At 38.6% G+C, this 142,059-nt stretch overlaps 1 protein-coding gene across 3 annotated transcripts; it reads left to right on the top strand.

Annotated features, from left to right (window-relative positions):
* The first annotated feature begins 26,760 nt into the window (after positions 1 to 26,760).
* On the top strand, positions 26,761 to 124,068 carry phf14 (PHD finger protein 14). Of its 3 annotated transcripts, none has more exons than XM_056249741.1 (18): positions 26,761 to 26,865; positions 28,095 to 28,205; positions 29,759 to 30,402; positions 31,785 to 31,926; positions 45,303 to 45,462; positions 46,229 to 46,340; positions 51,611 to 51,748; positions 55,583 to 55,729; positions 55,849 to 56,119; positions 57,536 to 57,642; positions 60,110 to 60,205; positions 66,525 to 66,631; positions 66,847 to 66,978; positions 68,071 to 68,233; positions 79,259 to 79,315; positions 79,505 to 79,626; positions 101,695 to 101,812; positions 123,109 to 124,068. In XM_056249741.1, coding segments are annotated over exons 1-18 (2,700 nt in total). In that variant the 5' UTR covers positions 26,761 to 26,864; the 3' UTR covers positions 123,181 to 124,068. The 3 variants fall into 3 exon arrangements, with proteins under 3 accessions (XP_056105716.1, XP_056105715.1, XP_056105717.1); XM_056249740.1 differs by having other exon boundaries at positions 55,583 to 55,747; XM_056249742.1 differs by lacking the exons at positions 101,695 to 101,812; positions 123,109 to 124,068 and adding an exon at positions 81,081 to 81,602 and having other exon boundaries at positions 55,583 to 55,747.
* The last annotated feature ends 17,991 nt before the right edge of the window (positions 124,069 to 142,059 follow it).

The raw sequence follows: 142,059 nt of genomic DNA, 5'->3' as shown, positions 1-142,059 counted from the left end.
AGTTAATCACTGACAACACTGGTGAGGGTGAAGTGAGCAACTGGACGTATATCAGTCTATGCTTTTCGGTTATATTAGCTGCTTCTTTATGCATGTATATCTAGCTTAGTCGCTTCAGCCCGCATGCTAACATATGCTAATCATTCTTCAGTGTCCGTGAGGCAGGAGGCTTCAAAGTAGTGCTGCAAAATCTCAAATTAAGATGTTATTTTTATTTTAAGTGGAAGAGCTTCAGAATTCTAAAGCCTCTTTTTATTGCACACTGTAAGTTCCTCTGATGTTCGAGCACTTTTAGAAAGACAGGACGATGACGTCTTTTCAAATCTGGGGAGGGTTTGGAGAGAAATGTAGCCTTTGGTTTCCAAACTCTTACTTTCAGGAGTTTTACTGTACTTAGCATAAACTTTTGTAGTAATTTGCCACTCTTCTGAACTTTTTCATCCGCTATTAGCTAACCAAATATAGAACTTACTGTTTGCGAGGAAAAAATAATGCTACATTTAGTCTAAAAAAAGACAAATATACTTTTCCTATGTTGTATTAATGCACATTTTTATACAATAAATCGCTTTCCCAGCAGCTTTCCAAAAAGTTGAATGGCAAAAGTGAATTTCAAATTATAATTCAACACCATATAAGCCACTTTAAAAGGGTTGTAAGAACTCGCCAGGAATACACAGCACATTCCTGCTGACTCCTCAGTTTATGCTGGAAGGATAGAGCACAGTTCACTCCTTTGGGTATCAGAAAGAAAATCACAAACAGCATGGCAAACATAGATAAGCCCACAATTCTACTTATAATTGACAGCGGCATGAAAATCACGGCTGATTGGACTAATTGAAATTCATGCACGAGTCATGGCATTTAGCTCCCTCTCTCTCCTTCCCCATTGCGCATTCATCCAGGACAGCTTGAAGGATGGATGTTAATTAGTTAACATTAGAATACCAAGCTCACTACCCCTGGTATACCCACTATCTCCCAGCCCACCTCAAAAAGGGAGGTGCGTTTAGTGACGGTAGATGTGCTTTGTTTTGAGAAAGAATCTTTCAAGGATTCAAAAAGGCCATCTAGGACACAGCCCATTTCTTTTCAAGTACACATTATTGTCCAGAAAATGAGCTGAGCGTACACTCTCTGCACAGTCATGGCATGATGCCACTACAGAAAGTGTGATGGCAACCAAAATAAATTCATACGGTCATCATTTACTCACCCTAATGTCATTCCTGCTGACAAAAAAAATGTGATTTTCTTTCAACTGTGCACGTATATTATTTAATATAGTGTTCCAGCTGCTCTTTCTATACCACAAAAAGTAGATGGTGACTTCACGACTGATGTATAGCTACAAAAATAGACAAAAGGTATCATAAAAATATTGTAAAAGTCCACATATCTTGTTCCAAGTCTTCTGAAGTCGAACTATAGATTTATGTGAGTAACAATCTGACAGTCTTTAATAGCTGTAAAATGTCATTCACTTCAGGCTCAGGCTTGCATGTTCACAAGCCGTAAATAATAACCGAATTTTAATTTTGGGCTATCCCTTTAATTTGTTGTTTAGGGAGACTCTATGGTGATTTTTAAAATATACTTTACATTGAATTGTCAGGTTGGAAACCTTATGAGAAATGATTGTGTAAAAGTAAAAAAAAAAAAAAAAAAACATGAATTAAATACAAAGAATGATCACATGATTGTCTGATTGTTGTATACACTGAGAAATGCACCCATTTTATTTATTCATTTTTATTGTATTTCTATAGTGATAATACAATTTATTACTACTACTACTTCTACAACTAATACATTATTTGATTTAAATTAATAATAATAATATCTGCCTTGTGTGTTTTGATTTAGTCAGAAGAACATATTCAAAGTATTTGAGAGAAAAATGATAGGTTAGTTTTGAAATATATTGTTTTTTATACATACAGCAGTGGAGTCTGGGACCCCAAACATAAAGGCTGTGAAAATGAACATTTAAGGTTTAGAAATATTGCTTCTTTTTGAAGATATACAATACAGTAAGATTTGTATACTGGAAATTGATCAAATATTTGCCTAAACTCTGACTTTGACACTATCTGTCCTAAAATAACATAGATTTTGAGGTACAAAAATGTTCTGGCACATTTCAAGGACAGAAAGACATGAATTATCATTCAGAGAGAAGCAGATGGCATTGATCACCTGCTAGCAAATCTATGAAAGCTCTCTACTGCATACTCTCCTCTATAAGTAGGCCTACATGAATACTAAGGAGTGCCAGGCAGTTTCTTGACTTTTTTCCCCCCGTAATTGGAGCAAAATTAAGTTTGATGAAACAGCAAGAAAATTAACTGTGTGGTTTTATCAGGCTAGTGCAGTCTGGAGAAGCATCAGTGCTAAAATGGTGGTGGCCCTTCTGAGCTGCCAGGCACAATCTCCTCCACGCCGTTTCAGGGGCTTTGTTTATCTCATTTTTTCAATTAACCTCCTCGATTTAACTCCATCATAAAGCGGTGTGCATGTTTGCTCCAAACAGCAAATAAAATCTCTTACATTCCTCCCTTCTCCTCGCGCTGTTTCCTTTCAGTGTTTTCTCTCTCTCTCTGTGCCGTGTGCGGTGGCAAACCGGCAGCGGTGCCTGTGCTTCACAGGACTGCATTTTGAAGAGGACAGAACCGATGTTTCAGATTTGAAAGGCTGAATTCGTCTTAAGCAGAGAGCACTTTGGAGATATTGCAGGGTTGTGATAAGTTCCTACCTACTTTGTTACTATGGCATCCTTTCCTGGCACGGCTTGGCAAACAGAGGGCAAGATTGTGATGAAAAAAAATAGGCTATATGAGATACATGTTGAATTTAGTTAATGTGACAATAATGCATTAAAGGTGAACTAAGTAACTTTTTTATCTTAACCGAACAGCTTTGGAGTCATTGTAATGTTTATATTACTGATGTATGAAGTTCAGTGAACTTCTGAACTGTATGAATGGCGTTCGTGGTTTGACTAGTCTAGACTGTTTTCCAAAGATGGCTCCTGTCTGTATACACGAAGTGGACTGTCTTCATAAAATATCTTCTTATTAAACGGTCTGTACACTTACAAAGTTCTCAATGCTTCGTTTTGCATGTAGGGACCCTCATTATGTTACTGTGTTAGTGTGGGGCTATTTTGAGTCTTGTTAGTGGTATAAACTAGCGATTTATTTTTACTTAATAGATGCCCCCATTACTAGCGTTATACGCTAAACAGTTTTTAGAGATACAACTCTTTACATTCGATTATCATGAAAAAAAATCTCAGAGAACGGTTGACTAGGTACCAATGTTTTATTAGACCAAAGGTTCATTTTGCGCCGGAGTTCTCCTTTAACTGAATAAAAAAATAATAAAGGTAATTGCGGCTTTTTATCTCACAATTCTGACTTGTTTTCTCACAATTGCGAGTTTACATCTCGCAATTATGACTTTTTTCTCAGAGTTGCGTTATATAACCTCACAATTGCGAGTTATAAAGTCAGAATTGCATGATATAAACTCACAATTGCGAGTTATAAACTGATATAATCTCGCAATTCTGGACTTTATTTCTCACAAGTGCGAGTTTAAATCGCGCACTTCTGACTTTACTTCCGGCAATTGCAAGTTTTATTACGCAATTTTATAACTCATGTGAGAGAAAAAATCTTTTAAATAGTTTTTTTTCTGTGGCGGAAACAAGCTTCCATGTGTGGCATCTTAGAACAAAATGCAAAAAAAAAAAGAAAAAAAGAACTTGCACATGCAGGCTACACATTCTACTTGTTTTAAGGAGTAACAATAATGTCACATGTTCCTTTTAAAGCTGCTGTCCGTAGCTTTTTTTGGGTTAAAAATTATCCAAAATACATATTTGATAAAATACATAACCAGCCAGTGTTCAAAACTATCTGCTTGCCTTAGCTCGATGCAAAAACGGTAAGCTTGTAATAATGTTTTTAATTTTAGTGGTACTGGTGGATTTCCGCGGGAGATTCGAGCATGTCTTTGCGTCATTACGTCACATCTGTACACATAAAGAAGGAGTCTCGGCTAGTATAAGCTATATTGCGTGTGAGGATGTTGGAGGTGGAGATTTATATAGCCTTTTCTCACAGCACTTGATATAATTAAACTTATCAATTTGATGGCGGATACAGAAAGGTTCAAACGACGATCATCATCAGTGACAACTAGAGACTCACCCGCTGACGCTGTAACATGCAAAAGACTTCGTTCGGACTTCGGAGTGGCTACAGAAAAAAAGAGACTGCAACCGGACCCATGCGAAAACAAGGATAATATCTGAAGGACATTACATGATGTAGTCACGCAATGCTTGCTGACGTTGTTAACATTAACAATTAGAGAACATAGTATAGCTACTTTGCACGGTTTTGCGTGAAATGATAACTTATAAGCAATTGTTAGATTTAATCAGCGCGATTTACTGCAATGTCAGAACCAGAACAAAAGTGAATGTTTCTTACTAGTTCAGATGACATTTCCCGGTGAAAATTATTATGTTGGTCATACTTCCAAAAAGAATAATCTGTGATTCTGAATGACAATATCCACATCGGCGCGGTCACTGACAGCTGCACACTCTCCTCAAACACTGTGTTCATCCGCGCTGTGCCGTGTCGAGGGTGTTGAACTACAACCCACGTAAAGTTGATAATTCCGCGAATGACTGCAATTGCAGATTTCGAACAGAGATGGCGACAAAGAGGAAAAATGCCGGACTGCAGCTTTAAAATGAACGTTTCACAATGCTGTCAGCCCATTGATAACTGATGATTCCTTTAGAATGTTAACTTATAAGGCAGGGCAATGCCATGTGCTTTCCATATAAGCCTGTATCAACTTTGAACATATTGCTGGTGGAGTTACACTCTGGAACGAGGTCCGGCTCAAAATGGAGGCTCAGCAAATGGAGGCACCAAAGCAGCGGCACTCACCGATTAATCACTGCTAATGAGCTACAGGCCCTGAGGAATACAAGAAAAATCAAAACAAATTAATAGGAAGCAATGGAGAAGATTGTAAAATACTCATTTGCACCCAAACCCCCCACCCCACCCCCCACACAGCAGCAACAATTCCCCCATCCAATCAGTGCCCGGGCTTTAAGAAATCAAACATACTCTTATCTAGGGAGGGATGCTCCTCTGACAAGCCTGTGATTGAATGAATGCATTATCCATCGCTCAAAGAGACACGCGCTGTTTCCTCAACTTTTCCCAGGGTTGCTTGCCTGGGTCGGCACATGTTTATGGCTGTCCTGTTATGGATGACTTGGGCGCACGGTGGAGAAAGAGTCCTTCAAACTGATGGAGGGTGCGCTGCTTATTTCAGCACAAACGCTCACCCCGAGAGCAGGCGTTTAGCATCTTAAGCACAGGCCACGGTGTAGAGCATGTCAACAGTGCAGCTCTGATAGATCAATCTGGCTTTCCAAGATGAATCCAGTTCTGAATAATTTTGAGCAGCATGGCGAACCTTTCACTGCTCAGCAAGTATATGTGTGAGACTAACAGTATTGAGATGTTTAAAGGGAGCGCACACTTGGGTGCAGTGCGTGTACAAGCGTGTGACAATGCAACCTGATTTATGTAGTAGTATTTTTGTTATGTACGGATATTAATGAATCATATTTGGTATTTAATATTAAAATGCTTCACATGTTTTTAATTGATTTTTCATGTCCCTTGAAGGCATAATTATAAAAATACATTCAAGGCATTCAACTGATTAAAATGATGTCAAGTGACTTGTACAGTTAAATTAATTGTACATCATATTGCACATATCAGCATTTACTAAGAACATGTCAATTCAAAAGCCTGTAAAGATAAGACTATTATTATTGTGGTAGATGAGTAAATCAAAAGTGACTTTAGAAGTCAATATAGTTTGATTAAATTTAATTCAATAAAAATGTGTTAAATGTTATGTAATAGTGTTACTTTAGTATCATTTATTTACTCTGATATTATGTATTAATAGCTTTTCGGTGTTCATTTAAATTGTACTTTAAAGTTTTAGTCATTTAGTGTGTTTTTGTGATTTTTATAAGTATTTCTATTTACCTTTGATTTATATTTATTTCAGTTTTAGTTTGAGCAATTTTAGTACTTAAACTTATTTCTGTCATTTTTCATCTAATATTAAATGAATGAAAACAATTTCTGATAGTTTTAGTTAACAACACTGATGGTGATCTTTATACCATATTCTAAAAATATTAAATTCATAATTAAATAAGTTGATGAATGTTTTTATACAATTCACATTTAATTTTGATGATATCGTTGCACATAAGTTACATCTCACTGTATTTCTGAGCCTTACGCCATGAGCACCACATTTTAAAGATGCTTTGTCAAGTTAAAAGCAGTTTAATTTACAAAAAAAGGCTTTTTCAAGTGCACATTGAATGCAATGAACGTGTCCTGCGTGTATGGCTGCTTACTCATTATGTGCTGCCTGCTTAAATTAAATTTGACATATTATTCTTAATATAATTAACTGTATCAAATGAATGTGTTGAAATGGCAGCCCTACTTTAATTGTAATTATGATCGTTCATTTATAGAGTATTTGTGCTTCCTTCTAAATATGTTCAAACTAGAGTCTTTTCTGCCTCGTCGCTATCTCACAATGGCCGCATGAGTCACATGTAAATCTTCCATACAGTGTCAATTCAGATTCAGTTCACGCACAGAGAGGAAAAAACTCACAGCAGAGAGACGCTCTGATTACTACTCAGCCATAATCCCTTTTCTCTGATCTCTGCTGATTTTAGTTTAATATTCCTGGGACTTTTTTTTTTAGAAGGGGGAATTATTCAAATACAAGGTAGAAACCGCTTCTCTACCTGCAGGCATTTGAAAGGGAAGTTTGGAGGGAGGAAGATAAATCGGAGCAAAGTGCTTATATGGCCTCCGAGCTTTTTCCTCCCTGACGTTTCCTTCAACGTCAGTCGGACATCTCGAACACCCGAGGTCATTTCCCCTCCTGCCCTGCTAATTTACTTGCGGGTGGCGTGTATTTGGACGATGGCTAAAACCTGGCTCTTGAGCTGCAGATACCCGCCCCCCAGGCCACCCAGGCTCACCCCTCTGATCTGGGGTGTTCGCTGATAGCGGCATGATAGCTGTCATGCCATGAATTTCATTCCGGGATCACACCTCGCCAGCAGAGGAACAGGGGATGCTAAATCATCTCTGATAATCGGCTAGACGGCTAAAGCAGCCTAGCATGGCAGCCATTTACTGCGATTTTCTCATTCTGTAAAGCTTCCTGCATGTGTGCGATGGGGTGTCGCGTTTGGTTGTTGATTGTCTAACCCTATTAATGCCTTTAGGTTATACATAGAGTGATAATGGCAAAATGGATTCAAATTAAAGGAATATTCCAGATTCAGTTAAGATTAATCGACAACATTTGTGTAACAATGTTGATTACCACAAAAAAGGAGTGAGATTCATCAGCATGTTTTCTTTGTCAAGTCAAGTCATCTTAATTTATATAGCGCTTTATACAATACAGTGATAACAGGAAAATGATGCATTTCGGCTGTTGTTCAGCTGAGGTCAGTTCAGTGTTGATTCAGTTCCTTTGTAAAGATCATCAATTATTAAATTAGTTCATTTCATCTCTAAAGCAGTTCTGCAAAAAATGATGTCATCGTCCAGCTCAGTTCAGTCACTCAGATCAATGATATTATTGAATATTAAGTGTCCCAAGTAAGACAGAGGCGACAGTGGCAAGGAACCCAAACTCCATCAGGTGACCGAATGGAGAAACCAGGCTCAGTTCTTCTGGCCAATGAACAAACACAGTGTGATTATGATTCAGGCTGCATCACAAGTCAGAATTCGGATTGGGATCAGTATCATTAAAATATTCATCCAGCTCCTTTTGCTTAAAGATCGGATTCATCACACCGGTATGGAGACGAAGGTGGCCGTAGGTCTGTTTAAGTGTGTTAAACAGCTTAGAAGCAGATCTCCTAAAAGTGGTTAATGCCTCACTTCTTTCTGGTAGTTTTCCAAACTCCCTGAAAACTGCAGTTGTCAAGCCCCTCCTGAAAAAGAGCAATCTGGATAAGACTATATTAAGCAACTATAGACCGATCTCAAATCTTCCTTTTATAGGCAAGATCATTGAAAAAGTTGTCTTCAATCAGCTGAACAAATTCTTAATCTCGAATGGATACTTTGACAATTTTCAATCTGGTTTCCGATCGCATCACAGCACAGAGACAGCTCTCATAAAGATAATAAACGATATTCGCTTAAATACTGATACAGGGAAAATATCAGTGCTGGTACTACTCGACCTCAGTGCTGCATTTGACACTGTCGATCACGACATACTTCTTGACAGGCTGGAAAACTGGGTGGGCTTTCTGGGATAGTCCTAAAATGGTTCAGGTCATACTTAGAAGGGAGAGGTTATTATGTGAGTATAGGAGACCATAAGTCTGAGTGGACGTCCATGACATGCGGAGTCCCTCAAGGCTCAATTCTTGCACCACTCCTGTTCAACCTATATATGCTCCCAATGAGCCAAATAATGAGAAAGAACCGAATCTCTTACCACAGCTATGCAGACGACACACAGCTCTACTTAGCCCTATCGCCTAACGACTACAGCCCCATTGACTCCCTGTGCCAATGCATTGATGAAGTAAACAGTTGGATGTGCCAAAACTTTCTTCAGTTAAACAAAGACAAAACTGAAGTCATTGCGTTTGGAAACAAAGATGAAGTTTCTCAAGGTGAATGCATACCTTGACGCTAGGGGTCTAACAACTAAAAATCAAGTCAGGAATCTTGGTGTGTCTCTAGAGTCAGATCTTAGTTTCAGTAGTCATGTCAAAGCAATAACTAAATCAGCATACTATCATCTGAAAAATATTGCAAGAATTAGATGCTTTGTTTCCAATCAAGACTTAGAGAAACTTGTGCATGCTTTTATCACCAGCAGGTGGATATTGTAATGGACTCCTCACTGGCCTTCCTAAAAGACCATAAGACAGTTGCAGCTCATACAGAAAATATGAACACATCACACCAGTCCTCAGGTCTCTACACTGGCTCCCAGTTACATTTAGGATTGACTTTAAGTATTATTACTGGTATATAAATCTTTTAATGGCCTAGGACCTCAATATATTGCAGATATGCTCACTGAATATAAAACCCAACAGATCACTCAGATCATTAGGATCACATCAGCTAGAAATACCAAGGGTTCACTCTAAGCATGGAGAGTCTGCTTTTAGCTATTATGCCAGCCGCAGCTGGAACCAGCTTCCAGAGGAGATCAGATGTGCTCCTACAATAGTCACTTTCAAATCCAGACTCAAAACACATCTGTTTAGCTATGCATTTACTGAATGAGCACTGTGCCACTGTTTCGTCCGACTGTTTTTACTGTACTTTATTTTTTATTCTAAACTGTTTTAATTATTCTTATTTGTTTTGATTATTTTAATTTCTTCTATGTAAAGCACTTTGAATTACCATTGTGTAATGAAATGTGCTATATAAATAAACTTGCCTTGCCTTGCCTTGCCTAGGTCTGTGCCGATGACTGTCATGTCGATAAGGCCTTCAGAGGGATCGTCTAGTAGACACGGTCTCTGCTGACATTCAGGGCACTCTTGGTCGTGTTTGGGTGCAGGCCCACCATCTGATCTGGATATGGACCGGGTCCGGCTGACTACCGTAACCTCGGGATAAGGATGAGACATAGACTAAAATAAGAGTAAATGCCATTCATTTTGCGATTGTAACAAGTACGTTGGGTGTTATAGGAAGTGTTCCCGGTTCCAGTTGACCTAATTTATGCAGCCTAACAATCATTTAACTGATATGAATAAAAGAAATTGATAATGTGTTATGTGTATGCCAGGTTAAAGAGAAGTGTTTTAGTCTAGATTTAAACTGACAGTGTGGGTCTGCTTCCCAAACAAGGCTGGGAGGCTATTCCAGAGTTTGGGTGCTAAATAGGAAAAGGACCTACCGCCTGCAGCTGATTTTAATATTCTAGGTATTATCAACTGGCCAGAATTTTGAGATTGCTTTTGAAAAGGGTTACAGTAAAAGCACTTACAATTGGAAGTAAATGGGGCCAATTTTTGGAGGATTAAAAAGGAGAAATGTGAAGCTTATAATTTTATAAAAGCACTTTGGCTACATTTATTCTTCTGTTAAAATGCGTGTGAGCTGTTAAAGCTGTTTTAATCAATTTTATAGTCATTTCAGGGTTTGATGGTCTGTTGTCATGGCAACAAAGTTAAAAATTGGATATAACTCTAAGCTGCGTTCACACCACCAGCGACACGCAGCGACAAAGTGACATGACCCCATTCATTTCAACAGAGCTTGGTGATTGTGGCAGTGACCGTGTGTCCAGCGACGTGACAAAGCTGAGATACGTTTAACTTTATGCAAATGAAGAGCGACTTTCGTGAGCGACGACTAATCGTGATCCGCCACCATACGTCCTGTAGTGGAGAGTGTCGAGGCAAGATGGAGAAGTTCATTTTAGCGGGACTGAACTGACCTCGAGCTGAATAATGCTACTATTGATATCGGCGATTTAGTAATTATTACTGTGAATCAGCTTGAAACGATTTGTAGTGTATAAAGTGCTAAAGAAAGAAAGTCAGACAGGTTTCACACAACATGAGGCTGAGTAGAATATGACAGAATTTTAATTTTGTTGGTGAACTAATCATTTAAACAATGCACACTTCATCTTTCAACATGCACAGTACATCTGATAAACAAACACCTTAAAGTGTCAGGCGCAAATACATATTCCATCGTAACTGTTGCAGAAGTGATATTGCAGATGTGAAAAAAGCCATCTTCCTGATGAAAATGCATACATTAAAAATTGAATAGACAAGTGATGTATGCATTACATCTGGACACATGGCTACACAGATAACAACTGTTCCACCCTAGTCTAATTTTTAGTAATGGTGAATCTGTATTGGGGATTGTTTAGCTGGAAAGCAAGGGCCAGAATGCAACCTCAGCCCTTCATCAGAACTAGCTTTGTGTCAGTGCCAGCCTGGGGATTCACACTCTGGGAACAGTCACTTGGAGGCCCACTGTCAACACAAACACAGCACAAAGAGTCCCAAACCGCCTTCACTCTGACAATGTGCAGCTTTAAGCTCTCTGCCAGATACCTGATTGGGGTGGGGATGCCAGAAGAAGAGCTTAAGTACAGGCTTCGAGAATAAGGTTTACCACCAAGATCTGTATTTACCAAGCTTCCCTGCAACTTCTGTTTTGCTTTTTCAAGGTATAGCCTAACTAGCATTTTCATATGACATGATAACATGCTTTTTATAATTGGAGATTGAAATGTGGTTTCAAAACATGCCAGAATGTCATCATATCCTCCATTTCTTAGTTTGGCTATTAACAATAATTAGATAAATATATATTTTTTTTACAATTGATTTTTTTTTCACATAATGCACAAGATACTGGCATAACGTTCTTTTTAAAACGGAAGATATAAATGTGCTTTCAAAAAGTGTCTAACATGCCAGAATGTCTTTAAAAGTGTCATTTTTGTTCTGCAGGCATGAAAAGAACTGAGAAAACTATGACTGTTTTCACACTGGTTTCCCCAAACACTCTCCTATCTATTGGTCAGAAAAACAATGGTTGAGACAATGTTGCTATTGTCAAGCCTAATGCACCAAAATATATATACAGTTATAACATAATATAAATATATATATATATATACACACACAGTATATTCATACATATGTTTGTTTGTGCAGACACATACACAGATATAATATATATCAATATAATAATATATACACATACATTATATAAACAAACTTTTATGTTACAATCGATTGATCGCGATTAATCGATTTGACATCACTAATATATATTATATATTATTTTTCATCTTTATTTCAATAATGAAAATGATTTAAAAGTTTTAGTTTTAGTTGAGAATAATTTGATACTTTTTTACAAAATAGTACATTTTATTTTACGTTTTATTTCCATATTTTTTGCACATAATATGCATTGCATCTAACTATTTTTCTGTGCCTTATCCATGAGCGAAACAATTTTAAGATGCTTTTTCAAGTTAAAACCTGTTTTAAAAAAGCCTCTTCTATTTAAAAAGCATTTTCCATTGCACACCATCTTCATATTATGGAAAGTAAGAATGCTTGATAGAGTCTACATTTTGAACTTTGCCATATATGAATGCATTTTAAAAATTTGGTAAAGGGTAGTGTTGTCTCAAATAGAACACTTTTTTACAGCACCAAAGCATTTGTCATTTTCCATTTCAATAAAAGCTTTTGAAACAAGCCTTTGCAAGTCCACAAGACTACAAGTGCACTTGAAGTGTTCCATTTGGGACAGGGCCGTAGCAGGGCCTTTATTCAGTGTAAATACACTACTCGCATGACTTATACAACAAAATGGCATACAATTAGTGCAAAAGTATATGTAATAGGATGCTTTTGATGGTGCCTAGCATTTACGTAGGAGGTCAGTAATACTTGAAAAAATCTGTTGGCAGTCCCATTCATCTCAATGGAAGTTTCATGTGTTCGGGCTCCAGATGGTGTTGTTAGTCTGCCAAGGGTCTAGCTGGGCCATACTACCCAACTAAACATTGACCCCTTGGAAGAAAATAAACTTATTAGATTAGCCTACTTATAGTTGTCTCTGCATATTAAGTTTAGAAAGGAAAATATTTAACATCGAGAAAATTACACACATCACCTTTAATGTGTCATCTGATATTCACATTTCTAGTGTTAGCTTTGGTTAAAAGAGCTACAGATACATATCAGAGCATTGGCGGAACTATTCTTATGATTTGTGGTTTGATGGCAGCAGTCACTATTTCTTTGCTCTAATGTACAGTGCCCTCTGCAGGCAGTTTGTAACCCTTAAAATTGACGGAACCGGCAACATAATATGCACACAACAGCCCCTCAACACACACACACACACAGAGAGAGAGAGAGAGAGAGAGAGAGAGAGAGAGAGAGAGAGAGAGAGGAGAGAGAGAGAGAGAGAGAGAGAGAGAGAGAGAGAGAGAGAGAGAGAGAGAGAGAGAGAGAGAGAGAGAGAGAGAGAGATACATGTATAAAGATAATGAACATGGTTTTATACTTTCTGTATTAGACATTTGACATGACAGACACTAACACAAACATACAGGCTCGCATCCACTCCTAAAAATGTAAACGCCACTCTCAGAAAATACAAAGCCCGTATGAATTTTTAGCTGACAGATGCATGCTAATTAATCACACAAACTAATGCCTCATGCCTCATACCCCAACAGGCTGTTTTCCCCGTGCTCTTCCTCTTGATATGGCAAATAACAGGCCTGCCTGCCACGCAAGCTAGACACTTTGTCAAACAAATATGATCAAAACAAAGCTAATGATGTGTAAATTGTTTATGATGTTCTGTGCAATGAGCAACCCTAGTGTGTGTGTGTGTGTGAGTGTGTGTAAGGGTGGGTAATCACTGCCATCAGCTTGACATAATCAGGAGGAAATGAATACGAGTATTTCACAGCACACTTTGAGCCAAACAGCGATCTGGGGGCCTGTGATGGATGCAGGGCAATTCAAATGACGTGAGTGATCGTTCGTGTATATTTCCCTGTGAAGTGTCATGTGTGGGACGTATGAAATGTATTGGAGCGAAACAGGTACGTAATGGACTTGCATGTGCAAATGAATCGGGTTTTGAGGGAAACTGTGGAAGAACATATCCTCCGAAGGGACTATACTGTGAACTGATCTCGACTCTTTCTGTTTATGATAATTATAATGATGAATGCTTAACAACATTGTATGTACAGTAGGCCTTAATGTGAGCACTGAAAATCTGGTATTTAACATCTATCAATAACAACTTTTATTAAGTTATTATATATAAGTAAAATAATATGTACAGTATATGTAGTGGTTTCAGAATTTAATAACAATACATATGCAATCATTGCAAATACATTCTCAAATGGCAACGGTTATTTTTCAGTGCTGTAACTAACGCATGTCAACAACATCATTGGCAGGTGTGTGTAAAAAGAGATGTTTAGCGAATGGATCGAATTGAACGCACACACACACTTTAGCTCTCCAGGCAGCAGACAGCACCGCAGCCAGCAGTTCAGGCAGTCTGCAGTGTCTTCTGTAAGGGGAATGCAGCATGTGCCTGCTGGGCTGTCACACACCAGCCAAAAGGAAGCATAACCAACCCTAATCTAACACACCGAAGCAATGCATCGTTCTGCTGAATCCACTGACAGAAATACAATGCACACTTACACATTTAGATGCATGCAGGTGCACCACATACGTATTCTTATCTATTTTTATGTGTACATCATTTATATTAATTAAATAATGATTTATAAATGATTTAAATATATATTATTGTATATATGTATTATTTATTTGTATTTATATAAATATATTATTACAATTTTATTTAATACATTTTCATTATATATTTAACTATATGTTAATTATATTATAAATTTAAATATATTAAATTATATCGATTTATAGAATGAATATGTTTGTATTATTTTTATTTATTTATTTTATCATTTCATGTTAAAGCTCCAGTCCGTAGCTTTTCCTCTTTGTCGCCATCTGTCTGTTAGAAATCTGTAACTGCAGTGATTCGCGGAATTATCATCTTTACGTGGGTTGTAAATCGGCATGAAACAGCGCGGATGAACACAGTGCTTTGAGGCGAGTGCTGCTGTCAGTCACCGCGCTGTGTGGATACTGGCATACAGAATCACAGATTCACTTTTTGAAAGTTTGACCAACATAATAATTTTCATAAGAAAATGTCTTCTGAACAAGTAAGTAACATCCATTTTTGTTCTGACCAACTAAGGGGGAAAAAGCATTCGACATGATAAGCTTCGTTAGATTTAATCAACGCGATTTACAGCAACCGTGCAAATTATAGCCTACTTTGTTCTCAAATTCATGTTAACAACATCACATCAGCATAGCGTGACTAATGTTAAATTTAATGTGTTTTATGGTTACCTGTGTAGTTCAGAATTCATATTCTCCATAATAGCAAAACGAGAAAGGCACAACAAAGGAAACTCCATAACTGTGAATTAAGAAAACGTACTGTTACACGATTGAACTATTGAAATGTCTTACTTGTTCAGCAGAAAAAAGCCGTCTCTTCTTCCGTTTTGAACCCCTTCAAAACACGGAGTTCACGCACTTTTCAAAAGCCCCGCCGATGTTTAAATCCTTGTGTTCGCATGAGACGGTTTCTTTCTCTTTCTCTAGCCACCTTAAATCCGAAGTACGAAGTCTTTTGGGTTTTATAACTGCTGAATCTCCAGTTGACACTGATGATTGTTGTTTGGATCTTTCTGGATGCCATAAGTTTAATCATGTAAAGTGCTGCGAGAAAAGCCTATACATCTAAACATCTCGTCACGCGCAGTATAGCCGGCTAGCCGAAACTCCTTCTTTATGTGTACGGGTGTGACGTCATGACGCAAAGACATGCTTGAATTTCCCGCGGAAACCCACCAGTACCACTGGAATTAAAATCATTATTACAAGCTAACCGTTTTGAATCTAGCTATGGCAAGCAGATAGTTTTGACCACTGGCAGAATAAGTTTTTTTTAATATAATTATTTTGGATTATTTTTAACTTAAAAAAGTTACGGACTGGAGCTTTAATTAAAATATTTTAATATGCATATGTCTTTATAGATATTTTGTGTGTGTGGATGTTTAAGATTCAATTTTAAATCTCCCACTGAATTACATTCAGCGGTCTTCCTATATAGCAATTTAGGGTACATTTACACAACAACGATGTACTAAAAACGGAAATGTCTTCCTTTGCGTTTTCACGTAGAGGCGACAATGTTGTGAAAACAATCCCCGTTCAAATAGATCGGCAAAAACGACTAAATAAGATGTACTGCATGCCAGGCCAGTAGCTGCTGATGTCATTATGCAAAGAAACACCACGCGCCTATTAATACGCATACGTATTATCCAAATTCGTGTTTTTGTAGTTTTCCCGGAGACGATAACGGTATCGTTTTCAAAAACTTGTACTTTGGGGGCATTTACAATGACCATTACCAACTAAAACACAGAAAACTTTGTATGTGTTTTGGCCGTTCATTTACACGACAACAGCGTTTTGAAAGCCTAAAAACACGAACTTTTGAAAACGGGTTTCAAAGTGCGCGTAGTGTTTCTTTAAAAAGTGACATCGCCAACTACTGGCCTGGCGCGTAACAGCGTTTTTAGTCATTTTAACAGCATTGTTGTCTGTATGTGAAACACTATTCATTTCCTTCTCTGTGGGCCTCGAGATAGTTCACGTAGTGTAACAGCGCAGCGCTTCTGTGTTGTACGTCACACGTAGGCTCACTATTGGCCGACGCTGGTCATGTGTGTGATCCGGTGACGACCTAGAAGCTTTGCGCAGTTTCACTACGTGAAATCTCGAGGCCTACAGAGAAGGAAATGAATAGTTGAATAAAGTCGTTATTTTTGTTGTTTTTTTGCGCACAAAAAGTTTTCTCGTCGCTTGATAAACTTAAGATTGAGCCACTGTAGTCACTTGGACTATTTTAACGATGTCTTTAACTTTTCTGTGCCGGAAAGTTTCGATCCCTTTAGAAGCCTACGGAGGAGTGAGACATCTCAGATTTAAAAAACTATCTTAATTTGAGTTCCGAAGATGAACGAAAGTCTTACGGGGTTGGAACAACATGAGGGTGAGTAATTACTGACAGAATATTCATTTTGGGGTGAACTATCCCTTTAAAAGCTAATTCCTGCAGGTCACACAAGTTTGTAATGACAAGTAGAGACAAAAATTGCAGTCTGAAACTTTAGATTCATGACAGAAATCTTAATTTTCCTCCAAGAGACAGAATTAGTCTTTGAATTGGACAATGTGGTAAAATCATTGCCTTTGGGAAACGTTTATAAATACATATTTATAACCAAACATCTATAGTTTAAATACAGACACATATATCACAACTCAAAACAAAGAAATAAAGGGGACTAATCTGAATTTCACCATTTGTGCTATGGCTGTTTATGGCTTATCTTATAGCGCATTTTGCACTATGCATAATGTAGAGCATTGAAACCGTAAATAAAATAACTATGGTAATTTCATGCAATTTCACTATAAATCAGTGAATGATGATTCTAGTTCCACTTGGCTCTGGTAGCACATGTAACGTTTGAACCTGAAAATAAAAAAATGAAATTTCTTGACACAGTCTCACCATGCAAGAGATGGATTTCCCTCTCCAGGAAATAAATGAACAAAAAGAGCATTCAATATGTAATTACCTGTCATAGACACAGTCACACCGGTGAAGGGAATTCAATATGCACCCGTGACACTTCCGGCGTAATGTGATGGAAATAAGTGTTTGTTTTGGTAGGTGGAGGGGGAGGTAGGTTAGTGTGTGTGTGCGTGTAGTTTAGTGATGTTTTTTTGGTGCCAGAGAAACTGCATAGTTGTTCATTATAACCAACCATAGAAGAAAATGAAGGCATGGAGAGATGTTTCGTTTCATGGACCAAAAACATTGTTTGCGACTCTTAAGTTTATCTCAGACATTTCAAAACATCTCTCTCTCTCTCTCTCTCTCTCTCTCTCTCTCTCTCTCTCTCTCTCTCTCTCTCTCTCTCTCTCTCTCTCTCTCTCTCTCTCTCTCTCTCTCTCTCTCTCTCCCTCACTCTTTGTAATGGTTGTGTGAGTCTCACTCAATATTTTTCATTCTTATTAACTGCATGGGTGCAATTTATTTTCCTCTCAGGCAACGAAGGTGGCTGGGAATGTGGGAGACTCTGGTCGACGCTGATAAGCCCACGCTCACATACAGGCCTGCAGGAGGATCCAGATTTACCAGGAAGACAATGTCCACTAGGTCACATACGTGAGCTTACACACGGACACATGAGTGGAGTAATTTACTGCACCAACATAGATAAACTTAAATAAACAGATAAACAGACATGCTTATAGGAACCAAACATGCACAATCATTCAATTTATCAATGCTTTACTGCATACTGCATACATAAAAACATATAACACATGAAAGCAAGTCGACTCGCTAACCCATACGAGGCAATAAACCACATTAAAGGAGAACTCCGGCGCAAAATGAATTTTTGGTCTAATTACACATTGTTACCTAGTCAACCGTTATCTGAGATTTGTTTTCATGATTATCGAATGTAAATAGTTTTATCTCTAAAAACAGTTTAGCCTATAACGCTAGTATAACGCTAGTATATAGGGCATAGAGTAATGACAAATAAAAATCACTTGTTAATACCACTAACAAGGCTCAAAATAGCCCCACACTAACACGGTAGCATAATGAGGGTCCCTACCTTCAAACCGAAGCATTGAGAACTTTGTCAGTGTCCAGACAGTTTAATAAGAAGATATTTAATACATACAGTCAACTTCGCGTATACAGGCAGAAGTCATCTTTGAAAAACAGTCTCTACCAGTCGATCTACGAACGCCGATCCAAGCCTACTGTTCGCGCTCACCTTATCACAACTTATAGCTCGTTCACATCTCACCAGCGCACTTGGATCGGCGTTCGTAGATCGACTGGTAAAGACTGTTTTTCAAAGATGGCTTCTGCCTGTATACGCGTAGTTGACTGTATGTATAAAATATCTTCTTATTAAACTGTCTGGACACTGACAAAGTTCTCAATGCTTCGGTTTGAAGGTAGGGACCCTCATTATGCTACCGTGTTAGTGTGGGGCTATTTTGAGCCTTGTTAGTGGGAATTAACAAGCGATTTTTATTTGTCATTACTCCATGCCCAATATACTAGCGTTATACTAGCTTTATAGGCTAAACTGTTTTTAGAGATAAAACTATTTACATTCGATAATCATGAAAACAAATCTCAGATAACGGTTGACTAGGTAACAATGTGTAATTAGACCAAAGGTTCATTTTTGCGCCGGAGTTCTCCTTTAAAGGGGAGCTTTTATGCACCTTTTTACAAGATGTAATGTAAGTCTCAGATGTCTCCAGAATGTGTCTGGGGAGTTTCAGCTCAAAATGCCAATTTTTGAGTTGAAGCAAAAACATTCAGTTTTCGTGCATGTATCTTTAAATGCAAATGAGCTGATGCTCACCACCCCCTTTCCAGAAGAGAACAGAGCCTGTACAGCTCGTGCCTCGGATAATCTGCCAAAAATGAACTCACTCAGGGGAGGAGCTAAGCTAATAGGGCAGATTCTGTGTCCGTCATGGGCGGGGCCTGTTCCAACGAGACGTCACATTGGAGCACATTCGTAAACGGCTCCTTTTGCGACATTGAGCATGTTTACATGCACACGTTCTCACGTAAATGCTTCTCTATAGCACGCATTGTGTATTATCGTACAAATACGCTAAAATGAGTTTTTACGTGCATATGATACGCAGTTTTGGCGTCCATTTGATACGCAGTTCATTTGCGTGTAATACACACGCACCCCACACCACTAATTCTACCCAAACGTATAATACACACACGCACCCCACACCACTACTAAACCTACCCTAACCAACCCATGCGTATGCTATGCACGTAAAAACTCATTTTCGCGTATAAATTACACGATAAACACACTGCGTGCTATAGAGACGCATTTAGTGTGATCGGGTTGGCACACCAGTACGCTGATAACACACAAAAATCAGCTTATTGAAATAACCTGTTGTCCGAGTTTACATGCAAACCATTATTTCTCGGTAGTGACGTCAAAACGTAATAATTTGTGTATCTGTCTTCGAGTATTTCATTTGTTGTGTCGGTTGTGATGTTAAATAAAGCCATTTCTGGCTGTTTTCATTTTTTCTGAACTATCCAACAAAACAAAGCTGAATTAAAGGAGACATAATTAGGGAATAGTAATTCCATTTGTGCTGCTTAGTTGGTGACTTGCATTATGGCGAAAGTTTCAGAGCTGGAAAAAATATGTAATGATATTCCTCCCTAGTTGCTTGTTTGTGTTTATGTCTAGGAGCCGAGCAAAGCAGAAGAACGATAAGGGAGAAAAACGACAGTGCACACTGTGGCGTCAGGAGCACAGAGACGTCTATAAACTAAAAGAAGCACTGCACTGTCGGAATATGACAGCCAATCCATCAGGGAAATGGAAGCTCTGTCTACTGCACCAAGGAGAGAGTGGCCAGAACTTTTATAAATAGTCACGCATTTTTAAGGGAAATTGAAAGTTGTCAGACGCATGCTTTCCAGTCTTTCTGTTGATCATCCAAGTGGCCGCGTTGGCTGAATATGATTGAAACATCAAAGCATACAAAGCAGGAAGGTTGAAGACTACATGGGACATGGAAGGGCATGTGGGATGATTTTAATGGCCTTCTGTGTTAGAGCAAGGTTTTCTAAATGGTAGTTGATGAAAAGTTATTAATTAATGAAATCGAATGTAACATTAAAACAACTCATCTACACAATTAATCTAAATAAAACTGAAAATGTTATATACTTTATCAAATCGTTGTACTACATGTTTCAGAGTGAAGAGCAGCACTGTGTTCATTTATAATATAGCAGCTCGGTTCACAGTAAACCGAATGTGCGTTAACACTTTATTTTGATGGTCCCCTTTGAACATTCTGTTGACTATAAGTAACATTGCAACTACACTCACCTAAAGGATTATTAGGAACACCTGTTCAATTTCTCATTAATGCAATTATCTAATCAACCAATCACATGGCAGTTGCTTCAATGCATTTAGGGGTGTGGTCCTGGTCAAGACAATCTCCTGAACTCCAAACTGAATGTCAGAATGGGAAAGAAAGGTGATTTAAGCAATTTTGAGCGTGGCATGGTTGTTGGTGCCAGACGGGCCGGTCTGAGTATTTCACAATCTGCTCAGTTACTGGGATTTTCACGCACAACCATTTCTAGGGTTTACAAAGAATGGTGTGAAAAGGGAAAAACATCCGGTATGCGGCAGTCCTGTGGGCGAAACTGCCTTGTTGATGCTAGAGGTCAGAGGAGAATGGGCCGACTGATTCAAGCTGATAGAAGAGCAACTTTGACTGAAATAACCACTCGTTACAACCGAGGTACGCAGCAAAGCATTTGTGAAGCCACAACACGCACAACCTTGAGGCGGATGGGCTACAACAGCAGAAGATCCCACCGGGTACCACTCATCTCCACTACAAATAGGAAAAAGAGGCTACAATTTGCAAGAGCTCACCAATTCTGCCAACAGAATTTGGCGTAAACAGAATGAGAACATGGATCCATCATGCCTTGTTACCACTGTGCAGGCTGGTGGTGGTGGTGTAATGGTGTGGGGAATGTTTTCTTGGCACACTTTAGGCCCCTTAGTGCCAATCGGGCATCGTTTAAATGCCACGGCCTACCTGAGCATTGTTTCTGACCATGTCCATCCCTTTATGGCCACCATGTACCCATCGTCTGATGGCTACTTCCAGCAGGATAATGCACCATGTCACAAAGCTTGAATCATTTCAAATTGGTTCCTTGAACATGACAATACATGACAACACAGTCACCAGATCTCAACCCAATAGAGCATCTTTGGGATGTGGTGGAACGGGAGCTTCGTGCCCTGGATGTGCATCCCACAAATCTCCATCAACTGCAAGATGCTATGCTATCAATATGGGCCAACATTTCTAAAGAATGCTTTCAGCACCTTGTTGAATCAATGCCACGTAGAATTAAGGCAGTTCTGAGGGCGAAAGGTGGTCAAACACAGTATTAGTATGGTGTTCCTAATAATCCTTTAGGTGAGTGTACATGTCAACTAACTCTCATTAGAGTATTAGTAAGCTGTCTGCTTAGTATCTGCTCACTCTTTATTGTGATGGTCCTCCAACAGATATTCAAGATATTAAAGGGACTATCCAAATAAAGGGAAACCAAAATATGCGATGGGAGAAAACATATATTTCAATACTTTTGCGCTCTCGTGCAAACGCAAACGTTTCGCGTTTCCCCGAGAAATGTTGCGTTCACTCGCAAAGAACTCAAAAGTTTTGCGAGTGAATGCAAAGTTTCTTGGGGAAACGCAAACATTTTTAAAGTTTTAAAAGATTTAAAACTTTTGTGAGGGAACACAAAAACATTAAATTATAATCCCCCCACCCCATCTCATTTTTTTAAATTTTGTTACGAGTTTAACATGCATTTGGGAACTCAGTGTGAGCTATAGGTTCACTGTATTTGGGAACTATTTGGGAACCCCTGTCTAAGAGAAAATGAGGGAATTATTCTGATGGAATATAATGGAATAATGTGGAAAAGTAAAGCCTTTTTGGTTTATGTTGTTATTTTTTTTTTACGATCCAGCCATGGAGTGTAGACAACCAGGCGCAACATGATCCCGGGATACTACAGCTGGTCAAGATAAAATGGGATCAGGGTCTAGACATAGTCAAGAAAAGGTAAGAATGTCCAGATGTTTTCTTTATTTCGTCAAGAGACACCCAACATTGCATACAAATTCTCAAATTCAATCAAAACTTCCATGCAGAACAGGAGGGCTTTGAGTTTTTATATTAAAAGAAGAAAAAAAAAAAAAACGGAAATGATCAATGTGGATACAAAAATGAAATTCAAATTGAACTTCAAAGAGGAAACACAGTGTATCTAATTCAAAGAATACCAGAATGAAATAGGCAGGAGAGGCAGTTGATTAAAGCTGAATATCTCCTCATGTGGAAGTGTTAGGCAGACTTTTGAGAATGCATGTTACAGAGAAGTACCCTGAGGCTCGGGACAAAATATGTTACATGGACGTGTGGTCATCCTTTCATCTGTATGAGCAGCGAGACCTATGCTATTAACCTCGTCAAAACTAGCATGGCCTGCAAGTCAAACATTATGCCATGTCTCAAGGAATGTTTCACTCTGTTGATAACAACTGAACCCACATAAAAAAAAGAGTTTAACTTTGAAGTAACTGCTAAAAAGAAATTGCAAAAAAGAAACACATTACGCTGACTGCAAATTAGCAGAAGGTGTTAAAGGAGGCCTGAAAATTAGCATCATCGCATGGGAGTCATTAGGTTCAAGTAACGATTGCCCTGCGTAATGGTTGAAGCAATGCTATACCATTTTACTCACTTCTGTGCAGGCTATTATACAAATAGCATGCGTTTCTGGTTTTTTTTTTTCTTCATATAGCCTCCAAGTTCCTTATTACTCATGCTTTCAAGTCTTCTGAACACACGGAAGCTCTGTGTGAGAAACAAAGGGTGATGACAGAATTTTCATTTTCGGGTGATCTATTCCTTTAATGGCTGTGTTTTGCTTGGATGAGCCCCATGCTAATCATTTCGGCAGCTTTCATAAGAATATTTCTTAACTTCTCTGCCAATTAATTTCAAGCATTTCGGTTTTCCAATTGAATAAAGGATTGTGCATCGGTATAGATTGTCTCTTTCCTAAGGAGTAAATAATCATATCTAAAATGACGATTAAATTAGCGCAGCCCTGCACGCGGAGGGTGACATTAAGATAACACCGAGATAACATCTCCACACAGGGGGCAATGTGTTTGTAATCAAATTCACTCAATTTCAGCCACACGCTCCAGTGAAAGAGCCCGCGAGGAAAAGCAATGGGCACCTCAGCCAAGATAAACGGTGGCCAACGTGGTATGATTTACACCATATGAATGGATAAATATTTCAATTTCAATGCAAAACATTAAACTGGCGGAGGTAGTCGATCAATGCAAGCATTCCGTAACATACTTCTTTAGGGTTCATAAATAATAGCCATTGCAATTACTTCTCTCCAAATGAGGTTTTAAAGCTGGCGTGGCACAGCACGTCTTTATAGTAATGTTTTTATTTCCTAAACCTTGTGTTATTCTTGTTCTTAATGTAATTGCTTCTGTCTTTTGCCTCATCAAGCTGACAGATATCTGCAGCAGAACAGTTTCTCAAGATCTCCATGTGGCTCCTCTGTGGGTTTCTTCATTTACAGCCTCTCGGTCCATCACTGATTCCGTCACTATTAGATACTGAATAGAGCTGATAGAAACTTAACACAGTGATGGAAGTGTCTTTTATGATTAATATGCCTCATATTATAATTCATTGTTTGTAATCTGATATTTAGAAGTCCATCTGATCTTTACACTTTCTCAAGTTAAGGTCCCATACTGGAATTCTGTATGTTCAGTATATGTTGTGAGATATTACTTGAATTTAAAACAACTGTTTTCTATTTTAATATATTTTAATATGTCGTTTATTCTTGTGACAGTAAAAAAGCCACTACTCCAGTCTTCAGTGTCATGTGATCCTTTAGAAATCATTCTAATATGCTTACTTGGCGCTCAAGAAACAATTATTATTATAATCAACGTTGAAAATAGTTGTGTTGCCTAATTGTTTGTGGGAACTGTGGTGTTTTGTTTAAGATTCTTGGATGAATAGTAAGTTCAAAAGAACAGCATTTGTTTGAAATAGAAACTTTTCTAACATTAGAAATGTCTTAACTTTCACTTTTGATCAGTTTAATGCATCCTTAATAAAAGTATTAATTTCTTTTCTTTTTTTTTTTTAATACTGTAATGCAACCAATAATACATTCATTCTGCAATATACAACAATGTGTGAACCATTCATATTTTAGATACAGAATGATGCTTATAAAATACAGCCCACAAAAGGCATGTCAAATTTCAGGTAAAAAAAAGCAGAAGAAAGAATAGACCTTATTCAGAGCAGCCCCATGATATGAAAGCGACGCTGTGAGGGATAGACTTACTTTCAATAGCATCCATTGTATAAAACCCCTGATCACTTATAATTTTCCACAGCTTAAATTGGGAGTTTTTTTGTCTACCGAAATTTCTTGGAAAGATATTTTTGCAGTGTTTTGTCAGTAGAACAATCCAAAAACACATTAAATAACAGTAAAACCAATGTCTTGTCTATCCCTCTCAGCCTCGCTTTCATTCCCGTTAAAAATCAAAGATGGCGCCGCTGTGAATATTCAATAAGGTCTATTACTGACAGAAATGTGCTGCTGTGCAATCACAGTCACCTTGGCTAATATGACACATTCATTTCATTCATTGGCAATATCATAGGCATCTTCAATGGAAAACGCTGGCAATAGAATGCTGACACTGATGATGACGATGATGCTTATGATGATATTCGAAAAATGTTTTGATGCCAAGGGATAAAAAACGGTGGCTTTGCAGCACAATACAGTGCCATTTGTCATCGGGCAAGGACAGTCGTAATCATCCCTTGCGCGTGCCTTTCCCCATCAGTCTTCCCCTCGCTGAGTATCAGGATCAATCTAGGCTCATTTATTTTAATCGTCTCCTGTTTGCTAAACTGGCAAAGTCAACAGAGGACGACAGAAACAAGCCTCGCCCTCAAAACAAGCCAAAAACTGTCATTTTCAGTCTCATATGTTCTTGTTATTCTGCAGATGTGTGATTGTTTTAATATTTGTTTTAACCTTAGAAATGTGTAATTTTAGTGATTCCACTGATGTTTAGTTACATTTAGTTAAATAAATGTTTCTTCTAGAAACTTTTTTTTTTTGGGGGGGGGGGGGGGGGGTACTTTAAGAGTAATTTGATAATAAAGACTACAACTGAATTCAATGATCAACTTGTTTCTCAACCACTGATGAAGAATGGACTGAATGAATAATGAAGAATGAATGCAAATGTGGACCTCCCATCAAAGTCTGTCTTAGTCTTTGATACAGTAGCCTAGGCTATGACCACCATGATGGCATTGTCGACTGACTGGCATTTGTTTGACAGGTCTAAAACTTACAGTACTAACAATAATCATGAAACATAGACCTAACTGAGTCTTGAATTTAACCTGAAAAAGCTGCTCACTTCACATTTCACTGTATTTTTTTTGATCTTTCAACTTTTCAAACTTGATGGCTCTCAGACTTGCTGCATACTTCAGAATCACTTACGGTTTCATCAAACTCATTCAATGTCATATAAGTTAGCATTTTTAGATGTAAGGGGTCTTGACATGTTAAAGTTAACATTTATAGACCTTATGTGTCATAGAAACAAGCGCACAGCCGTCTTTAGAATTTTGTGTTTGTGTTTTTTTGTTGTCGTGCCAGCTCTTTATATTTAAATAGCTGATGAAGTAGATTTTCCTTATTTTAGAGTTAACAAAAGTTATCATGGACATTGTAATGTTTGAAGAGGATGTCATAAAAAATGTCAGCAGACCGAGAAGGTTTTTAAATGAGCGGTTCATTCATAAATCCATAAGATCTTATCTTCATGTTGTGGAAATACAAACCGGAAGACAGGCGCTGAAAATGGGCTGGGCTAACGCTACATAATTTATGTTCATATAATTATAGTAGTGTTCAGTTAAATAGTTTTTCTTTTAGTGTGTTGGAACACATTTTTCTACTGTTTTCCCAAATAATAAAATAAACAGTAATTTATTTAATCACGTAATTAAATAACATTTTATAAAATCAACGTGATTGTTGTGGAGCATTTGGTGAACATGCAAAGGCGATGGCAACTAACAAGTCTTTCTCTGGTGTGTGAACTGAAGCGGCGGGTTGCTATGGTTTCCAACTCCTACTTTGTGAGCTGAACGTCAGCACAATGTGTACACGTGATACGCAATATAGTCGACGTACTACGCAGAACATGAGCTGAAGAGGCGTTCGTTGTACCTTTGTCCAAGCTATCCAAACGCGAAAATCCCATAAAGTGAGTAATTCTCGCTGTTATATTATACATTTTGAAAGAGAAAATATAGCACAACATAATCACCAGCAGAATTTACAACATGTGGTGTGAAATAAGAGAAACAAGCGTTAATAGATAGCATGAAGCTACTGCTGCTTTAGCTAGCTGGCTAACGTTAACTGATGTGAAGTTGCTCTCTCTATCATTCAGCTTTACAAACCACATAGCATCACTTATGAAATATCAGCAGTTCTACGCGTTTTTCACCTTATGTTAGATTATAAAGCACAGTGCGCTTTCGTCTCTCCAGGAAACTAGCTTCTTTATCCAGCTTAGAAAACTAAACAGACTGTTTCTCTGTGAGCTGACGTGACAGCATCTTAAGGCGCCATAGACCTGTGCTGCATGTTTAGCCAACATAATGTGTGAGTGACTGAACTGTAGTTCACTGGAGTTTGAGACACACACACTGTCTGCCGTTATTAGTAGTTTATTAGTATTAGTAGTTTGTTTAAACAATGTGGAAATACATTTAAAGTCAGAGACCACAAGGGTGTAGATAATGTTTACGTGGTAGGAAGATATTACGCAAACTCATATCTTTATAATTCTTTATAATTTGTTATCTATCTATCTATCTATCTATCTATCTATCTATCTATCTATCTATCTATCTATCTATCTATCTATCTATCTATCTATCTATCTGTCTGTCTGTCTGTCTGTCTGTCTGTCTGTCTCTGTGTGTGTGTGTGTGTGTATCTATCTATCTATCTATCTATCTATCTATCTATCTATCTATCTATCTATCTATCTGTCTGTCTGTCTGTCTCTCTGTGTGTGTGTGTGTAGGCTAGCTGTATGACCGTTTTAATTTCTAAACATTTTTATTGAATATTTTGTTTGGTAATTTGTTTAAAATAATGGATTTCCATCCAGGTTTGGTGCAAAAATGACACCGTTTCAGCTCATTCTGCAAGTCTTTCTTTACAATCAGTTGTAATTGTTTTAATGTTTTTATTGTACTTTTATTTCTTTGTTTCTTTAGTATTAGTTACTTACTATTATACTACTTATTAATATTTTAAATTAATTTTATTTTTATTTCTTCGGTTTTTTAACTTTAGATTGTATTACTATTTTAAAAACAATAATTCTATTTAACTTTTTATTTCAGTTTTAGTACGTTTAGTTCTTAAACATTTATTTCAGTTAGTTTATAAAATACATTTTAATCTCATTTTAACTAGTGGATCGGGGGTCGAAGCGGCGACAGGTGAAGCCTTTGGCTGACTCTCTGCTGGATGCTCTGGACTATGACAGCTCAGATGACAGTGATTTTGAAGTTGGAGATGCATCAGGTAAATAGTCTCAAAACAACTTCTTGTCACATTGATGTATGTGTTAGGTATAATACAAATGTCAAAAAGTGGGATTGTGGATCAGTTAGATCTGTAATATAATGACAAGTAATGATGGCAAGTCTCATACAGTTAAAATAGTCAAATCATAACTGATAGTTACATCAAATCATAACTGATAGTTGCATGTATTTATTTATACTGCGCACGGCCATTTTAGACTTTGGCCCCTGCTTGTGTTTTCTCACCTGTCATGAAAACAGCTGCTGAGGTGGAGATGAGACCTTCATCACCATGCGTGTCACTGTTTTCCCCCTGCCTGTAGATTAGACCTCCTGTTATGCATTACTAACACTGGAGTCACATAAGCAATGGCTCCATATCACCATGACAGACTGGAGGTTAACTCAAAAGCTAGGCTATCCCATCCAGCTGCTGTCAACCAAAGTGCAGAAATATCTGCAACCTGATAATGAAATTCTAACACTTTGACCCCTTTGGGTCTTGAAGTTTTGCTGCATGAAATTTCTGGTCAGATTAATCACATGAATCTGTTTGGGCAATATATCATTGCCATATGCATGCTGTATAAAAATTATACAAATGCATTAATTACTAGAGATGCACCGATATGAAATTTCTCAGCCGATACCGATAGCCGATTATTCAGAATGCTATCGGCCGATGCTGATACCAGTAGTTTGGTTTTTCTTATTGATAAAAAATCTCTCCCAAATAATGTTGCAAACTATACAGAGAACCCTCTCATTTGGTACACTATAATATTTAAGGTTAAAATTAACAACAGAGCTATATTCTGCTATTTATTTACAGATATAATACTTACACTCAAATAATAGTTGAAATGTTTGTATACTCGATGACGCATATAAGGTAGTTTTCATAAGCACTTGTCTTCATGGCATATTTATTCAATAATATATATAATTAACAGTAAATAAGCTCCTCTCTATTTTTTTTAAAGCTAACTAACAATCGGATGACTTTCCTGAGGTAAATGCAACATTATGTGATATTTTTCACAATCTGTTTTATTGACGTCATTGATATTTTTGACGTCATTGATAACAGTTTTTGATATTATTTTGGTATTTACGATTCAACATGCAGCAAGGTAATGGAAAACAAATACAATAGGAAATTTACATATTGAAATCTCATTGTGATAAATAAGAACTGAAAGTGATCACAGCAGCAAGGCTGCTTTAATACACTAGATAAAAAACAACAACATCATCATATAAATTATATATATATACCCCAACCACACAAAATTGTAACCATTATTAGCTATATATAAATATATTTTGTGATCCATGCATTTAATCCTAAAAAGTTAAGAATTTGTTAGAAAAACTATTGTAGTTGTATATTGAGTTATATATATTTTTGTCATTTAAAATATTTATACATTGTTGATCCATTGTACATGAAACAGATGCTTGCTGTCAGCAGAGTATTTTTTGCGTCACATCTGAGGTATGTTTTGTTCTGCACAAAACACTGCTAAGTTAATTTCTCTTTTGTCCCAGGTTCAGAGGGTACCGGCAACGGGAGTGATGAGGAGGGTTCAAATGACAGCGCTGCGGGCTCTGAGAGCGACTCTGACGCTGTTGGCTCAGCTGATGAAGAGGGCATAGATGACGAAGAGACCAAAGATTTGAATGAAGACACTGAAGAAGAGGAAAAAGCCAAGGAACAGTCTTTCTCTGAGGAGACCAGCAGCAAAGAAACAGAGGGAACCTCCAAGAATCGCAGGAAAGGAGAAAAATCCTCAGATACAGAACCAAATGGTAGTGGCACCGCCGAGGAGGCCTCAGGAGAGCCGAAAAAATGGAACCTCCGACGAAACCGGCCCATGCTGGACTTCACTACGATGGAAGAGCTAAACGAAATGGATGATTATGACAGCGAGGATGACAATGACTGGAGGCCCACGCAAGGAAAAAAGAAAGGCAAGGCATCATCTGGGAAGGAGAAAGAAGGGAGTGATGAAGAGGATGATGATGGTGGTAGTGATGAAGAGGACAATGAGGATGATGAAAATGAGACTAGTAGCAGTGATAGTGAGGAAGAAGGGAAGAAACCAAAGAGAAAAGCAGGCAAGAACACTGGCGCATTTGACGAGGAGGAGACCAATGACAGCCACAGCACATCCCATGGAAAGGGCAATGAGGTAAAATCTCTGATATTGCACTACTGTTCAAAAGTTTGGGGTCAATAACATTAAATAATAATACGTTAATTATAAAGACATTTATAATGTTACGGGAGATTTCCATTTAAACTTTCTGTTCATCAAAAAATCCTTTAAAAAAACTGCATCACGGTATCACAGCTTTATAAAAATATTAAGCAGCACAGCTGTTTTCAACATTGATAATAAAAAGAAATGTTTCTTGAGCAGCAAATCAGCATATTAGAATGATTTCTGAAGGATCATGTGACACTGAAGACTTGAGTAATAATACTGAAAATTCAGCTTTGCATCACAGTAGTCATAGTCAATTAGCTATATTTAAAAAAATATATTAAAATATAAGATATGTTAAATTGTAATAATGTTTCACAATATTACTGTTTATGATAAAAAAAAATGGAGCCTTGGTGAGCATTAAAGACTCCTTTAAAAATATTTTATTCTTTACAGTAAGTAACTTGTCATTATCAGATAGAGCAACACCTTATTTACTTTGTTCATAAAAAACATGAATTGTACATTCTTCAGAATGCTCAATATTATTTTCTCCACCACACTTTATGGACTTTATCGTATGTGTTTATCAAAGATGGTTTTGCTTCAATCTTCCGGGGATATTCTCAATCATGTTTGTTCAGATATATTTACCTCATGCTGTAGATTATACTTTGTTGAGATTCAGTTATATTCCACCCTACAACTAAAGGTATAGGTCACCCAAAATTTTTAATTCTTTCATTATTTATTCACCCTTTTGTCGGGATTAGGGATTTGGAACGACATGAGGGTGTGCAATTGATTTTATTTTTTGGGGGGTGAACTAACTCTTTAATGCAAATAGCTTTACGAAGTACTGTTCAGATTTGATTTATAAATAAACTAGCCATCTGTCTCCATCATTTACTGAAAACTGGCAATATGTGTGCCCTATTTTTTACATTTAGTGTGATCAAATAGTTGATCTATCCACTTGTCCAAAAGTTTAGTTGTATGAAAAGGAACCAGCTTGAATTCTCAGATGCAATTGTATTATTGTGCATTTAGGAAAGCAATCAGATAATCCAGTCATTGGCTCACATAGCATCAGATTGTTGATACAAAAGAGCAATCCTTGTGAATGGGCTTATCTGAGAACTTCAGTTTATAGGATTGGCTAATCTTCCAATCTCAGAGGTGGAATTAGAGCAGAAGCTTTTGAGTGGCTTTACTTTTTTGTCTCAGTTTTGTTTTTTTTTTTTTACACTGATCCTCGAACTGTTTTCAGAGGAAGATATTTGGACTTTGGTAGAGCACTTGTCCTATCAGTTGTAACATCCCTAACTTGAGTTGGATTGCTAAATTATCCGTTGCTTCCTCAGGACTCTCTGTTGGAGCGTCCCCAGACCTGGAGCTCCCAGCGGATGGAGCATATCCTTATCTGCTGCGTGTGTCTGGGAGACAACAGCGAAGATGCGGATGAGATCATCCAGTGTGACAACTGTGGCGTGACCGTGCATGAAGGTGAAATCCCACATTCTGCCACCAAAAACAACTCAAATATTGATCTCAAATGTTTGCACAAAGTTTTGAAAAATTAATTTTAGAATATATTTCAATATTCAATATCCTTTTGCAGTGCAGAGCTTTATCTAACTTAGACAAAATAACCTAAAGGTGAACTCACTTTTGCAAATGTAAAGGTTTTACATATAGAAATCTGTATAAATTCCAAGTAATCGAATGTATATCCGCATAATATGCAATAGAATGCCATCCAATTCATGCAAATGTCATCCAGCTGAGTTACTAATAATAATCAGAATTATTAGTTACATTTACATTAGAAAGTCCTGGTTTATTTTTAGGATGAATTAGAACACTGACATTTTAGGTAGTTATGTTTCAATTAGATAAGAATAAAAGTTCAGGCAATGTTTCCATTCCTCGCAAGTTTGTCGTGAAACTTGTCATGGCATACGCTTGTCGTGTGTCCGTACACTAGATTGCATTGTCAAGTCAGCGTGAGGAGAATAAATACAGAAAGGCGAGTGATCTTCATCATCCCACATTATTAGCTCATTGTGACTCTGACTCGTTGGAAACAAAAATCAATTACGCTTTAAACCGTCTTTTAGCGGTGGCCGTCTCATTCAGACAGACCCACTTAACACCAGCCGGGCAGGCTGGATCAATGTGTCACCACTAATTTTCAATTACTCATTGATTTATTTCTTTAATTATTTATTTGCTGCTTGTTTTTTTGCTGATGTTCTGTTGATTTGCAGAAGCCTCACAGGTAGTTCTACACTAGAAAGTAGAAGAGTAGAAGTCTGTTCTGCTTGAATACATTGAAGTTTTATGAGATTCAGTTTTGTGCACGTATTTTAGGTATAATTGGAAATTAAATTACCATCAATAAATCAGCTTTTAAATAAACTAATTAAAAACATTCGGCTGGTTATATGATCTCAATGTACAAATTCGCTATTTAAAGATCTTGTGAGTGTACATTAATTTAATAAAATGGTTAAAAATGCGACAAAGCGCAAGCATTATAAAGGTAATATAATGACGATATAAAGTCACAATGAAAAAACATCCTTTCTTCTGTATTGTCATGTTAAAAAAATGTGTGAGGTTGCAGTTTATTGTAAGAAAGCGAATTAACTCATTGGAGAAGTCCGGCATACGTCACCAGAGAGAAGTCTGTCGTTTCACCAGAAGATTGAGTTAAAACATTTTGATTCAACATTACGAGGTAAAAAACCAAACCAAACAATGAACCATATGAATGGATGAATTGTTCACATTAAGATTAACAATATACATTTTGAAAATAGATACAGTCATTATTTTATTTCTTGCCGAATTTGAAGTCCAGTCTGTGTATTTAGTTTTATGTGGTGAGGCGTAGTACCAAAGGATCAGGATTTTCAGAGTAAATCAAAAGGTTGCTGGTTTGAGCCCCCTGAGGAACAACAGTCACTGGTGTGCCCTTGAGCAACACACTTAGTGTCTGGAGGGATTGTCCTTGAAATAAGCAAGTCACTTTGGATAAAAGCATCAGTTAAATGACCACCTACTTACCTGCTTGCTTCTCAGATTCCATCTGGTGAGGACACATTAGTTAATTACATCTATAGAGCATGTGCCTGTTCGTCCTTTCATCTTAACACACAGCAATGAGTGGTTTAAGAGGTGGCAAACAAAGAATATATACACTTAGTAAAGCATGCATTCGGTTCTCCCATACAGTATGTACAGCATATGTTCCATCTCGATGAATCTCCCAGTGGATCTTTGACCACTGCAGTGGATTTTAAAACTGGGTGAATCTCATGAAGAAATTCCTGTGGAAAATTTCACCTTAAAATCAAAGGGAAATTAAGATTACTTTATTATATATTATATAATTTATTATATAATATATTATATTTTGTACAAAGAGAATGAAGCCAGTTTTGAGTACAATTGAGATGTCTAGCATTCCGAGATTTTTTACATTGTGGGAAAAAAAAAGGTCTAAAACTGCAATGAAAATCATCCTTGTTTGATTAAATTTCAAGCTTTGTTATGCTAAAAAACGTTCAGTAGTGTTCAAAAGTTTCGGTTTTTAGTGTCACATGATCCTTAAAAAAATTCTAATATGTTGACTTGTTGCTCAAGAAACATTTATTATTATTATCAATGTTGAAAGCAGTTGTTCTGCCTAATATTTTTTTTTAATAGAAACCTTTAAACCTTTTGTAATGCTATAAATGTCTTTACTGTCGCTTTTGATCAATTTAATGTGTCATTGCTAAATAAAAGTAACAATTTCTTTGAAAAAAAAAAAATTATTTACTTTCCAAAAATTCTTTACTTTCGAATGGAAGCGAAAAAAAAAAAAAAACGTGTATATATATATTATATATACACAGGTTTTTTTTTCGCTTCCATATATATATATATATATATATATATATATATATTTATAATAATGTTATTATCATTTTTTTTAATCTTGTGGTTAAATGTGACTCTCTCAAATAATTCACTATTCACTCAAATAAATCCACAAAAGTTAGGGAGCATGAGCAATAGTGTTTCTGTACAACTGTTTGTATTGAGCAATTTTTCAACTAAAAAAAAAAGGTTAATTTTAGCAGCCATTGGGTATTGGTATTGCTTTTTAGCTGTCAGTGGTGTTATCTAAGTCAAATAAGCTGCACTCTCAAACTGATAGCGTGTCTGAGTTAGAAAATGGTTAAATCAGTCACTGGCTCTGCCATTCTGGTTAGAAGACACATACGCAAGGGATCTGGTCCAGACGCTCACATTCACTCCTCCCCCTTTGTCAACTCCAACTCACTGAAACAAGCTACTTCATAACCTAGTGCCACTGAATCAGAGGGCAACCTTGAAGCATCCAGGAGTCTTTTACCGTGCCAAGAGCAGTGTTGCGGTGTCAGCTCTTAGAGCTGCACTCCTCTCAGATTCATAGACACAAAGTCTCTCGCTCTCCCCTTCAGAATCAGGAGTGAAATAGGAAGTATAAAATGCAGTGAGCCCTATAGAGGAGTGCAGAATATGTTCTGTGTGGTTCTGTTGCTTCATGAGCTGTTTGAGTTCTTCTCCCCTCACTCTCTATTTCTTTCTTTTGTCGCTGGATTGGTATATATATATATATATATATTTATAATTACAAAGACATAATAGAGGACTTTTTGAAGTGGCATGACCAAAACGGTGTCATTTCATATTAACAGCGCATATCACGCTACTGCTGCTGCTTTGAGTAATTTAGTGGTATAAATAAATATCACAAATGTTGCAGGAAAAATATGTTTTTATATATTACACAGCCATTTGGTCATTTTTTTATATAATAGTACAGAATAAAGATATTTATTTAGATTCCAAACATTTTGGTAAAATGGGAAAGAAGAATTTATTTGGATTTTTTTTTTTATGTTTGTTACATTAATTTATGAGTTTGGCATCAGTAAAAAAAAAAAAAAAAAGCTTTTCTCAAATTGTATAACAATGAGCCACATTCAAAGCTGTTGTGAAATAGCTGACATGTACGCACCTGCAACCGCACAATTTGAATTCTTGCACCACATTTTAAACAACCTTGTATTTTTTTTTTTTAATTGCCCCATTTCCGAATTAACGAAGCTGTCTGCACTGGAAACTGGTGTTTTAAATGCAATTCTGCTATTAAAATGGTAGAGCAGAATCTCTATTGTTATATATTTGTGTTTTTTATATTGCTGTACTGCCCAGCCTTCAACAACATTCTTTTTCTTTTCTTTTTTAGCTCAAAGACTGTCTGAGAATGCTAATAATTTGAAAATAGCAATAAAAGTGAAATAGCTGTGAAGTATTGTAAGTCCTGCCATTTTCTAGGTACAATTTTACATTCTGCATTTGGTAAGTGTTTGGTTAGTTAATACTATTATTCAAATGCTTTACAATGACTAAAAGGGAAAATTCATGAGAAAATACTCACCTTCATCTCATTCCAAGCCTGTATGAAATTTTTGTTTGTTTGATATTTTGAACCATGTTGGAAACCAAAAAAAATCTTCTTTTGTGTTCCGCAGATAAAAGAAAGACTTTAAATTTTGGGGGAATTTTCCCTATTCACTAGTCTTACTCCGTAACATGCACAATAGTTTGAACTGAACCAATAGTATTCACTTAATTGGTATTTTCAAATAGATCACATTAGGATGGAGAAAGCCAGCAGCTTCCAAGGGGTTGGACAGCTGTTTCAGAACAAAATTCTTGACCAGGGCCAGTCGCTTGCCACCTGCTAGTACCAACTGCTCTGTGGTACCACTATTCCCAGTGGGAGAGGGGATGATTGGTCCAGGAGGTGGGGCGGCCCTCATTGCTGACTGTCACAAATGCTCGCTTGATATTTGTGCACTAGTTTGAAAAGGTGACCTTTAGACAAGTGCCACTGAATAAGTTGTCGTTTCTGTATTGCACTTCGCATACAGACAAACTTAAGTCCTTCTGGTAGCTTGTCCCAGACCAGCGCTCGGCTGCTGTTTCTTCACGTCAGCTATTTTGGGTCAGGCTGCTTTTGCCAAAGCCGTAGAGCTTTTGAAAATCATTGAGAAGTCTGTTTTCGGCAGACTCACGCAGTAAAAAAATGGGATGTCACGTCTCAGACTGTGGGGAGCATTGGTGGCTCCCGAAACAAAGGATTTAGATTCTAATCTGCCTATTTATCGAGGGAAAGTTCAAGTGGCAGTTTTGCTTAACGTTCCAGTATTTGGATAACTCCGCTATTCGGAAATGTTCTTGGGAAGGAGCCAGGGAAAATGGAATGATAAAGTAATGGAGCAAAGGGGCCACAAGAGCAGCACCGAAGATAAGAGACAAGCTGTCATCCTTAGATGCGCACAAGTGTCTCACAGCGTGACTCTGAAGCTCGGCAGTCTGTGGAGGCTCTGACCTCGCATATGGCCTCGCTCAAACTCTAAAGGGAAAGACTCTATCAGAGAAATGCGCTGGAGACTCATGAGCGATCAGAGCAGAGAGGAAGACTGGAGTCTCTTGTTCCAGTAGTTGACACGTATTTCCCGTTTGAGCTCCGCACAATGCTTTTGATTAGCATCTAACTCTAACACGCTCTATTTGCACGCTCGCCATTACTCGAGAATTGTTAAAAGAGACACTCCCCACCATACTTGATCTGGTCTGCAAAGGCTATTCTGGCTAATTATGAGTCCTTGTTTTCCGCCTCCGACTTGTTTGTTGGTTTTATGTCCTTTAGTAGTTCATTAAAACAAAAAGAGGATTTTTGCTGGCTGTGTTGTAATGGTTGCCACACTCTCATTGAGTGGAGTGAGTTTATTAAAACCGTACCACAGTAAAAAGCATCACATCGTTCAGTAATGGCTTTGCACTCATTGGAACACCAATTACCATGCTGCTGGTATTGATTTCAGTAAGACCCTAATGAGTTCTGGACCGTAAAGTTAATTATTTCCCCAAACATGTGCAATTCATTTAAATTAGTTACTTGGTTAAATGGGTTTTTTGGTCAAATTTAGTCCTCAGGAATATGGTTGTTTAAAAAAAAAAAAATGTAATGTTATTTTCTGATTTGTCTCACTTCTTGTGTAACTTTTCAATTAACACTTACTCCTGCTTGCATATCCAAATTTATGCTTGGTTAATAGTCACTCAAATGTGCATGTGATCATTGGGGATGTAAAAAATGCATAGATGGATCATGACGCCTAACAGTAACTATTAAGTGTGACTATAATAATTCTGAGTGTATTATGTGTTCATCCATAGGACAGTTCTTCACCTAATTTTAGTTGTAAAATTATTGTGAATCTTAAAGGACGAGTTCGGTATTTTACACTTAAAGCCCTGTTTTAAGATCGTTTCTGATGAAATAGAACGGTTAAGATTGAAATTTGGACACATGCTGCTGGCCCGAGAATTTTCGGTTTCTGTGGTTGCACCCCCCCCCCCCCCCCCCCCCCACCTCCACAATGGTTGCATAGGTGCACTGGAACAATCCTTCCTAAAATTAATTTTTGATATGTTTTAGCTTACCTCAAGGGCATCCAAGATGTAGGTGTCTTTGTTTCCGCAGTAGTTTCAATTTTGATATTTTTAGGTCAAACCGTTCTTGTCTGTCAGTCATATAATGCAGGTCTATGGTCACCACCTCAAAGAGCATGCATAGAGAAGTCCAAATTAAACATGATTTAATGACTCGTAAATGTAAGTACACATTGATGGCCTAAGACACGAAACGAGCGGTTTGTGTGAGAAAACGAACAGTATTTATATCATTTTTACCTCTTGTAACCACAGCCACGTCCAAGTGATCTGAGGGCGCGGGCGCTTCAGTCTGCGCAAGCGCCGGAGAGCCCCGGAAGTGACCTCTCGCGCGTGTACGTCATTTATTGTTTACACAGATATTTCGGAACTGTTACCTTTCACTGTGAAGATCTAAACATAGTTAGATATACAGGAAATCCCAATGGAAGACGATTTCGATTTATCAACAGACAACGTCGAATTTTTTTCGCAACCGCGCGAAAGATCATTTCCGGCGCTTGCGCAGACTGAAGCGCCCGCGCCCTCAGATCACTTGGACGTGGCTGTGGTTACAAGAGGTAAAAACTATATAAATACTGTTCGTTTTCTCACACAAACCGCTCGTTTCGTATCTTAGGCCATCAATGTGTACTTACATTTACGAGTCATTAAATCATGTTTAATTTGGACTTCTCTGTGCATGCTCTTTGAGGTGGTGACCATAGACCTGCATTATATGCCTAACAGACAAGAACGGTTTGACCTAAAAATATCAAAAATGAAACTACTGCGGAAACAAAGACACCTTCATCTTGGATGCCCTTGAGGTAAGCTAAAACATATCAAAAATTTATTTCAAAGTGAACTATCCCTTTAAACTTTAGTTTACAAAGACGTGAAACTCTGGGGTCTGGGGTGTTTACTGATGTGCTCACACAAAAATCGCTGCAAAAGATGCTTTCCAACAGGTTTTATCGTAGTTTTTGTCCAAGTCAAGTCAATGGAGAATATATATATATATATATATGTATATGTATTCAATGGAATATATTATTATTTATTAATATTTAGAATTAGCTTTTGTTTTTATACATTTTACAGTTTTCATTTGAGTTTAGTAATTTTATGTACTTTTGTCTTTTTTATTAGTTTTTTTTTTATATTTCTATTTTAACTTTTATTTTTATTTTTATTTCAGTTTTAGTAATTTTAGTACTTGCACTTGTAGTTGCCAAGGCAACAATTCTAATAGTTTTTCATTTAATGCTTAGGCTATATTTTATTTCATTTAATTTCAACTGAAAGTACTGAAATAATTAAATAACTGTTCATTTACTGAAAACAATTTTTAACAGTTTTAATTTCAGTGAACAATATCAACAACACTTAGGGTGAAACAATATATCGTGTCACAATATATCGCAATACAAAAATGCTTAATGAATCTGGTTCCTTTCTGTTCTTTCTTTTTTCATTTTGTCATAAACAACCAGTCTAAGTACAACATCAGAGCTTTAAGTACAACATAACGCAGTAGGTTGGAACTGTATGCATTTGATTCATTAAAAATAAATAATTCGGAGTCATTCATTAACGGAACCGAACGTCACGAACAAACAATTAGGTTATTTAAAAAAAGAATGGAACGGTTCCTAGTGTAATCTACTGTTAGTTTTAGATCGAATGCATTTATTTAGGAAAACATTGTTTACAGCACAAAATCCAGAAGTCAGAGTAATGAAAACACTCTCATAGCACTGTCTTCTGTCCCATCATGTTTCAATTGGAAAGACTCTTAAAACTTGGTCTAGTGCAAACCAGACAGAAATAAATAATTGGAGACTAGTCTGTCTTGTGCTTTTAGCTGTGTATTTTGCTTTAGGGGGGAAAAAATGCTTTGTTTTTCCCTTTATATCATGTTGTGTTATGACAGTTCTTGTGATAGGTCTATGTTTTGGGAACCCTCTGAGAGATAAAGCTCCCTTAGTTTTAGGAATAGGTTTCTCACTAGAAGTTAAACAGTTTTGCTTGAAGGTATTTGTAATGTGGATTCTGTAACAGGATGTATTGAAGCCACTTTGCACACGTCTATTTTCACACCGGTGCACCTGGCAGAAGAGCTCACATTATTCCTTTGTACAGATGGATAATTGCTAAATTAATTCAGGTTAATTATTTTGCTCAAGGTTAAAACATGTTTATCCCTTGCTTTATCTGATCTTTCATTCCTCAGACTATAAGCATTGCTCCCTTGCTTCCTGTCTTAAGTTTCAGCTTGCCTTCAAGGAGGATTGTATTGTCACAATGAAGCTTTGATGCATGTGACCCTAGGCTGGGTTGCAGCATAGTCTCTGGCCTCGGGTGGTGTGCCTGCAGGTTTACAAGGTACCGAACTGCTAACAGTACACTTTAGGTCGAGTGCTTCGTGGTCAAGTATTAGGATTCCTTTTTTCTTTCTTTTTTTTGTTGCTAAATAGTTTCAACTGAGTCTCAGTGTCACAAATTATAGTCAAAACTGAGGGTATCCAACCATCTGTGCATCACCTGAAGTTAATGTTTAATCGAGTGATTCAGGAGGATAATTATCCAAAACACTGAATTAAATTCACTTCTTAATGTCTAAAAATACTCAGATTTAAAGTCTTAGAGTTGCCCAGGCAATGTTGTAACTTTAATCCAATAGTAAAGTAATGTATACGATAGGACCTGAAAACCATATCGGCATTGTGCTCTTTAGAAATGTTCTTAACCCCATAGTGCTTCAGGGGTGATTGTTCCTTCAATTATTGAAGTGTAGACTGATTTGGTTTAAAAAACAAAGTTTCTGCTTATGGAATGGGAGCCTGAAAATGTAATATTTTAAAATGCACAATGGAGAAGTATGTAATGTGTTTAATAGCTACATGCCGGAGTAGTGAAAACGCTTTTGACTTTCATTGACTATTGAAACAAAACATTTCAAGCACTGCTGAATAAAACTGATTTATTAAGCAAATTCAAGCCTTTGTTCTTAAAAAGGTGCCCTGCTGAATAACAGCTGAATCACATTGGTTTCATCCCCAATACAAAACCAGCTTCACAGAGTTAAACAAGTATTAAATTAGAATGTTATCTGGTTTGATAGAACCTGATTTTTTTTTTCACTTGCATGTTTCATTTTATTTCTTTTCACTCACCTCTTAATGAGGAAATGATTTATTCCACGCATTGCTGGTTATGAAAATGATTGCATTGTTTTGTGAAAGAGAGAGTGCTGGTTTTCAAAAGGCTTTTTTCAGTAGCTGTGAATCAATTTTGCTGATTTACATCAAGGCAGCTGCCATTCGTAGCTCTTACCTCATACCCCCCCCCCCCCCCCGCCCCCTTTCTCATCTGCCAAGTCTTTTTGGTTGTAATTGGCCCTATTCATTCATTCCCGTGCCCCCCAACTTGGTTCTGTTGTTCCTGTGGTCCTGCTTTGCATGCTGACATGGCAAATAGTTGATATATTGAATAAATCTTCTTCATCCTGGATGAAAAATATTAGCATTTAGGGAAGAAACGGAGTGAACATAATTGAAATACATCGCTGTGCTGAACGTCTCCTCATTAATCATTTGACAAAGACAAAGAGTCAAAGGACTTCATCTTAAAGGAATCTTCTGGGTTCAATAAGAACTTAGAAATGAACTTAGGAATGAACAGAGTAATGCAATAACTTTAATGCACTGTTTATAGCCACAAGTATAACATAGCCACAATTTCATTGTTTTCTACTGCTTTGCCTACTCTGTTTAACATTGTAGACTTTACCGCTTAAATAATACACATTTCTCTTGAAGAAAATACTACTTTTAGTCAGCAAGGATGGATTACATTGATTAAAAGTGTGACAGCAAAGACATTTACATTTGCTAAATGCTATTTATGGTTTAATTTAAATCATCATATTTCACAATATTACACATTCAGTGCAGCCTTTGTGAGCATAAAACACTTTTTAAAACCCTTCGGAGACTGGTTCCTTTCAGTTCTGTTGTAGGTGCCTTTATATTAATTGTCTTTTTCACTCGTCATGCAACAAATGGTTTAATTTTTTTCATTGGCCATATCTTGGCCAGGACACTCCCGAAAAATACATTTTAATCTCATTGAGTCTTCTTTCCTGGTAAAATAAAGGTTGTAATATCTGGCCATTAGTTTTTCATCACCACATTGATAATTTAATATAGTCATTTCCTGTTATGAAAGATTGGTGCTCAGACACAACTATCTACATGATCATGAGCTACTTTGACCTTTGTGAAAATACTGTATATCATGATCACTGCATGGAATCGTTTGCTTGAAGTCAGAACTGTAATGAAGTTATTCTGTTCAGTTTTGCTATTAGAGATGCAAATAAAGCAACTCATTGTTATTTTATAGCCTGCAGATACATTATTGCATTCACCATCATTGTTTGAACATTGTGAGAGTGAAATTTAACACCTAGCGAATAGATTGTTGGAGAACACACACACTGTGCATAATGCCAGCACGCTTTGCCTCATTGTCTGATTGCAGTCATACTTGCAGATGTACACATACACACATCAGCCTAGCATGTTAACTCTTTCTGAACTCATCCCGAACCTTCCTCCATTGAATCTTAAAAGTGTTCCTCTTGATTGTCACCAGCCTTCCCCAGGTCGCTCTTTAACTGCCAAGCTCGTCATTTCTGACAAGGATAATCTTCTCCTCAGGGATTATGATGCTCTCCCATAGTCATCACTTTTTTCCAGCTTAGCTCATATTAGCCAGCACCCTGTGGCTTAGCAGGTCCAGCTTTGTATCTGAGTTCAAAAGGAACATCGGAGATTTGCTTGACGGTTCAGCAGTAAGTCAGTTAAACCAGCAAACTGATCATCGCAAGCTCCAGCCCTATGGTTCAAAGCCTAGTCAGTAATACGCACCCAACTGTTGCCAGCAGTGTTCCCGTAATACCTTTCTTTAAGAAAATAAACGTCGGGCTGGGCATCGTAATGGCACCCATTACCGCATGGTTCAAAATGACTGCAAGATGAGGGTATGAAAAGCCTCTTATTTGATTCTACTGGTGAGAGATGCTGTGTGCTCTTCACGTGCGCTTCAGTTACAGCTATGGTCACGCAATTTGTGTTTCCTCTTGGATAAAGTGACCTGAATGATTCTGGCAAACATAAATTGTCAAGCTCAACATATCTTACCTTACACAATCAGCACAAAATTGCCCACCTTAATGTATCCCTTTAGCTTTCTTATATTAAAGCTATTATGCAAAATTCACTTTAACATGGTTTTTGAACATAAATGTGTGTCAGCAGTGTGTACACAACCACCCAATAATGGTAAAAATCCACTCACTCCTCTTTTTTGAATCCGCATAAATCATAAGCAGTGTCTCAGTACAAGCCATTTGCAGTTTCTATGCAATGTGATGTCACATTGTACAGGCCCGGCCCACGACTGCTGACGGACGCTGCCCCATTAGCATAGATCCCACCCTGAGTGAACTGTACACAGTCTGCCATGTTTATCTCCTCGCCAACAGAACTATTCCAGAAAGTAATGTAGTCTTATTTAAGCTACTAAAGTTAATTTAATCAAGAGCAGTGAGTGATTTTCTTTTTTTCTTTAGTTGTTTGATTCATTTTAACAGCATAGCAATAGGTACTGTATATATTATGCTGCTTTCACTTTAAAACACAGATGTAATATACACATGCAATTTTTTTTTGCTTGCTGTTTACGTTTACAGACATAACCGACTGTTAATGTGAACTTTGTTTGACATAACATTGTGTGTGTTTGACATAACATTGTGTGTATTTGACAGTTTAAGCACAATAAGATAACTTAGTTTAATACTCAGGGGATGCACTGTCAAGGTGTGTGCGTTTAGAAAACCATAAATCAGAAGTTTAGACTGATATGGCTTCAAAATGCATGCTAATAAACTTTCATGATGAGGAAGAACTGCAATGTCACGTGAGCGTGACTGCGATAGAGATAATCGAACCCAAACAGATGTTTTAGTTTTTGGCAGCGTATCGGAGGCACGAGATGTACAGGCTACGTGGCTATTGTTTACATGGTGATAAACAATATCATGTTTATCACCACAAACCTAGAAGTTTTAGCCTGCTGGTTAGGGCTCAGAGAGAAGCCATGCTTAAGCATTCTTTGCACACTTCGCTGTTTGAGTCTTTTGTGGTGAGTATGTAAAGAATCTGAACTTTTATTTGATTGTCTCTCTCTCCATTTCTCCCACACCCGGGGGCCGGTTTGCTGTATTAGGAACAGGAACGTTATCTCTGTAGTGTTGACAAGGAGCTGATTGCCGTCCTTATTGGTGGCATGGAGCACGTTTGCTGAGTGTAATGGGCGTTATGGGAACCTGATCAGCACAGTAATTGTCTTTGCAACCCGAGGAAATTAAGGTGACCGCATTAAAATACTTTCATTGGCCCAATACTTCCATCTCTGTGGACTTGTGATGCTACAATTCGATCAAATGGCCTTATTTTTTTATCTATGTCGGAAAAAGTATAGCAACAAAACCATTCTGTGCTCTAGATGTCTTTGTTCTTTTGACACTCTGCCAGGCACAACTGCAACATCATGCAGCTCAGCACTAAGGATATTTTCTGCTGTAGTTCAGATTTTTAATTGCCCTGTCAACATATTCACTGGCTCCACAAGATCTTTATCAAAAATTGATGCACCTCTTGATGGAAATGAATGTTGTGATGTTATTTCCATCAAGAGTTGCATCTTTTTTGGTCAAGATCTTGTATTGACAATGCAAGAGTCCAGCACTCTGTAAAGTCTCCTCCAGCACATCCCAAAGACTTTCAATGAATTAAGGTCTGGACTCAGAGGAGCCAATTCATGTGTGAAAATGATTCTTCTTGCTTCCTGCCAACCATTCTTTCACAGTTTGAGCCTGATGAATCTTGACATTGTCATCCTGGAATATGGCCATGATGTGTCTTCCTACATGGTTGTTTAATAAATTAAAAGCTACACACTCTATCAATTAGGGTTAGAAGAATTGTTGTCAAAGATATATAACATGCTAGACGCATAATAATCACATTTGCATTTGCCAATTTAAATCCAAACTGACTTTTTTTGGGGGGCTTGGCAGTGTATGTATACGCGTGTATGTGTATGTGTAGTCTACACAATTTTTTAAAAATATTATAAATACAAAATATTTCTCAGATAATTTAGTATGTTGTTTATGATTGTAAATGGATTATAATATAAGAACTTACTGAGCAGTCAGTAATATCAAATACTCAACATTCACTTGATTTTTCTTGTTCCCTCAGGTTGCTATGGTGTTGATGGTGAAAGTGACTCTATCATGAGCTCGGCCTCAGAGAACTCAACAGAACCGTGGTTCTGTGACGCTTGCAAGAATGGCGTTACACCCAGCTGTGAACTCTGTCCCAGTCAGGACGGCATCTTCAAAGAAACTGATGCGGGGAGGTGCGTTTTAACCGATGCTTCGTCTGATATTACATTTTATCATCATTAGTAGATTAATTAAAGGCACTGCCATCCCCGTCACACCTTTTACTTCTTTAATTGTTGTACATTCGTTGAAAGTTTTGCAGCACTCTCTGAGCAAAGATTCTGCAAAGATGCTAAACAAGTGAAATACTTGAAGAGGGACAGGTTTGTGCTGGATGAGTGAAGGAGAGAAAAGGTGGTGGATTTGGCTAGGAGGGAGGGAGGGAGGGAGGGATAGGGCTAAGAGAGAGAGGGAGAGGAAGAGAGAGGCGTCTGAAGCGTGAAGACTCAAGCCACGTTATCACTGATAGTGCTCCTCAGCCCGCCTGCACCCAAATTTACTACTTCACTAGAGCATGAAAAACACAGCAAATTAAAGTGTGGAGCGTTCGCTCACCAGAGATGGATATCTTTATATTGGACTTCGGATTCTCCTTCCTAAAGTCTGCATTTGAAATTTTGTCACACCAAATGGTCAAGTTAGAGTACATTTGAACCTTCAGCTGAGTATTTTCTCATCTGAAGGGCTTAAGGGTATAGCAGTTATTCAAGGAATAGCCTAGTGAATAGTAGTTCATTAACTAGATGCTGCTTTGTTCTTCTAATAGTGGACATCTGGATCATTACTATCTTGATTTGTTATTCAGCACATGAAGTGAATAAGAACCTGTCATTATACTATGATAATTGTGTAACTTAGATATTACAGATGAAAACTCAACTTTATTTTGTTCTGCTGAAGGTGGGTGCACGTGGTGTGTGCCCTTTATGTTCCAGGTGTCGCATTTGGAGATATTGACAAGCTGAGGCCAGTAACACTCACAGAGATGAACTACTCAAAGTATGGGGCAAAGGCAAGTATCAGAAGTTATTAATGACACACAGCTACAAAAAACAAAGTATAATTTTCTCAAAAATAGGTTATTAATACTGGTAAGCCGATATCAATATTGACCCAAACATTGACTTATGCTGAATTTCTTTCTTATGCTGCAGCAAAATTCATCATACAGTGAAATTATAAATTGTTACACTACTTTTACACTAAAAGTTTGGGGTTGGTAAGATTTTTTTTCTCAATGAAAGATGTCTCTTATGCTCACCAAAGCTGCATTTATTTGATCAAAAATACATTAAAACTGGAAATTTAATTTGTAAAAATATTGTAAAAAAAAAAAAAAAAAAAAAAATATATATATATATATATACACTACCGTTCAAAAGTTTGGGGTCGGTACGATTTTAAATACTTTTAAAAGAATTCTCTTCTGCTAACCATAGCTGCGCTTATTTGATTAAAAATACAACAAAAATCAGTTATAGTATTAAATATTATTCCAGTGTAAATCAGCTGTTTTCTGTGTGAATATATAGTAAAGTGTAATTTATTCCTGTGATCAAAGCTGAATTTTCAGCATCACCAGTGTCAGTGTCTTCAGTGTCAAATGATCCTTCAGAAATCAGTATAATATGAGGATTTGAAGCTCAAGAAACATTTATTATTATTATCAATGTTGAAACAGTTGTTGGTCTGTCAGTTGTACAGTTTTTTTTTTTCTTTGATGAATAGGAAGTTCAAAAGAACAGCATTTGTTTGAAATAGAATCTTTTGTAACATTATAAATGTCTTTACTGTCCTTGATAAATAAAAGTATTGATTTCTTTCCTCCCAAAAATAAAAATAAAATTCTCACTGACCCCAAACATTTGAACGGTAGTGTATATATATATATATATATATATATATATATATATATATATATATATATATATATATATATATATATATATATATATATATATATATATATATATATATATATATTAACAATTTAAAATACATTTTAATTTATTAAATAGAAAACAATTATTTTTTTCCTCCGATGTTAAGTCTGAATTTTCAGTCATTACTAGGGTTGGGTATCGTTTGGGTTTTATCCGATTCCAGTACCTACTCGGTATTTTTTAAACGGTTCCGGTGCTTAAACGGTTCTTAAATCGGTACTTAAGAAAATGAAACCGCACACACTTTATCAAAAAATAATACCCTTTAATTTACAGGGCCAAACTGGACACAATATTAACTTAAATCTTTAAACAATATAAATACAAGTAACATATGGTAATAATAAAACCAATATAAAATAAAAATTCATATTTACATAATATCAAATGAAACAAAATTGTATCAAACAATGTAATAATACTGGAGATTAATAGAGATTACTAGAAGGCAGAGCTGCCAACTCTCACGCATTGACCGTGAGACTCACGCAAATGACCCTTTTCACACAGAGAAATCGCGGACAAAGAGGACACTGACAGACAAGACAGAGAAGGTTACTTTTGATATGGAACAAATCCACAGCTGTCAGATTCTGTCAATATTTTTACGAGATTCACACAATAAATAACGTTTTGGCTCTTTGAAATGTGACAGATCGCTGTAGCGCGTCAGTTCAAACGGCACGTGATACAGCCTACAAATCCACTGCTTCTTCTTAGCTACGCAGCGTTGAGTGAACCTATGAAAGAGAACATCTCTGGTTGGTGTAACATATCTCTCAATAGGGAACGGGACGCTGCCAAGCTCCTCGCGCTGCCGACCAACTTCCTTTTTCGGCAGAAAAATCTGAGGAGCAGATGGCGCGCGCGCGCCAACATAGTATGACGACGTAAGTGCGTCGATGCGGCGCCCGCGCCATCAGCCAATGTATTGGCTTGATTCTATATGGGATTCAGACTATCGGCACACCCAGAGTTCGTTCTGACACGTAATTTTACACGTGAAATGCAGCCAAACCTTGCGAGAAAGAGCGCGCATGCGAGACAGAAGAAACTGTGCTCCAAACTGTGTAGCACACGCACGGCGGAGAGAGAGAGAGAGAGAGAGAGCGAGAGACCTTGTGTGTGTGTGTGTGTGTGTGTGTGTGTGTGTGTGTGTGCGTGTGTGCCTAATGAAGTTAGGCACCGAAATCAGGCACCGAAATTTTCGTTCTTATTCGGTCCGGTTACTACCGTTTACGTCGGAACCGGTTCCCTATTGGCACCGAGTTTCGGTACCCAACCCTGGTCATTACTCCAGTCTAATGATCCTTCAGAAATCATTCTAATATGCAGGTTTGCTGCTCAAGAATCATTTCTGATTATTATCAATGTTGAAAAGGTATATATATATATATATATATATACACTCACCGGCCACTTTATTAGGTACACCTGTCCAACTGCTCGTTAACACTTAATTTCTAAGCAGCCAATCACATGGCGGCAACTCAGTGCATTTAGGCATGTAGATATGGTCAAGACAATCTCCTGCAGTTCAAACCGAGCATCAGTATGGGGAAGAAAGTTGATTTGAGTGACTTTGAACGTGGCATGATTGTTGGTGCCAGAAGGGCTGGTCTGAGTATTTCAGAAACTGCTAATCTACTGGGATTTTCACGCACAACCATCTCTAGGGTTTACAGAGAATGGTCCGAAAAAGAAAAAACATCCAGTGAGCGGCAGTTCTGTGGGCGGAAATGCCTTGTTGATGCCAGAGGTCAGAGGAGAATGGCCAGACTGGTTCGAGCTGATAGAAGGGCAACAGTGACTGAAATAACCACTCGTTACAACCGAGGTATGCAGCAAAGCATTTGTGAAGCCACAACACGCACAACCTTGAGGCGGATGGGCTACAACAGCAGAAGACTCCACCGGGTACCACTCATCTCCACTACAAATAGGAAAAAGAGGCTACAATTTGCAAGAGCTCACCAAAATTGAACAGTTGAAGACTGGAAAAATGTTGCCTGGTCTGATGAGTCTCGATTTCTGTTGAGACATTCAGATGTTAGAGTCAGAATTTGGCGTAAACAGAATGAGAACATGGAACCATCATGCCTTGTTACCACTGTGCAGGCTGGTGGTGGTGGTGTAATGGTGTGGGGGATGTTTTCCTGGCACACTTTAGGCCCCTTAGTGCCAATTGGGCATCGTTTAAATGCCACGGCCTACCTGAGCATTGTTTCTGACCATGTCCATCCCTTTATGGCCACCATGTACCCATCCTCTGATGGCTACTTCCACCATGTCACAAAGCTCTAATCATCTCAAATTGGTTTCTTGAACATGACAATGAGTTCACTGTACTAAAATGGCCTCCACAGTCACCAGATCTCAACCCAATAGAGCATCTTTGGGATGTGGTGGAACGGGAGATTCGCATCATGGATGTGCAGCCGACAAATCTGCGGCAACTGTGTGATGCCGTCATGTCAATATGGACCAAACTCCATGGAAATTTCTGAACAAATAGCCTTTTCCCAGAGTGCTGTATCAAGGCACCTCAGTGGGAAGTCTGTGGGAAGGAAAAAGTGTGGCAAAAAACGCTGCACAACGAGAAGAGGTGACCGGACCCTGAGGAAGATTGTGGAGAAGGACCGATTCCAGAGCTTGGGGGACCTGCGGAAGCAGTGGACTGAGTCTGGAGTAGAAACATCCAGAGCGACCGTGCACAGGCGTGTGCAGGAAATGGGCTACAGGTGCCGCATTCCCCAGGTCAAGCCACTTTTGAACCAGAAACAGCGGCAGAAGCGCCTGACCTGCCTGACCTGGGCTACAGAGAAGCAGCACTGGACTGTTGCTCAGTTTTGCATGTCATTCGGAAATCAAGGTGCCAGAGTCTGGAGGAAGACTGGGGAGAAGGAAATGCCAAAATGCCTGAAGTCCAGTGTCAAGTACCCACAGTCAATGATGGTCTGGGGTGCCATGTCAGCTGCTGGTGTTGGTGCACTGTGTTTTATCAAGGGCAGGGTCAATGCAGCTAGCTATCAGGAGATTTTAGAGCACTTCATGCTTCCATCTGCTGAAAAGCTTTATGGAGATGAAGATTTCATTTTTCAGCACGACCTGGCACCTGCTCACAGTGCCAAAACCACTGGTAAATGGTTTACTGACCATGGTATTACTGTGCTCAATTAACCTGCCAACTCTCCTGACCTGAACCCCATAGAGAATCTGTGGGATATTGTGAAGAGAAAGTTGAGAGACGCAAGACCCAACACTCTGGATGAGCTTAAGGCCGCTATCGAAGCATCCTGGGCCTCCATAACACCTCAGCAGTGCCACAGGCTGATTGCCTCCATGCCATGCCGCATTGAAGCAGTCATTTCTGCAAAAGGATTCCCGACCAAGTATTGACTATTGACTGCATAACTGAACATAAATATTTGAAGGTTGACTTTTTTTTTTGGTATTAAAAACACTTATTTTATTGGTCGGATGAAATATGCTAATTTTTTTAGACAGGAATTTTGGGTTTTCATGAGCTGTATGCCAAAATCATCAGTATTAAAACAATAAAAGACCTGAAATATTTCAGTTGGCGAACTTGCTGTGCAATGAATCTAAAATATATAAAAAGTTTAATTTTGATCATTACATTATGGAAAATAATGAACTTTATCACAATATGCAAATTTTTTGAGAAGGACCTGTATAAACAAACCTTTTTTTAGATGCGATTAATCGATTTGACCAGAAACAACAAAAATTACATTTTCTGATGAATTATGTGAAATGCTGACTTTCTTCTTTGAGCAAAGGGCGTCTTTCATTTCCCTCCCAAGAATTTCTGTCGACTGTAGACATTTTGACATTTACTCTATCTGACATTATTTTATGTGTCAGTAAGTCAGAAGAGGTTCCTTTTACTGGGAAGCAAATTACTTTAGAAGCACTTGAACGGCTTTCTTTAATGGTTTGTGCTGTACATGTGAAAAGAAATTACTCCAAGAGAAAGGCTATTATTATTTTAATTTTGAACTCCAGTAATTGGAGAAAGTCAAATGGGCTTTTAGAGACTCGTTGACCACTTTATCTTAAATATCGAACTATACAGTAAATGAATGTGGGATTGTTATAATGGTGTTTAAAGATTTTCTTTTTACACAATCAGCTAGCGGTTTACCTTTCTTGACTTTGCAAAAACAGAAATAATCCCAAGTCATTAGTATGAAAGTAATAAGACCTAAAGTCAGCAAATGCTAGAAAGTTTTTTAATGCCGTGTTTTTCAAGTATGTCATAGTTTTCTGCCATTTGCTGGTGTCACAACGGCCTGTTTGGGTTAATGGTTTGCAGGAGTGCAGTTTGTGTGAGGACGCACGCTTTGCTCGCACAGGCGTTTGCATCAGCTGTGATGCTGGAATGTGCCGCTCATTCTTCCATGTTACGTGTGCTCAACGGGAAGGGCTACTGTCTGAAGCTGCTGCAGAAGAGGTTAGTGTGTTATGTGGTCATCCTCTTTAATCTGCATTTAATTGATGTTTATTTTCTACAACTTTCCCTCTGTCGCAGTCTTGTGATGACAGCTTTGTAATGTGTTGTTGCTTCTCCTGTCTGTGTTTTTTAACTCTCCTGCCTGTCAACCTCTTGTAATCAGGCTTGTAAACAAACTTTTTCAGGCTTTTCCTTTTCTTTTCTTTTCTTTTTTTCTCACAAAAAAAAAATATTCTGCTTGTCCTCAAATCCATTTTAAAAGCAAATAATGAATTTTTACTTTTCACCCACATTTATTTCAAAACCTGTTGGGCTGACTGACTTCTGTGGAACACAAAGATATCCTGGCCACTCTTTTTACTGTAATGAAAGTGGATGATGACTGGGTAACAAAGCTCTAAAAGGACAAAAAGCACCATGAAAATATCTTAAAAGTAGTCCATGTAAAGGCCCTATTTTTCCAACCCTTTTGAAGCCATTTGATTGCTCAATTATGTAGCAGATTCATGATCAAATCGTTCTTTTGAGCATGATCTTTTCAGTGAAATGAATGATTAATTCATGAATCTGACTGATTCGGTTCTCAAGTTTGACTCGATTAGCAGTGGTTAATAGAGGTTACTGGAGAGGAATATTATCAGTGAATAACTTAAATGCCAGGTTGTCACACAAAACTGAATGGTTTCAAAAATGTGAAATATACCATACAAATCAAGGAATATTATTATTATTATTTTGATGGTTTTGTATACTTTTCGTAGCTTGAAAGCTCTAGTTACCAATTCATAATCATACGGGGTAAAAAAAAAAAGAGCAATAAATTCCTTCTCTTTTATTACACGGAACAAAGTCATACGTAATTGTGTAAACTTTAGATGGACTATCGCTTATTCTCTAGATTCTGATTCTCTGTGAACACACGTATTACACATGCATGTTTGAACTTCAAATGCAAGCGTTTATCAAATGGATACACATAAGCATAGGAAGAGGGCTCAGACCACAAGGCCAGCCAGTCGAACAAATTCCCAGCCCAGGCCATGGTCACAGACCATCAGCCTCGTGGCTCAAATATTCAGTCCATATTGGAGAAGCACATGATGGTGGCGTTCAGTGCAGATAAACACTGGCGAAAAGTGCCTACTCACTGCAATCCACTTAATCCAGTCAGCTGTGCAAAGGGCCTCATATCAACAGGTGAGTGGGCTGATAGCATCCAGCGAGACACCTTAAGCCTAAACGATTCTGTGGTTGACAGGAAATGGCTGTGCTTCCATCTGCCCTCGAGGGAGGGGTTGAAATGCGATGCGTGTGACTAGGAGACGTAACCAGGGAGGATAAACTTGCTGCTAACGTCTCCGCTGCAGAGATTTGAAACTGCTGAAACGGGTTGACATTGTTCTAGGGCTCCCTCCTTTTCTGAAAAAGGCTGTTTCTGAGAAAGGCAGCGTTTCCATTCCTGGAAAAATCCTGCCAGCCTTACATCAGTCATTGTCTTGCCCCTGGGCTTCAGCTCCCACAATCTCTGCAAAATGTACTTGTTCTTTAAAAGAGAGGGGAATTTTTACAGGCCTTTTGTGACCAGCTATTTATCACGGCTATCAGAGAATGCACAGACACTGATGGTCTATAAAAAAGTGGTGTGCTGGGCAGCATTATGCGTCAGCCTGTAATTCAGAAGACACTACAATTTCCTCCATTTTCAAATTGTACGTTAAAATGATCAGGTGTGCGAGCACACAAGCACTCAAAATAAAACCTGCAGCAATTGTCTAAGTTAACAATAATGAGGTATTTGAGATGATGATAAATCTTAAAATAACCTGAATGGAATAGCTCAGATTGTGTTCTCAAAGACATAAACCCTTCCCTCAACTTCCTCCAAGTCGTGTGCATTTTAAGAAGTAGATTAAACTCTGTTTTGCACCACAGCCGAGGCGTCACTCTAGACATCAGCAGATTATTTTATAATACTCTGACTTTGACATCTGCATTTGTTTTAATCAATCGTCAGTAAAATGACAATTGAGGGCTGGTCAAGTTGCGGACAATGTACAACATAGGCGGGCATTATGCAAATGTCTTTTCTAGTGACGTAGAACCTATTCTTTTTTTTGGGAGAAAATAACTTTATTTATCGTGCACTTTCGACTTTACAACTTTGCAGACCTTTTACATACACAAAGGGGCACTTTAAACAAAAATACAATACTAATAATACCATATTATTTTACATCAACCAGGTTAGAGTGAATAAGCTAAAGTTCAGACAATGTTCCATCGTCCCTCCTAGGCTAAAATTATTGTTATTAAGTAACAATAATACGATGAACAAGTACCACATTAATGATTATTTAATTTATTCGCAACGTGCGCTACCATTCAAAAGTTTGGAGAGATTTGTTCATGTTTTCTAAGATTATGCTCACCAAGGCTGCAAAAACAGTAATGTGAGATATTATTAAAATGTAAAATAACTGTTTTCTTTTTTTAAAATGTAATTTATTCCTGTGAAGGTAAAACTGGATTTTCAGCAGCCATTACTCTAGTCTTCAGTGTCACATGATCCTTCATAAATCATTCTAATATGCAGATTTTTGGGCTCTACTTAATATAATTGTGCAGGCCGTTATCCATTTTTTCAGGATTATTTTATGAATAGAAAGTTCAGTAGAACAGCATTGATTTGTAATGGAAATATTATCTTATTTTATAACGTTACACATTTTTTACTGTCACTTTTGATTCATTTAATGCATCCTTGCTATAAAAATGTATTCCTCAAACGATACACTCAAAACTCAAAACTTTTGAACTGTAGGGTATGCATCATACAGTATGAAAATGCATTAATATGATATTACACGGATTATATTATACGCCAGGCTTACCACGCAAAACTTTCACACAATAAAGGGCCAAACACCTGGTCTCTTCATGCTTTTCTGAAAAAAAAACAGGTGTAAATGCCTTACGATTTAAATCCGATCACTCAAAGCACTTCAGGAGGAGGTTTGAAATGTGTTCCAAACGAAACTGGACTAGTGATAATGCATCCGGTTGCTGAAGCCACATATGCAAATTTTTATTCCTCCCAAAATTGTAAAAAAAAATTAAACGTGTGAGAATGTGTTATAGGCTACCGGAACACGCATCGCATTCACCACACATATGGCCTGTTGCATATGAATTGCCGAGTAGCTCTTCAGCAAGCCGACATGCAAACTAATTAAACTGAAATTCTGCATCAGATCCTGAAGCTTAACACTCAGTCATCTTCATTACAAGTAGTGAAACTAAATTATCGTACCATTGGTTATGCTGCTCTCCCTCTTATTGCGGCCTTTGAATTTTTTTTAATTAGCTGATAAATAAAATACAGTGCATATCTGTTCCTTTCGTCAATGTGGACTTGAAGATCGGATTTATATCACTTTTGCGGAGACACATTTTTGTGGCCGAGTGTAAATGGAACAGTTTTAACAAATCAGATAACTATCCGGTCAGTAAAAATGCATGAAGCGACCAGGTGTTAAACAGCCCCAAAATTTTGCGTCGTCTTGTTTTACAGTGGCTGTGTATACACATCATCCAATCAGAATCTCGAATAACCTGGATACAGTGATTAACTGTCACTCAAGCGTATCAGACGTTCCATAATCTTATCGACACACAAACATGGCTGCTACATGCGTTTTTGTTTTCAGAATTATTAATGAGAAGTTGTCATTCATCACTGACTTTTCTTTTTTCTTGTTTTATCAAGTTATGGTTCAAGCTTTAAGCTCTCTTGGGTCTGTATCTACACTAGTCATGATCCATTTTCACCCACAGGACATTGCAGATCCATTCTTTGCATACTGCAAGCAGCACGCAGACCGCTTTGACAGGAAATGGAAAAGGAAGAACTACCTGGCCCTGCAGTCCTATTGCAAAGTGTCTTTGCAGGAAAGAGAGAAGCAACTCACACCTGAAGCTCAGGTCAGATTTACCGCTCAGGTCAGATTTACCATCTGGACACGTTCTTCCACACGTGAGACAGTCTAGTGAATGATCAATCATCATTTATTTTTGAATGTCCATGATTTCCTGACCTCTAGGCTCGAATAACCACTCGGCTCCAGCAGTACAGAGCGAAAGCAGAGCTGTCTCGAAACACTCGACCGCAGGCGTGGGTGCCCCGAGAGAAGCTTCCCCGACCGCTCACTTCTAGTGCATCAGCCATTCGTAAGCTGATGCGTAAAGCCGAGCTCATGGGTATCAGCACAGACATCTTCCCCGTGGACACATCTGATACCAGCGCAAGCGTAGATGGACGGCGTAAACATAAGCAGCCTGCCCTCACGGCAGACTTTGTTAACTACTACCTAGGTAAGTGGTTTTGGTTTCTCATTTGCTAATTCAAATAATAAAAGTCCTCCTGTAGTCAATAATTTCATCCCTTTATAACTCATGTTTGATCATCAAAATGACAATTTTAAACAAAAATTCTTCATGCATTAAAATAGCTTAAATGTAACTACACCCTTGCCTCATTTAGTATACGTGGTTCTATGAATATGCAAATTAGCCCCGCCTCCACTCACTCGCACCAGTTCAGAGATCCACTCGTTGACGACCACACGTTGAACTGATTGGTTACAAGGTAGTTTGTGACGTCAGAAACACTAGCGATTTTAAAACGCATTTTTAAGACTGTCTTTGGTTCACTGCAGTTTTAAGGAGAAAATACTCAGCAATGGTGTTGACTTATGAATTTGCACATGGTTTGTCTTAAAGGGGTCATGAACTGGCTTTTTAAATTGTTTTATATTGTTGTCTGAGGTCAACGTATGACGTTCGCTTGGTTTTTACATTCAAAAACATCCAAATGAATAAGTAATAGGCTATTTTCTACCCTAGTTTTGAGCCTAGCTCAAAAACGCTCGGTTTTTATGGGCGTCTCGCATTGAAGACTCGCATTGAAGTAAACGCCCACTGCTGTGAGTGGATAACAGTTTTGCATATTATAATGAGTTTCGTGTAATGCGCGAATCGGTGGGCGGGGCTAAACCGGCCGTGTTGAAGTAGGCGTGGATCTTCTTCTGCGGGGGTGGTGTTTTATCCTCTTTGTCGTCATAGTTCCCCACTTTGAAAAACGAGTCGTTTGCTGAGCCTGGTGTCAATAAAAGCTTTTATTGGACTAACAAGGACGTTTTCAGTTCTGAAACTTACAGGATATTCTTATAATTTGATGACCTCTTAGATGTCAAAAGCTCAAGGAAAATTTGATTTCTCAGTTCATCACCCCTTTAAATCATATTAAAAACACCACATAGACATATAAAAAACATTTAAAAGCTTGATTTTCACCACTTTAAGTGGAAATAACTCATCAGGCCTATGATCTATTTTGTTATCTGCTTTTTTCTTTTTAATGGATAGAACAAGCATTGATGCGTTTGTAGCATGTAGCTTACTGTCCCTAACACACTTGAATATGTCTGCAGAACCGTAGGCGGTATCAGACAGTGAGCGCTAGACATGCATCCCGCTCTGTAGCCTTGTAGCTAGGCACTTGCCCTCCAAATGAGTGATGTTAAGAGCAGATGTGTGGAGTAACCTTGGGCACACACTCCATTAGGTTCCAGCAGGAGGCCTATCCTCTATCAGTGCACTTTCTCTCCCTCTTTTTCTCCCAACGTTCCTCTTTTTTTCATGCTTTCTCCCTCAATCTTCTTTTGATATACTTTTTCCTGTACTCTGATAGCAATCTCAGTATCGATTTGTTTGTCTTTTGGTATTCAGAGCGGAACATGAGGATGATTCAGATCCAGGACAACATCGTGGAACAGAAGAACCTCAAAGACAAGCTGGAGAGTGAGCAGGAGAAGCTGCACATGGAGTACGATAAGGTCTGCCTATTGTTGACACTCCAGGCTCTCGCTAGCATCTGTTTTGTACATTAGCGCTTGTCCGTAGCACATTTGTTTTGGCTATTGGTGCTTAAGAAGAGGCATGCACACCAGGAAATAATGACGCACCGCTGGAATATTATCCCAAGAGCGTAGCTCCTGAACAGCTACTAAATAATGCCAATTATGCTTCAGTCTTTCAATTTACTATGCAACTGTGAAATCTCATTTTAAGCTACTTTATTCCAGACCAACTGCAGAGAGAAATAAAAAAGCTGATCCTGCAAAAATCCTGAATAACACAAGGTTATGTTTGTTAACAGAAAATTAGATGACAAAAACTGGCAGTGAATAACACTTTTGTTAACTAAAATAAAAATTTGGCAAAAGACTGATTACTCTAAAGCTCTAAAAGAAAAACGAACAAGAGCCATTTTAATAGTTGTTGTTAGTTTAATGTAGTTTTGTAAAACAAAATCCAAACAAAATAAAAATAAAAACTCGTGAAATTTTCAAAACCCCTGGTATGGTATAACAGCAGCTAATGTTCTGTGCTGCTTTATTTATTTGCCACCGACCCTCAATCCTTGTGAACGTGATCTCTTGAAGCAGATTTGGGTAGATTTTTGTGTTTTCTCATCTGTCCCAATAAGGAGTAGAATGAAAGCGAGAAGTTGGAGTTAATGTGGCGTCTAGTCTTTCTGTGCCACATGTATTAAGCGGTATTAATGGAGTGTGTGTTGTTAATTATGGCACTCAACATGCATTAGCACGATGTTGGCCTTGGAGAGAGATCCTGAGGAAATCAACATCTGTGGAAAGCTGACTGCTTATTCACAAAAGTTGTCTAAAGCAGTGGTCTGAGTCATCTTAAAATTGTGTCTAATAATCCTGAATTATATAGTATGTTACATAGTTTTTTTGCTTTTAGTTTGATTGTTGGGTTTGACATTTTTAAAATTGTATAATTGCAAACCATCACCAACAAGAGAATTTTATTGTTAGCGTATGGTGTTTATTATCACTGTATATTGATGACTTCAAGATTTATTATGGTAACAGGTATGAGTAATTTTTTTATATAAAAGTAATGGTATTATTTGTGCTGAATATTCAAAAAAAAAAAAAACATAACCATGTGTTGGTTTTTCTTCTTCTTGGAACTGGAAATGGATGCATTTCTTTATTCTGTGGAACACAACATGTTTTTAAAAATGTTTGGACCCCAGTCTTCTTTAAAATATCTTTGACAGAAAAAAATAAATGATGACAGAATGTTCATTTTAGAGTGAAATGGTGCCCAAAGACATGACTTTAGACTTTAAACTTTAAACTTTAGCCGCTTTTCCACCAAAAAGCGGTTCTAAGAACATGGAACGGTTCCGATTATATTTCCTCTTGAGCTTGGTTCGGACCAGCACGGTTACAAACCGCCCTCGGTCCGGAATACTCAGCACAGTGTGTAGAGTGCGTGTAGTGACATCGCCACTTACGATTGGTCAGTTGTCTGTTGCCTGCCTACTAGTTTCTCTGTAGCTGGCCAAGCATGCTATTTGATTGATGTTAATAATCAAGTTAATAATACAATTAAAAGAAATATCTGATCGTCCTCCATAACACGGCTGCTATTTACATCTCAAAGTGCTCCGTTATCAGCCCGACAGTAGAACATGTAACTGGCTGGGCTGGGCCGGATCGGTACAGAATGAAACGGTTATGCTATGAGAATGGTTTGGCTCGGCGGTGGAAAAACAGCTATTGTTATTAATTGATTTTTTGTAAAAAAACAAATCAATGAATGATATTTAACTATATAAATAGTTGCATTATTATGTTTTGGACCCCGCTGAGCCATCAGTATTAATCTGGAGTGTGTGTTGGAGAGGAGACGGTTTTAAATGTTAGCTCAAGCTTCCCCACGTGGAGCCTCATCTTCACAGACAGCGGAGATAAGGGTGGCTCTCTTTAGTTTCGTTTCACATACCCATAATAACTTCACCTCTCCACTGTTTCCTCTCATCATCGTCTTTATCAAACGCCTGCCTGACGCTTATCTACTGTCTGGAGCTGAGAGTGGCCCCTACACGGCGAAATGCCACAGCGGTGCGTGTGTGTGCGAGAAAGAGAAATGTAGACGCAGGAAGTGTAATGGAATATTTCATGGTGTGCTGGGCTCTGAATCTGTTAAAAGTAGAAAATGTTTTTTTTTTGTGTGTGTGTGAGGGTGTTTTGATGTGTAGCGTTTGTTGCTTGCCTGGAATCAGCCTGTTTTTTTTTGTAACGCACTAAAAGCGTATTTGTGTATTAGTCATTCAGATGTCCACAGGTTTGTGTACGCCTTTGGATTTGTATACGTTAGTCCATCCGTGCGTGTGTGTGTGTGTGTGTGTGCGCTAACAGACAGAGCTGCCCAACTTGTCCTTGTCTTATCTTATCTCCCGCCTTGCCGCGGTTTTATCTGCCACAGCTGTGCGAGTCTCTGGAGGACCTGCAGAATGTCAATGGCCAGCTGAGGGCCGAGGGCCAAGCCATATGGAGCATGATGGGGGGGATCCTTGGACAGGTACGGCTTACCTTCAACCGTCTCATTCTTTCTCTCCCCTGTCCATCTTCATTCAGTCTCTCTCCGCCCCATCCCATCCTTGATCCAGCTGTACACCTCATCTATCACAGCTCCAGTGAGCTTACATCCCGCCCCGATACAAACTGCTTGCTTCAAGTGCTCTGATCAGGATGGGATGCTTTAAAGGGACCATATTTTACACTGTCTTTTTTTTTTTTTTTACATCTACCATTTTTAATGTTATTCAAGATGTCTTACATCATTCAAAATATTTTTTTTTTAGTTTTCCATAACCATTTTCCACATTGATGAACATTTGAGTCTCCTCAAAAGACTAACAAATATAAGCTTTTTATTTTTTTTACCTTTATGGTCTCAATTTCATAAAACTGTTTACATGTTGACACCTAAAAATAATAATAAAATATTTATATCTTTGTCACAAAATTGGTTTTAAAAGGTCTTAATGAACATTTCTTTCCCTTAAAGGGTTAGTTCACCCAAAAATGAAAATTATCCCATAATTTTCTCGCCCTCGAGCCATCCTAGGTGTGTATGACTTTCTTCTTTCAGCCAAACACAATTGGAGTTATATTAAAAAATATCCTGGCTCTTCCAAGCTTTATAATGGGAGTGAGTACACCGGAGTGTTTGAAGCCAAAAAAAAGCGCATCCATCCATCACCTGGAGCCGTATGGAGTACTTTCATGGTTAATAAAGGTCTTCTGAAGCAATGCATTTTTGTAAGAAAAAGATCCATATTTATAACTTTATAAACGTTAAAAATAAATAACTGGCTTTCGGTCCGTACGTGAGTCTAGTTCCGGCGGAAGAATGACCTCTGACCCGACGCATGATGTATTGACGAACGCGGAAGCACAGAGATGGATAGAGCAAAACAAAACAGCGGTTATGAATTAGAAGTCTCTTTTTAAAGAGAAATGTCGTAGGATTTCGAATAAGAGAAGAGGAGCTTTGATTTTGTTGCCCAGCCCTGTTTGTTTGAATCGCGAGAGGCGTCTACTCTCTCCTAAGCTTATGCTACTCCTATATCTTACGTCATACGTCAGGTCAGAGGTCATTCTTCTGCCGGAACTAGACTCTCTTACGGCTGTTACCGGAAGCTAGTGATTATAGTTTATAAAGTTATAAATATGGATATTTTTCTCACAAAAAGGTCTTTCTTAAAGGATTAGTTCACTTTTAAAAAAACTTTTGCTGATAATTTACTCACCCCCATGTCATCCAAGATGTCCATGTCTTTCTTTCTTCAGTCGAAAAGAAACTAATGTTTTTGATGAAAACATTCAAGGATTTTTCTCCATATAATGGACTTCAATGGTAGCCAAACGGTTCAAGGTCTAAATGACCGTTTCAGTGCGGCTTTAAACGATACCAGACGATGAATAAGGGTCTTATCTAGAGAAACGATCGGTCATTTAAAAAATAAATAAAAAAGTTAAAGTGTTATAGGCACAAATGCTCGCCTTGCGAACTCTCCTGTTCGAACTCGTTCATCAAAATGAACAAATCTTTTTTCGAGTCAATGACTCGAAAAAGATTTGTTCATTTTGATGAACGAGTCAATGACTCGAAAAAAGATTCGTTCATTTTGATGAACGAGTTCGAACAGGAGAGTTCGCAAGGCGAGCATTTGTGCCTATAACAATTTAACTTTTTTATTTATTTTTGAAATGACAGATCGTTTCTCTAGATAAGACCCTTATTCATCGTCTGGTATCGTTTAAAGCCCTTTGAAGCTGAACTAAAACGGTCATTTAGACCTTGAACCGTTTGGCTACCATTGGAGTCCATTAGATGGAGAAAAACCCTGGAATGTTTTCATCAAAAACATAAATTTCTTTTCGACTGAAGAAACAAAGACATGGACATCTTGGATGACATGGGGGTGAGTAAATTATCAGCAAAAGTTTTTTAAAAAGTGAACTAATCCTTTAATCCCCTGGAGCCGTATGGTTTACTTTTATGATGGATGGATGAGCTTTTTTGGGCTTCAAAATGTAGGATACCAACTCCCATTATAAATCTAGGAAGAGCCAGGATATGTTTTAATGTAACTCAGATTGTGGTTGGCTTAAAGAAGAAAGTCATATACACCTAGGATGGCTTGAGGGTGAATAAATTATGGGATAATTTTCATTTTTGGGTGAACTAACCCTTTAACAGCCATCCTGAAACAACCTCAGTAATTTTCTCACTTGAACTACTGTAATAGTGCACACAAAGCATAATTTTTATTGCAGCTTAGTTTCCATAAACGGATATTAATGGCTGTAAATTTTAACATTATATGTCTGCATGGTGAATCACACTCTTTTTTTGAAAGCTTTATTGTGCATTACTGCTTATTAACTTCAAGTTAATAAAATGTGTAAGTAAATTGAGTCAACATCTCTTTGGCTCATGGACATCTTACTCAGTTTTGGTCTATAATGCAGACACTTTGGGTGCTCCGACGCAAAACGTGGATCTAGCAGTTGGAGCGTATTGTTGGCAGAATTCGTCTTTGACTTCACAGTGAAAAGAGTGTAAAGAGAACAGAAATCTTCTCCTTGGATTTTTTTGCACCTGGGTAATGAGCTGTGATTGAAAGAAATCTAGATTGTAGGCAGCACCCCACTGGGTAGACAGCGTTGAGGTAATTCTCTTCGCTGTAATGGGCCTCCTGTTTGCGAAATTCTTTCATTTGCGCTAACTGATTGACCTGTCATTGGCCATGCACTCAGCCCTGACTCTGTAGCTAAAAGCCGCCAACCTCTCCCCTGCTCACTATGGAAACCACATCACCAAGGTGCGTCGCCATGGGTGACGGTCACTTAATGAGTGCGAAAATGTGAAGGTCTGAAATGTTCCGTAGATCTCTCTTTTTGTCTAAATAACAGTCTGTACTATGAATGCCATTTAGCAGGATATGCCCTGTAACAAAAATGTCACTAGCAACAGCAATCGTGAAAGGAGTTGTAAGGATTCTGGGTTTTGAAATGTTCGTAAAGTTTGTCGGAAAAGTTCAGCCTCTTTGTTGGAGCTAAACATTGCTCAATTTCATGCAGTGTGTATGTGGAGAATTAGCGTAGACTAGGCTACAGGGCCACACACAGAGTGAGAGGTTGTCAAAAAGGAGGTATTGCCAGTCCCTCTGTGTTTTGTCTGCATTTTAATCACTATGATACAAACAGAAAGAATGAATTTGATGAGATTGCCTCCCCAGAATGAATATGAAAGTCCACTCTTTCCCTCGATATCCTAAAACCGCAACAATCAGAACCGCAGCTTGCGTCGTTATCTCACTTCTGATACAACGACAAAACATTTAAAAGGTGCCCATTTGCATGCACCCATGCGCACTTGTTTAAAACTTAATTTGCGTTGAATAACTGGTTACCCGGCTTAGAGAGTGTGTAAGATGGTTAATTAAAAGGATCTCTTAAAATGTCCTCTCGGCAGATAAATGCTGCAATAATGGAGCGAGGAGGTAGAAGGAGGCGAGGAGAGCCGAGTGGTCTGGAAAAGAGTGAGCCAGTGAATCTGCAATGATGGTCATAAATCACATAATTAGAAAACGCACGGCGCTTAAGTAGCAACATCAGTCAAGGCGCCCCGCTCCTTTGTGTCATCTATCTACTACATTTTCGTTCCCTATCAGTCATTGGTGTCTGCACATAACCCTCAAATTATTGATGTTCTCAGGAGAGCGTCTCATCTCTCGTGCCACCTTGGGTGAGGGAGAACTCACACACTGGTGCTCTTTGAAAGGGGACATGAATGTGTCTTCGGTAGCTTATCACCATCGCAAACTTGGTCTATTTGCACCAAGTATAAATTTGTTGACGTAAACAATATGACCTTCATAAATTCACATTGAGTCTGGCATATTGTTCATTTTACAAAAAAAAAAAAACCTTTTTTTTTTCTGAAATTGAAAAATTCTGCTTTGGACATGAAAAAAAAGAAAGAAAAAACCCTTTGTATTATAATACCTTAAAGAGATAGTTCACCCAAAAAAGAATATTATGTCATTAATTACTCGCCCTCATGTCGTTCCAAACCCGTAAGACTTCTGTTTATGTTTGGAACACAAATGAAGATCTGGGAGCTTTCTGTTCCTCCATTGACAGCTACGCAACTACCACTTTAACGCTTCAAAAAGTTCATAAAGAGATTGCAAAACTAATCCATATGAAAGCATATTTGTGATGTTGATGGCACAAAAAAAAAACAAGCACATTAACAAAACAAAAAAATAGTGCTGCTTTATGAATGATCAATCCATTTTTTTTTTTACTGTTTTCTTATTCAGAAGTCAAATATTCCATTCAGATATCTGAACTTTTTCAAAAAATGACAATTTTCAGTTGGACTTGAAAAAGATTGGTGTGAATTATTTGCAAAATTTTAGTATTTGTGTCCTTCAGTTGCATCTTAAAATATGCTTCAACAATGATATTGAATCGAACAAAAATCTGAATCACAAATCAGGCTGAATGATTCATACACAATTCAAACTGATCTGGTTCTTGATATGATGTGAAGATTAAGCTGTTATTTACTATATATATATATCTAAACTAGCACATCAACAAAAAAGCATTACTCTATGAACAATAATTATGACATTTTGTTGTGGTACTTTATCGGGACGTCATATTTCATTCAGATATCTGAACTTTTTCAGAGAATGATAAATTCAGCTGTGGACTCAAATTTGAATTCGGTTACAATTTACAGACAAGGAAAACATTACTCACTAAGCTATTTAGATGCTTTTCTCTAATTGCTGTTTTAGTCATGTTTAGAAATAGCTTGTTTTTTGTTCAATTAAATATTTGATGTGGACACCATGTGTTAAAACGTCATCTTGGACTCCCCAAGCAGGTCCGCCTCTTTTGGAAATTGTGTGAGTTATATGACCCCTCTCAGGGTACCATTGGGATTCTCCACAATCTCAGCAGGACTGCGAAGTCTGTCTGGCTCTCAGCAGATGGCCGACCGCCTGTTCGGGCTGTTCTGTGAGGCTTTTTTTCTTTCTTTTTTGGGGGTTTTTTGTTCTGTCCTTAGTCAAACACCTTTCTTCTCCAAATAATATTCCCACTGAAATGTGGGATGTGGAGTGAGGGACCGGCCACAGTAATCCAGAGTTTGCAGGATGTGAAACCTGGTATCTCCTCGCTCAGCTCTCCGGCCTGTTATAATCCCGGCGGTGCAGTGGAGAGGGACCGTCACCATGGGCACACTGAACTGAGCACGCTCAGATTAGAAAGCCTCTAGAGAGAAGCTGCTCTGTGTTGCTGTGTGACCGGTTCCTACTAGATAATTTTTCTAATTAACCTGGACAGAAAAGATGCAGCACAGATGTATAGACAGAAAATAGAAAAACTTATTTTTTTCTTTCTTTCCTGGCCACTGTTCTCTCTCCAACTCCCATCCACACCTCTTCCCTGCATCTTTAGAAGTAACTTTCAAGAGAAACTCTTAATTAAACTGATTTGCATAATATTTTTTGTTTTGTTCATATCTCTACATAAAATGTCTCACTCTAGTGTTGCTTATTTGCGTTGCAGAATGAAAGTAGTCAGTCACTCTTCAGGTGTCTGTAAGATCTAGCTCATGCTTTCTTTTAATTTCCCTTTAAAAACGAACACAAAATTAAAATAGTTTTCGGTGTACTGACAGGAATGTCAAGTGACGTTGTTTGGCCAAAAAATTAATAAAATAAAATAAAATATATATATTCTTGGTTTTTAAAAAGACTGTTTGCTTTGTGTGATGCATCATAGCTATGATGGAAGCTATTAGTAAGGTTACATATAGAGAAAACGAGAGAAAAACAGACATAAATTGAGTGATGCCAAGAACAGCATCAAGCAGAAATGCAAAAATAATTCCCAAATGCTCCGGTCAGCTTCCATTGTTACATACTCATTGTTTATTGAATGAATGGCATTTGTTTAGGCTAATAAAGACTTTAGTTTAATAGAGCCTACGTACCAAAGAAAAGTATCTTCAAAATCATCATAACATTTGAGAAACAATGTTTCACTCTAAAACATTTAATTGCATTTAATTTAAAATGTACTTAATAGTATAAGCAACCACCCAGAACACCTTTGCAACTTTATGGCAGCATGATAAAAGTCATGTTGCACACTTTAGCAACTGTATAGCACTATCCTGGCAAACACTTACGAGTAACCTTAAGAGTAACTTTCTCAAATTATGATGGTCTAGTTTAATATTATCACTGAATAATTTGGTGTGTCTTTAAAATGTGGTTAATTTAATTGTTCTACTTTATTTGCAGAAATTGAACTCTCCTGCAGTTCTGAAAGCTCCCAAAGAGAGAAAGCCAAGCAAGAAAGAGGGTGGATCACCAGGGAAGTCGTCAAACCTCCCAGCTATGCTCTACAGGTTAGCTTGCAGCCAATACAGGGTGCCAGCAGGTCATTTATGACACCTGGGCAGTGCTATTGTAATATCATTTTTAAACGTTGACCTAGAGTTCATAAAATATTAAGCACTGAAAGAGAGAAAAAGTGTGAAAAGATATCTTGGCTTAAAAAGTAAATGCTTTAATGTGGCTGTGTGCTGTAAATAAGAAACCGTTTCATGTTCTGCATGTGCAGCTGTGGGATCTGTAAGAAAAACCAAGACCAGCATCTTTTACTGCTATGTGACACCTGTAAGCTACATTACCATCTGGGCTGTCTGGACCCACCTCTCACGCGCATGCCGAAGAAGACCAAAAACAGCTACTGGTGAGAACAGGACTGGGAGAGGGAATTGAAATGTGATTACAGTTATTCTGGAAGTAATTACATCTCTTACAATTCCAGAGCAGGGTTTCTAATAATTAATAATGGCTAATAATTATAAAACTGTTAAATTTAAAATAAGAAGAAAAAAAAATCAAAATAAAATACTTGCTAAAAAAGATATTTAGAAAATATTGAATTATTTACCTGTGACCATTAGCCAACATGAGAAATGAATTTAAGTAAATTATTGAAATATTGACTTAAAATCATAGGCCGTAGTAAATATTTAACTTTGACAGTTCACTTCTTTTTATCTAGGGCTGTCAATTGATTAAAAAATTCTAATCAAATTACATGATAAATTAATATATGGGTCTGAAAGCAAGATTAATTGCAGGGGATTTTTATAAAATTTTTGTTAAAATGAATCACTAAATTAACATGTTAAACTGACGGCCCTATTGTTTTTAATGTCTATAGCAAAATAAAAATGCAGTTTCAAATTCTAAGAGTGGTTTTCCACTTTTAGTGTTTCATAAAGTCCCTCCATGTTTACTTTCGTAAGGTTATACTAACTGTCACTTTCAAAATTTATGTGGAGCTCCACAGTTGCGTGCGTGAGCGTTTCTGTGTTTTGTTTATTTGTCAAGCTGAGCCCAATGCTTTCGCTGCTGATTCGAGTAATTCATTTAATCCATGAATAAGAAAGCGTGATGTCGTTCCGCTCTGCTGGATGGAAATTAGAAAGCATTCGAAAGATAAAATTGTGTAGGGGGCCAAGTCGTACCTAATTACTGGCAACTGCCTGCTCCTGAGACAGTAATACTGTATAATCAAAAAGCTTTTCTCGCACTAAAGAATTTGACTATTCCTTCAATTTTATATATTGTTTGTGCGGGATACTTAACATCCCTTTTGTTTGAATGAATATGACACGTCTGCTTCCAATGGAAAAACATGGGCATGGACCTTGAAAGCTACTCTCTCATCTCAAAGATTTCTCCATACTGAGAAATCAATAAGGCCAAATGAAAGCAAAAGAATACCTGACTCCTCTCTCTCTCGTTCGGTCTCTCGCTCATCCTTTTCCAGGCAGTGCTCTGAGTGCGACCAGGCCAGCAGTGATGAGGCTGACATCGCCATGGAGACGCTGCCGGATGGAACCAAAAGGTCCAGGAGGCAGATCAAGGGACCAATCAAATTCATTCCTCAAGAAATGAGCCCAGAGCCCAAGAAGCTTCAAGTGAGAGGAACTGTGAGTTTGAGCATATCATGAGTTTACTGATGATGAATGTGTGTTAAAAAGCCAATCCTTGAAATTGTGGTGCCAAATCTGGATGGATTTTGCAGATTTCCACTATTTCCACCTAAAGAAAAAGTTGATTCTCTAACCACAGACTACTAATGCTTCACAATATCAGTTATGTCTTCAATGTTTCTAAAATGAAAACATGGCCCAGTTCTGAGAGAGACTCACAAAAGAAAATGTTGCTAGAAAATGGGAATTACTTGGCTTAAGTGACTACTACTACTAGTAGTTTACTAGTTCATTTTAAGCTTGGTCTAGCTCTTCCTGATTGGTGGTTTAACTCTAGCTGTTGCTTTAGGTGGAAGAGTCATTCATTGACTTGAAATTGATTCTTTGCTCCTCATGTAAAACAGATAATTGACCTGTTCTTTATTCTCTTGAGCTTTCACAGAGGTTATTGGTGAAAGTCACTGCTTGCCTTGTTGATTACTATATCATATTGAATTGTTTTATACAATCACCTTGAAACTGATACAGGCATAATTAAGCCATCAGTAAAAACCCCTTTGGAACTGCTCCTTAGCATTTCAGTTTTATTTGAACATTAGCATTTAGAATTGTTTCTAATACTTGATGAGCTGCCTTGCTGCCTACTCCCTACAAAGGCAGCAGCATTCAAAGATAGCACCCTAACCACAGAAGTGATTGATTTGGAACACAAATAGTGCTACGTCTTGACTTACATTTGATTCTAGTACAGTTTGATATTAGCATGATGCTAAGCTAACAGCACAATGTCGAAGACTATACACTCACCTAAAGGATTATTAGGAACACTTGTTCAATTTCTCATTAATGCAATTATCTTATCAACCAATCACATGGCAGTTGCTTCAATGCATTTAGGGGTGTGGTCCTGGTCAAGACAATCTCCTGAACTCCAAACTGAATGTCAGAATGGAAAAAAGATAGGTGATTTAAGCAATTTTGAGCGTGGCATGGTTGTTGGTGCCAGACGGGCCGGTCTGAGTATTTCACAATCTGCTCAGTTACTGGGATTTTCACGCACAACCATTTCTAGGGTTTACAAAGAATGGTGTGAAAAGGGAAAAACATCCAGTATGCGGCAGTCCTGTGGGCGAAAATGCCTTGTTGATGCTAGAGGTCAGAGGAGAATGGGCCGACTGAATCAAGCTGATAGAAGAGCAACTTTGACTGAAATAACCACTCGTTACAACCGAGGTATGCAGCAAAGCATTTGTGAAGCCACAACACGCACAACCTTGAGGCGGATGGGCTACAACAGCAGAAGACCCCACCGGGTACCACTCATCTCCAATACAAATAGGAAAAAGAGGCTACAATTTGCAAGAGCTCACCAAAATTGGACAGTTGAAGACTGGAAAAATGTTGCCTGGTCTGATTAGTCTCGATTTCTGTTGAGACATTCAGATGGTAGAGTCAGAATTTGGCGTAAACAGAATGAGAACATGGATCCATCATGCCTTGTTACCACTGTGCAGGCTGGTGGTGGTGGTGTAATGGTGTGGGGGATGTTTTCTTGGCAAACTTTAGGCCCCTCAGTGCCAATTGGGCATCGTTTAAATGCCACGCCCTACCTGAGCACTGTTTCTGACCATGTCCATCCCTTTATGGCCACCATGTACCCATCCTCTGATGGCTACTTCCAGCAGGATAATGCACCATGTCACAAAGCTCGAATCATTTCAAATTGGTTTCTTGAACATGACAATGAGTTCACTGTACTAAAATGGCCCCCACAGTCACCAGATCTCACCCCAATAGAGCATCTTTGGGATGTGGTGGAACGGGAGCTTCGTGCCCTAGATGTGCATCCCACAAATCTCCATCAACTGCAAGATGCTATCCTATCAATATGGGCCAACATTTCTAAAGAATGCTTTCAGCACCTTGTTGAATCAATGCCACGTAGAATTAAGGCAGTTCTGAAGGCGAAAGGGGGTCAAACACAGTATTAGTATGGTGTTCCTAATTAGGGGTGTAAGAAAAAATCGATACACTTGAGTATCGCGATATTTTATTTTGCAATACTGTATCGATTTTCAAAAACGCAATATCGATTTTTTTTTTAGTTTACGTGCAAAAATATTCATACTATTGCCGTGGTTCGCGTTTATGTTGTGTTTAAATCCCTACCACTAGATGGCTAGAATGAGACGCACCACTAGTGTCCTCGCCTACAGTGTCTATGATTTTGATTAATATGCGCGAGGGAGAGAGAGCAAGACAGCGCGCGTGTTGTTTGAAGACGTGAGAGTGCGCGCGCGCGGCCGGGGCGCTCTCTCTCTGTCTCTCTCTCTCTCTCTCTCTCTCTCTCTCTCTGCTCGTTTGCGTCCTGTCAAGCGCAGCAGTCTTTCTATTCTACATCACTCACCGATAAAAAAAGGCTTTGGCGGGACACAAATTTGTTTTGGCAGCCGCTAAAAAGCGGACGATTTGACGGGTTTTAAAAGATTAAATACAACCCGAAACTAAAAAACAGACCCCGCCTCTATTTGAGACTGGCCTTTATTTACCCAAACCTGTCGCCACTCGCCACATCAGGCGTGTAAAAGAGACCGGCGTCTATATGGGACTCGCTATTATTTGAAGTTTTACGGTATGTGTTGGATGTACCCTGTATGAATAATAGTGCAAGCATTTTTTTAATGACAGATTGCCCCTCAGATTGCACCTTATGTGTTATGCATTAGCCTAGATGTCACAGTAAGGGGCTATGTATTTTCTTTAACTGACTATTTATATATTTGTTCCTCAATGTTTCCTTTAGGAATTGGGGATATTCAAATTAATTAACCAATCATTAATACCATTGATCAGCCCTACCTAACGTGGATGTTTTTTCCACTAAGAAACAAACATTGTTATGTTATTTTGATTTATACTGTGAAGCTTTGATACAATTGTGAAAAGCGCTATATAAATATACTTGACTTGACTTGAATTGTGTTCGTGTTTTTGCAACACAAAACGTGTTGGATGTACCCTGTGTACTAGGAATAGTGCAAGCATTTATTTATTTTTATTGACATAGACAGATGTCTTTTCTTTTTTCAGATTGCACACATGTGTGTATGTTATGTATTGTGACAGGGGCTATGTATTTTCTTTTATTAAGGCCTACTTGAGCATATACAAATTTGCTCACTAAGAACCTGTGAACCACAATCCCAAACTGGCAGTTTGATTTTCTGTGTACTGAATTGTTTATCTAAAGTAAACTTGTTTGAATTTTATGCACATCATGTCTTTTTTTAAAATAATACTTTCTAAAATTGTAGTCCTACTTTAAAAAAATCGCAATATATCGCCTTATGCACAGTATCGAAATATATCGCAATATATTGAATCGTGACCCATGTATCGCGATACGTATCGTATCGCCAGATTCTTGCCAATACACAGCCCTATTCCTAATAATCCTTTAGGTGAGTGTATACATACCAAGGCTGTTCACACATATTACTATGAATGAGAGAAAACGCAATATGGTCCTGGAGCTCAAGCTTGCTTGCTTGATTGTCAAGAACCAATGATTGTTATTCTTCCATGTCGCGCATCAAGCAAGTACAGTTGAGCTTCTATTTACCATATTTGAGTGATCTATGTATGTTCGCTGGCGTATGTTTATATGTGAATAAAAGCCTAAATTACAGCTGGTCATAAATGAGACAACCTATGTCTCTTCAGAAAATCTTTATTAAACCACTCGATTCATATGGATTTATTTCACAATGTCTTAATGAATGTTTTAAACCATCCAAGTTTTGGGAGAATAGACTTCTCTGTTCACAGAAATCTCTCAGATTTCATTTAAAATATCTTCATTCGTGTTTTGGAGATGAACGAAAGTCTCTTACGTGTTTGGAACGACATGAGAGTGAGTAATTGATGACAGAATTTTCTAGAACTAACCCTTTAAGTTGTGGTCACATTTACAGTTGTTTGGTGAAATCTAGTCATTTCAATAAGAATGCGACTAGGAATGTAGTGTGAGAGCGAAAAATTTACCAACCCAGATTTCGTAATGAGTTCAGGTTGGTCTTTTGGATTCACTGCTTTGAATAACCAAAAGCTGTTTGGTTTGAAAGTGATTTCAGTGTGAGCTGTACCTCACACAACACTACACTATTGACAATAAACAATGGACCTTTTTGCCAAATGTGTAGCTTGCCTATGATTCCCTAAAATGCTGCCTTTGTAGCGATTATTTTATTGTCTATTGAATGATCAGGCTTGTGCATGCACTACTTCTAGCTGTAGAAGCTGAGCAATGCTTTGAAGTGTGAGGGTAGGTGTGTGTGTGTGTGTCTTTTCTCAGACTTGAGATAGGGCTTGTCTTTCAGGCTCTCCATGGCTTCCACTTATCACTGTCCAGCATTCTCTGATCCTGCGATAGTGCTCCGGCAGCCCGGCTCCCTTAAGGATGACAAAAGATATCCATCGGAGAAACGACAAGCTCTCCAGCCCTCCTTCATTTTGTCTTTTTCAACCTTTTGTTTTAAAGATTAGTCAATAAACCTCTCCCTGCCAGCTTTTAAATCGAATTAGAAAGTTAAGCGCAATTTTAGATGGCTTCTGCAGCCGCTCGCCTTGGCTGATGGCTGTCAAAGTAGCTCACATGAAGGTAAAAGGAATGACTTCCGGACGTTGTTTTTGTTTGCTGTATTCACGTGTGTGAGTGTGTGCTTGCGTATGCCAGGTAGGGTTAATGCGTTTTCCCTTTAGTCTCTGAGACGCGTGCCCAGAAGTGAGGCGAAGGCTTCAGTGGAGAGCAGCTGGATTAAAAGGCTTTTATTTTTCTCTCTCTTCTGTAGCTCCGGCTAAACTCCACCAGAGAAAGATGCTTCATTGAAGAATTTATCTTCACTTGCACTCCAGAGTGTGGCAGCAGCTGAAAGGAGTCCTGCTTTGCATTTTTAATGCCCTCAACCAGCCGGTGTGGTGGTGGCAAGCCTTTGTAAAGCTGTGTTCTGATTTATCACGGCTAGCTAATCGACCCCCCGCCATTCCTTCCGTTCAGGAGTCAGTGGTGTTCGGCTTCGCTAATGTGCCGCACTTCTCCAGGGCCACTGAATACCGGCCCTTCTGCACAACTGAAATTGCTCTCATGACTGGTGCACACTGAGATTTTGTTGTGACTCTTTATTGGACTTGAAAAGATTTCTGCGTCATTCGATAGACTGAGGGAATTGGAAATATTGCTATAATTAGTGGAGTTTGATAAAGGAAGGGTCACTTTTCATCCACATTTTCTGAAGAGACAAAATCAATTTATATGATGAACAGATTGAATTTAGGCTTTTATTCACATATAAACATTAATCAACTCACACATTAGTTGTGGTAAACGGAAGCTCATACACGCTCATACATACTCTTCCACAAGAACCAATGAGGTTTTGTCTTACTTTAATGGAGGGTTTGTGCAATATCTAGAGACCAGAATATCATATACCCTTAGAGTTGAGCTCTTTAGACTTGGCCTATTAAGTAACCACCTAGCAACCATCCAAAACACCCTAGAAATGCCCTGGCAACCACCCTCAACAATAAGCATTGAGTTTTATGGGACAGACACCACTGCAACGAAATCTAGTGCAATTATTTATTTATTCATACTATTTAAATTTGATAAATTATTAATTATTTTTGCGACCAAATAGTCCTATAGTTTTGTAAACTTTGTAGCAAACAATTTTTTATGATCAAATACGTTTTTGATTATTAGTTAACATGTTTTTCCTGGATTGTAAGCCATTAGCCTAGTCTTCTTTGAATGACCGCTGTTGGCTACTCTTTGTTACGATGCCTTTGTATGCACCAGTAGTTTTTCCAATCTTGTGAAAATTGATTCAATGGGTTTTTTTTAAGGATGCATCATTGTGAGGTGTTTAATTAAAAAGTAGTTTCTTTTTTCACAGAGTCATCTTGACTCTTCCAAGTGTAGATTTTTGTTTAGTCAGCCCATCACGTCTACAATACTTTACCGTTACGTAGAGGCTCTCGACGCAGAGGACCACTGATCTAGCCTTTTATAGATTACCTTAATCGAGTCTGCCGTAATGAAGGAATAATGAAATAAATGAGTGCCTTTGTTTGGTGCCACCATCGAGGGAGAAATGGCAGTATCATTTAAGTGCCAATTGGCAGTGTGGAAGCAGTTAGCATTTATAATGATAAGTGTTCCATCTGCTGTGTGGTGGCAAGCCAAAGGCGACAGATGGAATTGTTTTCACAATCTGTTTAAATATGTTGTCGTTTTTTCTTCCCTTTTTAAAAAGCCCCAGCTTGGCACACTCGTACGCCCGTTCGCATTAAGGTGGAGATGTTTGATTTGATTCGTGCAGTGCTGCTGTTGTTTTTCTCATGTTTATCAACCTCTGATGGAGATGAAGAGTTGATCCAACGATGGTAGACAAGAAAAACGTGAGTGCAAAAAGTGTCTCTAGGCGAACATAAGAGCGCACTGTGGAGAATGAGTTTGGATATTCCATCTTGGTTCATGGCACACACAACAATCCAATTTAAACAGCAAGGGTTGACCCAATTGCGGATATATAGCCTTATATCTGGATAGAGAGGGGCATCGGTTAGGGCTGTGGTCTGGGCTCTAAACAAAGGGATTGAATCTCTCTATGTCATACAAGGGGGAGACGGACTGAATGAGAGATTTGGATTAGAGAGGAGCACCACTGTTTGACATCTGTAGAAGCTACAGTGAGCCGCGAGTCACCAGCTGCTCTGCGTGAGCTGTTTACTCATGGAGAGCGTTAAACTTTGTTCTGTTCAGCTTACTGCCACATGGCTTGAACAACACATTACAATCCAACTGAGCAGCTTTTCAAATCTCATTTTACTTTTATACTTTTTCCTATACTTTTTTTTTGGTAATGAAGCCCTGAAGTGCAAAGTTAAGGAAAGCTTATTTCAGCTTATGTCTCTGTTTTGACTTCACTACCTGCATCCAAATATGCCTCCTCCCTGAGTACATGAAATTAGTAGCATGTCTGAATTCGTAGTATTAATAAAACATGCAATACATCTTCAATCTGAACAGGCAGCACAACAGACGTTTTTGTTTTAAGTCCCATTACAGTCAATGATTTTATCCCTTAAAACTCGTATTTGATAATCACATTGACATATTTAAAAGTTTTTTCCTGTGAAAGTAATTTCTTCATGCCTTAAAATAGCTTGAATGTAACTTGTTTATTTTGGTATACACTGAGCCATGAATATACTTATTAGTCCCCGCCTCCTCCCAATCACACCAGCTCGGACTACCTGATCCACTCTGTCAGCTGTAGTAAATGCTACACGATGGCAAGTGGACATTTTTGAGTTTTTCAAGTTATTGAACCAGAAACTAATTCAGAAGAAGAGGAAGAGCAAATTATACAGGCATGCCCGGTTCTACGGGGGTGCTTGAGGGTGTTAAGAACCCACAAACGAAAGCAAGAGCACCCTCAGTTGATACTGTAATAATATCATAGTGACGAAACCTATTGGGTCCAGTGAAATGTCAAATGTTTCTATTTTCAACATGTTTTTGTAGTGGTGAGCAATGTAGCCAATCATAGACATGTTTGTTGATCTCTTGAGCGCAGAGATTATAAGAGATTCATTGTAGACAACTTTTTTTGATTATAATGGAACTTTGTGAGATCGCGAACTGAGATGACAGCTTTTTAGTGATTGTAAAGGGAACAGACTTTGCACACTTTCTAGGCTATGTGTAATCCATTCAGACTTTGAGGTAACCCTCTGGGGACGGCAAACGCACCGGTACGTTTTGGCAGATTTTTTTCACATAGCAGTAAAATAGACTTAAACTACTCCATCATTTCTGGTCATACAGAGTTAAGACATATTAAAAAATAAACTGTTAAATGTTAAATGCCCACCTACAATCGAAATAAAATATTGTGCTTTTGTAAAATAAAGAAAATAAACAGGGTGTGCGTTCTGCTTCTCCGTGTCCGTGAACTTTTTTTCTGGAGCACGTCTCTAAACTTAAAACTCAGCGAATACTTTTCACCCAGACATGAGCAATATATGTTTATGATCATTTAAGTTTGTACTTTTAAATGATCTAATTTAAAACTAAAATAAATATTCTCTGTTTATGTAATCTATATAAAAAGAGAGAGGTGTCAGCCGTTCTCATTATCGTTCTCGCATCTCATTATTCCGCTAATGTGACACGCCCACGGAGAGCGCGCGCTATTCAAATGCTAATGATCTGAAGCAACACATTGAGACGTGTAAACGCCCACATAAACTCGGTAAACACACTATATTTAGTCAGATTAATGTACTGTCGTCTTGCGCGGCTGTGAGGAGTAATCCTGGGACATTTACCTACCTCAGAACAAGTGCTGGTTTATTTTCACTTCAAGGAGCGAGCTGAGCTGTAAGTGTTTTTATTGTTGTGCTTTGTTCTAATCGCGATATATATAATAACGTTAGTGTCTGTAAACGCAAAAATAGCCTACTGTTTAAATTTGAATCATGTTTCTGTGTGTGTGTGTGTGTGTGTGTGAGACTAGTTTTGGATAGATTATAAAGTTTTAACTCTAAAATAGACATCAAATAAGCTTTTGTTAGCAGTTTCTGCTCATATGTTAAATATATAGTATGTTTTGTCAATAAACTAATCAACTAAGAATAGTGTTTGTTCCAATGCAAGCTATATCAAAATAATGAATCCTTAACTTTGAAATATGTATGATAAAATGTATTGGCCTAATAAGACATTTATGAAAAAGGACAATTTTCTTTTCAAGATGTTTCCAACTTTAACTTTGAACCAATTCTGTAGAATGGCCCATATAACCTATTTGAACAGGATTTGTTTCCAGGTATGACTAAAAATGTGCTTTTGACTTTCATTTACATTTTGATTTTATATATATAGTATGTATGTATGTGTGTGTGTGTGTGTGTGTGTGTGTGTGTGTGTGTGCGTGTGTGTGTGTGTGTGTGTGTGTATATTGTCCTTGCATTCTTTCTTGTATGACACACCTGAATGAAAGGCTCATTAATATGCGGGTCTTACTCTGTCTTCTCAACCACCTAATTATTCACAATGGGGTTGGGCCGTTCACGCCCATTCGCATGTTGCCTTGGCTAACAAAAAAAATGTTTTTCACAATTTAAAATAATCTATTGTGTTATGTGAATGATTAGACAGGATGATTTTCAGATCACTTTGAAGCAAAAACTCTAGGCCACAACTTCCATTAGTCAAAAGTCTTGTGGACACATATTTAGTATGTGTTCTGTGGCTTTATTTCAGAAACTTTAATATTTAGTTTTTTCAATAACCATGCATAAACAATATTCTCTCAAAAATACAAACATGTACATACATGTTGCTCACATATTATGGTAGCCCTGTTTGTGCTAAATAGTGTAATTTCACCTGTGCCATTAATATGTTTATAAGCAGCTGAAAAAAGCACAAATGTCAGGGCATGTCAAAACATCTCAAGGACCCCAAAAACACATTTGTCCCCAGAGGGTTAAAGTCGACACATATTGGTAATTGATATGATTAGCCCTTGGCTTGACTACATTATCAAACAGCTAATAATGTGTTGCAAATGTTACAAACCATGTTCCCGTTCACCATCTCAGAGTCAGACAGTCGCCTTCTAAAATTAGCATCCCTAGAAAGAATAAAAAAGCTCCACCACTAGCCTTGACTGGATTGGTTGCATATTTGTGATGTAGGAGATAGGGGCAGTTTCAAACTGCGTTTTTGAGACTGTCTTTGGTACAATGCAGTTTTTAAGGAGGAAATACTCAGCAATGGAGTTGACTGATGAATTTGCACATGGTTTGTCTTAAAAACATATTAAAAGCACCACATAGACATATAAACAACATTCAAATTTAGATTTTCACCACAGGGGGTCTTTAATATAATATATTTCAAATAATATATACTACTTTCATCGCAGTTTCATAAGATGTATTGCTATTTCAGTTTTATTTTGATTAACTGCACAGCCTCATTTATTCATTTGTTTACATTTGAATTATTTATGGAGTGGTGCAGGTATGATTTGTAGGCCAACCGACAGTTAGCACCACACTGGTTCCCTCAACAAAAACCAAATAAGATTTTTCCATAGGCTTTTGGATTATCGCAAAGAAAAAAAGAAAAAAGTAAGCTCTGTGATCAACAAGTTAGCTACATGTTTTGTCCAGATAATTTACACAGATGAACAACTTTTATTCATTTTGAAGCCTAAATGCAGTCGCCAAAAGTAAAAAGTTAAAGGTAGGCTATAAACGAACTAAACCACGGCAACACATTGTGGAAATAAAAAAGGAAATGGTTCTCATTATAATTAGCGAAGCCGTCTATGCTGTATGCTAAGTGTGTCGCATTGCACTTTTAATGGATGGACTTCTTATTTCTATTTTTGACGCACTGCACAGTTACTCCAGTAACATTGTTATTCTTTTAGAAAATAACTTGACTATTACATCACTTGCTGACCTGCTTATTTCAATTCTAAATTGTCTTATAAATTCTACATTGTATAAGCTTTTAACATAGCCCATACACAGTCAATGTTGTAGGAAATTATTTTTGAGCTTGAAGTTGATTGGTCTTTTCTGAACGAGAACAGTCTGAGTTGACGTTGTGTCAACAGGTAAAATAACAAGTGACATGGCATGATTTGTTTACCTTGTGTACTTCAGGATTTTCGTCATTTTTGCATTGGTTTTCCTCCTGTGTGTGGCTTTATTCTCAGTGATATTTTAAGTAATATTTCTTTTAAATTAATTATTTTAAATACCCCATTCAGAGAGAATTCTTAATGCAAATCTTAATAATTTAATTCCTTGGTTCATTTTAATAATCTTAAATCATTTTAAATACAGTAATCTGACACTTAAACTGTTGCGTTGTTCTTTTGAAAAAGTTCAGTGTGCCGTATTATGACCAAAAATCATTTTCCCTTTGACCAGAGAACCAGAGGCCAGAAGAGAAAGAGAACGTCCATTTACGAGGAGGATAAGATCGAGGTGAGCTTTCCCTTCCTCACCCCGCACTCCTTTAAGACTGTCTATCACCCCCATCTACCTCTAATATTTAGAGAGCGTTATGAAGGAAGACAGCTTGTGTATGTTTACACAGCAATCTCAGCCCTCTCCACTCACCATCTTCATTCAAACACACACGGTGGTTTCCTCTAATAGCTTGCGTTTCCATAGGAACCATCACCGCGGGAGCGCAGACAGAGGCATTCGACTCTGCAGAAAAAGCCCAAAGCCGATGACACACGGACCGAGTGCACCACCTGCAAGAGCCCGGGCGACAATGAAAACCTAGTGAGGTGGGTAAGCTTGTGCGCTGCGCGTCTCTGAAGCATCTGCGCGCGCGAGAGCATGTTTGATCTGGCGGGGAAGAGGTGGGGGTTATATTCGCCTCGTGATTAAAGTTCAGGCTTCATTATAAGGACTCTGCCATGCATGTGTGAGTGGGAGGTAGCGCCGGCTCCACGGGGCCCTCTCTATTTGGCTGCCACATGTATTTGCTCACTTGGTTTGGCAGTAATGAGCTGTCTGATTTACTGTCACCACTTGGCCCCTGGTATGAGGTTGCGGTTCCTTCAAACAGGATTTTTTAACGTAACAGTCAGATCCAGATCAATTATACTTTTTTTTTTTCTCTTCCTTTAACACCTCCTCGTCATGCTTTTCAATGCCGTAACATTATGTTTTTGCTCCTCAAATATATGCAAGCATGACTAAGAAACTTTTAATTGAAGCTCACATAATAGAAGTGACAAACAGTCGCCACTTCCGTCCCATCACGATTTGACATAAAGCTGTTTTGGGGTAATTGGAGAGTGGCCTGTCAGGTTCGAAGTACTTCAAATGCTTTTAAAATGCAGATTAGGGGATATGCAATGTTTTGTACTAGAGCTGGCCGGTATAATGATATATATCATGGCTACGATATAAAGCATCAATTGTTTTTGCTATTTTGCTATATCTTTTACATTGCAGTATGTAAATGTATCCGAATAGCACAGTATTACTTTAAGTTATTGGCACTTTACAGTGATACAGAAACATGCATGAATTAGAAATTCAATAGCGCGCACGGAAAGCCGCCATGACATCCCGTATTCAGCTCTATTTCGTGGCTTATTGCACACAATTATGTAAAAATCCCCATTGTGTGGTGTACTCGCATAAAAAAACAGTCAGTTATATCTTATGTCTGAACGAAAACAGTTGGGTGTAAACCGGATGTGCGTCAGTACATTCGGTCTTAAAGTGACCGCAGCCCAATATCGTTAATCAAAAGACAAAGAGAAAATCACTCGCTGCTCTTCACTGAATAACTTTTGTAGCTTTAATAATAATCAATTTCGATTTTATTGATACAGTGAAGAATATGCAGTGTTTTTTTTACATTTGATTATATACATTTCTATAGTAGTGTTTTATTACTGCATGTTAAATAAACCAACTGTACCTGAATTCAATTCAATTCAAAATTCATATTTTTGTTCTATTGTATTTGTCCCATCGTTTGAAATGTGCTTCTTTGTTATTTTTAATAACTCAAATAAAATAAAAATGAATATGACGTGATGTATATCGTGATCCGATCGTGAAATAAAATTTCTCATATCGTGAAATAATAAGATTTTGCTCATATCGCCCACTACTATTTTGTATTGTCGTGCAAAGCGGCTAGTTGGAATTAGCTGCTGCTTGGCCTCGGCTGTGGTGTGAGGTGTGTTGCCCTGACTCTTTCTATCTTTGCATTGAACAGGTTGTGAGAGCCGGGCACCACCTCCTCCTCCCCTAGAAAAGGACAGATGAGAGAGAGACAGGGAGAGAGAGAGGCAAATTAACTCGTTTGAAGAGCGGCGTTGGGGTCGGGGAGGAGTCGCGGATGACCGTCCCTTCTGCCCAAAATGGACAGTGCCATGGACGTTATCATGGTTAAACGACGGTCTGGCGAAAATTTTCTGAAAGAACGAAAAGACTATCGTATGTGGACTAACATAAAAATGGTTGAGTTTGCACTATAAAGGGACTTAATATGGACTATATATGGACAGAATACTCAGTTAGCCAGTTTGGAGGCACATACTCACCAATAGGGTCGTTCTTTGTGGAATACATGAACAGTGACACTGGTTTTGGGCCTTTTGCTCTGTGGATTAAGCCAGATTCTGGGCCTTTTCACCATCTTTGCAAGCGATTTGCTGTCATCTGGCCTTCTTCAGGCCTCCTGGACTTTCTTTTTCTCGCTTGCTTTCACATTGGCTCTACAGCAACGCACACCTCGCTCTATCCGAGCTTACCGCTGATCACAAGACCCAATCAGCTGTGTTGACGAGTTAAATGTGCTTCTGAAAGCTAATTGTGTCTTCTGTCTTGCTTTTTATTGTGAATGCTCTTAATGCTTTTGTTTCATTACTCTGTGCTATTTTGCCTGTGCTGTATGAAATATATGGTTCAAAGTGATTACAATAGAAATCAGTAGAGTTGTTTTTAAAAAAGTGTAATATTACTCAATATGGTAATATGTGTAGTTTTCCTTAGTATCAAATCAGTGATAGGGTTAAAGTTACAAAAACATATCCGGACGCATTTCACCACAAAAAAAGGAAATTATATTTTATGTGAAGGAAATGATGCAAGGTTTAGGACCATTTTATGAAAATTCAGCACTTTTTCCAGCCCGCTTTTCATTATCGTAATGCTTCTGGACTTTTTTTTATTCTTTTTACATACATTTTTATTATTATTTAATATTTTTGTAATTCTCTTTTGATAATTCATTGCTGTAGAATGCGATGCAATAGTTTTTACAGTTCATTGTTTTTTATTTTTTATTTTATTATGTATTAATTCTTTACAATTTAAATCATTACATTGATGACAGTTGAAAGGAATAATGTGCCAAATTAATTGGTTTCATTGTTTTGCTTAAGTTTGCCATTTTTCTTTTGAATTTGGGGTGAAATTTTCTCTTGATGGGATATTCTTCTCCCGATAATAATGAGACGTAGAATGGTAAAATTCTAAAGTTACAGTAATTAGTTGTGAATGTAGTCTGTGTTGGTATTTTGGCTTGCATCTGCTTGGCTGACAGTCATCCTGTTTATGTTTTGCCATGGCAAAAAGAAATCCTAACATGCTGAAAAAAAACGCTTCTATCCCAAACCCTCCCTTCCCTCGTATTCCAGTGTATTGCACTAATGAAAGTCTAGCTACCTAATTCCACGACAGGCCTGGCAGCTGAAATCCGAGTCCCAAAGTTCCCACTCTGACAGTTCACTGTGGCATCTTCCCTCGTGCCATTGGGAAAAGCCTTGTCCCTCATGCCCTCTCAAACTGCTTACTCGCACTGGACCAGACACGACACTTCCTTCTGTGGGATTTACATATCTTTCTGTCTCTGGATGACTTCAGCTGCCCTTTAACCTCTGACCCCACTGTATCTTCAGCCAGAGCTTTATCTCTCTCCACTACAGCTGTCTTACCTAGCTCACAGCATACTGTGTGTGCAAGTATTTGTCGAGGCACATACTGCATCTGCTTTGCTCAGATAATGCTGCAAGATGGAGCCTTTTAGATTACAGGTCGCCTGTTACGTCATGTGATGTCAGTTTAGCAAAGTATAGAACTCTTTTTTTTTTTTTTTTTGGCATAAGCCATGCTGCAATTTTTGTTCTAAATGTTTTGAAATTGAAATGTTTATTAGTACTTGAATTTTTTGTGCTTGACGTTTTTGTATTTTTATGTAATGTATATATCTGACAGTAATTTATTCTTTAGGTATTCTCCATAGGTAATGTGTCAATGTGACTTGAAATGAGATTACAGTATTGCATTCTTGAGTGTTTACGTCCTGTGTGTATATGCAGTGTTTTTGTTGCCATGCGTCATTTCTCGTGAGTGTGGTCTTAGGACAGTGGCATTGCATTATGCAAGCCTTAATAAACTTTTGACTTTTTCATATCATTGCCACCACGATCAGTGAGTCTCAGTAAGTCCAGCTAATGGATTGTGCAGGTTCTGCCAGCCACCATTGGCATCAACTCTGGCCCTGTACCCACCAATTTGAAAGGAAAATAATGTTTAAAGTCACCATGAAATCATTAATTTTCCCCTTCCCTTCGCAACATCTCTTTTTTAATTACATATTCCCTGGCATGAGTGCTGGGCAATAATCCTTCCCCCCCAACAACAATCCAACCAATTCTTGTTGAACAAAATTAAGTCCATTCCCACAGTTTGTCTTGTTTCTCTTAGATATATACAGTATAACAATAGCGAGAAAACAAGACAATTGCAATTTGCCATGTATGCCAACTTATAATATTCATAGTATGCAATACCATGTTTATAAGAAAGCTAGATTGGGAAAGATGTTAAAGCAAAGATGTAGTGCGGAAAGAAAAGAAAAAAACATTTTACAATGTTGTACATATTATTTTTTTTAAATTGTGTGATGCATAGATCTGCTTTGTACCAGCCTTTAAAAACTCTTTTTGCTCGACCACTAATTTTGAAGCCGATTTGTGGCATTTTGTCACGGCAGACATGCGGTGGCTGTAACGCATCTCGGTTAATACTCTCTCTCCTGCTGTTTTCTCAAAATGTTTTTCCTTCACTCCATCCCTGTTTTCCCGTTTAGCACATCTCATCAGCTCACACTTACGCACTCTTCCTGTCTCTCTCCCTCATTTCCACCAGCCTTCTCTCTTCCCCGTGCCAAAGCCCAGCTCTACAAAGAGTGAGAGGAAGGGAGAGAGAAGCGAGGCTTTCATGGGGAAATCTAGTTAACGGCATAACAAAAAGCCCAGTGTGTCTGCTAGTAAGTGAATCGCATTTGTGCTTATACAACGGTGGCGGTGGCGGGAACAAGCTAGATCTCTGTGGCCCGGGCCCATCAAAGCTCTGAGCCTCTTATTGTGGACCGGAGAGATAGAATCAGTTTGGCATGACCAAAACCTGAGCACCCCAATCCCTCATACTCAGTCCAGTGGTCTGGTACGAGGAATCCGGTGGGACGAGTGGTTCCGGTTTGAACCCGGGGTGCAGAAAGAAGGGGGAGGAGGATGTTCTGGAAGAGCGGTAACCTTTCCGATGATGAGCGCCTTTCCTATTACAGACCTGACACGGGATCCAGGGAGATGATTTAATGGCGGCATTTTGTTTTTGCTGACTTCACCCCTTTTTTTTGTTCCCCCCCTTTGCACTCCCCACCACTATTAAAACAGAAAACCAAAACGGTAGGACTGCAGAGTGTGGGAAGACCGGCCAAGCAGCTAAAATCTATTACGCTATGGCTTCTACAGTGTCTTTTATCCCCTCCCAGTTCACTGCAGCGTATATGTGCGCCGCTGGTCTTCTGGATTGAGCGCCTCCCCCTCTTTGTGCATAGGCTAGATGACTTGCGTAGCCCAGAGGTGCCTAGCTAATTAGCAAAAGCATGGTAGAAGCTGGTGAACTGCATTGCTGCCAAACGAGACTGTCTGGAAACGGTCCAGAGCCAAGGTGCCGTAAACAGCCAAACTTCCCTTCCAGATCCAGAATGAACAGTGTTTTAAATGGTTTAAAGGAATATTATGGATTTAATATGTTCAATGAACAGCATTTTGGCATAATGTTGATTACCACATTAATTTTTCTGTTAAAACCTGTGTATTACTTGAACTGTTGCAATTTTCACTTCATTTTTTTCAGTCGGTTTAGTGTTTTTGGAAATAAATGTACACCGAAAGAAAAAATGGAAAGCTTTTTTTTTTTTACACTAAAATGATATTAACACGCGTCTTGTGGCCCCCCACCTTATTTTGCAACGTGAGTGTAAGCTAATGTGAATATGTTTGAAACTTCCAATTTATTAGCTGCTATAGGCAAAAATATAATATCTAAGTACATTAAATGGTAAAACTATTTGTGCTCCAAACCAATGCGTTTATTATTACGATATTTAATTCAAATAAAATGATTACAAAGACCAGTTTGCAATAATAAGCATCAGTTTATGTGCATCTAATATAAACGCAAGTGGCTGATTTCACAAGCCATGTACATTAGTTGAAAAAAGTATTGAAACAGTGAGTATTTTAATGTTTGCAAATTGGCTAATTGTCTCACTATAACCTGGATTTTGGTTATTTTAAAGAAAAAGAAGACAAATTAATTATCGTGGTAATCAACATTATACCTATACCACATGTGCTGTTGAGCTTAATTTGTACCGGAACCCGTAATGTTTCTTTTTAACCTTAAACCAGATCATTCAAACCACCAAACTGTCCTTCAGTCAGCTGTCTGAGGCTTTACTGTGCAAAAGTTGACACATCATGGCCCCCTGCTGTCCACTCAGAGAAGCGCACTGCGTCCCGCAGGTAGCTCAAAGTTTGTGTCCCCGGCAGCCGGCCTGGTTTTGAGTACGAGACTAAATGAATGAGTGAGCCGTGTAGTAATGAGATAATAAAGAGGAGTTAGTTTGTCAGTGCATCGCTCGGTCACAGCGGCTTCAGTCGTAAGCCCATTCATTGTCTCTCCTCCTTGTAAAACAAAGGCCTCTTAATAATACCATTCCCACCTCAACAGTAAATCAAAAAGGAGGAGGCTCACAAAGGCTGATAATCTGCTCCCTCAATAGAAGGGATTCACAAAAAGCCATGGGGGCACTTTGTCATGGGCGGCAGTCAATGGCCGAGCATCTTGTGCCATATTGATCCCTGTCACGTGGTGGCTCCCCAAGTAATTGCACTGGACCCGAGTGATAAATTTGCTGTGTTTGTACCATCCATAAGGGTGAGAGTAGCAGACCAAAGAACAAAGACTTGCAGTGTTAGTCTCGGTAACACTTCAGATCCTGGCAAATCCAATAATTAGCCAATTTATCGCTCTATCAAAATTATAATATGCAATCTTTTAGTCTGCACAGAGAAGAGATAATGTAACTGTTCAAGCGTCTTGAGGTTTACATGTTGGAGTTTTGTTGCGCAAGCATCCGTAGTTGCTATTAAACACGTCGGTATTGTTTAAGAGATTTGCGTTTCTGCCACCCAAGCGTTTTTGTGGGGTCACTGCGGAAATTGCTCTCACTCGCAGGAAGTTAATCCACAAAAGGGCCAGTCAAAATTACCATGCAGATTAATCCCTTAACATAAAAGCTTTAATTACAATGTTCAAACATTTAGGAAGTAATCCTGTCTTTATTTTGGTATTAAATGGGCATTTTAGCAGTAGCTTATCGGGTAGTGCAACGTTTCTTGTTTGTTGCCTTGTTTTGTACTTTGCTTTTTCAACTAGTTCTAGATGTCCTCGAATGACATTTTGTTAGATCCTCGTGGCGTATGAAATTAGCGGCATTTGCAAAGGCGAGTATTATTAATACTATTCTTCATACTTTTGAACAGAATAACTAAGATGGGCATCCAACATCATTTCTGTGGACATGAATGATACCTGAAATCATGCAGTTTGTTACAGAGGAATGATAAAATTGACAAAAAAGACCCCATAGATAATGCTGGAATGACCGAGCCATAAGGATCACAATGTCCGAGACTCAAAGGTTGGCTTTTTTTTTTTTACTTAGTTTGTTGCTATGTTGTTTTTATTTCATTTTACTATGGTAGCACTTTATTTTACAGTCCTGCTTCCCATGTACTCATTATAGTAATTACAATAACTGGGTAATAACTAGGTACTAAACCTCACCTTAACCCATGTAGTTGCTTATATTAACCAGTACTTTCTTAGGTAAGTGCACATACTGTAAAGTGAAAGTGCAAACTTTTGAATGATAGTATCGTTAACGTAACATTTTAATACCCCTCAAATGGTGGACAGTAAAACCTTCTTCCTTTGCTGGCATACCTCTCAAATTCTACACAGTTGTGTCAATTTTGTGTCTTTTGCTGAACGTCTGTATACTTTAGGTCTGATCATTTTTTTCGGATCCTCTCAAATAAGGCAACACTATCATTTAATGAGAACTGATATTAATCTCCATAGTGATTTTTCTGTTGTGCCCCTTTGCTATCTGTTCTCGAAATGTTCAATCGAGCCTAAGTGTTCCAAGAATTGCTCTGATGTTGGTGATTGCCCGTGTCTCTTTAAAATGCAAGATGATTGCAGTAATAACAATCCGAGAAAAAAAAAAAAACCTGCAGTTGGGAGGCAATTTAACTTAAATATATCTTCTTCACTCTTATCCGGGGAGATTTCGAATTGTACATTAGGGTATTAAATATCGGAGTTGTCATGCGTTATCTCTCTAATCACTGGGCTGTGTAGACGAAGGCCCTCTGCCCTGAACCCGGCTGACCGGATCAGCCTTTAAAAGGAGCGTCGGGCTGAAATAGAGTTCTAAGTGGAAGGATGAGAAGAAGATCAAGCAACAGAGCCACCGGGCTTTCACCCTGCGCCGAGAAACCAGCGAGACGACGGGGGGAGGGGGGACTGAGCGTGCCAGGGGGTCTCTAAGAACTCCTCTTAGAGATTAAACAGTAGATGAAAGAGGATACGCATCGCTAGCCGAGAGCAACATGTGTCGCAGACAAAAGCAATCAATCGTGTTTTTCCCCTCACCTCACATCCCAATAAGATTACATCAATCAATAGACTCTCTTATGAGTGATTGGATTCCGTCCGAGATCGGAGGAGAGAGTTGGAGGGGAGGAGAGAAACGAGCAGCTCAATTTTCCCAATGATTAAAGCGGACCCAAATTGCTTTGATAACATCAAGGACTTTGTGACGGGGTCTAGAAGGGCAGTGCGCAGAGCAGATAGAAGCTGGCGCCTGCGTGTTGCTGGAACCGTGGAGGAACGGGGATGATGCGTCACCTCGCGCCGTAGAAACTCTTCAGAAACTTCTCATGGCGCTTGTGGAACGGCGAGCTGTTATAGACCCTTTTACAGCCCACGTGATCAAATAGTTGCGCGCGCATTTTGGCAACGGAAGTGGTGTTGTTTACCACTGGCTCTAACGTGTTAGCAACTCCGAAAGTTTATCAAAACGGTTTCCCAGCATCAAAATGTCTGGTTGTTGCGTTTACGGTTGCACTAATCGATATTCCACTAAGGGGCTTAAGTTTTATAGGATTCCGACAGGATCACGGGCACGGCCGTTTCAGAAGAACCGGCGGCGCCTGTGGCTGCAGGCGATTTAAGGGCCTGTTCACATATCGCGTCTTTTGCACGCTCAAGTTCGTTATTTCAAATGTAGGCGCGCGGTATGCGGTATGTAAATATTGAAGTTTTATCGTTTTTTTCCAAGCGTGTCCGCGCCGCATCGAAATAAAAACATCTCAACTTTTCAGAATGCCCCAAGCACACCGTAGCTGATGGTTGCTTAGCAACGACAGACGCCTTCGGAGCGCAACCGCCCTAGCGCTTTGGAAAAAGGAGAACGCGGCGCGCCTAGCGTTTTCTACGCGTTTTTAGGCGCTAAATGTGAACGGCGCCTAAACGTGTTGATTGGCCCGAGGACATAATAAAATATGCTTGCGTCTGCAGCGCCCACTTTATATCCGCTCGCGTAGCTTGACCATAGAGCTTGACACGCTGCTGATTCTCGCCATACTTCCGTTGCCAATATGCGCGCGCATACGTTGCCACGTCATCATTGTGTACAAACAGTAAAAGGGTCTAGCAGAGCGCATGTCTTCCGTGAAGAGTTTAAATGGGTCATATAATGCCCTTTTCACAAGATGTAAAATAAGTCTCTGATGTCCCCGGTGTGTGTCTGTGAAGTTTTAGCTCAAAATACCCCACAGATATTTTTTTTTTACAGCATGTTAAAATTTGTGAGGGTGAGCAAAAACGCGCCATTTTTTTGTGTCTGTCCCTTTAAAAGCAAATGAACTTGTGTGTTAGCAGCTCCGATTACCTCACGCAGACACCTTTCAAAATCTTTTAGCCGTTTATGTTCAAACCAGCGTCAAAATTGGCACCTTCATCAATACACAAAAACACAATGGAAGTGTGAAAAAGTTTATCTGCCTATGACCTTAAAGGGATACTCCACTTTTTTGGGAAATAGGCTCATTTTACAACTCCCCCAGAGTTAAACTGTTGAGTTTTACCGTTTTTGAATCCATTTAGCCGATCTCCGGTTCTGGCGGTACCACTTTTAGCATAGCTTAGCATACATCATTGAAGTGGACAAGACCATTAGCATTTCTCAAAAAAAAAAAATGACCAAAGAGTTTCGATATTTTTCCTATTTAAAACTTGACTCTTCTGTGGTTACATCGTGCACTAAGACCGAAGGAAAATGTAAAGTTGCGATTTTCTAGGCTGATATGGCTAGGAACTATACTCTCATTCCTGCGTAATAATCAAGAAACTTTACTGCCGTACCATGAGAGCAGCAGGCGTAATGATATGACGCAGCGCCTAAAAATAGGCTACCTTCCGTCAACACAACGGAACTATTTTCAGGCGCTGCGTCATATCATTACGCCTGCTGCACTCATGGTACGGCAGTAAAGTTTCCTTTAAACATCTTTTTTTTTTGAGAAATGCTAATGGTCTTGTCCACTTCAATGATATATGCAAAGCTATGCTAAAAGTGGTACCGCCAGAACAGGAGATCGGCTGAATGGATTCAAAAACGGTAAAACTCAACAGTTTAACTCTGGGGGAGTTGTAAAATGAGCCTATTTCCAAAAAAAAGTGGAGTATCCCTTTAAACTGGATGTGTACAATATATAAAAACACACAAACATTCAAAAGTGTGTTTTTTGGGGGTCTTTTACGAAGTCTCTTCTCCTCAAGGCTGCATTTATTTGATAAAAAATACAGTAAAAATAGTAATATTATGAAATATTATTAAAATTTAAAATATATTTTTTTTCTATTTTAATATATTTTAAAATGTAATTTATGCCTGTGACGCAAAGCTGAAGTTTCAGCATCATTACTCCAGTCTTCAGTGTCACATGATCCTTCAGAAATTATTCGAATGTGCCGATTTTCTGCTTAGGAAATTCAAATTATTTCTTATTATTTGTTGATAACACTTGCTGCTGAATATTTTTGTGTAAACTGTGATACATTATGTAGTGTGTAAGTAAGATAGATTTGTTCTCGGTAGTCAGAAGGAAGACGTACCGTTTTATTTCTTTATTCAACTCCACTTGAAAGAGAAATTAAAAGTATATTTATATATATATTAATTTTGAAAGGTTACTTCCTGTTGAACCACCTGATGATTGGCCATTGTCAATTTGAATTCCAATTAAGCATAATCATCGGGCCTTCTGTCTGCTCGGGTCGGCATCACTGAGCAGTGTTTTAATTCAAAGATGTTAAACTGTGATACACAACAAATGCTACAAAAGGTTCATTAAGGCAAAGTAATTAAAGAAGTAAATGGCGAATCGGGGCGCGCTCCACTAATAAAACGCAAGCCTCCCGTGGCTGCCGTAGGTCCTAAACTTTCCCCCCCGCCGGAAGCGAGAGGAGTCTCTCACTCCTCCTTTATTTGCCGGAGCGAGGGATTCATATGAAATCAATGGGCAACTGTGTGCAACAATAGCCGTGTGCTCATTAGCGCAGCACACACACACTCCTGGTCATTTTTCTTCTTTTTATGAGGAAGCCTGGAGGTGATTTAAATTCCCCTTTCCTGTGCAGATATGCCTGCTCAGCCCCTCCATATGTGTGTGTGTGTGTAGGGTTGTGTTTGAGCATGCCGCTGTGCGAGCTTGTACTAGTAACCCATCCTCACATCTGCTCAGACTAAAGAATGTAAACTTGAGTTTGTTCGTAATTGTAGTTGTCGTCTTGCTCTTTGATTTCATTGTCTGTCTTATGATTGTTTTTTCACCTCGATATTGCAGTGAATTGGACTTTCAAGATAATTGTTACTTGTTGTTGCTTTAATGATTTCCTTTAAAGGATTATTCTGATTTCAATACAAGTTAAGCTTAATTGGCAGCATTTGTGCATGGCATAAGGTTGATTAGCACCAAAATTAATTTCCACTGTCCCTCCTTTTTTCTCGAAAAAAGCTCAAATCTGGGTTAAGGCGAGTTCACATCAAGAATGATAACTGCAAATATAACTATATTAGCGTCCACACCAGCAGACAATATCGTTTTTCGTCTGTCACTTTAAATGCTCGAGCTCTTCAAAGCAGGATGGATTCTGATTGGCTGTCAATGTTTTTATCTTTCATAAGCTGGCAACATTTTTTCTGAAAGTGATTCCAACTACCGGTATATTGTTTCTCTCTGCCGTTATCGTTGTGGTGTGAACTATGATGTTCTTTTTTAAATCAGAACGATAAAAAAATAAAATAAAAAAAAACGTTATCGTTATAGTTATCTTCCTTGGTGTGAACAGGCTTTTACAGTGAATGTAGTGAATGTTTCAATAGTATTCTCACAAGATGTGTGTTTACATGATTCTAGTGTTGAAAAATAAATCAGTTTTAATGTTTTACAACTTTCCATGACAACATAAAACGTAAACTCTGTAATGTCGCAAAACTCACTGTTTCAATATCTAGCCACACAATGCAAACAATATTCATGATAAAATGATTTTAGTGAGAAAATTCATATACTACCCTTTTTTGTGATTAGTAATTTTATCATTTTGTTGTGATGACAATGTAACAATGCATTACAGCATTAATACACGTTTTAACAGAATAATTAAAATGCTTTTATAAAATTATAAGCTTCACATTTCTGCTTGTAAATCATCCAAAAAATTGGCCCCATTTATACTTCATTGCAAGTGCCTCACATAATTTTTGCTTTATTTATTTATTATTTAAGGTTGAATCAAAATTACTTAATGTGCTAATCAACATTATGCCACACATGCATATTTTGAACCTAAAACATTCATTTAAAATAGAAGGTTAGATAAAAAAAATAGCAGATTACGCTACATAGTTCTCAAAACCCAAACATTTCATACAGTTTCATGCAAGATCAGGTCATGTTAGCTGTTTGGCTCATTTAACAGCTCTTTTATGTACAAAATAATAAAACAGAAGGGCATTGGCTCTTGTTAACTGTTCCACTAAAGAGGTCATTGCAAGGTATAATGGGATGAGAGCAAAATTCTGTGAATCTTTCTGTAGCAGGAGTTTTTTTCTCCCTTTCCCCACTCTCTCTCTCTCTCTTCAGAGGAGGATCATGTAATGGAGGCAGCTTCGAGTTGACAGTCTGTCGCCGAGGGCAAGCCGTTTTCTCATTGCTCTGTCACAATAAATATATGGATTAGAAACAGGAAGAAACCGTGCATGCTGAAGCACAAACCGTATGCACCGGTTAAATGAGCTTGTGAATCGGCTGATGTTGAATAAAGAGATGAGGTGTGTGTTTGTTGAGGAAAATTAACACATTTTATATTTTTCTCATGTAACACAAGAATTATATCGTCATCATGATTCACTTTAGTCAAACACGACTATTTCCATATAACTGGCAGTTGAAGAGGCCATGTTTTACATGTTTTACACATTTCCATCGTATACTGACCATTTGAATTAAAATGTTTTTGATATCGTCACTTTCATCAGGATAGGCCAAGTTATAATGTAAATGTAAGTAGCTGAATATTAATATGTAAAATTGGGCTGTTATATGTTAGTTATGCTCAGGCTTGTCATTTAAAATCTTGTTTAAGTGCAAGGTCCATAAATTTGGTAAAATATATCAACATCAAATAGCTGAAAAAAGTCTCTTATGCTGCATTTATTTGACCAAAATACACTAAAAACGGCAGTCTTGTTAAAAAAAATTACATTTTCTTTTTTGAATATATTTTAAAATGTAATTTATTTTTGTGAAGGACAGCTGAATTTTCAGCAGCGTTACTCCAGTCTTTGTCACATGATCAGAAATCATTCTAATATGCTGATTTGATCAAGAAACGTTTACTATTATTATTATTATTATTATCGAAAACAGTTGTGCTGCTTAATATATTTTGTGGAAACCATGATACAGTTCCTGGTTTCCAGTTCAGCGAGTTCAAAACTTCAAAAGAACAGCATTTTTTAAAGGGGTCATATAATGCCATTTTTGTACAAGCTAATATGATTCTTTAGGTTCTAAATTAAAAGTTTGTAATATACTTTAATTAAAAATTCTCATTAGTATTGTAAGAAAACACTTATTTTACCTGGTCAAAAACAGCTCTGTTTTCAGCACGCCGTTTCAGTGCATATGACTTTAAATGATAATGAGCTTTGCTCACTCCACCCCTCTGTTCTGCGCATACACCGTTTATAACACAATAACACAATAACCACGCGTTGTTCATTATAAACGTGGGATTATGAATTATATTAAGAACGTTGTACATAGAAAACATGCTGTAATGTACCCTGAGTGTAAACCGAAGCATTCATCGTGAAGCGTGCAGCTGGCGATTTGCAAAGATTATATAAATATTAATATAAAGATTAATAAAACGTTACACTCACTTTAGTTCTTCTGAAGGTTCAGCAGGAAGACGAATAGGTTCCGATCCTTTATTCAGGTGCAGCTTCTCAGCAAAACCAGCTTTACACTGATCCTCGTTTATAAAGCAGTCCACTGAGAAATGATTCGGCAAACATGAGAGCATTGACGTTGATCGTGGGGAATATTCCCTTCGAAAACAAACTCAGCCACTGCGTCTTCAGCGGTTCGGATTTAGGAACATTAAAATGACTGCTGTGTTCGTTATTGCACCCAAGAACAGAACACCACAATCGCTTAGACGCCATTCTGCTCATAGACAGTGCTCCAGCATATCAACAATGACCGCGCCGATCCGCGCAGACTATGATTGACAGGACGAGCGAGGGCGGGTCTGTGTTGAAACTCCTGTGCTGACTCCTGTCAATCAACAATCGTGGGAGGGGCGTCCGTTTTATTGACGTCACAAAAACGAACGGCTCAATTTGAGGCAGGGGAAAACATATAAGGAGATTAAAACAAAAACACTGGATGGATTTTTATCATTATATGATGGTTGTGTACAGGCACTGCCAACACACATTTCAGTACAATCAACTTGTAAAAGTGCATGTACCATTATATGACCCCTTTAAAAACTGAAATCTTTACTAGCCTTGTGTATCATCCTTGCTGAATAAAAATATTAATTTCTTTCCAAAAAAAAAAAAATCTTACTGATCCCAAACTTTTTATGCCCAAAGATTTGCTAGCCTTTATTTTTTAATAATCATGAGTTCTGAATGACCTGTATTTGCCATTTATGTCACATATAGTTTATCAAACTCTTTGAAAGAGCAAGAAAACCCTGTTTTCCAATAAATGTCCCATTTAAAGATGACATAGTAAGTTTTTCCATTTAATCTAATGCTATGTTCACACTGTCAGTTCTCGGGAATGACAACCGCATGTACTTACAGGTGTGACTCTCAAATTTGTCCCATTCCCACTGTAACGATCAAGTCCACTGGAAGCAAGTTGAGGTGAGAACCCAAACGCAATTTATTCCAAAAACAAGATAAACACAACAAAAGCATGACAAGGCATGGAAAACTCTAAACTAAAACAGGAACACAAACCAAGACTAGCGAACAAGATACTGGAGCCTGGGCATAGAACAAACAATACTCGACAAAGACACAGGGCAAACATGAGAGTTAAATACATACAGGACTAACGACGAGACAAGGGACACCTGTAAACATTTAAACAATCAACCAATGACAACATGACACAACAGACAAGGGAACACAAGGCAAGATCACATGACAGACAAGAACAGGAACAAGACACAAAACCCACACCGTGACATAGCCCCCCCCCTATGGGCGGCTCCCGACGCCCCTTAAAACAAAAAAAATACACAAGTTCCGGAGGGTGGTGATGCGGAGGTGGTCTTGGGGGAGGGAAGGAGGGACAAGTCTGTGCAGGGGAATGGGACCAGGGCATTGCAAGGGCGCGCAGACGACCAGGGCGGAGCAGGACGCGCAGGCGACCTGGGCGGGGAAGACACTCGGGCGGCCAAGGCGGTGAAGACCTCTCAGGCGGCCACGGCGGTGAAGACCCCTCGGGCGGCCACGGCGGTGAAGACCACTCGGGCGGCCAAGGCGGTGAAGACCCCTCGGGCGGCCACGGCGGTGAAGACCCCTCGGGCGGCCATGGCGGTGAAGACCACTCGGGCGGCCATGGCGGTGAAGACCTCTCGGGCGGCCACGGCGGTGAAGACCCCTCGGGCGGCCACGGCAACTCGGGAACAGACACACACACTGGCTCGGGAACAGGCACACACACTGGCTCGGGAACAGGCACACACACTGGCTCGGGAACAGGCACACACACTGGCTCGGGAACAGGCACACACACTGGCTCGGGAACAGGCACACACACTGGCTCGGGAACAGGCACACACACTGGCTCGGGAACAGGCACACACACTGGCTCGGGAACAGGCACACACACTGGCTCGGGAACAGGCACACACACTGGCTCTAGTGTGTGCGCAGCCCACACACACCACATGGCTGTGGCCATAATGGCCAGTGTTGCGGTCACTGAGGGTTCAGGTGGCGCACACGTGGCGTGACCAGTCTCTGGCTGAGCAGACGTGATGTGAACAGTCTCTGGCTGGGCAGACGTGATGTGAACAGTCTCTGGCTGGGCAGACGTGACGCGGACAGTCTCTGGCTGGGCAGACGTGACGTGGATAGTCTCTGGCTGGGCAGACGTGACGTGGACAGTCTCTGGCTGGGCAGACGTGACGTGAACAGTCTCTGGCTGGGCAGACGTGACGTGGACAGCCTCTTGCTCGGCAGGCCTGACGTGAACAACCTCTTGAAGCTCGGTCTCTGGATCGGCAGAATTGACGTGAAGCTCGGTCTCTGGATCGGCAGATGTGACGTGAAGCTCAGTCTCTGGATCGGCAGAAGTGACGTGAAGCTCTGGCTGGACGTGGCTGACGTGAAGCTCTGGCTGGACGTGGCTGACGTGAAGCTCTGGCTGGACGTGGCTGACGTGAAGCTCTGGCTGGACGTGGCTGACGTGAAGCTCTGGCTGGACGTGGCTGACGTGAAGCTCTGGCTGGACGTGGCTGACGTGAAGCTCTGGCTGGACGTGGCTGACGTGAAGCTTCCCAGGCTCAGCGGATACGGTGGGTTTGTGGGGCTCATCTGCAAAGCCCACAGTAAATGATGAGCCGCTTAACAAAAGAGCAAAGTCCATATACTGTACCAGCGTGCATTGAGGGGTATTGGCAGGCATGAGATCATAAATGGATGCATCAAGTCCATGGTGAAACATGTCTTTCAAGAACTCATCATGGAGATCAACCCCATGACAAAGTCCGCAAAACTCCTCCAAATAATTCTCGATCGGGCGACCATCTTGGCTGAGGCGATAGAGACGGACTGCTGGGTCCATGTTGTGGTCGAGTATTCTGTAACGATCAAGTCCACTGGAAGCAAGTTGAGGTGAGAACCCAAACGCAATTTATTCCAAAAACAAGATAAACACAACAAAAGCATGACAAGGCATGGAAAACTCTAAACTAAAACAGGAACACAAACCAAGACTAGCGAACAAGATACTGGAGCCTGGGCATAGAACAAACAATACTCGACAAAGACACAGGGCAAACATGAGAGTTAAATACATACAGGACTAACGACGAGACAAGGGACACCTGTAAACATTTAAACAATCAACCAATGACAACATGACACAACAGACAAGGGAACACAAGGCAAGATCACATGACAGACAAGAACAGGAACAAGACACAAAACCCACACCGTGACACCCACAGCAACATACAGTAGCATCTGCAATACTGTCTGTATTAGAGGTCGACCGACAGTGGATTTTACAGATAACAATAACTAGGTTGGTCCGCACTGGCTGATAACCACTAATTAATCAACTCATCGTTTTTAAATTGTATACTGAATGAAAACAGTACTGAACTATGGGAATATACTCTATTTTTTAAATAAAATAAATATATTACTATTAATCTCGTCTCAAATACTGTCTGTATGAATGTGCAGCGGGAGGGCCCATAAAGGGACATGGTGGTAAAAAAAAAAAAAAAAAAATGGCATGGGAGTAAAAATAAATAAAAAATGTCCTTCCCTCGGGGAACTTTTCTTAGAGGAAAAAGTTTCTTAGAGGAATGAAAATGCATTTTTTCACTTTCATTTTTTTTGCACCGCCTTGTTGTCCCTTTAGGGGCCCCGTACTTACCAGTAACAATAACTACAGTGACCAAAGTAATATCAAAGATGACGATGTCTGTAAAACTGGAAGTCTTATCATTTTTGAAATGACGAGTCCAGTCAAGCTGCAAGTTGATTCTACAAATCTTCATTAACCGACACACAGGAGACGCTCATTTGTGCAGCGCAGAGCGGATCTCTTGCACTGTATGATGTGACGGACAACAAGTGGTCCAGTCCGGTTCCGATCACACAGTGCGGGTTTTCAGAAAATACGGTTGTGAGTCCTAAAAATGTACGGGTGGGAATTTGATTATAGAATGCAGTTTTCACTCTCATAAAATGCTAAACTGTGCGTTAACGTAACCATATTAAAGACTCAAATACAGGATTGACAACTGTATTCTGCTGCTGTGTGAACGTGGCCTATATAAATACCCTAAATGCGTTTGTCTTTGACTGCCCTGTTACTCTGTCAGGGGAAATAGCGGGTTGGCATGGTAACCACAGGTGAGAGTCGGCTCATTCCCTTTTGCAAAGGCACCTTGAAGTGCTCCCTTAGGACTCGAGAAGTTTATTTGGTTGCTTGATGAGAAGCGGTGTGAAATGTGCTGTTTGACTGTGTGGATATGAGCAGCAGGCGTCATTGTTAGCTTTTTGATCTTCAATCAAACTCTTAATGGTGTGCAAACGCGTTGAACATCAATGTGTGCTAGATTTTGGTGTTTCTGTCATCATATTTCTTTAATAAATGTGGTTAATAAAGCAGAAATCAGTTGTGCGTTTGACCTTTTTGCACTCTTTCAATGATACACAGTACTAATGACCAGAAATCTACATTAATGTGATCAGGTTAGCCATTCTAGCCGCTGGGTGTTGACAGAAGGTGTACATGTGTCTTCGGCGTGAGACTCTCTGCTCATTAGCACTGAGCCGCATCACCGTCCAGGTCTTTAATTAGCATTTGAAGTCTGTGATGGGCCTGAGTTTGAAAGGGCTTCCACGTCATACACAGCATCGGGTTCGGTGACACCAAGAACAACCCTGCCTCTGCTAAAGTCTCCGTGTTCCCGCTCGTTCACCTAGCAGACAAAATATGGCGTCTGTCCCTGTCTTTTTCTATCGCCTCATCCTGCGGGCTCGCTGATAAGACCGCCGTGCCCCCCGTCCCGTAATGGAGACGAGGATGGGGATTGGGCCTATTGACCTCCCCGGCTCTTATCGGCTTTATCTGATTTACATTGCCAAATCAGAATCTACTATATTGATTACAACATAATTAGTTAATTATGGACAGGAAGGAGAGGAGAGCATGGACTGCAGGGTGAAGGGCATGTGGAGCTTCAGCTGATGCACCTTATGAATGTTAAATGAGAACTGAACTTTATGCACTTTTTCTTACAATGTCTTATGAATATAGATATATTTAATGTTTTTTTGTTTGTTTGTTTTTTTACAGCAGCTGTCATTGTTAATTTATTGCAATTAGTTATAAAAAGTAATAAAAAATTGATCCATTTATTTATGCCCACTGAGTCAAATTTAAATCACATAAGGATTTCTGTAACACTTTACAATAAGGTTCAATTTATGTTATAATTTATGTTTTTGAAAGTAGTTTCTTATGCTCACCAAGGCTGCATTTATTTGATCAAAAGTGCAGTAGAAATAGTAATGTTGTAAAATAGTATTACAATTTTAAATAGCTTTTTTTCTTATTTTCTTATATTTTAATGTGCAATTTATTCCTGTGATGCAAAGCTGAATTTTCAGCATCATTACTCCAGTCTTCAGTGTCACATGATCCTTCAGAAATCATTCTAATATGCTGATTTGCTGCTCAAGAAACATTTCTTATTATTATCAATGTTGAAAACAGTTGTGCTGCTTAATATTTTTTGTGGAAAAATTTGTTGATGAATAAAAAGTTCAAAACTACAGAGCCCCCCTAGTCCCACTTTGTCAAAAAAAAAGTATTATAACTATCTCGTGGCCTCAAGATAGTAACTCGTGGCCTCAAGATATTAACTCGTGGCCTCAAGATAGTAACTCGTGGCCTCAAGATAGTAACTCGTGGCCTCAAGATAGTAACTCGTGGCCTCAAGATATTAACTCGTGGCCTCAAGATATTAACTCGTGGCCTCAAGATAGTAACTCGTGGCCTCAAGATAGTAACTCGTGGCCTCAAGATAGTAACTCGTGGCCTCAACATAGTAACTCGTGGCCTCAAGATATTAACTCGTGGCCGCAAGATAGTAACTCTTGGCCTCAAGATAGTAACTCGTGGCCTCAAGATATTAACTCGTGGCCGCAAGATAGTAACTCTTGGCCTCAAGATAGTAACTCGTGGCCTCAAGATAGTAACTCGTGGCCTCAACATAGTAACTCGTGGCCTCAAGATAGTAACTCTTGGCCTCAAGATAGTAACTCTTGGCCTCAAGATAGTAACTCGTGGCCGCAAGATATTAACTCGTGGCCTCAAGATATTAACTCGTGGCCTCAAGATAGTAACTCTTGGCCTCAAGATAGTAACTCGTGGCCTCAAGATAGTAACTCGTGGCCTCAAGATAGTAACTCGTGGCCTCAAGATAGTAACTCGTGGCCTCAACATAGTAACTCGTGGCCTCAAGATATTAACTCGTGGCCTCAAGATAGTAACTCGTGGCCTCAAGATAGTAACTCGTGGCCTCAAGATAGTAACTCTTGGCCTCAAGATAGTAACTCGTGGCCTCAAGATAGTAACTCTTGGCCTCAACATAGTAACTCGTGGCCTCAACATAGTAACTCGTGGCCTCAAGATAGTAACTCGTGGCCTCAAGATAGTAACTCGTGGCCTCAAGATAGTAACTCGTGGCCTCAAGATAGTAACTCTTGGCCTCAAGATAGTAACTAGTGGCCTCAAGATAGTAACTCGTGGCCTCAAGATAGTAACTCGTGGCCTCAAGATAGTAACTCGTGGCCTCAAGATAGTAACTAGTGGCCTCAAGATAGTAACTCGTGGCCTCAAGATAGTAACTCTTGGCCTCAAGATAGTAACTCGTGGCCTCAAGATATTAACTCGTGGCCTCAAGATAGTAACTCGTGGCCTCAAGATAGTAACTCTTGGCCTCAAGATAGTAACTCGTGGCCTCAAGATAGTAACTCGTGGCCTCAAGATAGTAACTCGTGGCCTCAAGATAGTAACTCGTGGCCTCAATATAGTAACTCGTGGCCTCAAGATAGTAACTCGTGGCCTCAAGATAGTAACTCGTGGCCTCAAGATAGTAACTCGTGGCCTCAAGATAGTAACTCGTGGCCTCAAGATAGTAACTCGTGGCCTCAAGATAGTAACTCGTGGCCTCAAAATAGTAACTCGTGGTCTCAAGATAGTATCTCAAGAGGCCACGAGTTACTATTTTGAGGCCACGAGATAGTTATATTGAATTTTTTTGACAAAGTGGGACTAGGGGGGCTCCGTACAAAACAACATCACAAATTTTAAATATGAATTTTTGTACCATTGTAAATGACTTTACTGTCACTTTTAATCAATTAAATGTGTCCTTGCTGAATAAAAGTATTCATTTCTTAAATCAAAAAAAATCTCACTGACCCTATTGTGAATCTTACAAGTCAACCTTTTAAGATACCTAAAAATACTGATTATATATGGTTATTTGCAGTTAATTTGATTAATTAATTGCTGTATATTATATACATATATATTTTGACACTAATGTGAAATGTCCCTGAATGCTTCTGATGATGTTGCATTTTGTTTTCAGTAGCGATATTCAGCACTTGCAGCAGCTACAGAACAGCATAATAATCGACCCAAGATGAAGGTCTTTTACGGTTTATGTAAAATCGGATAGCTGGTGGTTGAGCAGACCTATAACTAAGGACAGAATCTCAGTGTCTTTCTTGACACCTTGACTCTGGAATAAAAATCCCTTAGAGATTTATCGACACGATGAGCTGAAACTCATTTCAGCAGGACCAATCGAGCAGCGTGTTTTATGATGGCTGTACAAGGCCGTGTGAGAGGTTGTGTGCCAATGTGTTTTGAATCTATTAAGCATCTGTTACCTGACAGCAAATGGCTCTGTCACCATCTATCATACCTGCCTGGTTAGGGCCATACTGCCCTCTTGGCAGGGTATAAGCAGTCTGTGTGTGTGTGGCACCGGAGCTGCATTTTAATGTATTCTCGCTGCTAATGTGCTGACTGTTTTCCTCATAGGTGTGATGAGTGTCAGCTCTGTTACCACTTCGGCTGTCTGGACCCTCCCCTGAAGAAGTCGCCCAAACAAACCGGCTACGGATGGATCTGTCAGGAATGTGACACCTCCTCATCAAAGGTGAGAGTCAACAGAATTGTCCCTATACCCACTTCAGTCGTAATAGTTTGTTGTTTCTCCAATTTTTTATTTTTCCATCAATTGCCATCTATAATCTAGTCAGCCGCCTGCCTAGACAGCTCATGTACATGGAGAACAGGACTGTAAAAAAAGGGTAGCACTTTATTTTGCAGTCATGTTCCCCTTGTACATAGTACTATGTACTTATTATACAGTAGTTATTACAACAACTGGGTAATAACTACGTACTAACCCTGAACCTAATCTTAACCTTATGTAATTACCTAATATTAACCAGTACTTTCTTAGGTAAGAACACTGGAAGTACACATACTGTAAAATGAAGTGCTACCGGGTTTGGTTTAGGGTTTTAGGGTTTCTTGTGATCGTGCACATTTCACTGTTATTACTATAGTAAGTACATGTAAAATTTGTAACAAGAACACTGTAAAATAAATTGCTACCTTTTTACTTAATTTTATAATTTAATTTAATCTAATACTTCTAATCATAATATAATTTTAGTTCATTAAAGGGATACTTCAGGATTTAGCATTAAGCTTTGTATTAGTAGAAAACCTGTAGTATTTTCGAATTACCATGCTTTTCACCCTCATATCCCCCTGAGACGAGACGAGAGATTTATGTATTTTTTGTCTGAAAAAAATCCTCCGATGACGCAAAAATCGTCATTTTGCGTCATCGGAGGATTTTTTGGCCAGAGGTTAAAGACTATAGCCAGTAGTAGGGGCTGTCCCGCATGTTCTCAACCCGCCCATAGAGGGTGGGATCTCACTCACAGAATGTACACATAGTGTCAGCCATCTTTTTTTGGAAGTTAAGCTAGCAGGCTCTTGTTCTGTGGAGAAAGCTGAGTAGTAGGGGTTACCATCCTCTTTTTTCCCGCACATGTCCGGCCGTCGATGTCCGGGATTCAGCTTTTGCTTTCTGCAGTCGCCATTCATTGTTTACATGCACACCTTTTGTTTCAATCTAACTGAATTCAATCCGATTGGTGAATCTGAATGTAGTGTTTACATGAACGCTAAAAAAGTGATCGGTTGATGTGCGTTTTAACATTGCTAAGAAAATTCCCGCTCCTCCGTGAGAGATACGAGACCGGTGCGTCTCACAGGTGTCGCTCATCGGTAATCACGCCACCAGCCTCGCGCTGTTCTCCCGCGGCCCTCAGTCTCGTCCTGCTCGCCACAGTAAACATAATGAATGGCGACTGTAGAACGCAAAAGCCGAATCCCGGACATTTTGGGCGATCTCGAAAACCCGGGCAGACTCATCACGGAGACTCACTAGTAGCCTAGACTTGTTTAACTACTGCGCTCTGTTACCGGTAGGCGTGGCCTCCTAGGGCAGCGAAGCAAGTGCATTCTGGGAGTTGTTGTCTTTCATCCACATAAGCCAAAAATACATTTTCTGGCTTTTCTCAGTCTAGAAAGCTCCAAATTCAAAAATAATTTCACATTTCTTCTACATAAATGACCCATTTTAAATACACATTTATCTTTCCAGAGGTGAAGTATCCCTTTAATTGTTATAATGATTTACTGCAGTGGTTGTGGAATTATTCATTTCTTTAGACTCATAACACATTTTTGTACAAAACCAGACTGGCTTTGAAAGTAGGGGAAGAGTAGTCCGTCCTTATTCATTATTCATTTAGTCCACAGTGTTCATCGCTCAAGTATCACCCCAGTTCAGGAAACATTTCCTGACATGATTTATTACATAAATAAATAAATAAATAAATACAAATCTTTACCACAGATTCTTTAAATACTCTAACCGGGCTTATCGGCTCCCTGGCTTTGTTAATTACAGATAAAAGCTAAGCAGATGTGGTTTGAAGATGCAGAAGTGTCCCGATAGCACCAGTGGTGAAAGTCAGCCGCTGTTTTAAATCCTATATGCCTTCCTTCCTTCCCTGCACACGTCAGCGGCTGCTCCTGATCCCTTTCCTAAAAGCCACAGTTGATCCGCGCTGTTGACTTATCCTACGGTGATTGTTTTGTAGTATGTTTTGGAAATTAGTGAGTGCTTTCACGTTCTCCCAAACATTTAATTTCTATTTCTCATTGAATTACAGTGCAATCAACGGCATTATGTGTCTTCTTGGAAACCCAATTAAGTTAATAAATGCATCTGCTTTTCAATTTATCTTTAAATGGACAGTTCTGCTAGCCAGACTCTAGCGGCATGGAAAATGGGGGTTAATTGATGTTTGCTGAAGAGAAAGTAAAAGATGAAAAATGGTGGTGGTCTGACTACATGGCGGAATTAGTAACATGGAATTATTGCTCAGGATTCAAATTAAAAGGTTTAAGCAGAGAGCATGATGATAGAATGACAAATGCAGATGCTGGTAAATACAGTTTTCTGTATATGTACATGAATCTTAGTCTGGAGATGCTAAGATAAATGGTAGTGATATGGTAATAACAGTTATGATGTTAACATGGTACGTTTTGTAACCATCTTGGCTTTGATATAATGATGGAACCCCTCAGAGATCTCAATATAATCTCGAATTCTTCCAAGACCAGTTTTATTTGAGCTATCAACATTAATTGTATAGCTCAGTGGAATACTCTAAATGTATGACAATAATTGTCATATTTGTTCCTATTTTTACTTGTTTTTTTCCTCTAGGTTTTCTGTTATTGAAATATTAAGATAACTGTTGATTGTGCTAGTGTTATGTCACATATCACCATGATGCTATGTCCAAAACACAGTATTACCATTGTAAATTTCCAAAAAATAGTATTACCATGGTAAATGTCCAAAAATCATAGGTAAATGTACAAAAACATTACTGCGGTAACATGTGCAAAAACATGGTGTTACCAAAGTAAATGTTCAAAAAACAACATAGTATTACTATGATAAATGGTATTGCTACATGGGTTTACTGTGGTAAATGTACAAAAACATATGACATAACTACGATACAATATCCAAAAACATGCCATTACAATAGTAAAGGTACAAAAACCATAGTTTTACTATAGTAAATGTACAAAAAACAAGGTGTTATCACAACACCATAAAAAAAAAAAAAAAAACATAGTATTACCATGGTAAATGTGCCAAAAAATATGATAATGTGAAGATACTTAGAAATGTCAGTATGTTTGCTAAAATATGGTTAATAATGTTCACAAATATTTATTTCATCTGTTTAAAAGATTGTTGATAAAATGAGATATAAAAAAGCTTCCAGTTGACTCTCAGCAGCCCTTTGTTTCAAATACATGTAAAAGTGCTTAATGTCTCGCTCATAAAATCGACTGATAAAGAGTAATGTTCTGGCAGCAGACCTCCTTTGTGTGTGCTGTGTATCTCCTGTAAATAGGGCTATTATAAGTCAAAGGCGTTGAAGAAAAGCTGCAGATCGGTAACCCGCTGCTACAGAATGAGAGCTGTGCAGTTCAGAACAAAAGCGATGGAAGGAAGGCGAGTGGAGACAGAGAAAAGAGCTTTAGACAGTGGGAGGTGCACCAGGGCCACAGGGATTAAACAAGTCTTTGCCTTTAGAATGTGTTCAGTGACAGCCTGCCGTGAGACCAGCCGTTCCCCGGGGACTCGCAGAGACCAGACACAATCCTGTTTAATCACAGACACACACACACACACCGGGCCACATACCTCTCTCTCTCTCTCTCTCTCTCTCTCTCTCTCTCTCTCTCTCTCTCTCTCTCTCTCTCTCTCTCTCTCTCTCTCTCTCTCTCTCTCTCTCTCTCTCTCTCTCTCCCTCTCTCTCTCTCTCTCTCTCTTTCTTCGACACACACATGCTGTGCTTGGTTTTAGTAGGACCTGCTATCTTATCTCACCCTCACTACGGGGTTTTTGTTGTCCTCTGGAATTTTTTTTTTCTCTCCTTCTCTAATGTCATCATTTTATATCCTCTCTTCAACTTTACTATATAAAAGCGATGACAGAACGCGAAACGGGTTACACTCTCCTTCCTCTTACCTTTACTTTTCTTTTTTTGGTTCGAAGGCTACTTTAACACCACAAACGCCAATTCCAATCTTTTTCTTTTTTCGTGTGACCTTTTATTATATGGTTTGGATCCTATCATTAGCATTTTTTTTGTCACTGTTTAATGGAAGTGTCATAACGGTGATGAGCTAATGTACTCACATACATGTAGCCTATATTAAGTGTATGTGTGTGTATAAACTGTATATATATACATTTTTTTTAATTTTTTTTAATTATACAGTTCATAAATTGTTGTTGTGGAATTATGAAAAATTATCTAATTTGAATTGAAACTTTGCGTGAAAGATTTTTAGGTATTCACGCCTTAAAACATTTACAAGTTTAGCATCTGGAAAATGCTTTAATCTTCATATTTTTCCCAGATAATTCAGTATGCGTTTCCTGAGTATAACCTGCTATGACCTTGGCATTGTTAGTGCTATACTTTACCAGATGAAATATTGGTAAAATTTCAGTAGAAATCAATTCATTGTGTATATTTATATTGAGTGTTTTAGAGTCATAGAGTGGACATTCAAGTAAAGCGGTTGTTACGCTCTAGACATTTGAAAATCATTATATATTTGGTTGAACAATCGTCATACTGTAAATGTAGACACATCCGACCCTTGAAACAAAAAGTCGGGGTGAAGGGTAAATGTCTTCTGGCCGTTACTGCCATTTGAAATATAATAGGTTCCATTATGGGAATCAAAGAGCACTCCAGAAATGAGCAGTGTGTTGAAGTACTTCAGTTCTGTAATGTGCCACGCTGTGAACCTCTTTACCTGCGGTTGGTCCGGATGTTTTTTTAAATGCCATCTTAAAATGCAGCCAGCTTCTTCTATAATTCTCCTCCTCGCCAAGATTGTGGGGGTCGACATTAAAGGGGGGCGGTGCTTTGGTTTCGCTGCGGTTGAATGAAGAAGAAGCAGTTCAGAAGTGTGGAACTGAAGAGTCGATTTGTTATCCCTTCCAGCCTTGACTTCTAGATGCGGAGCCATCTTCTTTTTCAGCCTCTCGATTAAAACACGGGGCCCTTTGACAGGCTCTCCCCATGAAAAGACCTCTGTAGACCCCAAACTCTTATACATAGGGACCAACGCATGGGTGGTGGGACGATTGGAGGATGTGAGATGGTTTTGAGCTTGCCGGGTGGTTATCTGTCTCTCACTGCATTTTTCTCACTCATTGCCTTATAAAGGTCACCATAAATGGGTTTTTGCCTCTAAGGTCTTGATTAATAAAAAATGTTTTAAGTCGTTTCTCGGTTGATGATTTGTCGCATCGAGACGTTTGTGTTATTAAATCACTTAATTGCGTCTGCCTTCCCTCCCTCGCGAAAAAACGATTGTGAGAAAAAGCCCATTTTCATTAGTTTACGAGCATGCGGTCGTACAGGGCCGACTCTGGTATCAGTTCATACGTGGCTCGGCAATAAAGACTTTATTAGTAAGTGTTGAGTTCATTACGAAAGCTGTGTATTTCCCTGCCTGCACACGTCAGATAACCCCCGGCCAACGAAGGCCACATCCCTCTGCTGTCACTTCGGAGCTCTGCTGAATTGATTCGGGTAATAAAATGACATTCCTGCCACAATATACGGATGGCCTTTAGTTGGAGAGCCCGTTAGGTGGTGGAGAGGGGCTTGTTTGAGCTTTATTTACACCCGCGTGTCACCGCGGCTCACCCTCGTGATAAAACGTTTCAACAGATCTGTGGTGCGTTTGAAATGCCATGAGGCGAACCCGGCTCAGGCGGGAATGGAAATGCCTAAAGGACAGCTTTTGTGGATTGCTAATTCAGTCACTATCTAGACTTGGGGTCAAAAGCCTCGTTACTGCAGCAATTATAACACTTACAGAAATGCATTTGTGTCGCCCCGAGATGTTCTTGCGGGCTGATTGGACGCTAAGCAGAGTTTGTTTTTGAAGTATGTTACTACTTGACCTTGAGGTTTAAATTTGAACTACTTTAATTTGCTAAGCCTCTTCTCTTGTTTATCTATGAGGCACTTTACACCAGGATCAAAATTATTTTTGCTGCTTGTTCAATTTATTTAAGCATTCCACTTAAATTTGTAACATGGAAGTTAACATAATTTGTTTTGGGATTTCGTGAATTACTTTTTGGTGAAACTTTAACTGAAACTAGGCAGGGAGTTGTAGTTCCCAGCATTCTTTAGTAAAAACTGGGTGGTGAGATTAAATGTTAAAATTAAGTGTATGTTATGTGTTTTATTGAGATGAGACAAAAGGGAGGCTTGATAGTGCTTAATGTCCATGTTGAGGTTTAGATCGGTTTTTGTAATGTTGGGTTACCATTGTGACAAAAAGGGAAGCTTTTGCTTATTAGGATACATGAAGAGTGTGTTGAATTTTGCTTTACTCTGAGTAAAAAAAATAAGAATATTAATCAGGGTCACGTGTAAAATCACAATGGATTTTTTTAATTAGTCACTTAAAATAGCTTTATTCCATTGAATGTAGATAAACAAATGATATTTTTCATATTGATCAAATTATACAAAAAGATATTGATGTAAGTTAATTGATTTATGTGGAACTAATGTACATGATAAAATTATGTACATTCAAAGACCAGTTTAAAATAGACTTAACGAAGGTTTATTTATTTATATATACACTCACCGGCCACTTTATTAGGTACACCTGTCCAACTGCTCGTTAACACTTAATTTCTAAGCAGCCAATCACATGGCGGCAACTCAGTGCATTTAGGCATGTAGACATGGTCAAGACAATCTCCTGCAGTTCAAACCGAGCATCAGTATGGGGAAGAAAGTTGATTTGAGTGACTTTGAACGTGGCATGATTGTTGGTGCCAGAAGGGCTGGTCTGAGTATTTCAGAAACTGCTAATCTACTGGGATTTTCACGCACAACCATCTCTAGGGTTTACAGAGAATGGTCCGAAAAAGAAAAAACATCCAGTGAGCGGCAATTCTGTGGGCGGAAATGCCTTGTTGATGCCAGAGGTCGGAGGAGAATGGCCAGACTGGTTCGAGCTGATAGAAGGGCAACAGTGACTGAAATAACCACTCGTTACAACCGAGGTATGCAGCAAAGCATTTGTGAAGCCACAACACGCACAACCTTGAAGCGGATGGGCTACAACAGCAGAAGACTCCACCGGGTACCACTCATCTCCACTACAAATAGGAAAAAGAGGCTACAATTTGCAAGAGCTCACCAAAATTGAACAGTTGAAGACTGGAAAAATGTTGCCTGGTCTGATGAGTCTCGATTTCTGTTGAGACATTCAGATGTTAGAGTCAGAATTTGGCGTAAACAGAATGAGAACATGGAACCATCATGCCTTGTTACCACTGTGCAGGCTGGTGGTGGTGGTGTAATGGTGTGGGGGATGTTTTCCTGGCACACTTTAGGCCCCTTAGTGCCAATCGGGCATCGTTTAAATGCCACGCCCTACCTGAGCATTGTTTCTGACCATGTCCATCCCTTTATGGCCACCATGTACCCATCCTCTGATGGCTACTTCTACCATGTCACAAAGCTCTAATCATTTCAAATTGGTTTCTTGAACATGACAATGAGTTCACTGTACTAAAATGGCCTCCACAGTCACCAGATCTCAACCCAATAGAGCATCTTTGGGATGTGGTGGAACGGGAGATTCGCATCATGGATGTGCAGCCGACAAATCTGCGGCAACTGTGTGATGCCATCATGTCAATATGGACCAAACTCCCTGAGGAATGCTTCCAGCACCTTGTTGAATCTATGCCACGAAGAATTGAGGCAGTTCTGAAGGCAAAAGGGGGTCCAACCCGTTACTAGCATGGGGTACCTAATAAAGTGGCCGGTGAGTGTATATATATATATATATATATATATACAGTATGTATATATGAATGTCATTATTTATGTGGCAAAATAGTATGGGTTTGGAGGTGGGACTATTTGTTTGTTGGCCAATGAAGGACAAGTTAAATACTAGAGAAACCTTTTTGAAATTCCTTATTTTTGAAATTCCGTTTTGTAACACTACTGCAGAAATGATATGCTCTAATATTCAGTTATATTCAGATTCTGCGGATGATTTCTTCAAGCGCAGTTGTCAGTCAGAGCCTCGACAGACTGACCTGCTAAACAGCCTAATTAAGTTAGACTAATTAACTTAATTAAGTCCCTCTCACAGCCAGCTTTACCATGGAATGGAATTTGTAAAGGAAATTAGGGTCTTTCTTATTATTATTTATCAAACATTGATTGCCACCTGACAAGATCAAGGGCAAAATAACCTATAAGCAATTGCATTTTGACTGGTTTTCAGCCGGTCTCCTTCAGTTTACCTTCTCACACTGTTCTGAAGGCCAGTTGAATAAGTGTTCAATAGGGCTCTGAGAGGTCAGGCATAAAAAGGGTGAGTTATTGTAGCTGTGCACCAGGCATAAATGCAGTCTAAACCAAAGGTTAGCATTTCAAGAGAAGGTACTATAGCATGATCCTGAAAGTTACCTTGCACCCCTGCTTGCCGGTGAGTTGGATGGAGAGTGCTAAGATGTTGGAAAAAATCAATGCACTGGAGTCACGTCCATCACTTTAACTAGGCAAGCTGGATGCCTCATTCCCTCTGAGGGGCCAATTTTCAGAGTAAACAGGACCCTGGAGATGGCATGGCAAATTCCAGCTGTCCCGTTGGTCACTTTCTTAGCGCTTAGTGGGTTTTATTAACTCACTTACATTGCCTGTACGACAAGGTGGACCTGTAAAACCTTTCTGTGATGTAGAGGCTTTATGATTTGGTAAAATTGTGCAATTTACCACCAAAACCATTAACCTTTTAAAATGTTAAATGGTTGAAATGGTTGGTCGACCTCACACTGAGGCAAGTTCTGTAGCAGAATTCTACCCGACAGTTAAAAAGCAGTGTTATGTCACGAAAGTGCCACAAGAGTTTAGGGTGCCATTTGGGACAGGGCCTGACTGACTTTGAGTGAGTCGTTAAATCATTCACTGAATCAACTTGTTTAAAAACACTTATTCGATCAGGATTGATACAAGTGGCCCGGTCCCAAACGGCACACTGCATGTGCACTTGCAGCCTTGTGGACAAGACAAGACCGTAGAGTGTCTCATTTGTCATTTTTGATTTCACAAGGGTCGTCGTTATGCTCCCTCAATGTACACTTTTGCCAAGCATTCACTGAATCAGTTTGTTCAAACTCATTCTGTAGATTAATTCAGGAATTAAACAGTTGACTGTCTTTATGAGTGAATCATTGAATCGTTAATTCAACTGATTTGTTCCGATGCACAGATTAATTCAGGAATGAAACAAGTGATTGTATTTGAGTAAATCGATGAATCATTCATCGATTCGTTTTAAAACGCAGATTCTTTCAGAAACGCAACTACTGTGTATTCTGAGTTTGTCCAAACATTGCAAGATAAAGGGAGTGTTTGGGAAGCCTGTGTGCAATTTAGTTTGGAGCCGCTAACTGCATGTGCAGTCGCCAGAAATCTATTGTAATTCTATGGTAAGAATACTGTGAAATTGCTTTACAGCTTAATACCGTAAAATTTTTATTTTTATTTTACAGTAAAATACTGGCAGCAGAGTCACCAGCAATATACTATAATTCTACGATATTAATACTGTGAAATTACTTTATAGCCATTTACTGAAAAAAATACATGCAGTACATTTCTGTAATTATTTCAATTTACAAGACACTAAAAAAACAACCCCATTTGGATCATTTTGGCAACACAGCTCTAGGTCAAAAAGGGAACCCCAAAATAGGTTGGAAATTAATATCATGCAGGAAATTACTATAGTAAAACCACAGGCAACAGTAATAGGCTAATCAAAAAGTGAACATTTATATAAAAACAAGAACACCCAAAAATGGACAAAAATATGGTAAAAGTAACATGAATATGTGTAAAAAGAAAAAAGTGCAGAAAAGAATACAAACTCAAACTCTGTTGTAGTAACGAAATTCAACTCAAACGAAATTGCGTGTAAATGTTTAATAAGTAATATTCTATAATAATCAGTATTTTGGTTCACAAAAATCAGTGACCAATGGTCACCATTGAGGGTGGTCACCAATCAGTGACCACCCTTCTTTGATGCATGTGATGGAGCATTGTTCTGCATAAAAAATCATGGTCTTCTTGTAAGATGCAGACTTTTTCCTGTCCCACTGCTTGAAGAAAGTATCTTCTAAAACTGGCAGTTGGTTTGGGAGTTCATTTTGAGTCCATCTTCACCCCGAAAAGGTCCAACTAGCTCATCTTTAATACTACCAGCCCATACCATCACCCCACCTCCACCTTGCTGTCGTCTGAGTCGAAGTGGAGCTCTGTGCCCATTACTGATCCAGCCACTGGCCCATCCATCTGGTCCGTCAAGAGTCACTCTCATCTCATCAGTCCATAAAACCTTTGAAAAATCTGTCTTCAGATATTTCCTGGCCCTGTCTTGACGTTTCAACTTATGTTTCTTGTTCAGTGGTGGTCGGATTTCAGCCTTCCTTACCTTGGCCATGTCTCTGAGCACTGAACACCTTGTACTTCTGGGCACTCCAGGTAGGTTGCAGTTCTGGAATATGACAGCACTGGAGGATAATGGGTTCCTGGTAGCTTCACGTTTGATTCTTCTCAAATCTTTGGCAGTTAATTTGCGGGGTTTTTTTTCTCAACACGTTTCTTGCGACTCTGTTGAGTATTTGCTACAAAACGTTTGATGGTTCTGTGATCACGCCCCAATATCTTAGCAATTTCAAGAGTGCTGCATCTCTCTGAAAGACTTTTTACAATTTTTGATTTTTCGGAGTCAGTTAAAACTCTTTTTTGGCCCATTTTGCCTGAGGAAAAGAAGCTGCCTAATGATTTTCCACACCTTGATATGGGTGTTGATCTCCTTAGGCCACACCCTCCCTCATTACACAAAAACACATCACCTGAAATGCTTAAATCCAATAAGCATTCAAGTGTATACAGCTTGGAGTTGGAAAAAAATGAATAAAAATGATGATATGGTCAAAATACTCACTTGCCTAATAATTCTGCACACAGTGTACAGGCAAAACCATCAGGCTGAGTGCCACCAAAAAATACACAGTCTGAAAGCCTTAATCAACACTGAAATTTGGGAATAAATTATGTATTACAAGTGAATCAATACGATTTTACCTTCTCTGTTTAATGCATTTATAATCACTCACTTATATGCACTCTCAAGCGCTTGTTCAGTTCCAGCTCCTCAGTCACCGTTCGGATGATTTGGATGGAGATAAAACACTGACCAAAACCTCCAATTTTAAAAGAACGTGTTCCTCGCTGCAGTCAGTTTCAAAGTTCTCTCTTATGGGATTCGAAGTGTCATTAGTTCCGCAGACACGAAAAGTTCGTTTCAGGCGCCACTTTTTTAGTTTCAGTTCTTCCCGCTCACCAAAGTGACTGTCCAGTTTTTTTTTCTAAACTCTCTTTGCTGCAGTCCATTTCAAAGTTCCCTCTCCTCTCCGCTTTGATTAGTTTTCTTCTATTTTCCACACATATTCCTGTCATGAGCGCCACGAACGCGGATAGGCGAAACTTACTCCTGTGAAACACCCGTTCAGCGCCATTGCGCTATTGCTTAAAAGATGCATTGCCTACTACTGTACAAATAAAATACCGTAATACATAAATACGGTAGATTAGTGTTGAAAATGGACTGTAAATTAACAATCAAGTAGTTGCTTATCATGAAAAATATTGCCCAGAATGCATTGTTTTCTGCAGGACTGTTTTTTTAATGGAAAACAGTGTTACTGTTTTGTTTTTTTACAGCATTTTTTTAGTGTAACTTTAGAAGGATCGTTTAAATAAGTAGATGACGCGTGAAGTAGCGCTTCTCAACCCACCAGACAACAACAGCAGAATAAGAAGAGGAGGAGGCTTTTCCCTCCGCATGCATTATTAATAAACAAACAGGAATTGCCTTATCACACTCCTTAAAGGTGACATTGAACATGACAAGAATGTACAACCCTCTGACCTCTGTGCTTTAAGTCTTGGACCGTAAGTGTACAGTATACGCACTGCCTTGTTTAATGTGGCTCTATTTGATGGGATATCCACCCAATCTGCTGACAGAGGGAGATGCTGAAACAACTCTCCACACCTGCAAACACACTAACAGATCTGTTCAAAAATTGATTCTCTCACACTCCCATATGCACACGTACCGACCGGCACACTGTTTAACAAATGCAGCCTTAGAGGAGTGTTACTGTGTGATGCTATAAATCACATTAATGAGGATCAGCAGACTGCATACTGTTCAAAACAGAAAGGCCACACACACATAGTCCGTCTTGAGGTCTCCATTCTATCCTTAAAGGGAGGGTCCACTGAAAAATGTAAATTTGCTCATCGTTTACTAGATTATTAGATTTTTTAATATATTTTAATTATATTAATTCTTTTTATATATCATGTGTACTATCTTTTTAAAAAGGCTTCCTAACCATCAGGGACTGACAAGACAGTAAATTCGCACAAGCTGTTTGCTACTCGGTGGATGCAACTCGTTTGTTTTCACCTGCGAGTGCGTGTTTTAGTTGCTACTTTATTAGCGTGCTCTTTATTGCTCCTGCTTTTGTACTGGATGCTGTTTAGCTTTTAGTTCGCTATCCATTTATTTGCTGAGAGCCTCCATCCATGCATGTGGGCATGTAACCAATTTCCTCGCAGAGTTTGAGCACTTACATTTATTTGTGATTTAATATTTCACCAGAAATTGGAAATGGAGAGAAAGTAGCTCTTCCTTTCCATATACCACACCTTCTCCCCGCAACATTGGCTCTTATCAGATGCAAGTAAAAAAAAAAAAAAAAAGAGAGAGAGAGAAAAATCTCTGGCTTGTGCATTTTACTGCTGATTTAATTAGCCATCTCTTGGTAAGTTCACCTCAGTATCTGTCACACCTCACTAAAATGAAAATCCATTCTCTGGGAAAAAAGGTAGATTAATGAATGCCCTTTGTAATAAATGAAAATGGGAAGCGCAAATATGCATAGTCATGAAATTTAATTGTGCTTTCTGGTGATTGGGTTTTGCTGGGAGAGGGTGTGTGAGAGAAAAGGCGATAGGGCCAGAGGTGGCTCAATGTAGCGCGTAACGCACAGCTTCAGCTGCCTAATGAAGCGAGTGTTTATGACTGAATGCAATTGTGTCATATCCACTACAGTGAAACACACACACGTCCTTAGGTTTGTGCTTACAGACCACCATCACACTCAATTTGTTGTACTCGTGTACAAACGCAGACATGCAAATTTGATTCTCATGAAAACCAACACAATCTTAATGTATTTATTACTGTCCCTTATACTCACCAAGGTTGCATTTATTTGATCAAAAATAGTTCAACTGTAATATTGTGAAATATTATTACAATTTAATAGAAGTGTTTTCTATTTTAATGTTTTAAAATGTCATTTCTTCCTTTGATGGCAAAGCTGGATTTTCAGCATCATTACTTCAGTCTTGGACTGCATTTATATAGCTGCTGATATATATATTTTTTAGGGATGCATCGATCCGATACTCAGTATCGGTATCGGCTCCGATACTGCCATTTTTGCCGGATCGGGTATCGGTCAGAGGAGGCCGATCCAAATCCGATATTGTGCGTATTATTCTGTGTTATTGTTAAGCCCCACAAAAGGCACAAAAACATTATCAAGTACCATAAAGTTTTCGTGCACTATCTTATAAGTGTTCTGAAGCCATTATATAGTATAATGTGAGATAAAAATTAATATTTAAGTCATTAAATTCAAGACCTCGTAAACTTTTTCCCTCCGCTGCGGCTGTCAGTCATTCTCCATTCAGCATTTAACAGCGCGTCGCGTTCTGTTACGACAGGCAACACGATGAAACTCTCCAAGATCAAGATGATTCAATGTTACTATTATTATTCTTGATCTGTAGATAAAGGTCTATGGTTTAGCATAAAACAACTTTATATTGCTGGACTTTATTGCTGTAACTAAATCATGTTACTTTCTACCGGGCGTCTGTTAGATCGCAACAGAGTAGCCTAGAGTCAGAGAGCACTATAATTGTTCTTCACGCGCACAGTAACTGAAATTTAAAACTGTTAAAAGAAAAGGCTCAATAAACGATTGCATAGATACTGTGTATAATACACTACGCATCGATATGTCTTTCCTTTGTGCTTTGAACTGTTCAATGCGGATTCGACGCGCTGCGCGCTGTGACTCCGTGTTGCTTCAAGCGCATCATTCTGCGCTCGGGATGCGCATAAGCGCTGTGTGCCGCACTGTATTGGATCCTTTCATAATCATATAATACTACTTTTGCGCAATGAAAGATTATTAATAGCCTTTCTTGTTCTGTCCTATCTATCATATGTTGCTGCCTCATTAAACAGCTGTGCTATACATTTAAAACATGTCTCAATTTTATAGTAGCCTATACAGGCTATATATAATAATTTATCTTCTTGATTTTTGTTATCTTGTTTTTCATGAATGTATTTTACAACAATACAAAGAGCAATGTGTAATGTTTGACCAGATTTAGTGTTACACTTATTGTCTCTTATTTGTTCCCCTAAATTTTCTTCACTAAATGTTCAGATTTTATACAATTATTGTGCACTCATGATTTTTCTAGACTAAATTGCACTGCTGAATTATCCACTAATCTAGTTTATTATAGCATTTTTGTCACAGATTATGATCATATATTTTTTGGATTTGTTGTTTTTCTTTAAAATTAAGTTGTCTGTGTTAAGTAGATTGTGTTTAACACACAAAAGAGTGATTATCAGTTCAACACACAGAGTTATAGAAATTCTACTTGATTTAAAAAAAAAACTGCACTGGTATCGGATTGGTATCGGTATCGGCCGATACTCAGAATTTTGGGATCGGATCGGATCGGTTTTGAAAAAGCGGTATCGTTGCATCCCTAATATTTTTGTATGTTATTTGCTGTCACTTTTGATAAGTACTTTGGAAAGTATTACTTTAAAAAAAAATCTCACAATACTGGAAAGCTGTAATCTGATTGGTTGATTTATACAACTTCTGGAAGTAAGGTTATGGATTTTTATCAGTTCGCCTAGTCATGCTTGCAAGGTACCAAAAAACCTTTCTTCGTCTTTTTTTTATGCAGTTGAATTAAATAATCATTCGCAAATCTATATAAACTGCTTTTTTGCTTCTTATAGTCTCTTTTTTGGACAGTCTATATATACATTCTACAATTTTCTGGTTTTGTTTTTAATTTAATTTTATACTTTTTTTAATGTCTGCCTATTATTTGTGGTATAATATATTTCAAATAAAATTGCCATTAATTAAAATAAATAATGCCAGTCAGACTGTCTCTTCCTGTTTAAGTAGGCGGACGTTGAATAAGCTGCAATGTGGACCCAAAACTTTTGCTGTTTAGTCAAAGTTCTGGCTACGCAAGACTAGCTCTCTCTGGGCACGCGTGTATAGCTTTATCAAATTACTCTGACTGGTAAATATTTTTCCACCATCTCTATGAAGAGAGATGGTTAGGAGAGGTCATGAATAATCCCGCGGCCTGATACCGCACTCTCTCTCTCTCTCTCTCTCTCTCTCTCTCTCTCTCTCTCTCTCTCTCTCTCTCTCTCTCTCTCTCTCTCTCTCTCTCTCTCTCTCTCTCTTTTCCGTCTGCCGAAGACACCCATTGGTTCAAACCACAGCGCTTCATTTTCTCTAGATGTCTCTCCTGCTTCCTTACATGCTGCGTGTTTTCATCATCGTTGTGGGACATCAATCTGTCTTCCGCGGTGCATGCGGGATTGCAGACACGCGGCGACACCTATCAAACGGGAGGAGGTCGGAAAGCCGCTTCTTTCCCTTCGCCACATAAAAGCCGTGTATTCAACACACATGCACAAATAAATACAATGAAAGCAGAAAATGCGATAAAGAAATAAGTCATACTAATTAGCCCGCTAATTCTTTGAGGACTGTGCCAGCTTGATAATGGATGCTAAAGCTTATTAAAGTAAAAGCAGCGTTGTAAATTTTTAATTCTTTTTTTTCTGCACAGCTTTATTTTAATCCCACTTTATGAAGTTTGCTGCATGTAGTGTGGGTGGTTGGGAAGAAAAAGGGAAGGGGGTTTGATTGTGTCGCTGTAAGGCAGCAGGGGTCTGCGAGTCGGATGCATTAACACGCCACAGGCCTTTGTTGCCACCTAGGGTCCAGACCACGCTCTCGCTTTTCCTCCGACGTTGCTCGCCTAAACTCTCCCTTACGCTGCCGCACATTTCTCTTTCTCTCTCGCTATTTCACACAAGGTTTTTTTTTTTTTTTCTGCCCTTTTAAAATCTAAAATGCAATTAGAATGAAGAATGTGGCATTTCATTATCATACATGTATAAGCAGTAGCCGGAGGGCTGGCTGCCTCATGGAGAGTGAATGGCAGAATGAAGGCTCCAGCTTTCCCTGGAGGAGAGTGATGGAGATATCCCACAAAGCCACTGCCTGTCAGCGTGATCGGGCCCGCAGTGGGCCAGCGTCTCCACGATGTCTCTGCCTCACAAAGCAAATGTCACACTGTCAGCAAAATGAGCACCCTGTTTAAAAAAAAAAAAGGAATATTTGAAATGGGAGCTTTATAGAGTCAAGAAGTGAACTTCACATATTGGAATTATTTTTATTGTGACACATATCACAGTATTCAGCAAAGCGTTTTCCTCTGGCTGGCAATAGGTGACTTGTGTGTGTGTGTGTGAGTCCTGTTCTCCTTTACCCCATAGATGTGGTTCTCTAACTTTTCAGATACTTTGATCAAATCAAAACAGGAAGTACCAACTATACCGACAGTGGTTTTTTTTAGCATACTGTCTCTTTCTGTTTAAGCTTAATGTGTGAGCTGTGTAATGCCATGCTTGATTAATATCTATTTCTTTTTTTGCTGTTATGAGAAATCGTGGCGCTGTTAGAACCCTCATTAGTCTCTTTTGCAGGTCTGTTAATCAGACCAGCATCCCAAACCACAACATAAAATAACATTTCGAAAGAAATCCAATGGAATTTATGCAAATTTTGCAGTCCAGTTCAAACACATTGATACTTTTTTAAATTTGTGAAATCAGCAAGTTCAACTTTAAGTGCAACATAAGTCAACTTCTCACCTCTTATTCACATTGCAGTAGTAATAATGTACCTTATAGAAATGTAATGGTGACTATACCATTCAAAATTTAGGGTGATATTTAAAAAAATATATATACTTTTATTCAGCACGAATGCAAGTCAGCATATTAGAATTATTACTAAGGTTATTTTAAATTGTAATATTTCACAAAATTGATACTTTGTTTTTGAAAAAAGTATTGTTCAATTAAATCTTATCAACACCAAACTTTTGACTGAAGGTGTATAACTGTATATAAATGTAGAATACAATAAATAATACAATATTTTACAATAAATTTAAAGGTTGCACTTCATTTTGATGGTCCATTTTAGACATTCTACTAACTATAAGTAACATTGCAAATTCATGTCAACATACTCTGAGTATTAGTAGACTGTTAGGTTATTGGATAGGTGTTAGGGTTTGGGTGGAAAAAATGTACATAGTTGCAAAGTCGCTTAGTAGATTGTCTGTTGGGGGAGTATCGCAATTAAGAGTTAGCAGATATTAACCAGACAGTCTACAAATACTCTAATGAGAGTTGTAAAGTTACTTAGTATAATGTCTAAAGTGGACCATTAAAAAAGTGTTACCAATGAAGAAATATCATAAATGTGTTCATATTTAAATAATAAAATAAAATAAGATTTTATATATTTAAAAAAAACTCTTTTTTTGCTTTGTTTACTGTCAAGCAATGTGTTGCTGGTGTCCCATGTCTAGCACACCAAGGAGTGTCCAAGAGCCCTGGTTTCACCCTGCCCACAGGAATAAACACTAAATCACAAACGGGCCATAGCGTGTGGGTCAATGCGTGAGTGTTTGTGTCCATGTGTGTCCATGGGAGTGTGAAAAAGCTCAATCGAGGCACTCCATGAGATTGTTAGCACGAACCGGACCACCCTCTCCTCTTGTATCCCTTTTAAGTGCTGACTGGCCTGATGATAACGTATGGCGCCAGAAGTAATTGGAAAATTGGCAGGCTTGTCAGAGAGATTTGGTGGATGGCACAGGCTGATCCGGCAGCAAGGTTCATGAGGTGTCGTCCCACCATGAGATTTATATCTCTGCACGGCCCGGCAACGGCAAAGTACCCAGAGTTCAGGAAAAAGTAACTCATTTTTCATAAGGCCTGGCTGCAGATCAAAAGTCATCCACAGACAGAGACAAGACCCATATGGGAGAGACATTGCTGAATAAAGCAAAGCTGTCTGTCCAGATTAACTGCTGAGACGGCTCCTGAAGCCACGTATTGGGCGTGTATCACAATTCTGATCTTTATGTGTCTGAAAATTATGCTGGCCTATAGCAGTTTTCTTTTACATATGAAGCATACAAGGTTATTACTATTTAATTACTAGGTTATTACTATGTTGTTACTATATTCATTGAATCTGCTTCTATAAATGTATTACTAGTTCTAAGAACAGTAGAGGCTTTTAATGAGATGTCTGAAAACTATGACCTATAGTAGAATGCCATATGTTTTGGTCATACTTTTTTACAAGCTTATTACTATGTAATTACTATGTTGTTGCTATATTCATTCGATTTGCTTATATTAATGTATTAATTGCCATAATTAACAATTGATGATTTTAATGGTGTCTGAAAACTGACATAGTAGTTTCCCATATCTTGTTGTCATACTTTTTTTAACAAGGTTATAACTATGTAATAACTAGGTTATTACTTTGTTTTCTATAAACATTGGATTTGCTTCTATAAATGTATTCATATTTCTAAGAAACAGTAGATGCTTTCAATGAGATGACTGAAAACTATGACCTATGGTAGTGTCATATATTGTGGCCATACTTTTTACAAGGTTATTACTATGTAATTACTAGGTTATTACTATATTCATTGGATTTGTTTCTTTAAATTTATGAATTGTCCTAAGGTACAATAGATGCTTTTAATGAGATGTCTGAAAACTGACAATGTAGTTTCCCATATATTGTTGTCATACTTTTTTTTTTTACAAGATAATAACTATGTAAATACTAATAACTATGTAAATACTAGGTTATTACTATGTTGTTACTATATTCATTGGATTTGCTTCTATAAATGTATTAATAGCTCTAGGGAACAGCCAATCCTTATGAGATGCCTGAAAACTATGACCTATGATAGTTTCCCATATATTGGTCATACTTTTTTTTACAAGGTTATTAATATATAATTACAAGGTTATTACTATGTTTTCTATAAACTTTGGATTTGACCTATTGTAGTCTTCCATATATTGTTCCCATACTTTTTTAAACAAGTTTATAACTATGTAATTACTAGGTTATTACTATGTAATTACTATATTCATTGGATGACAAATAGTAGTTTCCCATATATTGTGGCCATACTTTTTAAAAAGGTTATTACTATGTTATTATATTATTGTGGCCATGTGTTATTACAATGTTATTACTGGGTTATTACTATGTTTTCTGTAAACATTGAATTTGCTTCCATAAATTCATTAATTGCCCCAAGGAACAGTAGATGCTTTCAATGAGATGTCTGAAAATTATGACCTATGGTAGTTTCCCATATAGTGTGGCCATTCTTTTTTAAAAAGGTTATTACTATGTCATTACTGGGTTATTACTATGTTGTTACTATATGTATTGGATTTGCTTCTATAAAGGCATTAAAGCTCTAAGGAACAATAGATGCTTTTAATGAGATGTCTGAAAACTATGACCGATTGTAGTTTCTCATATTTCGTGGCCATACTTTTTAAAAAGGTTATTACTATGTAATTACTAGGTTATTACTATGTTTTCTATAAACATTTGATTTGCTTCTATAAATGTATTAATACTTCTAAGGAACAATATATTCTTTTAGTGAGATGTCTGAAAACTATGAACGATATTAGTTTCCCATATATTGTGGCCATACTTTTTGAAAAGGTTATTATGTTGTAATTACTAGGTTATTACTATGTTGTTACTATATTGAATTTGCTTCTATAAATGCAATAATAGCTGTAAGGAACAGACAATGCTTATAATGAGATGTCTGAAAACTTTGACCTATACTAGTTTCCCATATATTGTGTCCATACTTTTTTACAAGCTTATTACTATGTAATTACTAGGTTATTACTATGTTGTTACTATATTCATTGGATTAGCTTCTATAAATGTATAGCTCTAAGGAACAATAGATGCTCTTAATGAAATGTCTGAAAACTATAACCTATAGTAGTTTCCCATATATTGCTATATTTAATTATAAGGTTATTAGTAGGTCATTACTATATTCATTGGATTTTCTTCTATAAATGTTCCAAAAGCTCTAAGGAACAATAGATGCTTTTAATGAGATGCGTGCTCTTGATTCTTTCTGTAAGTAAAGCCATGAATCATCATGTGCTTCTCAGCTTCTTTGAGTATAGTGTGTGGTCAGGGCTCTGCCATCACACATGGCTGTGCGTAGATGTGTTTATTAACCTTTGCAGGAGGGGATAATTGCATCTGTCAGACTCACTTAAAAGCTGAGATGGCCGTCATTTCCTGTTTGTCGTCTCCTCTAAATTTGCAGGTTGTTTAAATGACTCTGGCATGACGTTTGCTCTTTGTTCACTGCCGTAGAGGTGCTAAAATTACCATTATTCAGAGCGTTGCATGTTGAAATACAGTTTAAAACTGGGATTATTGCTAGTGAATTTCTAGTAACATACATTCAAATTAGAAAGGAAAATGGACACGGCCTAGCTGTCTTTAAATTCGTCCTGTTTTTTGGACACACTTTATATTAGGTATCTTTAACTATGTACTTACATTTAGATTGAGTACACTGAGTCCATCAACACCCCCAAAGCTCGCACAGTCGTTTACCTCTTTGTGGGTTCGACATTTTTCTCTGTAACATTAGGCAGTTTTGATTTATAAGCTTTTGAATATTTGCTACTCACATTAGCGTTCTTGTGTGTAAGCAATACTTCTATCCGCTCCTTCTGGTTTACTCAGATCACCATCTACGTTTGTTTTTGGATCCGGAGATGTTGTACTATTTCATGTACATTTCATCCATGTTGTCATACATGACGGAAAATCTCATCAATGGAGGTTAATACGATTTTATTTTTCAGGAGGAAGAACCACAAGAGGTTGACGAAGAGTCTGTGAAAGAGGAAACGGACGAGCAAGAGATCCCAGACTGAAAAACTCTCGTTACCTTATCGTTACCTCACGTGAAATAATCGTCTTGCCTACACAGTCAGCACCATCACCTCATTTCCTGCTGAATAGTGGGATGCAAAATAACTTTCACAAATTAAATCAAAAGTCGACAACTGCCACTGCTTCACAAGACTGAAACTTTCCTCCTTTGTTAACCAGGAATCGATCAAATGACCACAATTGCCAGCTTACAAAAATTGTCAACGCTGTGATCTCTCTCTATATTTTTTCAAATATATAGGGTATTGTATAGAGTCAATGTATGTTCAAGTCCACAGTCATGAATGAATTTCAGAGTTCAACCCAGGGAATCTTTGGAGTGCTGGAAGAACAGCAGGATCTTCATATGAGCCCGTTTTTACCTTGAATACTCTATGCCCACTCAAAGCCTGTTTTTTAAAGGTTATTTTTCATACACTAATTAACATTTCCCATGACTCATGGATGTGAATATTATACTGGTGTTGTGTGTCCAGAGTTTCCTTAAGCAATGTTTCTGTTATACACCAATTGCACACTATTTGTTCCTGTCCCGTAAACTCCTCTTTGTTTATCAGCCCTTTATATTTGCTTTTGTTTTTATTTTATTTCATATTGTTTAAACACCAACATATTATAGTGTAATAATTAACTTGCATTGACATTGATTGCATTGAAACTGACAGTTAGTGGCTTGTGTTATATAAATAATTCCTTACTTCCTGGTGGTAAGAGCAAAGTCTATTTTATTATTTTTTACAAATATCATTTTTATACCTACAGTATATTCCAGAACATCCTTTATCGTTGACAGTATTATTGTCCATGCTCACGTTTGAGGCAATTCTCAGTCAAAAAAAAAAAAAAAATTAATCTGCCTCAACATTTGAGTTCCAGACGAGTCTGTATTTGGGTACTTACAAAAGAAAGTAATAAACATTACTTGTGTTTTTTGAAACCATTTTTATTATTATTATTTCTGTTATTGCAACAGGATCATAACTATTTAGATTCTATCAAAATAAAGGGCAGGGCACTCAAAGAAAAAGCCATTTTCAGAGACGGAAGTGCACTTTCCACAAAAAGGGTACAGAATAGGACGTGAAACTCCTACAAGTATTTCTTTTTCTACATACGGTCAGTGAAAGGAGATGGTCATGCTTCAGAAATTTGTGATGATCAGCCTTGGAAAATAAAACCAGTTATGCAGTATTTAGTTGGATATCATTTTTGGGAGATGTATATACTGGTTTAATCATTCATTTCAGATTTTTCTAGTGATAGCAGTACATGTTAAATTAACATCCAAATATATATATATATATATATATATATATATATATATATACTGTATATATACATATATATATAAGGATAAAACGTTGCTGAGCAAAGCTCTTCTCTTTTACTGAACATGAAGTCACCATCACAGGCATATATACACTCACCTAAAGGATTATTAGGAACACCTGTTCAATTTCTCATTACTGCAATTAATCAACCAATCACATGGCAGTTGCTTCAATGCATTTAGGGGTGTGGTCCTGGTCAAACACTCCAAACTGAATGTCAGAATGGGAAAGAAATGTGATTTAAGCATTTTTGAGCGTGGCATGGTTGTTGGTGCCAGACGGGCAGGTCTGAGTATTTCACAATCTGCTCAGTTACTGGGATTTTCACGCACAACCATTTCTAGGGTTTACAAAGAATGGTGTGAAAAACATCCAGTATGCGGCAGTCCTGTGGGCGAAAATGCCTTGTTGATGCTAGAGGTCAGAGGAGAATGGGCCGACTGATTCAAGCTGATAGAAGAGCAACTTTGACTGAAATAATCACTCGTTACAACTGAGGTATGCAGCAAAGCATTTGTGAAGCCACAACTCGCACAACCTTGAGGCGGATGGGCTACAACAGCAGAAGACCCCACCGGGTACCACTCATCTCCACTACAAATAGGAAAAAGAGGCTACAATTTGCAAGAGCTCACCAAAATTGGACAGTTGAAGACTGGAAAACTGTTGCCTGGTCTGATGAGTCTCGATTTCTGTTGAGACATTCAGATGGTAGAGTCAGAATTTGGCGTAAACAGAATGAGAACATGGTTACCACTGTGCAGGCTGGTGGTGGTGGTGTAATGGTGTGGGGTATGTTTTCTTGGCACACTTTAGGCCCCTTAGTGCCAATTGGGCATCGTTTAAATGCCACGGCCTACCTGAGCATTGTTTCTGACCATGTCCATCCCTTTATGGCCACTATGTACCCATCCTCTGATGGCTACTTCCAGCAGGATAATGCACTATGTCACAAAGCTCGAATCATTTCAAATTGTTTTTTTGAACATGACAATGAGTTCACTGTACTAAAATGGCCCCCACAGTCACCAGATCTCAACCCAATAGAGCATCTTTGGGATGTGGTGGAACGGGAGCTTCGTGCCCTGGATGTGCATCCCACAAATCTCCATCAACTGCAAGATGCTATCCTATCAATATGGGCCAACATTTCTAAAGAATGCTTTCAGCACCTCGTTGAATCAATGCCACGTAGAATTAAGGCAGTTCTGAAGGCGAAATGGGGTCAAACACAGTATTAGTATGGTGTTCCTAATAATCCTTCAGGTGAGTGTATATATATATTAGGGGTGGAACGGTATATGTATTCGTATCGAACCGAAACGGTACGGGCGTCACGGTTCGGTGCACGAATCTACACGGAGAATACACGGTATACAAATAAATAAAACTCGCGTGCAAATTAATTAATGTAATGCGGAACTACTGTTAGATACGCGGGTTCTTTAGGGACACATAATATGTACCATCGGCTTAGCTCTGAACGCGCGTTCACTTCAAACATTGCGTCCTATTCGCGTCCTATTCGCTAGCGTCGAACTAGACGCGAATTTGACGCTCTATTCGCGTTTGGTGTGACCGTGACCGCATAATGAACAGGCTGCGATGTCAAGATTGCAATGCTGGAGTGTGTGTGTGTGTGTGTGTGTGTGTGTGTGTGTGTGTGTGTGTGTGTGTGTGTGTGTGTGTGTGTGTGTGTGTGTGTGTGTGTGTGTGTGTGTGTTTGTGTGAGAGAGAGAGAGGCGTGCGGGCGCGATCGAACTGTGTGTGTGTGTGTGTGTGTGTGAGTGTGTGTGTGAGAGAGAGAAAACATAGTCCGTCATTTTGTTCATATACAGATCATTAAACCTGCAAAGTGTTTACTTATATTTGTGTACACTCGCAATAAAACACAACATTGTGCTTTTGTCACACTGTAAACTCTTGTCAAACTGTAACCTACAACTGTCACCCAACCAAAATCACACACACACACACACACACACTGTTTCAAAAGCAAAACATATTTATCCAACTCCATTTCAAAACAGTCTGTGGGTCCCATCTTTTGGACATTTATCATATTGCATTGGTTTTCATTTCTTGTCCTCGGAGCACTAATCTCACACATTCTACATTGATTAAAAAAAGAAAATCGAATGTGTTTTTTTAATGGTAGTATTATTTTATACAATCAATTATTTATAATTCAGATGAGAATGTTACATTGTCAATTAATAATGTTAATTAAAATTAAGGAAAACAAATATATTGATCTGAAATATAGCAAATTAATTTTAAATTAATAGTACAGTTACCAAACATATTGCAAGGTCTTTTTGTCTTTTTATTAATTTAATTAATAAACTAATTATATAAAACTATTGTCAGTGCACTACAAATAAACTGGTTCTATGCCTTTATTAATAAAGCTTATTTAAAAAATGCAATGCCTTCTGCATTTTTGTTTTGCTTTTTTTTATGAACCGAACCGTGACTTCTGTGTACCGTTCCACCCCTAATATATATATATACTGTATAGATGTATTAATGTTTTATTCGCAATTTTATTGTGGGATACAGCCGAGAAGACATCACATGAGACTGTGACAAGGGGGATTCAGACATTTCATGTATTTAAATCTGACTATTGAAAATGCAAGATTAATTTTATGTTAGGTATTAGTTTAACTATATTGGTTGTCACCAAGAAAAAAAAGGGAATTGATGCCTGAAATGCTTTAAAATATATAATAGGGCATCAAAGTGTACCATTTTCGTAGTGAGAGTTCAGATCTTATGAAATATCATGGAGTGTAATGCTTTTGATAATGAAAGCATTACTTTATCACTCCAATGATATACAAGTTCAAAGATGTTTCTCAAGGGTTCGGTGACGCTTGCCGGTGGGCAAACCAACAGAAAATCGTCTTAATCCAGCTCTGTCGTGTCTTACTCACAGTGCACATGTCATTTAACCATTCCCTCACACCACAGGGGCGAAAGAAGACCGTAAATGCCATTTTATCTTAGCATCTCATTGCCTCACGAAGCTTCTCCTCCCCTCACCCTGTCAGGGAATCGGGCTTGCATTCTGATATTAATGCATCGAGGGGTATAATTCCAATTTGTTCCAAAGCAACTATTAATTTGCCCATTTCAGGGCAGTGCAGGAGGAACCCCTGTAAGGCCACTGAACCATGAAAGACATTATCCTGAAGGGTTCTGTCTCCTCCTTTCTTTTTATTTTCTCGAAGAGGAAGTATTTGGTGTTGATGCGTCGCTGGTTCCTTCAGCCGTTTGCGATGGACCCCCTGAAGCTGAGCACTCAGCATGCAGCATGCGAAGTGTGTCATTAGGGTTGTAATAATGGCAGCGGGTGTGCTTTTGTCAGAGTGGTCTTCTCGTTGAAGACCCCCATGCCCCCTTCCACAACCTGATTACAAACTCTGCATAATAAAAAGGTCCTGTGATGGGGACTTCATGTTCAGTGAAGGAAGGGAGCTTTGCTCAGCAAGCATACGTTTTATCCATGAGAACTCAAAAACTATAATGTCTAAGAGTGTGATAACCCCTAGATTACTCTACATTATGCAATAGTAATATGAATTCTGCCTGAAGACATTGTGGTCATCATGGTGATGATGATAGTCTGAAGCATAGAGGTCTATAATACCTGGAGAAAGCCAAGCGTTTCCAATCATCTCAATGGCAGCTGCTCAGTGAATGCACGACTTCCCATAAGTATGCAAGGTCACTGGTAAAACATTTATAATGAAATAAATATTAGTTCATATTGCGTGCAAAAAAACCCCCGCTATTGTGTATTTAATTTATCTACTAACAGGGTCTTTTGACCACTTGGATATATATTTATCATTATTATTATTATAACACAAACACACACACACTTGGTCAGAAGTGAAAAAAGCAAAATCATTTCCATGCAATACAGACTTGCTTTATGACCACTGATGTCTATATGTAGCTATATGTAGACTATAGATATATTATCTCTGTGTGTGTGTGTGTGTGTGTGTGTGTGTGTGTATACGTATATATATCTATATATATACATATACGTATATATATATAAATATATATATATATATATACATATACGTATATATATATATATATACATATACGTATACACACACACACACAGAGATAATATATCTATAGTCTACATTGTGCCAAGTGTAACGTTTGGTGGAGGGGGGATTATGGTGTGGGGTTGTTTTTCAGGGGTTGGGCTTGGCATCTTAGTTCCAGTGAAAGGAACTCTTAAAGCTTCAGCATTCCAAGACATTTTGGACAGTTTCATGCTCCCAACTTTGTGGGAACAGTTTGGGAATGGCCCCTTCCTGTTCCAACATTACTGCGCACTAGTGCACAAAGCAAGATCCATAAAGACATGGTCATGGATAAGCGAGTTTGGTGTGGAGGAACTTGACTGGCCTGCACAGAGTCCTGACCTCAACCCGGCAGAACACCTATGGGATGAATTAGAATGGAGACTGCGGGCCAGGCCTTCTCGTCCAACACCAGAGCCTGACCTCACAAATGCGCTTCTAGAAAAATGGTAAAAAAAACTCCCATAAACACACTCCTAAACCTTATGGAAAGCTGTTATAGCTGAAAAGGGTGGGCCAACTCCATATTAAACCCTACGGATCAGGAATGGGATGTCATTAAAGTTCATGTGCATGTAAAGGCAGACGTCCCAAAACTTTTGGCAATATAGTATATATATATATATATATATATATATATATATATATATATATATATATATATATAGATATACACTCACCGGCCACTTTATTAGGTACACCTGTCCAACTGCTCGTTAACACTTAATTTCTAAGCAGCCAATCACATGGCGGCAACTCAGTGCATTTAGGCATGTAGACATGGTCAAGACAATCTCCTGCAGTTCAAACCGAGCATCAGTATGGGGAAGAAAGTTGATTTGAGTGACTTTGAACGTGGCATGATTGTTGGTGCCAGAAGGGCTGGTCTGAGTATTTCAGAAACTGCTAATCTACTGGGATTTTCACGCACAACCATCTCTAGGGTTTACAGAGAATGGTCCGAAAAAGAAAAAACATCCAGTGAGCGGCAGTTCTGTGGGCGGAAATGCCTTGTTGATGCCAGAGGTCAGAGGAGAATGGCCAGACTGGTTCGATCTGATAGAAGGGCAACAGTGACTGAAATAACCACTCGTTACAACCGAGGTATGCAGCAAAGCATTTGTGAAGCCACAACACGAACAACCTTGAGGCGGATGGGCTACAACAGCAGAAGACTCCACCGGGTACCACTCATCTCCACTACAAATAGGAAAAAGAGGCTACGATTTGCAAGAGCTCACCAAAATTGAACAGTTGAAGACTGGAAAAATGTTGCCTGGTCTGATGAGTCTCGATTTCTGTTGAGACATTCAGATGTTAGAGTCAGAATTTGGCGTAAACAGAATGAGAACATGGAACCATCATGCCTTGTTACCACTGTGCAGGCTGGAGGTGGTGGTGTAATGGTGTGGGGGATGTTTTCCTGGCACACTTTAGGCCCCTTAGTGCCAATTGGGCATCGTTTAAATGCCACGGCCTACCTGAGCATTGTTTCTGACCATGTCCATCCCTTTATGGCCACCATGTACCCATCCTCTGATGGCTACTTCCACCATGTCACAAAGCTCTAATCATTTCAAATTGGTTTCTTGAACATGACAATGAGTTCACTGTTCTAAAATGGCCTCCACAGTCACCAGATCTCAACCCAATAGAGCATCTTTGGGATGTGGTGGAACGGGAGATTCGCATCATGGATGTGCAGCCGACAAATCTGCGGCAACTGTGTGATGCCATCATGTCAATATGGACCAAACTCCCTGAGGAATGCTTCCAGCACCTTGTTGAATCTATGCCACGAAGAATTGAGGCAGTTCTGAAGGCAAAAGGGGGTCCAACCCGTTACTAGCATGGGGTACCTAATAAAGTGGCCGGTGAGTGTAGATATATATTAGAGCTGTCAGTTAAACGCGTTATTAACGGCGTTAACGCAAACCCATTTTATCGGCGTTAATTTTTTTATCGCGCGATTAACGGTCTTTTTGGCTTAGCAAACTTTGTAGTTTTTTTTCACATGCTTTTGCAACAGGACGCGGTATGCGCGGCGCTGCGCTATGAAACCCATTCATTTCAATGGCTTGCGCCGCGCGAGGACGTTTTGTTGCTTCGTCTACCAAAGCGCAAGCGGATCTAGCTACACCGGAAACAAAACAACAGGCACGACGCCACACACACTTGTTTGGGCTTACGAGCCGGCCAAATAGTTGGTTAACGTTATGTTTTGAGTGGATGACGAGCGCGAGACGCCGAAACGGATGCCAATACGATTCTGAATGGAAAGTTTACAAGACCAAAGTGATCTGTGTGTTTTGTCGTTGTGAACTGAGCTATCATCATCGCGATCGCAGCGCGTCCAGTCTGAAATACCACTTGATGGCCAAGCACACACACACACACACACACACACACACACATTTTAATCTATTCTAAATGTCTCTTGATTTCTTTTTGTCCCATTATTTTTTCTCATTTTAATGCTCTTATCAACATGGAAAAGTGGATCGGCTTGCTTTGTGCAAATGCTTTTTATTGAAAACAACATTGACATATACTGTGTTCAATTTCACACTAACATTCTCACTTGAAGCAAATAATCTCTCACACAATGTAACACTGTCCATCAATGAAAGGGTGAAAGAAATACTGACGAGGTCCTGATATTGACGAGGGGGCGGAGAATTCGCATCAGCTGTGTGTGTGTGTGCTTGGCCATCATCAAGTGGTATTTCAGACTGGACGTGCTGCGATGATGATAGCTCAGTTCACAACGACAAAACACACAGATCACTTTGGTCTTGTCAATGGAACCATTTGGCAACTTTTTAAAAGTAAACTTTCCATTCAGAATCTTATTGGCATCCATTTCGGCGTCTCGCGCTCGTCATCCACTCAAAGCGTAACGTATTTGGCCGGCTCGCAAGCCCAAACAAATGTGTGCGGCGTGTAGGGCTGCAACTAACGATTATTTTGATAATCGATTAATCGGACGATTATTTTTTCGATTAATCGATTAATCTGGTAAAACATTAAATTAGATTTTTTGTTTATTATGACTAAATAAAACCCGGTTACACTTTATTTTAAGGTGTCCTTGTTACAGTGTAATTATATATTTAAGTACAGAGTAATATTAAGTAACTACATGTACTTACTATAGGAATAGGGTAGGATTAGGTTGAGGGTTAGTTGCATGTAATTATGCATAATTTACAGTTATTACTACATGTAACATATGTAACAAGGACACATCGTAAAATAAAGTGTTACCTAAAACCCTAAATTAGGATATTTATGTGTAAAAGTGTACTTTAAAAAGTGCAAAAGCCACACATTGAGTTTTACAAATATCAATATTTGCATTGTTTTTAATGATAATTGCTGATGGCAATGGCAAGTTCAGATGTGAAGATATAAACTAAAAACATCTCAAATATATAATTCATTTAATTTTTATTTAAAATGAATTGAATTATAAGGATAATTTGTAAAAATAAATATAGAAAGACTGAAAACAAGCGTGTGAACATAGAGCCGCAGTAGATCGCGTTTGAAAAACAATTAAAACTTAATAGTAGACAAATGCTATATAAAGAGAACGTAATGGAGGTACGTAGCAAGCTAACAGGCTTGATTAAAAAGACAGGAAAAATGATGCATTAGTGCACAAACATTCGCTGAAAACCACTGAGTAGCCTACAGTGACTAAAAAACAATAATTTACTGCTGCTGTTATTAAATGCCTTTATATTTAGTGCTCTGCTTTGTAAAGACCGTTTTAATTTAATATTTCTGCGGTAGCACTATTTTAATCCATCACTTATGTTGCGAGCGAACTGATTGCGTAACCTGATGCTCGAGACGCAAAATACAGACATCCCAAGTCTCCCGGAAGTTCTGGAAGTCACCCGCATATTGATAGCGGCTCGCAAATTAGTTCAAACTCCCGGGATTTGAGCACGCAAGCAAGAGCGCGCATGCGAGACAGAAGAGACTGTGCTCCAAACCGTGTAGCGCGAGCGCGCGGCAGAGCAACGGAGGGAGAGAGACCTTGCGTGTGTTTCTCATGAAGCGCGTGTAAGACAGAGCATCCTGATTGGCCTATTTCAACCAATCACCAGTAAACGCGCCCCGTGACGTAAGCAGACCAACTAATCGATAATGACATTCGTTGACAACGATTTTCATAATCGATTATTATCGATTTTATCGATTAGTTGTTGCAGCCCTAGCGGCGTGCCTGTTGTTTTGTTTCCGGTCTAGCTAGATCCGCATCCTCGCACGGCGCAAGCCATTGAAATGAATGGGTTTCATAGCGCAGCGCCACGCATGCCGCGTCCTGTCGCAAAAGCATGTGAAAAAAACTACAAAGTTTGCTAGGCCAAAAAGACCGTTAATCACACGATAAAAAAATTGACGCCGTTAAAATGGGTTTGCGTTAACGCCGTTAATAACGCGTTTAACTGACAGTCCTAACATATATATAATAAACAGTTAACATTACATTTTTGTAAATAAATTAAAATGAAAACCAAATTAAACAGTGTATATCTCTGAAAAAGCATTAATGTTTATCTGATCTCTACTCGTAAATTTGCTCCGTTTTGAGTTTAAAAAGATTTCTAAAAAATCATCCCATCGAGTTTTATACACGCAAACACAAAGTTCCCATATTCAAATGAGCCGTCATCTCCTAAGCACGGCGATCTTTGCTCTGACAGCCTCCACTTCACTCCTGTGCCACACTATTCTCAGTCTGTCTGCTTCTAATATTTCTGCTGTTTGCTGAGGGAATGAAGCCTTCCCAGAAAGATTCACTTATGAGGCGGAGCAGCATTTCGATCAGAGTTCTGAATATCCACAGTTGCTCTCGCTCCTTGTTCCCCGGGTTTTAATTGCTCCGAATAATGCTTTAAATAGCATCACCTTGGTATCTGAGCGCTGTGTGGATGATGACTTTTTCCAGACTGTGTAGTGCTGTGACATAGTCATTTCCCAGCCCTTAATATACTCAGAGAGTACTCTGTTCGGAGGGAACGTTCACAGGGTGCTAATCTCTACCTCTCAACACCTCGTTCCACACGTAGTCATTAGGAGAGGGGGGTCTTAAAAGGGTTCCTGACACACTGGAGTTAGACATGTTAATAACTCTCATTTCAAACCGACTGGGGGAAATACTGTATCGAAGATGACAGTGTAATATGTAATGTGATTTTCTGTTCTTTAAGGTTTATTGAGGTTCAGTTCCTTCAGTTGCCTTGAAAGATGTAAGAAAAACTTATTACATCAATGATGAATTATCCTGCCTGGGAAGCTTGTGCCTCCAAGCCGGCATTCGTTATTAGGACATATCATGCATTAGATGCACATAGATGTAAAGAATGATATTGTGAACAATAAACACATCGGCATCTGCATCTGAATTCAAAAGGATTCACTTCTATTACTTATTTATACACAATATTTCATTTTCATTAAGCAAACTCTCAAGCTGAGTGAATAACTTTACTTGCTTCTCTCCAGTACATCTCGCCTTTGAAATGGTTGAAATACATTTCAATACAATACAATAATTTGCTAAATCATTTCCATTCAGTACTTGCTTTATGCTCACTGAAGTCTATATGTAAACTATATGTTGTATCTATATTATAGATAAGTGTTTCCATAATGATTCACATCGACGCACCCCTTACGACATCGCAACTCTGGTATAATAGTATTACGAGTTTCCCACTTGAAAACACAACTTTGTCATTTATGTGCTCGGAACTCATAATTACTTGTTTATAATTTACTTTCTGACTTCAGTTTAACTCTTTCCCTGAGTTTTTGTAAAAAATAAATAAATACATTTTAAAAAAAGTTGCCAGGCAGTGCCAGCGTTTTTGATCACTTAAAAAAAAAAGTCATGGCCCTGAGAATATTTTGTTGTCTGAACATGCAATATGTCAAAAAAAAGAACAGACCCTCTGCTTAAAAAAACAAAAACTGTTTTATTCTAGTTTCATGCATTCTTTTTTAAAACACTTGAATGTGGGTAAGTTTCATAAAAAAGCAACATTTTGAACAATTAAAGGCCGTGTTGCAGGGTTAATTTTTCAACGAATTTGTGCAATTTGCTTGTTGGTAATGCACATTTAAACTGTTATCCATTGTATTTTATGTTGTTGGGTATCACAAAACGGAATTTAATACGGAAAAGTAGGTACTATCTTACAGCGGTTTGCAACGATTCTCCTTTCCTCCACAATGCATTGCATTACGTCACCTTGGGGAGAGATTTACCAAAGCCCGCCTTGAGAGCATTGATAGCGTTCAGATAGTATTCAGATAGCGCAGATTATCTAGATAAATACATAGATATATAGACTAGATAGATATATATAAACAGATAGATATAGATAGATTGGCTAGTATAGAGAGAGATAGGCAGACAGCCAGATAGCATAACGTTAGCATAGATAGCTAGCAGCTAGATATGGGCTGCTAACTCTCACGCATTCTGCGTGAGACTCACGCAATTGAGCCAATTCTCACGCTCTCACGCCACGCCCCCGATTTCTCACGCTGAAGTGTCAACCCGGTCGGTCAAATGCCTGAAAGATAAGTTTATCTATAGATCTACCAGTTGAGCCATTCTTGATCGACTATTTTTACCGCAAATTAGTTAAAATATCCTGTAATCTAGAGCGAGCGTGCATGTGAGACAGATGTGTTGAGCTCCTAACGGCACGGTCCTAACTGCGCACGCGCACGACGGCAGAGAGGTGAGCGAGCGAAAGAGCTCGCTCTCTCCCAGTCTCCCATAACCCCCAACCCCCCGGGGTGAGCTCCTCGACCAGCGACCAAAACGCACTCACTTCCCTACAGCACAAGCTTTCCAACGCAGTTTCCATGGGACGGCACCGCCCACACAAGCACCTACCAAACACAGCGACAGACTCGCGGCGGCTACATTTGCAACAACATTTTCACCGGAGGAAGAGATAAACGCTTAGAAACGCCCATATACAGTAGCTAGCATGGTGCCTTCTATTTTTAGATGACCAAGACAAAGTTTACCAGTACTACGACACTATGACAAAGGTTACCGGTACTTATCTGAACTAACGTCATGATCACTGCCACTAGATAAAAAGAAAACATTGATTTTTCAATCGGTGCTATTCAATGACTGTAAAAAAAAAAGTCGTTATTGTGCACTGCTGCTCGTAGACTAGCTCCAGTGCTCATTGCTGCGTTGCTAAATGATAGCAATTCACCAGGACACTTCACCAACTCTCCACTCATTGGCTATGACGGCCATCAGTTCTTGGCAATTCCTCATTTGCCCTCACACATCTGGCAGGTTTCGAAATTATACGGCTGGTCGCAAACATACATGTTGGCTCTTGCCACCTCTTCCTCATCCCAGTCAGTCGCCATAGTTCTAATACTAGGCTGAGGCTACCTTTCCTCCACTTCTCCCCAACGTGACGTCATCACCGAATTGCCAGACTGATCTCATGAAATGGCGTATATATGACACGCCAATTCGTATTTCCATTTTTGGCGTGCTATCAACGCGCATAATCGCTTTTCAGCGTGTTTATCAACGCCGTTGACTTAACGTACATTACTGTATATATAAATATATGACCTACCCCAACCCCGTCCCTAAACCTACCCGTCACTGGGGATACCATTTATGAGTCTTCCCCTACCATCCTAGGAAAAAAAATATCGCTCCCCAGATGTAGATCTACATTTTGCTTCGTTTCACTCGGACATTTAACGGCGTAAACATACGCCGTTAAAATAAGGATACACGCGGATACACACGCGGATAACTGGATAGCTCAAAATGCGTATAGATAACACCCCACGACTTGAAAGTGGCGTGTATGTTTACGCAAAAGTCATGATGTCATGTTGGAATTGCGTAAAAAAAAAAAAAAAAATTAAAAACTGGTCTTTAAGACCATTTTTGAGACATTTAAAAAATGATATACATATCTTGAGTGATTTATGTCCCCATTAATCGACAGTGGTGGTTAACCTGCAACACGGCCTTTAAGTTAGTGAAAACACTTAAAAAGAGTTAAGGGCTCTCCATAATTATCTAATTATCTATTATAATAATCAAAGCAAGGTTCTACTCTTTAGTCAACTTGACTCATTTTACTTTCATCCTAACTTGACCATTCATTCATTTGATTGATTGATGTTTTATTTACATATTTACTTTTATACTTTTCATATTTTTTAGTCTTCAAGTACTCTTCAAACATTATTTCTTCATTATTTATTGTTTTCAAATTGGTAAACACTTAAAGTAACTTGTTACACAATTTACATGTAATTCCATAGTAACTACATCACATAATAACAGTAAATTATGCATAAAGAAGCAACTAACCCTAAACCAAACCTTAACACTATAGCATGTACAATGTAATAAATTAATATCACTAAGTACTTATTTGTGTAATTACACTGCAACAACATCACCTTAAAATAAATTGTAACCTTGTTTTTATAATATTAGACACATATTTAAAAAAGGCATTTTTGTCCCCTTTTACATCACCTCTACTGAGTAGCCCAGTCACCAATCATTGATAGTTGAATAGGCCAAAGAAAGTAAACGTTTTCCTTCTTTCATCTTTGGCGGTGTGCCTTATTACAGTGTAAATGAGTTTCCTGTGGGTGTTGGCTGCTGACCTGATGGGGAGGAAATGAATGAATATGTTCCAGATCCTTTCATCTATGACACTTTATGTACCATCCAGTGGACATTAACTCAAAACTGCCTAATCATATCTTTAAATAACATATGAAATCTGTCGATCTAGAGTATAAACACTACCATTTAAAAGTGTTCAGTAAGATTTTTGTTTTTGAAAGAAGTCTTATATCAAGGCTGCATTTATTTGATCAAAGTACAAACAGTGATATTGTGAAATATTATTACCATTTAAAATAACTTTTTTTAATTTAAATGTTTTAAAATGTAATTTATTCCTGTGATGCAAAGCTGGATTTTCAGCATCATTACTTCAGTCACATGATCCTTCAGAAATCATTCGAATATGCTGATCAAGAAACATTACTAAAAAAAAGAAAGAAAAAAAAGTATTTATGTAGTAGTTATAATCCATTTATTCACTTTTTGAGCACTATATCATTTATAGTTATTTATAGAATTTTACATTTACTGTCATGAAAAATGCACAAAAATACTATTTTAAAGAGACTATTTTCACTTTACAAATCTGACCTTAAAATAAAAAGATAATTTCCAATGCGGCCATTTTTTACAGCGAAGAGTACACGTGTATTTTTTTCAGGACCATTTAACCCTTTCGAATCATGAAAAAAAAAAAAAAAACTGACCCCAAGCTTTTAAACGGTATAGTGTAGATACAAAGTTGAACATTATTTTCTCTAAGAAAATAAATCTACCATTGCACGTTTATATTGACGTTTATCTTGCATCAGCCAAATTAATGAACGTAAAATATACTGATGCTTTCAACTCAATGTGAATTAATCAATGAGGTCACTTCTAGGGTCACATACAAATGCCTTTTTGAGGTCGCAGTTGAGATGGCAATAATTTGTGTGGCCATTAATGAGGTAATTGATGATGTCATCTCTGACATCACCACATATCTCTCATGCTGAGGCAAATGTGATATAATACCTTGATTTAATGACCACTGCTATCCATAAAATATTACTAGCATGATGAGACCATGTAAGAATACAACGACATATTGACCTCACAAATGAATGAGGTCATCAAAGAAGGTCGTCCATGAAGTGATCAATGAAGTTTTCTTTTATGACACGACTCTGCAATATTTGATTCTGATTAATGATGCTAAAACGGTTTGACAATTTTCCCTTTCAACCGGTGTTCTAAACTACTAGTTTCATGCCTCTTGTATAACCAAAATGTAATGTCCATTTGGTAAGTAGCCGTATAATAAATGGGATAATGTACCGTTTGTCAGTCATTATCGTAAAACAAACCACTACAAAATGATAAATCCAGAGTTTATTTTGTGATAATGACCAATGTCCATTGTCATTGTCATTGAAAACACATTTATCTCAAGCATGGCCCTCCTTTTAAGTCCTGTGATAATGTTAACAGTTTCAGACAGTGATTTTAACATATAAAATGCACAAAAGAACATCTGTAAAGTTGACATCAGTCAGATAGGATTATGAAATAAGAACATTGTACCTCTATCGCTGTATATCCAGCCATGACCCTGGCTCTATTTCTGAGTCACTTGCAAGGTCCACAGTCAAGGCGGCAAGGTTTCAGCTGTCCTTGGTCCCTGTCAAATTTACGCCCTTATAAAAAGGTAAATACCCTGCGAAGTCTTACTGATATAAGCTACTGATCGTCTCCCTATTACAGTTTTATGGACTGTGTAATTTAGATGGACCCAGCATGGATTCCTAATACTCCCTTTGCCCCTCCCAGTCCTCTGCGCTGTCTTTACACATTGCAGATCTCGAATGCATTATCTCTTATGACAGTACACACCGTTTACGGGATAACATGCATGAAGAACAAAATGAATTTACTGTTCAATCTTAAATGAAAGAATGACTTTTTCTAGAATGTCTAACCGGAGTACAGGTTGGAAATGAGGTGTGTTTTAATCAGATAATATTGTGCATGATGCCATACGGTCACATCAGAATCCTGATTGGAGGGCTTTATATATACAGCTCTTTCCATACAGTACACTTCGGTATCTCATCAATTTTAGAAGCAATAGAGGCAAATGTCATTGTTGTGAGAACTATTAGATAAACTATTATCTAAAATAAAGTTAAAGGATTAGACCCTTATTCCTCGGCTGGGATCGTGTAGAGCCTTTGAAGCTGCATTGAAACTGCAATTTGGACCTTCAATTGAAGGTCACTATATGGAGAAACATCCTGGAATGTTTTCCTCAAAACCTTAATTTCTTTTCGACTGAAGAAAGAAAGACATGAAAATCTTGGATGACGTACGTGGGGGTGAGTAAATTATCAGGACATTCTCATTCTGAAGTGAATTAATCCTTTAACACATGAAAAGTAGCTTGTTTTAAAAGACATCATGTCTGCCCCTGTCCAACCTTGTAGGTCTTGAACTTGCCAACTTCTAATTATAATAATTTAGTTTTATCTCCTAAAAATAATTTAGTTTGATCTCCTAAGAGCAGAGTTTTATGCCCCATTTATGGAAGGCAGCACCATATAAGACATCCTGTGTAGGACTGACTGAAAAGTAAGTTTTTGACTGTATGACTAATCAATAATGTGCTTGGCTGTTAGGCTGCCCATTACCGTCTCATGTAGGAACGATTGTCTCAAAGTGACTCATAAAACAACTCTCAAAACATGGGTCTATTTTTCTCCCAAAAGCAAGGACACCGTCGTCTCCCACTGTGTCACAGCACTACATAATACCACACCTTAGCTTCCTTTAGGCAGTGGAACGACACAAGTCATCAGCTCAAGGTGACAACTTCCGTCAAGAGAACAAATGCCAACCATCCATTATCCACCTCTTATCCGAGACCGGGTCGCTGTGGCAGTAGGCTAAGTAAGGATCCCAAGGCGTTCTCACACCAGCCGAGAGATATGATCCCTCTAGTGTGTTCTGGGTATACCTGGGGTCTCTTCCCAGTTGGACATGCCCAGAACACATCCACTGGATGGCGTCTGGGAGGCATCCTGAGCAGATGCCCGAACCACCTCAACTGGCTCCTTTCAATACAGAGGAGTAGCAGCTCTACTTTTAATCTCTTCTCGATGTCTCTCAAAGTCATCCCAGACACCCTGCATTTCGCCCACTTTGATCTCATTCTTTTGGTCACTATACCCACAGCTAATATGGTTGTTTAAGAAATGAAAAGCTACACACTCCATCAGTTAGGGTTAGAAGAACTGTTTTTAAAACTTGATTTGATTTGCTCATTTATTTTACGCAGAAATACAGTGTTAGTCAATCGAAACAAGCAAATCATTGAGTAACAAACTGAGGCTGTGTGCCGCTGCTTCTCTTAAAGCTGAGAGGCACTCACTTTATGCAGAGATGCTATCCTGCTGAGCTCACAATGTGTTGCAAATGCCAGATCTAATGCATTCTGCATCTGTGCCGCATGCAATGTAATATTAGGCTTCTTGCCTCTCATGCTCTCCCTCCTCGTCATCCATTAAGCTATGAGGAGAGCATCACTACTTGGGGAAGCATGTATAGTGAAGATATCATAACTGTCAATAGCCTGCATTCATGATTTCAAGAGTGTACGAACTGGATAGTAGCTTTCAGGTGTCATGCATGCACATTTTGTGCGTGTGTGTGTGTGTGTCAGTCATGCCTTTAAGATGTGGGGGTGGGGGCTGCACACTTTTTAAAGCAGCACTAAGTAGGAATTCCGTTTTTGTCAAACAGCGACCCCTAGAGTCGCTGTGGTGTACTTGTACTGTCGTGAATAGCACTCACGCAGAGATGGCTCGCATTCACGGCCGGATCCCCTCCCCCTGTACACTGGTACCTGTTCAGTAGGATGGACGCTGTAACGAGTGGAAATAAGGTATGGCCCCTTTAAGAGCTGCGCGCGCGCCCTGTTTAACTGTCGGCAGTCTGTATTGTATGTGCGCCTCGAACACCACATGTATACGGCGCCGGGTTATTTCTGTTTGATGCTCATTTTATCCGAATTTTATCAGATCTGTTTTTTGCCGTAAAGCAATTCGTTACCTCGCGAGACCTGATATCACACGATACTTCCTAACACTGAGGCCCGCGGCTCGCCGGCCCAAAGTTGCAAGGGTGGTTTTGCGGCTCACAGGCACCAGGGGGGTGCGAGACGACCACCATTCAACACGAAATCAGTAATATAAACATTACAATGACTCCAAAGCTGTTCGGTTAAGGTTAAAAAGTTACTTAGTTCACCTTTAACTTAGTAGGGTTAACAGCATATTAGATTTCTGAAGGATCATGTGACACTGAAGACTGGAGTAATGATGCTGACAATTCAGATTTGCCTTTTTTTTACTGTTTTTACTGTATTTTTGATCAAATAAATCCAGCCTTTGTGAGCATAAGAGACTTCTTTCAAAAACATTAATGTCCGCATGAAACGGATGTTGCGATGGTCTTTTCTTCCATATTGTGACATATATCTGAGTGAAACTGCTTCTCAAACAAGAAAAAATGAAGGGCAGGACTTAATTTTGTCCATCTGGTATTGATTGGATGGCTGAATGGTTGTGGCTTACTATTGGTCGATCTCATGTGAGTTACAGGGGGTGATGCTCATGGCAGCATTTGTTACTAACTGGCTCATTGGCAAACATGTTCCACCTACACGAAAATGCATTACGCTTACAATTGTGGATAATATGAATGGTG

The sequence above is a fragment of the Rhinichthys klamathensis genome, unplaced genomic scaffold (genome assembly GCF_029890125.1).
Source record: "Rhinichthys klamathensis goyatoka isolate OS25496 unplaced genomic scaffold, OSU_Roscu_1.1 h1tg000060l_1, whole genome shotgun sequence".
Lineage (NCBI taxonomy): Eukaryota > Metazoa > Chordata > Actinopteri > Cypriniformes > Leuciscidae > Rhinichthys > Rhinichthys klamathensis.
This window is presented reverse-complemented; position numbering and strand designations above follow the sequence as displayed.

Coding starts and splice junctions, on each gene's coding strand:
- phf14 (XM_056249740.1), top strand. Junction 55,748..55,848: donor AGGTCAGATTTACCGCTCAG/GTCAGATTTACC, acceptor CCTGACCTCTAG/GCTCGAATAACCACTCGGCT. Junction 79,316..79,504: donor ACGAGGAGGATAAGATCGAG/GTGAGCTTTCCC, acceptor GCGTTTCCATAG/GAACCATCACCGCGGGAGCG.